A 144,179-nucleotide genomic window follows, 5' to 3' on the forward strand; every position below is an offset into this window, starting at 1 on the left:
GTATGTGTTTCTAACCACGCCTCAGGGAAGAGACGTCACACAGAACTCTTTAACCCTGTGAGTTCTGAAACCAATAACACCCCCTCTCGTCTCGAACCCTGAGGGAAACTGTGAACCCCTGTTTACAGACCTCTTTGAGTTCAACTCACCTCCCACTGCCTTTTGCCTCCCACTGGCATTTATCCCAGGCAATTGTTGAATCCCTTCCACACTCCCAGAATCACACTGTGCGAAACCAACCCACGCACTGGTGACCTGAAACCTCTCCGGTGGAACCCCCTTTGTGGTCCGAGTGGACCGCCGGAGCACAACTTCGGGCGCTCCTCCTGACCCACTGGTGTCAGCAAATGTGTCTCCAGCAAGCTCAGAAGACTCCCCCTCTGACTTGCTGCGTCTTCGGGCTTTCTGCACTTGGGTAACAGGAGATGAAGGCTCGCTCTTGGGTTCTCTCTTAACCTGTGGAGAAACCCACCCCTGTGCTTGACCATCATCAGCAACCTGGTCTTCAGCAACAGGCTCCGCCTCTGCCTCTCCTTCCTCCCTTTCTTCCTCCCTTTCCTCCCCCTCAGAATCGGACAAGCATTCTGAGAGAAAATCAGAACCATACCCAGGCTGTGACCAACCACCCTGCTCAAAGAACTCAGCATGCTTGCTGACCAGCAGCTTGGTCTGATCACCCTCTGGGTATGCAAACTTCCACCCATTTGTTGCAGGATCATACCCACAGAAGATCATGTCCTGGCACCTAGGACCACCCTCCTTCCGTTGCGCTGTTGGTATTGGCACTGAAGCCTTAGAACCGAACGAACGGAAGAAATGCACCTGTGGCTTTTGCTTGTGCAACAGACAATACGGTGTGTCACCTACATCGTGATTGTAGGACCTGTTAAAAACAAAACTGGCAAACGTCCAAGCCTCACTCCAACAGCTCTGAGGCAGCCCAGAGTCACACAGTAAAACCCTGACAGCTTCAGCCAGTGTTTCACTCCTGTGCTCTGCCACGCCTCTCTCTTGAGGAGACTTTGCACCCGTCACCTGGTGACGAATTCCCTTTTCCTTGAAAAACTCCTTCAGAGCAGACCCAGTGAACTGTGACCCACGGTCGCTCCTGAACCCTTGCACCTTGGTGGAGAACCTCAGTTCCACCTCCGCAACCCAATCCTGGATCAGTTGCGCTGCCTCCCTCTGCGACCTGAGAGAGAAACACCATAAATTCTGAGAAAAATCATCTGCCAGCGTTAGCAGAAACCTGGCCCCACCCAGACTCTCACACTTCATGGGTCCTGTAAGGTCTGTGTGAACCAACTCAAAAGGTTTTGTGGTTACCCTCTTTACCCCGGGAAACCTGCCCCTTTGAACCTTGTTGCATGCCCTGCACTCTAGGGATCCCTCACATGGTGTGATTTTACAACCTTTGGTGCAGCCTGGCAGCCTCTTAACATCTTCCAAACAAGCATGAGACATTCTCTTGTGCCATATGTGAACACATGAATCATGGCTGGGAACACTAGCACACTGCGCCTTTGCTTTTCCTGCATTCCCACCACCCTCCAGAGGTGTTTCCAGAACAAAGAGATTGTCCTTGCCCTCCACGTTGACAAGCAGCTTCCCCCCTCTGGAAATAGAACAGGTGTTATTTTCAAAACAAATTTTGTACCCTTCTTTTACAAGAGCTGGCACAGATAACAGACAACAATGCACTCCCGGCACAACGTAGATCTCCAGCTGCGCCTGCAAAAAAGGAACATACACGTCAACAATGTCAGAAACTTGCTTTTGGGAACCGTTTGCAAACTGCACAATTTTCCCATCTAAAACAGCCCTGCAGTCCCGCAGCCCCCCAGTAGGTGTCTCTCCAATTAGGTGATGACTCGATCCACTGTCGATTATAAACTTCACAGCTGTGTCCCTGCTGGAATTGTTTTTCAAAGTTGCCAGAGAAGCCGTGAGATGATAACAGTCTCCCTTCTCTGAGTCACGTCCTTCCTTCGCGTTCCCACGCTGGCCTCCTCTCCGAGACTGGTTCCCATGGGAAGCGACCTTGGAGACATCCTGCCCGGTCTCTCTGCTTCTCTGCGGACAAGCCCGTTTTAGGTGGCTGTTCGATCCACAGACATAACATCGACGAGTGGAAAAAGCCTGAACACAGCTCTCATCTGGCTTGCCCCCCCCCACCTCTGCAACCGGTGGAGCTGCCTGCGCCAGACCTGCCCTCTCGGACACGCCTCTCCTGTTCGTCCGAAAGACGCCCTGTCACGTACGATAGAGTCAAATCCTGTGGACTCATGGATTCCATAGACAGACACAAATTGTCATAGCTTTTGTCCAGAGAGCTGAGCAAAATATAAACCTTCAGTTCCTCTGAGAAGTTGACTTGCAACAGCCGCAACTCATTGAAAACAGATAGCATCTCAGTAACATGCTGTCTGATGTTCCCACCGGGACGCAGCTTCATCTCAAACAAGCGTCTGGTGGTGTGGATCTTTGCACCAGCCGTGGTTCTGTGGTGCACCCTCTCAAGGGCTTGGTAGGCCTCCTGGGCAGTTTCAAGCCCTTCAACCAGAGGAAGTTGGGAGCCCTCCAAACTGAGCACTATAGCTCCCAGGGCTTTCTGGTTCTTCCTCTGCGACGCGTGAGCAGCTGCTATGTCCGCCGCTGCTGCTCCTGCTGCAGGTGGTGGTAGAGGGGGTCCCTGGGTCGCCTCCCACAACCCCTTGGCTACCAGCCAGGCCTTTAGCTTCCGGCTCCATTCGGCCCAATTTTGTCCGTTTAATTTTTCGAAGGGAACTGAGAATGATTCACGATCGTCTGCCATCTCCTCCCCCGGGGGCTAAGCTTACTCACGTCTCGGCAGTAGCTTCCTCCGCCTCCCGGCACCGGCAGATCGCTTCTCCCCAGCGAGCTCCTTCCAGCCTCAGAGAAACAGCTCCAGAGCTCCAGCTGGCCCCAGCAACTTTTCAGCTAGCTTGCTGGCCTCCCCACACGTGGGACGTTCCTGCAATGCTTCAAAGCGTTGGCAAGCACCCATAACCTATGGCAACCGATAAGCCAAAGTTGCCATGAGTGCCAAGAAAAACAAACATGGAGTCCAGCGCGCTTCCCTTGCGCGGCTTGCAGACTGTTTGTGCCGATCCAAAAGTCCTCTGGCTCCCTGGCTGTCAGCAGAGCGATCACAGCAGATAGAAGCAATTGCAGCGTGTGGGTGAATAATTCAGAACAGACACAAAGCGTTCCTTATCTTCTCTAGCCTTTAATCAAGTAGAATAACATCGTAAATTAAACCTGGCGAAAGCTCGCCCATTCTCCCTTTCGCGTAGCGTCCCAAAAGCAGACTGAAACACTCGGCGTCAAACCACTCCCCGTATGTGTTTCTAACCACGCCTCAGGGAAGAGACGTCACACAGAACTCTTTAACCCTGTGAGTTCTGAAACCAATAACAAAAACACCTGGGTCATGGCAGAGGATGTCAAGGACGAGGTTTTAATAGAAACTTTTCATCAGAGGTTCCCACGTAAACCTCAGCCAGTGGCGAGGTTCCGGAGGGAATACTTTGCCACCACAGATGAGGAAGAGGAGTTGGAGGGGTTCACAGATTCCGAGGAGGAGGAGGATTCAGCGAGCCGGAACAGCGACCGATGGAGGGAAATGTTCGAGACGTCTGAAGATGAAGAGGATTCTTTTCGGGGTTTTACCTCCTCACCGCCCAGAGGAGAGGGAACGGGCGGGGGTGAAGGGGGTCCTGGAGGGGAGGTGGATGTCAGGGAACTGCCATCGGAGGAACAGGTGGGGAAAGGGCTCACGGAGGCTGGGAGGGACTCAACAGTTGAAGCAGGGACCAGCAGGGGGAGAGATGGGTCTCTGGAGGAGAGTCTCACAAAGGCTGAGAGAGACGCAGCAGCTAAAGCAGGAACTAGCAGGGAAAGGGGAGGATCTCTGAGGGAAAGCGAGCAAGAGGGAGGGCTCAGGGACACGTCCAGCGAGAACAGTGGGGAGGTGTCAGAAGCTCCCATAGGGAGACCTATTCCTCGCCGGAAGCTGTCACGCCGTGAGTCCCGAAGACGTGTTTCCGTTAAGGAGCTTTTATGCTGGAAGCGCTTCCGAAAACAACCACTGTCGGAATCTGCAAGTGACTAGAGCAGACATGTCTGAGGAGCTCTGTCACACACAGAGGTTTGTGGAGTTGCACAAACTCTGAGGGACTACGATTTTACGCACAAGCAGCTCATCATCCCATCACAGTACAGTTTTAAGTCCGGCAGGGCAAATCCGCCTCTTTCTTTTGCATCTGTAAGTATTTTAAATTTTATTCTGGGCTTTTTGCCCTGCCAGACAAATCTCGCAATGTCTTTCTGCCACCTCTTGAAACAGTCCATCTTGTCAAGAATCTGCAAAGTTTGAAACAAAAATAGCATTCTAGGCAATACATTCATCTTAATAACTGCAATTCGGCCTAACATTGACAATTTTAGATTTGACCATATTTCTAGATCTTCTTTAATTTCTGACCAACATTTTTCATAGTTGTCCTTATACAAGTTCAAATTTTTAGATGTCAAATGAACCCCTAGGTATGTCACCTTCTTAACCACTGTCAAACCTGTCTCTTCTTGAAATTTCTCCTTCTCCATGACTGTCAATTTTTTTTCTAAGACTTTAGTTTTTTGTTTGTTCAGTTTAAGTCTGGCTACCTGGCCAAATTGTTGAATTATCTCCAACACTCTTTTCGTACTAGTGTTTGGCTCTTGTAAGGTCAATACTAAGTCATCTGCGAATGCCCTTAACTTGTAATGTTTAGCTACGACCTGTACACCTTTAACCTGCTGGTCATTTCTAATCATATTCAGCAACACCTCCAGAACAGAAATGAAAAGCAATGGAGAAATTGGGCACCCCTGTCGTGTTCCTTTTTCTATCTTAAGTTCCTCCGTTATCACATTATTTACAATCAGCTTAGCTTTTTGTTCAGAATATATTGCACCCATACCATTCTCAAAACCTTGGCCTACCCCCATCCCATGAAGATTCTTTTTCATAAAACTCCAAGAAATATTGTCAAAGGCTTTCTCCGCGTCCACAAAAATCAGCACTGCTTTAGTGTTTATGTTCACCTCTAGCAATTCCAGAATGTCTATTATATTCCTTACATTGTCCGATAAGTGCCTTTTTGGGAGAAAGCCTGCTTGGTCCTTATGAATCTTCTCCATCAACAATCTTTTAAGTCTTTTTGCCAAAATGTCTGCAAAAAATTTATAATCCACATTAAGTAATGATATTGGGCGGTAGTTCTTAAGTTGAGTCTTTTCAGTCTCTGTCTTTGGTATGAGTGAAATATACGCTTCTTTCCACGATTCTGGTGCCTTTCCCCCCTCTGAAATCTCATTGCAGACTTCCTTTAACGGTTGAACCAACCACTCCTTCAAAGATTTATAGTATCTGGAAGTCAGTCCATCTGGCCCTGGAGACTTGCCCAATTGCATGTCTTGAATGGCACCCTCTATCTCTTGTTCTGTTATTCTCTGGTTTAAATCCACCTTGCTTTGATGAGAGATTTTTTGTAATCCATATTTTTTAAGGAATTTATCTATGTCCTCTTCATTTTGTGGTCCTTGAGAATAAAGTTTTTTGAAATAACTCAGAAAACAGTTTCTAATCTCATTGGGTTTAGATATGTTCTTTCCATCCACTTCTAGGCTTGTAACTGTATTTAGTTTCTGCCTTTTCTTCAATTGCCATGCCAGAAGTTTGCCACATTTATCTGCTGATTCGAATGTTTTTTGTTTCACTTGCTTTATCTTCCATTCAATCTCTTGATTCATCAATTCCATATATTGTGTTTGATATAACTTAATCTCTCTCAAAATCTCCTGGGACTTTGGTTTTGATCTTAATTTTTTCTCTCCTTCTTTTATCTTTTCCAAAATCTTTTCCTTCTTCTCATTCTGCTTTCTCTTTTTTATTGAATTTTGTTGAATCAAGAATCCTCGCATCACAGCTTTACTTGCGTCCCAGATCACTCTTTTTTCCACATCGGCCTTTAGATTTATTTCAAAATAGTCCTTTAAAGTTTTTTGGGCCTTCATGTGGATCTCCTTATCTCGAAACAGGGTGTCATTCATCCTCCATCTAAATTGACCAGTTGTTGTAAGTTTCATTTCCATCTTCACGGCGTTATGGTCGGAGCAAGTTTTTGGGCAGATTTCTACCCTCCTAATCTTTGGAGCCATCCCACTAGTGATCCAAATTTGATCAATTCTGGTCCAGGTCATCATTGCTTGAGAGAAAAAAGTTCCCTCTCTCTCAAGAGGGTTCCTTGTTCTCCATATGTCTATTAGGTCCATATTTTCCGTCATTTCAAAGAAGGTCTTCGGAAGTCTCCCTTCCTTGGAGATTGTCAGTCTTTGTGCCTTGTCCATATTTGTAGAAACTACACCGTTCATGTCTCCCATAATTATCATATTGTAATCCAAATAGTCCATCAGAGTTTCATGAAGTTTCTTGAAGAATTCCGCCTTGCCTTCATTTGGTGCATAAATTCCAACTATTAAGAATTTTTCTCCTTGTACTTGTATTTCAACTGCCAGATATCTTCCTTGTTCATCTTTAAACATCATTTTTGGAACCCATTTCTCTTTTACATAGATCACGACTCCTCTTTTCTTAACTTTATCCGATGAAATGAATTCTTGTCCTAATCTTTTATTTATGAGTAGTTTCCTGTGTGCTCTGGTTACATGGGTTTCTTGTAAACAAATCAAGTCCAATTGTTCTCTTTTCAAAATATGAAACACTTGACGTCTCTTCAAAGGCATGTTCAGCCCATTACAAGTCCAGCTAAGGAATTGCAGAGCCGTCTTGTTATTTTTCTGTTACTCCTCCAACCGCTCCAAGTTGTTGCTCTTCCTCTGATGGTGATGGGTTAAGTCCAAACGATAGGTTCAGAATGTCTAGTGCTCTCCTTTGTTCTGCAATTGGATCCACAGTTCCCTTCTGTAAGTCCTCTTGGTTTCTTTCCAAGAATCTCTCTTTGTCTTGTATTGTCTTTATTTTCACCTTCTTTCCCTTATAGTCAAAAGACAGTCCTTGTGGGAACTCCCACCTGAAAGGGATGATGTTCTTCTTCAGCAGGTAAACCAAATCCTTATAGAATGTTCTCAACTCCAAGATATGTTTAGGGATGTCTTTAAAAATCTGTATGGATGAATTTTCAATTTGCAAGGCCTTTTGGTAGTGTAATTTTAATATTTTATCTCTTTCTTCCTTAGATCTAAGGGTAATCAAACAGTCCCTCGGGGTCTTTCTGTTCTGTCTTCTGCCCAGTCTAAATGCTGTTGTAATCTTAAATTCTTCCTCCTCCAAGTCTTCCCAGAAACCAGCAAACTCTTGTGTTAAAAACTCCACCAGGTTGTCTCCTTCGCTCTCGGGAATCAGTCTTAATTTCAGATTTCTTTCCTTTCTCTGTAATTCCCACAAAGCCAGAGTTACATCATGTTCATGAACCTTTTTAGCAATTGGTTCTAAGTTCTCTTGAGTCTCTCCAGCAATAGTTCTAGCTTCCTCTGCAATTTTACGTGTTGCAGAATTTTCTTGAACCAGCCTGTTTATAGATTCTGTATTCAAGTCCAATCTTGCTGTTAGTTCTGTTAATTTCTGTGTATTTTCTGTACTCTGCTTTGTCAAGGTCTCCAAAGATTGATTTATCTTGAGTAACGCTTGTGTCACTGACTCCATAGAGGCAGCTGTCACTTTTTCTTGTCCTGTTATTCCTGTAGGAGTTACGCCTGTAATTGAGCCTCTTTTCTTTTGTTGCTGTTGCTGGTGTTGTTGCTGGTGGAGCTGCTGTTGCTGGTGGAGCTGCTTCCCCTGACACACTGGAACCTCCCTCCCCCTCCGCTACACTCTGGAGGGGAAGCCGGTCCCGATCTCCTGCTGCTGCTTCGGGATTCCCTATTTGCTCCTTCCCCCTGATGAGTCCCCCCTGGGGCTCCTCTTGTCTTGGCTACAGGCACCCCCTCCTGGGAATCCCCCGATTCGCTGGAAAGGCTCATGGAATCCCTCGGGCCACCGTCCTCCTCTTCCTCGCTGTCCTCGGACTCTTCCCAATAGTCCTCCCTCTCCTGCCTCCCATGTGCCTCTGCTCCTGAACCCCTGACAGCGCCATAAATTGCGCAGCCACGATTTAGCTTCCCCATGCAGATGAGTTATTATGAAGCCTACTTTCTCCTCCTCATCTCTAAAGTCTCCCCTTCGCTCTCCATCTCCTCTCTCCCCTGTACCTCTGCTCCTGAGCCCCTGACAATTATATTTCATTTCCCAGAAAGCCTTAACCCTTGGGCACGTCCACCATAGGTGAAAGAATTTTCCTTCAGTTTCTTTACAATTCCAACACTTATTGTCTGGCAAATGATATATTTTTGCAAGCTTGATTAGGGTCATGTACCACCTGTAAATCATTTTCATAATATTTTCTTTCAGGGCATTACATGCCGTAAATTTCACACCAGTGGTCCTCAAATTGGTGTTTTTGGGGTTAGAATGCACATTCACCCCAAAATCGCAGAAATGTTTGTTACCAGCCCAAATCAACCATAGGTAAACATATGGTAACATGTCAATAGAAAAAGGACGAATAAGTTTTGATTGCTCTTTTGGTGTTCATTCACCCACAAATAGCAAAGCGGTGTGTAATGGTTGGGAGTTACTCGTGCGTAATCCTGCTCTGTTTGAGCATCGGGTTGCCTGGTTAAACCCTCCGGACTACGCAGCCCATGGTAGCGTGGCTGCTCTTAGTCACTTGTAGAATCTGACTGTGGGCGTTTCTTAAAGCGTTGCCAACATAAGAGTTGTTTGACGCCCAATCGTTTCCGCCTCTCACTGCGCGGGAGTCTCCTGCGCAGGGTGGGCGTGGGCAGCGGGGTGCTTGGGCTCTCCTCACTAACTTCCAACGAAGAGTCCTGGAGCCCCTGCACCTCCCTGTCCCGTTGCTCTCCTGGATCCCTGGTGTTACACTCATTCTCTTCCCCTTCTTCCCGGCTAAGTCTCCCTCTAGCGCTTGGACCTTCCCCTGCAGAATCAGAGACCCTCTCCTTCTCCCGTGCCTCTGATGGCAGTTCCCTGACATCCACCTCCCTCCCAGGGCCCCCTTCACTCCCCCTCCGACCCGGGGGCTCTGTTGCAGCCTCTTCTCTGGTCGGCGAGCCAAGGAAACCCCTGAAAGAGCTGTCCTCCTCATCTGTGGGTGTGAACACCTCTTCCCACCTGCTAAGGTTCCCACCCAAGGAATGACTCTCCCAATCCGATTCTTCTTCGGATTCTGAAAACCCTTCGAAACTCTCTTCCTCCTCCGTCGTGCCGAACTGTTCTTCCCAGAATCGCTCTAAGGGCTTGGGTTTATCTGGGAACCGTCGGTGGAACACTTCCACCATATGCTCGTCGCCAACTGCCTCTGCCGGCACCCACGTGTTTTCCGACCAGGGCTCTCCTTCCCACGCCACCAAGTACTGCACCTGCCGCCCTCGCCACCTTGAATCCACTATCTCTGCGGCTGAGCTCTGGTGTTCCCTCTCTTCTACCTGTGGTTGTGGCAAGACTTCTACCTCCCGCCCCTCTAATTCCTGCCCCTCTCTGTGCGGTGAGAGCAAGGACCTGTGGAACACGGGATGTATTTTCATGTTGTTGGGCAACCTGAGCTTGAACGCCACTGGGTTTATCTGTTGTATAACTTCAAACGGGCCCAGTCTTCTGGGCTGCAACTTCTTGCACCCTCCCTTAAAGGGTAACCCTTGAGTGGACAACCACACGCGATCCCCCACCCTAATGGTTTCCCCTTCCCTCCGGTGTTTATCTGCTTGCTTCTTGTAACTGGCTTTAGCCCTTTCTAGGTTCATCTTGAGCTGTTGATGTAACGCTTCCATTTCTTCCACAAACTGTTCAGCAGCAGGTACACTCCAGCTCTGTTCCTCATTGCCCAGGAACGCCCTGGGATGACACCCATAATTGGCCAAGAAGGGGCTCATACTGGTGGACACATGTTCAGCATTATTGTACGCAAATTCTGCTAGCGCTAGTTTCTCTACCCAATCATTCTGCCTTTCGCTAACGAAGCAGCGTAAGTATTGCTGGAGTACACTGTTTGCCCTTTCCGCCTGCCCATTGGTTTCTGGGTGTCTCGCTGTCGAGAAGCTTACCTCGACTTGCAGTAGGCTCATGAGCTTCCTCCAGAACCGGGAAGTAAATTGTTTTCTGCGGTCAGATAAAACCCTCAAGGGGGCGCCATGCAGCCTAAAAATGTGTTCTACAAACAACCGTGCCGTTTCTTCCGCCGTCACCGCATGGGAGCAGGCGATAAAGTGGCACATTTTGGTTAGCAAGTCTACTACTACCATCACTGCTGTTTTTCCCCTTGATTTGGGCAAATCCGTCATGAAATCAATTGACACCACCTCCCAGGGTTTGTTTGGCGTGGGTAAGGGTTCCAGCAAACCTGCTGGCATCGTGCGTTCCCCTTTGGCCCTCTGGCAGCGGTCACACCCTCTTACATATTCACGTACACCTTCCCTCACCCGTGGCCACCAAAATTGTCGGGTCACCAGCATCATGGTTTTGTGTTGCCCAAAATGTCCCGCTGTGGGGGTGTCATGTAGTTGTTTGAGTACCCTTCTTCTTAGAGCCTCCCCCGGTACGTACATCACCCCCCTGTAGTACAACACACCTTCCTTCTCCTCAAACCCCTCTGGTGCTCCCCTCCCCTCTTGGAGTTCCCTGATTTTAGTCCGGGCGAATTCATCGTCCCTAGTGAGTCCTGCCAGTTCTCTCGTGCCCACTAGAGTACCCCCACACACCCATCGGTCCTCAGGTATGACGTGGCGGGTCTCCGGCGGCCCTTCTCCTTCGAAGTACTCTGGTTTCCGCGAAAGAGCGTTTGCTCTCACGTTTTGCTGGCCGGGCACATACTGGATTTCGAAAGAAAACTTGGAAAACTCCTGCGCCCAGCGAATCTGTCTCTGGTTGAGCACCTGTGCTGTCCGCCAATATTCCAAGTTCTTGTGATCTGTGCAGACCTGGATCTTATGCTGCGCCCCTATCAGCAGATGGCGCCACCGACGAAAGGCGGCGTAAATTGCTAGCAGTTCTCGGTCGTACACAGTGTAGTTTTGTTCCGACTTGCTCAGCTTCCTCGAGAAGAAGGCGCACGGTTTCCATTCTTGCTGGCTCAGTCCTGGCTGCAACAGAACCGCCCCGATGGCTCTTTCTGACGCGTCCGTCTCCAACCTCATAGGTTTCTCCAAATCCACATGTAGTAATTGTTCCTCCAACGCAAATGCCTTCTTCAATCTTTCAAAGGATTGCTGGGCTTCCTCCGTCCACACAAACTTTCTCTTACTACTCTCTTACTACTTGGGGCCGTCAAGTGTGCGAAGTTCTTGATGAACGTCCGGTAGAAATTGCCAAAACCTAGGAATCTCTGCACATCCTTTCGTGTCTTTGGGGTCTTCCACTCCAATACTGCTTGCACCTTGCTTGGGTCCATCGCTAAGCCTTTGTCAGATAGCATGTACCCCAGGAACTCCACCTCTCGGGCATGAAACTGACATTTCTCTAGCTTGACCCACAACTGGTGTTTCTGCAAATGTTGTAGCACTTCCCTGACATCTCTCACATGTTGCTCCTCATTTTCCGAATAAATCAAGACGTCGTCCAGGAATGCTACACAGTTCTTGTAAAGCAGAGACCCCAACACGTGGTGCATGAACGCTTGAAAACAGGCGGAGCCTGACTGTAATCCGAAAGGCATAACGAGATATTCAAAGGCCCCCAGGGGTGTGAACATGGTGGTCTTCCATTCATCCCCCTCTCTCATCCGGATTAAGTTGTAAGCCCCCCTCAGATCTAGCTTGGTGAAATTCTTTCCCTTCCTCACTCTTGTCAGAATGTCATCGATTCTGGGCATCGGGAAAGTCACAGGTTCTGACACCAAATTTACCCCCCTGAAGTCCACGACCAGCCTCGGTTTATCAGTGTCCTTTTTGTCCACAAAAAAATACTGGACTGCCCCCCACTGCTTTTGACTCTCTTATAAACCCTCTCTTTAGGTTCTTGTCGATAAAGTCCCGTAACTCCTTCATCACTATGGGGGTGGGTTTCCCCTGAGCATCCAGCGACCGTCGTTCTTCCAGCCTCGCTGTCAGGATGGCTATGTGCTCTTCCAAATCGCGGTTTCTCTCCTCCAGCGATTGGCCTCCAGCTGCCCCTCCCCTGGCTCCAGCTCCTCCGGTCTTACTCATGATGCCCCCTTCTGCTTGTTGCACACGAGCAACTTTCAGGGTGAGTCAGAATGCTGTAATGGTTGGGAGTTACTCGTGCGTAATCCTGCTCCGTTTGAGCATCGGATTGCCTGGTTAAACCCTCCGGACTACGCAGCCCATGGTAGCGTGGCTGCTCTTAGTCACTTGTAGAATCTGACTGTGGGCGTTTCTTAAAGCGTTGCCAACATAAGATTTGTTTGACGCCCAATCGTTTCCGCCTCTCACTGCGCAGGAGTTTCCTGCGCAGGGTGGGCGTGGGCAGCGGGGTGCTTGGGCTCTCCTCGCTAACTTCCAACGAAGAGTCCTGGAGCCCCTGCACCTCCCTGTCCCGTTGCTCTCCTGGATCCCTGGTGTTACACTCATTCTCTTCCCCTTCTTCCCGGCTAAGTCTCCCTCTAGTGCTAGGACCTTCCCCTGCAGAATCCGAGACCCTCTCCTTCTCCCGTGCCTCTGATGGCAGTTCCCTGACACGGTGTAATAAGCCTAAACAAAGCCAAACAAGTTGTTTTGGTTTCCAACTACATAGAGAGAAGAATCTTGGATTTCACTTACTTCAAGTCGTGTTCTTTGCTGTTAATGCACATTGACACAGAAATCGCAAAGTGTGTGTAATGAGACCAAAATAACACAACACCATCTTTTCGCTTCCATATGCATAGAAAGAAGACGAATAGGCTTTGATTGGGCTTTTTTCAATTCGCATGGTGTTATTTGGGTGTGCGCCAGCATCACCCCAAACGAAAGCAAAAAAGTTTTTTTGGGTTCCATCTACATAAAAAGAAGATGATAAAGCTCTGATTGGGCTCATTTCAAATTGGTGTTTTGCGGGTTAGAATGCACATTCACCCAAAAATCGCAGAAATGTTTGTTACCAGCTCAAATCTGCTGGGAAAAAGCACCAATGATAAAGCCAGCTGCAGGTGGCTGGAATGCAAAACAGGATGTTGTTGTTTCAAACTGTACTGTTGGGAAAAAGGGGGAGTCTATTCTCTGTACTGAGCACCGGATGTTAGCTCAGAGTGTCATCTGACCTGTGCTAGAAGCACAGGGGAGGAGTTATGACTCTTCTGATGGAGTCTGAAGGGTGCAGTCACGTTTCTTTGTACTGCTGAATGACAGGAATAAAAGACATGTAAATAGGACTCCTGTCTGTCTCATTTCCCCTCCCTGGGGGGGAAAGCAAGGAGAGAGAAGCAGAGGGTGTGTTCTCCTCACATCTAACGAGGAGAATCACCGGTTTACGACCTAGCCTGCCGGGAGTAGCAGATGGAAGGTAAACAAGTATCTCGCTCAGTTTGCCCGTGAAGGCCAGTTTACCTCTGACTGTGAGCTGAGATACTGACATATGGCAGCTTTCGGTGGTTGCGATTCATCGAACATCTGCATGAGAGGCTGGTGGATTGTCCTCCTCTGCTCCAAGGGAGAAAATAGCGTCTGAGAGCAGCCAGAAGCTGAACAGACGGCTGGACCCAGAGGAAAGTGTTTTCCAAGCAACGGAGCTCAAGGTATGCTGCATTTCGGGCTAAAAGTTAGAGATAAGCTTTCAAGTATGCACAGTTGCTAAGCGACGCTCGTCAGAGACGTGGAAATTTACTGGCTGCGCAGATGGCTCTGAGAGAGGGCCTGGGAAGCGAAAGTTTTGTTTTGACTATGTCTTCGATGCTGTGCAAGGTCTGAGAAACAGCTTGCAGCTTGCCTGGAAAGGCAGTAAACAAGTCCAGCAGAGGCTATTGGAGTTTTAGCAAGGCTGGAAAGTGAGACAGAGGCTTGGCTTCAAGATGGATGCCAAGAAGGGGGGAGCCCTGCCTTATTCATCTCCCCTGACCAGTGGCAGTTATTCATCATGGTCTGGAAAGACGACTACCCCAGAAGGGGTGAGCAAGGATGATGTTGGCCAAGTTCCTAAGAGCTCATCGAAAACTGAGGAGAGCTTTGACCCTAGATGGGGGAGCGAAGGAACTGTTCCAGCTGCACTGGAAGTGAAGGACAGGGGGAGGGAAGAACAGAGTTCAAATCTCCCCGCTGCTGAAGCTACTGAGGAGCGAGTTGTAGCATTGAGCGCTGTCCGATGTTACAATTGTGGACAGACTGGGCATCTACAGCGAAACTGTAGGAAGCCGCGCCAGTCAAGAGGAGCGAAGAGCAGCTCTACGAAGCCTGAGGCGTCAGGCAAAAGCCGTACCAAGTGCCAGGTGAAACCTGCAAAGGCTATGATGGCGAAAGGAACCACGCCAGATGTTGGGAACGCGTTCATAATCGACACTGGCTGTACAAAACACATGTGCCCGCACAGAGAACTGTTTTCAACGTTGAAGAAGCAAAGCTTCACTGTGAAACAGGCCAACGGTCAGGAGCTGAAAGCGACCGGGATTGGGACTGTGTATCTTGAGAGTCTGAACTTGACTATAAACAATGTTTACCTGGTTCCAGAACTGAGATTTAATCTGCTGAGTGTGTCGCAGATTGCAAAGAAAGGACTGAAACTGCCCTATGATGCTAAAAGCTGCAAGATCTACAGATGGAGAACTGTTTCTTACTGCCAGAGAGAAGGATGGACTGTATTTGTTGACTTTTGATCAAAGTGATTACATGAAATGTAATTCTTCTGGTTCTAACGAAATCTCTCTTGCAGGTGTGACCAGTGTGAGCACCAGGAAGGTGACCAAGAAGGTCGACAGAGCATTTCAGCGGGTGTATGCTGATGTGATTGGTCCTCTAGAACCATCTAGAGGCGGTGCAAAATATTAGCTTGTGTGTGTGGATTGTTTTACTAATTATTCTTGGGTTTTTGTGATGGAAAAACCGCAAGAGACCTTAGAAAGGTTTCAGGAGTTTTGTGACAAGGTTAAAAATATGCATGATGCTAACATTGATTGTCTCTTCACAGATGAGAAACAAGTTTTTCTGTTACAGAAGTTTCAGAAGTTCCTGGATGGAAAAGGGATAGACCACAAAGTTGCTGTTTCAACCGAAGCATGGAACAGGGGGGTCTGTGTGAGGGTGAACAAAGAATTGCAAAAGGGGATGCATGCACAATTGCTGAGTTCACATTTGCCACATGAATATTGGGCCGAGTCGCTAGCGTCCTATGTTCACATGTGGGTGAGAAAGGTCTCAACAGAGTTGGGATGTTCTCCTTTTGAGAAGCTGTTCCATAGAAAACCTTCTGTTGACTATTTTAAGGTTTTCGGGTCTCATGTGAGAACAGAAGCTCCAGGTGGAGTAAAGAATGCCAGAGGCATTTTTGTGGGTAATGAAAAGGGTCTCTACAGAGTAATTTTGTCTGAATGTGGTCAGGTGATTCTCACAAAGTTTCTTGAGAGTGCTCCAGTACAAGAGCGGGTAGTTGTGCACACATTTCCCACAGGTGACAATTCAGATGATGATTTTTCTGATTACACAGATTACAGTGGTACTGATGATGACAGTGATAGCTCAGAGAGTTCAGTTGTAACAGTCATTGAGAGAAAATCTCACACAATGGATAGACCTTCACAGGTGAAGGAGGAACCACTGTTTGCCATTGCTACTGGTTCTCAACAAAGTCCAGAGGTTGAACCAGTGAGCACAGAGGATCAGAACCTCATACGCAGGTCTGAGAGAGTCACAAAGGGTGTACCATCAAAGAGGTACTCAAAAGAGTTTGCTAACTTAGCTGTTGCATGTGTTGCTATTGTTAACAACTCAAAGCAGGTTAAAGCAGTGTCTAAGTCAGAGACAAAGACACAACAGAGAGTAGCTAACCAAGGTAATGCAGAAGCACTCATTCCTTGGAAGCCAGACAACCAGAGAGGTACACTGGTGAAACCAGTGGTGGGGAGTTCCAAGGGTGGAACTGAAACAACAGGGGACTGTTATATGTATAACAACTGTTTGTTTTCTAATCTGGATCATGTTTTGCCTATTGATGCTTTTGGGGGAGGATGTTGGGAAAAAGCACCAAGGCAAAAGCCAGCTGCAGGTGGCTGGAATGCAAAACAGGATGTTGTTGTTTCAAACTGTACTGTTGGGGAAAAGGGGGAGTCTATTCTCTGTACTGAGCACCGGATGTTAGCTCAGAGTGTCATCTGACCTGTGCTGGAAGCACAGGGGAGGAGTTATGACTCTTCTGATGGAGTCTGAAGGGTGCAGTCACGTTTCTTTGTACTGCTGAATGACAGGAATAAAAGATATGTAAATAGGACTCCTGTCTGTCTCATTTCCCCTCCCTGGGGGGGGGGAGCAAGGAGAGAGAAGCAGAGGGTGTGTTCTCCTCACATCTAACGAGGAGAATCGCGGTTTACGACCTAGCCTGCCGGGAGTAGCAGACGGAAGGTAAACAAGTATCTCGCTCAGTTTGCCCGTGAAGGCCAGTTTACCTCTGACTGTGAGCTGAGATACTGACAAAATCAAGCATACGTAAACATATGGTAACATCTCAATAGAAAAAGGACGAATAAGCTTCGTTTGCTCTTTCGGTGTTCATTCACCCAGAAATAGCAAAGCGAAGTGTAATAAGCCTAAACAAAGCCAAACAGGTTGTTTTGGTTTCCAACTACATAGAAAGAAGAATCTTGGATTGCGCTTACTTCATGTCGTGTTCTTTGCTGTTAATGCACATTGACACAGAAATCGCAAAGTGTGTGTAATGAGACCAAAATAACACAACACCATTTATTCGCTTCCATATGCGTAGAAAGAAGACGAATAAGCTTTGATTGGGCTTTTTTCAATTCGCATGGTGTTATTTGGGTATGCGCCAGAATCACCCCAAACGAAAGGAAAAAGGTGTTTTGGGTTCCATTTACATAAAAAGAAGATGATAAAGCTCTGATTGGGCTTATTTCAAATTGGTGTTTTTGGGGTTAGAATGCACATTCAACCAAATATCGCAGATGACCTGTTTGTTATAAGCCCAAATCAAGCATAGGTGTTTTGGTTCCATCTCAATAGAAAAAGGACGAATAAGCTTCGATTGCTCTTTTGGTGTTCATTCACCCATAGCCAAGCGGTGTAATAAGCCTAAGCAAAGCCAAACTGGTTGTTTTGGTTTCCAACTACATAGAAAGAAGAATTTTGGATTGCGCTTACTTCATGTCGTGTTCTTTGCTGTTAATGCACATTGACACAGAAATCGCAAAGTGTGTGCAATGAGACCAAAATAACACAACATCATCTTTTTGCTTCCATATGCGTAGAAAGAAGACGAATGCTTTGATTGGGCTTTTTTCAATTCGCATGGTGTTATTTGGTTGTGCACCAGAATTACCCGCAACCAAAGCAAAAATGCCTTTTGTTTCCATCTACATAAAAAGGAGATGATAAAGCTCTGATTGGGCTTATTTCAAATTGGTGTTTTGGGGGTTAGAATGCACATTCACCCAAAAATCGCAGAAATGTTTGTTACCAGCCCAAATCAAGCATAGGTGTTTTGGTTCCCTCTCAATAGAAAAAGGACGAATAAGCTTCGTTTGCTCTTTCGGTGTTGTCAGGGAACTGCCATCAGAGGCACGGGAGAAGGAGAGGGTCTCGGATTCTGCAGGGGAAGGTCCTAGCACTAGAGGGAGACTTAGCCGGGAAGAAGGGGAAGAGAATGAGTGTAACACCAGGGATCCAGGAGAGCAACAGGACAGGGAGGTGCAGGGGCTCCAAGACTCTTCATTGGAAGTTAGCGAGGAGAGCCCAAGCACCCCGCTGCCCACGCCCACCCTGCGCAGGAGACTCCCGCGCAGTGAGAGGCGGAAACGATTGGGCGTCAAACAACTCTTATGTCGGCAACGCTTTAAGAAACGCCCACAGTCAGATTCTACAAGTGACTAAGTGCAGCCACGCTAATATGGGCTGCGTAGCCCGGAGGGTTTAACCAGGCAATCTGATGCTCAAACGGAGCAGGATTACGCACGAGTAACTCCCAACCATTACAGGTGTTCATTCACCCAGAAATAGCAAAGCGAAGTGTAGTAAGCCTAAAGAAAGCCAAACAGGTTGTTTGGGTTTCCAACTACATAGAAAGAAGAATCTTGGGTTGCGCTTACTTCATTTCATGTTCTTTGCTGTTAATGCACATTGACACAGAAATTGCAAAGTGTGTGTAATGAGACCAAAATAACACAGCACCATTTTTTCGCTTCCATATGCGTAGAAAGAAGACGAATAAGCTTTGATTGGGCTTTTTTCAATTCGCATGGTGTTATTTGGGTGTGCACCAGAATCACCCCAAACGAAAGCAAAAAGGTTTTTTGGGTTCCATCTACATAAAAAGAAGATGATAAAGCTCTGATTGGGCTTATTTCAAATTGGTGTTTTTGTTGGTTTCTGCTCTCTTCACTGTGCAGCGAAGTGCTTGTCACAAGACAATGTTTACATTCCACAGTCAGAGTACTGTCGGGTTTTCCCACGGGAATGGGAAACTGGATGTGACGTACACTGGTTTCCTGTTTTTCACTGACTCTCTCGGTGTTCTTCATTCCGAGGAGAAGGACGGTTGCTTCTCTGCTCCCGCAGAGGCAAGATGCATGTTTGTAATTTCTCTACATTGAACTGAAAATAAAGCAACATTAAGCATGTGGCACGTACGGCTCATCATTCCGTTGTGCACAGGACTCTGCAATTACAACATTTTTGGTTCCGGGCCCAGAAAGACGCAATCAAACTGAAGAATGGAGACTCCAGAAGTCGAGTCGGAATGCCGGCAGAGGAACAGACAAACGGATCGGCGTTATCTGCTCTGCGCGTCAAGTTTGATTGATGGAGGTATGTGCTCATGCTCCGGGCAGCCTGCCAGCTTCTAGTTTATGGTTTTATGGCTGGATTTTGAACTTTTGAAGCCGTTTTTGCCGCAATACAGGCAAAGGCACTAAGTCACAGGCTCACAGGCTTGGTGGCTGGGAAAGCGAAAGTACTTTTCACAAGTGCTTTTGGAAGCAGCTGTACTGTGACGCAGCTTGATTAAAGTAGCAATGATGGCTAATGCAAAGCTGGCTGATGCTTTTGGGATTCCTAAGCTCAATAAGAAAAATTATACGGACTGGGTACTTTATGCAGAGGCTGTTCTGCGGAAGGAAGGTCTGTTTAATGTTATTACAGACAACCCCCCAGCTCCAATTACAGCTCAATGGGCAGCTAAGGATTCCAAAGCACGGGGAACGCTTACGTTGATAGTATCCCCAGAAGAGCTCTGTCTGTTGCGTGGAAAGACCACAGCCAGAGAAATTTGGGACACTTTAAGAGAAGCTCACTTGAGGACAGAGGCTGGTTCCTCAATGTACTACTATGCCAAGCTGCATGGTATGGCTCTTGCTGAAGGTGGAGATGTGAGTACACACCTGATGGAGATGCAAAATCTGAGACATGAGTTGCAACAGAGAGGACTCAACTTTCCAGAGGCTGTGTATTCCTTTATGATACTACATTCTTTGGGTCCAAGTTGGGAGTCCGTTGCCACTCAGATTGCTGTTCAGCCAACTGCTCAGCTCACAGTAGCCTATGTTACTGCCGTGATCCAGAATGAAGCAGATCGCCGGGGTGCTAGCTGCATGGGTATGGGGGAGTCTTCACAGACGTCATCCCAGAGTGCAGTGGAACCACCAGAGGGCGCCAAAGCTTTGAAGGCAGTGAAATGCTACTCGTGTGGACGTCTAGGCCATATGAAGAGGGAATGCAAATATCCCAGGGCCAAGACAGAGCAGCGCAGCGGAAGTTCATCGCGTGGAAAAGGCCAAAGGAAAGGCAAAGGTCCGGTGTCCAGGACAACGCAGCACAAGGCAATGGTCTCACGCTTCACTCCAAACGTTGCAAAGGTCCAGAAGACGTCTAGATCTTTCTTCGTTGTTGATTCAGCAGCTACCCACCACATGTGCAACGATAAGCGACTGTTCGTGTCTTTTACACCGCAGGAAGGTGCGATTCACCAGGCGGATGACCACACGATCCCCAGTCAAGGCTACGGAACTGTTGTACTTCACAGTTTGGACTTATCGATACAGGATGTACTGTACGTTCCAGATGCCACACACAATCTTCTAAGTGTGATGCAGCTGAATGAACGGAACATTGACGTTTCCTTCAAGAACAAGAAATGCACCATCACAAAGAAAGACGATTATGTATTGCATGCTGAAAATGTTGATCGTTTGTTTGTATTGTATTATGATGATGTTGTGCAGAATGATACTTGTTGCATTGCAGGTTCTAACAAAAGTTTGCATGCAGGATGTATTCATGATTTTCACCGAAAATTTGGTCATTTGCATTTTGAGGCAGTATCTAAAATGCCTGCCTTGGTTGAAGGTATGACGATTAAACCCTGCAGGTACCACATGAAGTGCAAAGGATGCGCAGCAAACAAGGTGAAAATGGCTGCGAAAGGTAAGGTGTCTAGTAGGCAAGCTACAGAACCATACCAGGTTGTTCATGCTGATTTAGTTGGTCCACTATCGCCCTCTTTGGGTGGAAATAGGTTCTTCATGGTTCTCATTGATGCATTTTCCAGGTATATTTATGTGTACAATCTCAAGCAGAAATCAGAGGCTTTTCAAAGGTTTAAGGAATTCTGTGCTTGGTTGGAAAATGTGCATGGTAAGAAGATAAAAACTCTTTTCACTGATCGCGGGGGAGAATTCACTTCTCAGCAGTTTGAAGCTTTTCTGACTGAGAAAGGAATTCAACACGATTTGTCCAGTCCTCGCTCGCCATGGCAGAATGGACTTTGCGAAAGGGCAAATCAGACATTGCTTCAAGGGTTAAAAACCTTGCTGCATGATGCCAATCTTCCAGAGAGTTATTGGGCCGAATCTCTCTCGTGTTTTGTTTACAGTTACAATCGCAGATTATCTTCAGCGATTGGTTGTACCCCCTATGAGAAAATGTTTGGCAAGAAACCATACATCAAACACATGAAAATTTTTGGTTCTGACATGTGGGTTCACTCACCACAAGGCTCCAAATTAGGCAAGCGTGGTTTGCATGGTATCTTTCTAGGTTATCAGAAAGGTTCTTACAGAATAATGATGACTGACTCTAAGACAATTAAGCTCACAAAAAGTGTTGAGTACAATGCCAAGTGGGGGGAGAATGTGGGAATTTTTCAATGTTATCCTGATGACAGTGATGAGACTGAGGATAAGCAACAGCAAAAGCAGCGACAGCAACCCACACCCACTGATGAAGGTTCTGATTCTGAGTCTGAATCTGAATCGGATACTTCAGAGGATTTCAAGAGTGCGAAAGCCTCTATGCGACCCTCTGAAAGCTCTGATCAGGAATTGGAAGAACCATTGTTCACAATAGGCCACTTTTCTCCTAAGAAGGAAGAGGAAAGTGTTGAAGACCAAAGGCTAATTCGCAGGTCACAAAGAGCCACAAAAGGCAGACCTCCAAAGAGATTTGCTGATGAATTTACTAAGACAGCAGTAGCAGCTGTTAAAAGCTCCAAGAAGGTATTTGAACCTTCAAGTTTCCAAGAAATCCAGGATTTGGATTCTAAGGAAGCTGAGCCATGGTTAAATGCCATGAAGGCTGAGCTTGATTCCTTAGAAAGGAACAAAACATGGGAGCTAGTTCCAGTAGTTCCAGGAATGAAACTGCTTGGAAGCAAATGGGTCTTCAAAGCGAAGACTGATCAAAATGGCAAGATAGTCAGACACAAAGCCAGATTGGTAGCCAGAGGTTTTGCACAGGTACCAGGTGAAGACTATCACGAGACCTACTCACCCACTGTGAGATATGAGAGCATTAGGCTTATGCTCAAGCTAGCTGCAGAGGAAAATCTACACATTAGTCACCACGATGTGAATACAGCGTTTTTGTACGGATCTCTAGGTGAATCACTTTATATGCTTCCACCTGATGGCGTACAGGTAAAACAGGGATTTGTTTGTGCTCTAAAGAAGTCCCTTTATGGTCTCAAACAAAGTGCACGGTGTTGGCACACAAAACTCACTGAAGCATTGTTTTCTCTAGGTTTTCAGCAAGGGAAAGCTGATCCATGTGTATTTGTCAAAGAGGAGGGGCAAAAGAAGCTGTATTGTTTGTTTTATGTTGATGATATTTTATTCTTTTGGAAAGATGTCACAATGTACAATAACGCCCTAGCTCAGCTCAAAGAGCACTTTGACATGAAAGATCTCGGTGAGGTAAACAACTACCTATCTCTGGAAATAGAAAGAGATCAAAGTGGTAACATTCTAGTACACCAGTCACGAAAAATTGCTGATGTGTTAAGCAAACTGAACCTGATGGATGCTAATCCTGTAGACACACCCATGACAACAGGTTATCAGGTAGAAGACACTGAAGAAGCATTTTCTGACACTACACTGTACAGAAGTGTGCTAGGCAAGCTAAACTTCATTGCCAGATGTTCAAGACCTGACATTGCTGTTAGCTGTAATTTGCTAAGCAGACAAGTTAACAATCCTACTGTTAAGGATTGGAAAGCTCTGAAACGCATAGCATGCTATTTAAAAGGCACTATGCATTACAGACTGAGATTTAACAATCAGAAGTCTGGTGGTCTTGAGATTTTTGCAGATGCAAGTTTTGGAAGTGACACTGCAGACAGGAAAAGTACGTCTGGAGTTTGCTACATGTACAATCAGGGTCTATTTGATTGGTCTTGCAAGAAGCAAACAACAATTAGCTTAAGTACTTGTGAAGCTGAACTGAATGCACTGTCTTATTCACTTAAGGATTGTGAATGGTTGTTACAATTGTGCAAAGACATGAAAATTCCTGTCAAATGTCCAATCCAGGTTTACCAGGACAACAAAGCATGTTTGGCTTTGCTGAATTCAGAAGGTTGTAAGCAAAGCACGAAGCACTTGCAATTGAAGGTGCAACATGCTAGGGAACATATTCAGAAGGGACTCGTAATGGTGTCCTATATGCCAGGTAATGAAATTCCTGCTGATGTATTGTCCAAGATTGTATCAAGGGATCAACACTGTAGCTATGTACAGAAGTTGGGTTTGTACTGATGTTGTACGAACACGCTGCCCAGTGATGTTCACAGAAAGGGGGAGGATGTTGGTTTCTGCTCTCTTCACTGTGCAGCGAAGTGCTTGTCACAAGACAATGTTTACATTCCACAGTCAGAGTACTGTCGGGTTTTCCCACGGGAATGGGAAACTGGATGTGACGTACACTGGTTTCCTGTTTTTCACTGACTCTCTCGGTGTTCTTCATTCCGAGGAGAAGGACGGTTGCTTCTCTGCTCCCGCAGAGGCAAGATGCATGTTTGTAATTTCTCTACATTGAACTGAAAATAAAGCAACATTAAGCATGTGGCACGTACTGCTCATCATTCCGTTGTGCACAGGACTCTGCAATTACAACAGTTTTTGGGGTTAGAATGCACATTCAACCAAAAATCGCAAAAATGTTTGTTACCAGCCCAAATCAAGCCCAGGTGTTTTGGTTCCCTCTCAATAGAAAAAGGACGAATAAGTTTTGATTGCTCTTTCGGTGTTCATTCACCCACAAATAGCAAAGCGAAGTGCAATAAGCCTAAACAAAGCCAAACAGGTTGTTTTGGTTTCCAACTACATAGAAAGAAGAATCTTGGATTGCGCTTACTTCATGTCGTGTTCTTTGCTGTTAATGCACATTGACACAGAAATCACAAAGTGTGTGCAATGAGACCAAAATAACACAACACCATCTTTTCGCTTCCATATGCGTAGAAAGAAGACGAATAAGCTTTGTGTCACGGGAAATGGGGTTGCTTGTGTGTAAACCTGCAGCTGTTCCAAACTGCTTAGAAGTTGGTGGTGTCTTTCCCTGACTGAGCAGCCTGGGTGCTGCTGCTGCTCAGTCGCTGGACGTATCCGTGAGTGGGGGTTTCCTAAATTTCCTCCAACATAAAAGCTCCTTGACAGACACCCTTCGCCTCGCCTCTCTGCGCGTAACCCTTCTGCGCAGAGTGGGCGTGCCCAGAGGTGCCCCTCCACTCTCTTCACTACCTTCAGTGCCAGCATCTCGGAGCCTCTCCTCCGAGATGCTTCCTCCCTCTTCCTTCTTCCTGGTGTCACCGGGACATTCTTCCCCAGATGACCTTCTCTCTCTACCCTTACTCGTTCTTTCTTCCGCAGAATCGGGAAGCACCGCCTCTCCCCTCTGCTCCGATGTCAGTTCCCTGACATCCACCTCCCTCCCAGGGCCCTCCCCTCCCCCCGTCCTTCCCTCTGACGGTGACGCAGGAAACCCGCGGAAAGAACTGTCCTCTCCATCTGACGATTCAAACACCCCTCTCCATTTGCTGCTGTCTCTCCCCTCTTCCCAATCGGATTCTTCTTCTGGCCAACCCCCTACCTCCTCTTCGGAGGTGGGAAAACCCTCAAACTCTTCCTCCTCATCGGTGGTGCCAAATTGCTCCCTCCAAAATCTCTCTGGTGGTTTGGGCTTTCTCGGGTACCTGCTATGAAACTCCTCCTGCAGGTACTCATCCCTCATTTCTTCTGCTGGGACCCATGCGTTTTCCTCATCTGGCTCCCCCTCCCATGCCACCAAATACTCCCCCCTCCCCCCTTTCCACCTGGAATCGAGAATCTCAGCTGAATGTCCACTGAGTTCCCTTTCCTCCATCTGTGGATGCAAGGGTGCTTCATTTTGCTGACCCAGACACTCCCTCCCTTCCCTGAAAGGTGAAAGTAAGGACCTGTGAAACACAGGGTGCAGTTTCATGTGAGATGGCAATTTGAGCCTAAAGGTCACCGGATTAACTTGCTGAACTACTTGGAATGGTCCCAGCCTCTTTGGCTTCTTGCACCCTCCTTTGAACGGTAACCCTTTGGTGGACAACCACACCTGGTCCCCCACTCCTATGTTTTCCCCCTCCCTGCGGTGCCGGTCTGCCTGCCGCTTATACACTTCTTTGGCTCTCTCCAGGTTTAACTTAAGCTGTTGGTGTAAAGCCTGCATCTCTTCCACAAACTCCTCCGCTGCGGGAACACTCCAACTTCCCTCCCCTTCCCCTGGGAAAGCCCTGGGGTGGCACCCGTAATTTGCCATAAACGGACTCATCCCTGTAGACACATGTTCTGCGTTATTGTATGCAAACTCAGCCAACGCTAATTTGTCCACCCAATCATTCTCCCTCTCGTTGACGTAGCAGCGTAGATATTGTTGCAGCACGCTGTTCGCTCTCTCTGCCTGTCCATTGGTCTCCGGATGCCTGGCCGTTGAGAACACCACCTCCACGTCCAGCAGACTCATAAGCTTTCTCCAGAATCGGGACGTGAATTGCTGGCCTCTGTCGGATAAAATCCTCAAGGGGGCGCCATGCAACCTGAAAACATGCTCTACAAACAACTTGGCCGTTTCTTCTGCAGTCACCGCATGCAAGCACGCAATAAAATGGCACATTTTTGTCATCAAATCAACTACCACCATAACTGCCGTTTTCCCCCTGGCTTTGGGTAGATCAGTCATAAAGTCAATTGATACCACCTCCCATGGTCTCTCTGGTGTAGGTAAGGGTTCCAGTAACCCCGCAGGTGCCGACCTCTCCCCCTTCGCTCTCTGGCAAACCTGGCACCCTCGTACATACTGCTTCACATCCTCTCTCACCCGTGGCCACCAAAACTGCCTGGTGACTAGTAACATAGTTTTATGTTGTCCAAAATGTCCTGCCGTGGGGTTGTCATGCATCTGTTTGAGTATTCTGTTTCTCAATTCCCCCTCAGGTATGTACAAGGCCCCTCTATAGTACAATGCTCCGTCCTTAACTTCAACCCCCCCGAGTTTCCCCAGTGATATCAATTTCTCGCATTTTGGTTTGTGCATATTGATCATCCCTCGTCAACCCGGCTAGCTCTTGCCTCCCGACGAACACTCCCCCACACACCCATTTGTCCTCGGGAATGACATGTCGTGCTTCTGGTCCTCCCTCCCCTTCCTCGTATTCAGGCTTGCGAGAGAGGGCATCTGCTCTGACATTTTCCTTCCCGGGCACGTACCTAATTTCAAAATTAAACTTGGAAAACTCTTGAGCCCCCCGCACCTGTCGTTGGTTGAGCACTCTTGCCGTTCTCCAATATTCCAGGTTCTTGTGGTCAGTACACACCTGGACCTTGTGCTGTGCGCCTATGAGAAAATGTCGCCACCGTCGAAAAGCCTCGTGAATTGCCAGCAGTTCTCGATCGTACACTGTGTAGTTTTGCTCCGACTTGTTAAGCTTCCTGGAAAAGAAGGCACACGGTTTCCACTCCCCATTTGCCTGCTGAAGCAATATCCCCCCTACAGCTCTGTCTGATGCGTCCGTCTCTAGCCTTATCGGCTTCCGCAGATCCACGTGCAGGAGCTGCTCTTCCGACGCAAACGCCTTCTTGAGCTTTTCAAAGGAACTTTGGGCCTCCTCCGTCCATATGAACTTCTTCTTGCTGCTGAGACAATCTGTTATGGGTGCTGTTAAATGAGCGAAGTTCTGGATAAACTTCCGGTAAAAATTTTCAAACCCCAAAAACCTCTGTACATCCTTCCGGTTCTTGGGAGGCTTCCATTCTAGCACGGCCTGCACCTTGCCTGGGTCCATGGCCAGACCCTTCGCTGACAACCTGTAGCCCAGGAACTCCACCTCTCGTGCATAGAATTGGCATTTCTCCAGTTTGACCCACAGCTGATGCTCCTGCAGCCTTTTCAGCACTTCTCTGACGTCTTTCACATGCTGCTCCTCATTCTCTGAGTAGATGAGTACGTCGTCCAGAAAAGCCACACAATTCTTGTACAGCAGGGACCCCAGCACGTGGTGCATGAAAGCCTCAAAGGTGCTCGATCCCGATTGTAATCCGAAGGGCATAACTAAGTACTCAAAGGCTCCCAGAGGGGTGAACATGGTGGTTTTCCATTCATCCCCCTCCTTCATCCTTATCAAGTTGTACGCCCCCCGAAGGTCCAACTTGGTAAAAATCTTCCCCTTCCTTACCCTGGCCAAAATGTCATCAATTCTGGGCATTGGGAAGGTCACTGGTTCCGACACCCTGTTCAATCCACGGTAGTCCACTACGAGCCTGGGCTCATGAGAGTCTCTCTTGTCCACAAAGAACACTGGACTACCCCCCACCGCCCTCGATTCCCTTATGAACCCTCGCTTCAGGTTCTTGTCAATAAACTTCCGCAATTCCTGCATCTCCCTATCTGACATGGCGTACAGCTTGCCCACTGGCAGCTGAGCGTCTGGGAGCAAGTTGATCTGGCAGTCAAAGGGCCTGTGGGGGGGGTAGCCGATCCGCCTCCTTCTCGCTGAAGACTTCTTCCAAGTCCGCACACTGAGGTGGTACTCTCCCTTTTCCCCCCACCACCATCCCTGCCACCCTGGCTACTGCCATCCTCGAGGTTTCCCCTCTGTGGCAATGTTCTACGCAGTGAGCTGACCCAAAGGTGACTGTCCGCTGGTGCCACCCTACTACTGGGTTGTGCAGTGCCAGCCAACTCATTCCCAGTATGATGGGTGGTCCTGCCAGGGTGGCTACGTGGAAGGCAATGGTCTCAGTGTGTCTGGAAACCGTCATTTTCATGGGAGGGGTCTGGTGGGTTACATCCCCTCCCAAAAGTTCTCTCCCATCTATCGTGGTTACTTGCAGGGGATGTTCTAAAGGCACCACCTGGAGCTGGTGTTCTAGCGCAAAATCCTTGCTAAAGAAGTTGCAAGAGCTGCCTGAATCCAGCAGCGCCTTCACTTTGATGGGGTGTCCGTTTGGGAGTTCTAGCACCACCTCTATTGCGATGGCTGCTCGGGGGGGGGTCTGGTTTGGGCACTACTACTGGTTGCTCGCCTGGCTGCTGTGCCCTTTTTCCTGCAGCCAAGCCTTGCCGTTTCCCGGCGCCTCCTTCTTTTCCTCCTCACTCCCCACTGCCCCCACCATTCCTTGCCACGCCTTCTTCTGAGGGCATGCTCTGGCAAAATGTCCCGGCTGCTGGCATAGGAAACACCTCTTATTGGTTTTCCCCTCCTTCTTACGCACCTCGCTGGAGTTTGAAAATCCGCGCGCGCTCACTCCTCCAATCTCCATTGGCTCCTTGGGCGGCACTGCCGACGCTGGCATGTCTGGAATCCGGTTCTCCTGCCAACGCTCAGCTCTCCCTTCCCGCCTTTCCAGCGCGCGTGTCTCTTGTCTGACTCCCACAGTGAGCGCCAACTTGGTCAGCTGGTCCATCAATTGAGGGCGGGGCGAGCGGGAAAGTTCGTCTCTCACCCAAGGGGATAAGCCCTCCTCAAACAACATTTGAATAGGTTCCGAACTCAGATCCCACCCAAGTTTATGGATCAGCATAGCAAATCTCGACCAGTACTCTCTCACTGACTGGTTCCCCTGTTTGCACCCCATCAGTTCTTTGCGCGTCACACTCAATTCCACATCGCTCGAAAACATGTGATCCATTGCGGAGAAGAACTTTCTCAGGTCCTTTAAGGCAGCGTTCTCCGCTGCCATTAAGGGTCGAACCCAATCTCTAGCTCGCCCCTCCAGGTGCCCCACCACGAAAGCAACTCTTCCCCCATCGTCGGCAAAGTCATCGTAATGGAGGTCCAACGCATACTGCACTTCTGTTTTAAAAGCGTTGTAATCTCTGGGGTTGCCCCCAAACTTCTGCACAAGTCCCGGTACCTTTCTTGCGATGGGGGTAATCTTGCCCTGGGCGTCATGCGTCCTCCTTTCATCCAGCCGTGCCCCTAGTAGAGCCAGTTGCCTCTCCAGATCTCGGTTTCTCTCCTCAAGACTCTGTCCGCCTCTGGCTCCCTCTCCTGCGCCTGCTCCTCCGGTTTGACTCATGACTGTTCCCCAGTGCTCTTACACACAAGCAAGGTAAGGGACTCACGGATTGCTGTCACGGGAAATGGGGTTGCTTGTGTGTAAACCTCCAGCTGTTCCAAACTGCTTAGAAGTTGGTGGTGTCTTTCCCTGACTGAGCAGCCTAGGTGCTGCTGCTGCTCAGTCGCTGGACGTATCCGTGAGTGGGTGTTTCCTAAATTTCCTCCAACATAAAAGATCCTTGACAGACACCCTTCGCCTCGCCTCTCTGCGCGTAACCCTTCTGCGCAGAGTGGGCATGCCCAGAGGTACCCCTCCACTCTCTTCACTACCTTCAGTGCCAGCATCTCGGAGCCTATCCTCCGAGGTGCTTCCTCCCTCTTCCTTCTTCCTGGTGTCACCGGGACATTCTTCCCCAGATGACCTTCTCTCTCTACCCTTACTCGTTCCTTCTTCTGCAGAATCGGGAAGCACCGCCTCTCCCCTCTGCTCCGATGTCAGTTCCCTGACACTTTGATTGGGCTTTTTTCAATTCGCATGGTGTTATTTGGGTGTGCGCCAGAATCACCCCAAACGAAAGCAAAAAGGTGTTTTGGGTTCCATCTACATAAAAAGAAGATGATAAAGCTCTGATTGGGCTTATTTCAAATTGGTATTTTTGGGGTTAGAATGCACATTCAACCCAAAATCGCAGAAATGTTTGTTACCAGCCCAAATCAAGCCCAGGTGTTTTGGTTCCCTCTCAATAGAAAAAGGACGAATAAGTTTCGATTGCTCTTTCGGTGTTCCTTCACTCACAAATAGCAAAGCGGTGTAATAAGCCTAAACAAAGCCAAACAGGTTGTTTTGGTTTCCAACTACATAGAATCATAGAATCATAGAATCATAGAATCATAGAATCATAGAGTTGGAAGAGACCACAAGGGTCATCGAGTCCAACCCCCTGCCAAGCAGGAAACACCATCAGAGCACTCCTGACATATGGTTGTCAAGCCTCTGCTTAAAGACCTCCAAAGTAGGAGACTCCACCACACTCCTTGGCAGCAAATTCCACTGTCGAACAGCTCTTACTGTCAGGAAGTTCTTCCGAATGTTTAGGTGGAATCTTCTTTCTTGTAGTTTGAATCCATTGCTCCGTGTCCACTTCTCTTGAGCAGCAGAAAACAACCTTTCTCCCTCCTCTATGTGACATCCTTTTATATATTTGAACATGGCTATCATATCACCCCTTAACCTCCTCTTCTCCAGGCTAAACATGCCCAGCTCCCTTAGCCGTTCCTCATAAGGCATCGTTTCCAGGCCTTTGACCATTTTGGCGGGGGCCATTGACCATTTTTGGCCTTTGACCATTTGATCATTTTTGCAGGCTGGCGGGGGCCCCTCACCTGCAAAACCTGGTCGCCTCTCATATATTTCGTGCATTGCATTCATCGCCCGCTTTCTCCTCCAAGGAGCTCCCGGGGGCGCGCGTGGTTCTCCCCGTGTTATCCTCGCAACAACAGCCCTGCGAGGTGGGTCAGGCGAGTGGCCCAAGGGAGCACCCAGGGATTGTCCTGGCCAGGTGGGGTGATTTGAACCCTGCTCTCTGCCCGGTCTTCGTCCTCATTTAGCCCCCACATGTGCATGACTGTGCATGACTGAGGTTTTTCCCCCTCTTCTTGGCTATGGTGTGAGTCTGTGCTGTTAATTAATGGGGTTCTGCCTTCGGAGAAGATGAGCCAGCCCTCAAGGAGGTGATTATGTAATTTGCTAGCAATTCATGTCCCTCCCGGCGTGACGCTGCGCGCTGACGTCACGGGGCTGTAATGGTGGTGTGCCTCGAGATTTTTTTCATGAAACAAGTGTGCCTTTGCCCAAAAAAGGTTGGGAAACACTGGGTTAATGAGCATAAAAAAGGCCACAACTTTATTGATTACAGAATTGAAAGGTATTGGCCTTAGGCATTGGCTCCTATCGACTACCCGGCATGGAGACCGGGAAGGGTTAACCACCAGCCGTGGGAGTCCTGTTGAAGTACACCAACTAAGATCCCACGGGTGTCACTGCTCGGGGGCGTGCCGGAGGCCCTTACCTTCCTAGGTTTCGGACAAGGCAACGCCCCCCGGAGTCCTCTACCGGACTACCCATTTTCATTGGGGGAAGGTGATGGCGCTTCCTTCCCCCCTCATTTGCATAACAATTACCCCTGCCAATGCCTAACTGCCAATACCGAGAAGTTGTGACGTTTGCTACGAGGTAGGCGAAAAAACCAAAAGGCTGGAAGTGCGCCAAGTTGGAAAAATTCCTACCAGGCCCCTTGCGGCGACCAACCGAAGTCCATAGCAAGGTCATATCTAGCTAAGCCTAAAGGGTGGTTGGGATGGGATAACCGGTGAGCTGGAACGGGGCAAAGAGGGCGGTCCCCGGACGTGCCTGGCCTTAAATGGGCTAGGCCCCGCCGCCCCGGCCCCACCAATTGGCGGGCAGGGTTGCCGGCATGCCCGGGGATTCCCCTGTTCTCGCGGGGGCAAAAGGCCAGCCCCCGCGAGTGGAGTGTGTGGGAGGGGTTAGCCCGCAACCCCCTCTCCTCTCTAGCTCGGAAATGGCTTTGCGTGGCAAGTCCCCTCCCCCATGTGAAATAAAGACACGGGACACATTATTTAAGGTTAATGGGCATAAAAAGGCCACAACTGTATTGATTACAGAATTGGAAGGTATTGGCCTTAGGCATTGGCTCCTATCGACTAACCGGCATGGAGACCGGGAAGGGTTGTCCACAAGCCGTGGGAGTCCTGTTGAAGTACGCCAACTAGGATCCCACGGGTGTCACCGCTCGGGGGCGTGCCGGAGGCCCTTACCTCCCTAGGTTTCGGACAAGGCAACGCCCCCGGAGTCCTCTACCGGAATACCCATTTTCATTGGGGGAAGGTGATGGTGCTTCCTTCCCCCCTCATTTGCATAACAATTACCCCTGCCAATGCCTAACCGCCAATCGAGCAAAGCTCGCCGCCAATACCTTCAAGCCTGTAACCAATCCGTAATCCCTGCTATGATGTCCTCCAACCAAATATCATTTCCAGCATCTGACAGATGCACGCCATTCCGTCTAAAGAGGGCCTTGTTGCTGTACTGGATGCCTGGGTGCCTAATGACGCACCCGTCCAGAGCCACCACTCTACGTTCCACAGCCCGTTCCAAGACCTTTCTTGCCTTGTTGATTCCAACCGGGCTCACACAATCCCTCCACGTCCTCCTCTCAAGCAGCGAGGACCACAAGATCGTAATGTTTGGGTAAGTCGCCATCAGATCAGCAAAATCGTCAAAAATGTTCCATCTCAAGTCAATAGCTTTGCGATACGCTAAGTCGTTTCCCCCCAACTGGACAACCAGGGCATCAGGTGGGCCCTCCGAGGCAGCTCTCGCCATCACGGCTGGCTTGAATTCGCTCCAGCACATCCCTCTATGCGCTATCCACGCCAGCTCTACATTTGCAGGCAAGCTCAGATTTATACCCAAACCGGTGTTCATGGCACGATTCTTGGCCCAATGCACGATGCTGTGGCCCACCAGCCAAATGCGCACCCTCTTGTATTCTGAAAAGCAAACAGGCAGAAAACCACGGTCAGGAAACCCCACAGCTAGTCATAAATTCTTTCTCACATAAGCTCTGTATGCATTAGATCTCCACCGCCCCAAGTCCTTTATCCTGTCTGCTGAGAGCCCAAGGTGCACTGCAGTGGTTGCTGCCCCTATCCGAAAGGAGTGAGCCGCAAATTCGGCCGCGGACAGACCGCAAGCTGACAATGCCAAGCGCATCACCCGCGTAAACTGATGCCTGGCCAAGAGCGATCCATCCGCGTGAATAAATAGGGGGCCGGGGCTACTGGGTCTTAAGTAGAGGAAACGCCTCGTATCCCTCACCGGGCAGGGACCACTAGCCTGTGCAGCTGGTAGCCGAAGGAGGGCCCCTCTGCCCTGTTGGTCCGTCTTAGAGCTCCGTACTTGAACCATCAGGTCAGTCTCTGATAGGGTCAGATCACTTAACAGGATGCCCTCTGGCCGTGGGCAACCCCTCCCTCGCAGACTACCTCACCTATGCGCAGGGCGCCAAAGAAGGCTACGGAATAAGCGGCAGAGAATAGGCGCGCTTCATATTTTGACCAGCATATTTCTCGTAATTTTTTGTGTATCTGGGTCAAAATATCATACGTTATGGGCCTCCTCTTGTCAGAGCTGGGGGGCTGTAGCTGGCGCCAGCCCTCTAAGGTCTTACGCACGATAAATTGTGCGCACGGGTCGATGGCGAAAAAGGCTTTACAAAAATAGGAAATCCCCGCGGACTGAATATTGAGAGTCTTTGGTGCCCTGCCCAGCTCCTTCAGATGGGTTAAGTAGTGGAGGACCTCCCTTGTTGAGGGAATGGAATTCTGCTTTGCGCTGGGTATACTGCTGCGGAACTTTAAAAAGTCAGCCCAAGCCTTCTTGTATGATCTCATTGTAGAGGGGCAACTGCACCGAATACTCCCTTCATCATTTCCTGCTCCCAAGGCTCCAGAGATGCTCCGGGAAAGGCATTGATGATTGTTCCGCTTCCGGCGCTAATGAGCGAAAGCGCTCCATCTGAAAACGAGACAGAGCATCCATGATGTCATTATTAATGTCAGGTACGAATTTGGCTGAAAAATATATATTCTGCTCCAAACACAGGAGGACGAAGGACCGTAACAAGTTACCCACCCTGGTGGAGCGCGCGGACTGCTGAGAAAGAACCGCTACCACTGCCTGGTTATCTGTGTTGAAACAAACCCTATGGTTGCGGAACTGCTCCGACCAAAGATGTACTGCCACCACGATAGGGAAAAATTCCAAGAATGTAAGGTCCCGAGTAATGGGCTGGCCCTGCCAGTCTGCAGGCCACTTTTTGGCACACCACTGGCCCCTGAAGTAAACCCCGAAACCCAAGGAACCTGCTGCATCTGACTGAACTTGGAAATCAGCGTTGAGCGCCATGGAGTCTTGCCACAAGGATATACCGTTGTACTTGTCGAGGAACTGTAACCAAACTCCCAGATCTGCCTTAACTTCTTTGGAGAGGCACACCCTATGCTGTGGTGCCCTGAGACCAGTGGCCAATCTGGCCAGGCGGCCACAAAAGGGGCGGCCCGGCGCCACTACCCTACAGGCGAAATTTAGGTGGCCTAGCAGGGACTGAACTTGCCTTAAGGTAACCTTCCTCAGGGGTAGCAGCTGCTGTATCAGTGCTTTAAGAGCGATCAATTTATTCTCGGGCAGTCTAGAGGTCTGGGCCACGGTATCTAACTCGATGCCCAAGTAGACAATAGAGGTGGCTGGACCCTCCGTCTTTTCAGCGGCTAGCGGCACCCCTAGCTCACCAGCTAAAGCCGTGAAGGCCTCCAAGAGGGCGGAGCATCGCTGCCTGTTATCTGCCACCAAAATAAAATCATCAAGACAATGCGACACGCCCAACGACCCTGTCCTGAAGCGTAGGGCCCAGTCCAAAAACGTACTAAACGACTCAAAGGCTGAGCAAGCCACGGAACAACCCATCGGCATTGCTTTGTCAATGAAATACGCTCCGTCAAATCTAAAGCCCAACCAACGGAAATCAGCCGGGTGGACGGGAAGGAGGCGGAATGCCGACTCGATGATGCATTTGGCTAGAAGTGCCCCCTGCCCAAATCGCCGAATCATTTTCACTGCTTGGTCAAAGGAGGCGTATTTTACTGTACAAAGCTCCTGGGGGATCGCATCATTGACAGAGCCTCCCCTTGGGTAGGAAAGGTTGTGTATCATGCGGAATTCCCCTGGGGTCTTCTTTAGTACAATGCCCAGAGGGGATAGGTGAAGTCCTTCAAAGGGGGGTTCGGCAAAGGGGCCTGCCACCCTCCCTGCCTTGATTTCCTTCTCTATCTTTTTTCTAACTATCTCTGGTCTTTCCTTAACAGACTTTTGATTTTGTGGGTTCCCGGTGTTGGGGGGGAAGCCACGGGGATTCTGAACCCCTTGGAGAACCCCTCCCAAAGGTATTGTGCAGCTGTTCGATCGGGATACTGGTCCAGTAAGGTTTTGAGGGGCTGAAGTTTGATGGGGGAGGAGGCTAAACCCAGGTGCAAGTTACTGGCGGTTACCAGGCCCCTGGCGGGTGGATCCGGGGGCACCCCTGTTATTGTTGTGGAAGAACCCCCGCCCCCCGAAAGGGCTACTGTTTGTTCTTGAAGCAGGCAGAGGCGGGGTGGTTACCCCAGCACCGCTCACATTCATGCAGATACTTACAGGAGGGTCGCGAGCATACACCCCTGTTGTACTCCCAGCACTGACGGCGCCGCTTCACCTCTGTCTTACCCGCCTTGGATGAGTCCTGATTTTTCTTTTCGATGTAGGGATTGACGTCCTCACCCCAGTAATTAGGATCCGTTAGATCCCAGTGGGTGGAAGGCAGGAGAGAAGCGTTTCTACGGAAATTCTCATCGTACGTTAAAGCGGCATTTTCTCCCGCGAGAGCATGTGCCCTCCTCACGTGAGCCAGATAAGCAACCAAATCCATGGAGCGCCGAGGATAAGCTGCACACACAACTCCCATGAAAACCTGGTACCCATCCAACCAATTCTCAAAGGTGCGCTCTGCCCTAGGCGTCCTGTACCTCCGCTTACCATAGGACCGCCTCTTTTCCCCTTTTAGAATCATAGACTCATAGAATCATAGAATCATAGAGTTGGAAGAGACCACAAGGGCCATCGAGTCCAACCCCCTGCCAAGCAGGAAACACCATCAGAGCACTCCTGAGATATGGTTGTCAAGCCTCTGCTTAAAGACCTCCAAAGAAGGAGACTCCACCACACTCCTTGGCAGCAAATTCCACTGTCGAACAGCTCTCACTGTCAGGAAGTTCTTCCTAATGTTTAGGTGGAATCTTCTTTCTTGTAGTTTGGATCCATTGCTCCGTGTCCGCTTCTCTGGAGCAGCAGTAAACAACCTTTCTCCCTCCTCTATGTGACATCCTTTTATATATTTGAACATGGCTATCATATCACCCCTTAACCTCCTCTTCTCCAGGCTAAACATGCCCAGCTCCCTTAGCTGTTCCTCATAAGGCATCGTTTCCAGGCCTTTGACCATTTTGGTTGCCCTCCTCTGGACACGTTCCAGTTTGTCAGTGTCCTTCTTGAATTGTGGTGCCCAGAACTGGACACAGTACTCTAGGTGAGGTCTGACCAGAGCAGAATACAGTGGCACTATTACTTCCCTTGATCTAGATGCTATACTCCTATTGATGCAGCCCAGAATTGCATTGGCTTTTTTAGCTGCCGCGTCACACTGTTGGCTCATGTCAAGTTTATGGTCAACCAAGACTCCTAGATCCTTTTCACATGTACTGCTCTCAAGCCAGGTGTCACCCATCTTGTATTTGTGCCTCTCATTTTTTTTTTTGCCCAAGTGCAATACTTTACATTTCTCCCTGTTAAAATTCATCTTGTTTGTTTTTGCCCAGTTCTCTAATCTGTCAAGGTCGTTTTGAAGTATGATCCTGTCCTCTGGGGTGTTAGCCACCCCTCCCAGTTTGGTGTCATCTGCAAATTTGATCAGGATGCCCTTGAGTCCATCATCCAAGTCGTTGATAAAGATGTTGAATAAGACCGGTCCCAAGACAGAACCCTGTGGCACCCCACTAGTCACTCTTCTCCAGGATGAAGAGGAACCATTGATGAGCACCCTTTGGGTTCGGTCAGTCAGCCAGTTACAAATCCACTGAGTGGTAGCATAGTCAAGACCGCATTTTACCAGTTTCTTTACAAGAATATCATGGGGCACCTTGTCAAATGCCTTGCTGAAATCAAGGTAGGCTACATCCACTGCGTTCCCTTCATCTACCAGGCTTGTAATTCTGTCAAAAAATGAGATCAGGTTAGTCTGACATGACTTATTTTTCAGAAATCCATGCTGACTATTGGTGATCACAGCATTCTTTTCTAGGTGCTCACAGACTGTTTGCTTAATGATCTGCTCCAGAATCTTCCCTGGTATTGATGTCAGACTGACTGGGCGGTAATTATTTGGGTCCTCTCTTTTCCCCTTTTTGAAAATAGGGACAACATTTGCCCTCCTCCAGTCTGCCGGGACTTCGCCTGTTCTCCAGGAATTCTCAAAGATGACTGCCAGTGGTTCTGAGATCGCATCTGCCAGTTCTTTTAATACTCTTGGATGCAGTTCATCTGGCCCTGGAGACTTGAATACATCTAAACTAGCCAAGTATTCTTGTACTATCTCCTTAGTTATTCTGGGCTGTGTTTCCTTTGCTGAATCATTTGCTCCAAATTCTTCAGGTCGGGCATTGTTTTCTTTATCGGAGAAGACTGAGGCAAAGAAGGCATTGAGGAGTTCAGCCCTTTCTGTGTCCCCTGTTTGCATTTCACCATCTTCTCCTCTGAGTGACCCCACTGTTTCTTTGTTCTTCCTTTTGCTACGAACATACCCATAAAAGCCTTTGTTCTTGCTTTTAACCTCTCTAGCAAGCCTGAGTTCATTCTGTGCTTTAGCTTTTCTGACTTTGTGTCTACACGTGCTGGCTATTTGTTTGAATTCCTCTTTGGTGGTTTCCCCCCTTTTCCATTTTTTGTACACATCCTTTTTTAATCTTAACTCAGTTAAAAGTTCTTTAGATAGCCACCCTGGCTTCTTTAAGCACCTTCCATGTTTCTGTCTCATTGGTATTGCCTGACGTTGTGCTTTTACTATCTCCCTCTTAACAAACTCCCAGCCATCATGAACTCCCTTTCCTTTTAGTATTACTGTCCATGGGATCTCACCCAGCACTTCCCTAAGTTTTATGAAGTCGGCTTTCTTAAAGTCAAGAAATTGAGTCCTAGTATGCTTGGCTGCTCCTTTCCGCTGTATAGTAAACTTCAGAAGAGCATGATTACTCACGCCTAATGATCCTTCCACTTCTACCCCACTAACCAGGTCATCAACATTGGTTAGGACCAGATCTAAAATGGCTGTTCCTCTTGTTGCTTCTCCCACTTTCTGGACAATGAAGTTGTCTGCAAGGACAGTGAGGAATCTGTTTGACCTTATGCTCTTGGCTGAGTTTGACATCCTACAAATATCCGGGTAATTGAAGTCCCCCATTACTACTATCTCCCTTCCTTTTGCATGCTTGGCCATCTGTTCCAGGAAGGCATCATCTATGTCCTCCGTTTGGCTTGGGGATCTATAGTAAACTCCCACAATGAGATCTCTGTTATTCTTCTCTCCCTTAATTTTGACCCAAATGCTCTCACTTTGGCTTTGAGGTTCTAAATCTTGGATCTCTTCACAGGTATACACATCCCTGACATATAACGCCACTCCTCCTCCTTTCTTGTTTGGTCTGTTTCTCTGAAATAGATTGTATCCCCCCATTTTTACATTCCAATCGTGGGACTTATCCCACCAGGTTTCAGTGATGCCTATTATGTCATATTTAGTTTGCTGTACCAAGAGCTCAAGCTCATCTTGTTTATTTCCCATGCTTTGCGCATTAGTGTACAGACATTGAAGTCCATTAATCATTCCCCCGTGTCTCTTATTTAAGGATTTTTTCCTCCCACCACTAGGTCTGCGTGCTGTTTGCTCCATTTGGTCTATGACATTTGGATGATCATCTTCATCAATTGATAGACTCCTACCTTCAGGAGCACTGTCTCCCTCCCCCACATTAGTTAGTTTTCCTGTCAATTTGGTTGGAGGGAGAAGGGTAAACATGTCCACGTAATCCCCATTGAGGATCTTATTCCTCTTCTTCTGGGACAAATGGTTCCCCAATATAAAATCAGTGGATTGATTGGTAGCAACTTTTACATCCTCCACCAATGCCCCATCCTTCCATGCCAGTACACCATTGAAGGTCTTACGATGGGAATTGGCCCTCCTTTCATGCGCCCAAAGTGGGATTATCTTCCCCCAAGCCCCAGTAGCTATCCATGGGGCCCTCGCTATCCGAATCAGAGGATGGCGTACCTGACTCATCCTCGGTCTCTGACTGCTTACTTCTCTTCTTCTTAGAGGACGTGTGCTTCCTCTTGGACTTCCTCTTCCCACCTTGGACCTCAACGTTGGCTGGGGTCGCACTTGCCGCTGGCTGAGGGGTGGGAGGTTCAATGTGCTCATCCTCCAGGGCGGAACCCGCGCTGTCCTCGGTAGAGCTGTGCTGGGGCTGCTGTTCCTGAAACACACTAGGAATGTCTACAATTTGTGAGACGGCGTTACCGCTGGCACCCTTGGCGGTGGCCTTCCCCTTGCCGGGACCCTTAGCCGGCGCCCTTCCTTTGCCTATGCTTTGGTTTGTTTTCTTAGCCATGGCTGCCTGTGCACGGGTATTTGGGCGACCTGTATTCGCCGTTTCTGACTGGTTGCTGCCCCCTGCAATGACGGGGATGTCCTGTTGAACTTGGTAGCTAGAAGGAGTGTCGGGTATCACCTCCTGTGACAGTTCCGGGGCTGGAAGCGCCAAAGCCCCCCTAGGCCTACACTGTCTGTAAAATGTTTCAAACGCCATGAAAAATTGGGCGAAGGCTTGAGGGTCGCAAGGCATGGCCGGCACTTGAGCGCCCCCATTGCCTGCGGGGGGTGCCAGCTGATTGGCGGAAGTGGATGCCTGCTGGTCTCCACCGGAAGCCATTTCAAACTGAATCGTGAACTGGAACCACTAAGTTATTCGCCTAGCAATTTAAAATTGCCTACCTAGGAGGTCCGTGTACCCCCTTACCCGTTCAGTATCACCTGCGCTGACTTAAATGCAATCGCAATCCACTGTCCGTGATCAGCAACACGGCCAAGAATTACCTAGCTCAGTATTGTCAACGCTGTCTAGCTTGCACTTGATTATGGGATTGCTAATTGCACCCAGTTCAGTATTATCAACACTGGCCTAGCTATTAACTAACCTTGAAGAGGTTGGCTAAACCTAGTTCAGTATTAACCACGCTGTCTCAGTCAGTATTAACCACACTGACTTAGGTCTAACCTAATTTCAGTAAGGCTCGGTGTGCCCTAATTTGGTCTATATGAAAATAATGGCTATATAATTAGCTCTAAAATGAACACAGTGTTATTTGAATTTAACCTCTCACTACGCAATAAACAAAACAGGGCAGCCTTTCCTCAAAAGGCAGGAGCCAGAATCACCAAACCCATTTCAATGGGCAATACTCAAAACAATGCAATCCAGTTACACAGGTAGGAACCAAAGAAAATAATTGTTTATTTCTCTATTTATTATTTATCTATAACAACTATGAATTGACTATACTAAATTATGAAACTTAATGCCTAGGCAGAGCCCGCGAGCAGAATGAGATAATTTGAATTCACCCTTTACTAAACCCCATAAATCGCCTCTGCGTTAAATTAGAATATTATTTAAAGGGGTAAAGAGATGAGATCACTTGTCAATTAAACTGCCCAATAAAGCACTTCAATTAAATTTTGTCTGATCGAAGGCAGGCACTTAATAGATCTGTTAATTAATTATATTTTCATTTATACGTGACCTTCAATTAAATTTGTTTTATCCAGGGCTTTAGTTTAAATAGATCTGTTGATTAATTAGATTTCCGGATTAAAGTGCCCTGGAGCGCCAGGCACCTTGCATAAATCACCCTAATGCCTGTGAAGACGCTGCTAAAAGTTGCCGGCACGCCCGGGGATTCCCCTGTTCTCGCGGGGGCAAAAGGCAAGCACCTGCGAGTGGAGTGTGTGGGAGGGGTTAGCCCGCAACCCCCTCTCCTCTCTAGCTCGGAAATGGCTTTGCGCTTACTTCATGTCGTGTTCTTTGCTGTTAATGCACATTGACACAGAAATCGTAAAGTGTGTGTGTCAGAGCTGCCCGAGGTCCCAGCTCACAAAGGACCAACACCAGTCCGTTGTTATATACAAAAGTCTTTATTGAAGTTCAGTTTCATCTTCACAACCGTAGCGCGCAGCTCTACGTCTGAAACTCTAGACCGTCGAAGCTCCGTCTGAATCTCCTCCCCCCAGACACCAGTTTAAGACTCTAGCCTTGCTCCACCTCTTCCTTTGCTCTTTCCTCCTCTGGCTCCGCCTGTCAGATGGGGTCTCGCCCTTCCTAGACTCATCTGACGCTGAGTCCCCTGAGTCTTCCCCCTGCCTCCGGCGGGCTTTAGGACCTGCCTCCCAATCCGGGTTTTCTGCTGTCCCCCGCGCCTGTACATTCGAACTTGGCGCGCGCGCACAGCCGGCAACCTTCCTCCTGACCGTTACACTGCTCCTGTCACTGCTTCCCCCTTCTGGGAGGCTAGCTGGACCTGACCTCCCCTCCGTTCCCCCACTCTCCGATAGAGGCATGGTCAGCCCTGACTCATCTTCTAGCCCTGCTGGAGGAGATGCTGGTCCTGACACCTGGGACTCTTCCCCCCCACTACGCTCTGGTGGGGAAGCTGGTCCTGATCTCCCGCTGCTGCTTTGGGAGTCCCCGCTGGCCCCTTGTTTCTGGTGTGTTCCCCCTGGGACCCCCCCTTGCCCTGACCATCGGCGCCTCCTTCTGGGAATCTTCTGATTCGCTGGAGAAGCTCATGGAATCTCTCGGGTCGCTGTCATACTCCCCTACGCTGCCCTCAGATTCTTCCCCTTCGCTCTCCATTTCCTCTCTCCCCTGTACCTCTGTTCCTGAGCCCCTGACATCCATCCCCCCCTCGAAGCCCCCCTTCCCCCCTCCTCCCCTTCGGGTGCGGGTTCCGGGTGCTCCAGTGCTGTGGGGGTGAGTGCGGGATACCGTTCCTTCCCCCTGGTGTGTAGCCAGCCAGCTGGATCTGGCCAGCCCGTAATGGGCTCGTCGACGTCGATCTCCTCTGCTTCCATCTCTCTGCATTCATGTTCGAACCCAAGGTCCTCCCCCAACACGTCCATGTCCGTCTCTCCCCCTGTTACCTCGGGTGATGCTGCGTGCCAGGGCCCCCTTAGCAGTTCCCTGCTCCACCCCACCTCCGGTTGATTGTCCCACCAATAAGAGCGGTCCGTGGCAGACCCCGAGAGTCATCCCTCCGGGGAGCTTGTGTCTGGCGCCGTTTCCTCAGCTGATGAGAACCCCTGGAACGTGCTGGCTGAAAGTGTGGGTGTGAAAAGCCAGTCGTCGAAATAATCTGCCGGCATAGGTCTGTGTGGGAAGAGTGCATGGAAGTCGTCTTTGAGGTAGTGCTCCTCCAAGGCATAGTCCGGTACCCACCTGTTGGCGCTGGCCGGGGTACCTTCCCTGGCGAGGAGATATTCAACTCCCTCTTCCCCCCATCTCGAGTCTAAAATCTCCATGACCTTGTTGAGTGGCGCCGCCCTCGTGGACTCCTCCCCCGTTGGTGATTTTCTGAGTGGATGTGGTGCGGTCCCTGGCGCCTGAAACCTGTGGGGTTCTTTGTAGGGTGTGAGCACTGACCTATGAAATACCGGGTGCATTCTGGAGCCCTCCGGGAGTGTTAACCGGAAGGCCACTGGGTTGATTTGTGCCTCGACTTGGTAAGGCCCTAGCTGCTTGTGTCTGAGCTTCTTCTTAGTTAACGTTCTGGCCGGCGCTGCCTGGGCCGCTAACCAGACCCAGTCCCCCACCTGGATGTCTTCCCCGACTCTCCTGTGCCTGTCTGCCTGCATTTTGTAGGCGTGTTTTGCTAGTTCTAAGTGCCTTCGGAATTGGTCGTGGACCTCCTGCAACTCTGCTGCCAAGTGCTCTGCACCCCGTGGCTCCCCCTCCCCCTTCGTCTCTAACCCCGGGAAGGTTCTGGGATGCTGCCCATTGTTGGCGAAGAACGGTGTCACCCCTGTAGACCCGTGCTTCGTGTTGTTGTAGGCAAACTCGACCAGCGGTAGGTAGTCCACCCAGGTCGAGGGCTGTTGATTCGCGTAGCATCGCAGGTACTGCTGCATGATGGCGTTGACCCTCTCCGCCTGCCCATTGGTCTGCGGGTGTCGTGCCGACGCTAAGTTGATCTTGACGTTCAGGATGCCCAGCAGCTTCTGCCAGAAGCTCGAGACGAATTGGCGACCTCGGTAGGACAGGATGGACCGTGGTAAGCCGTGAACTTTGAACTCGTGGTCTATGAACAGTTTGGCAGTCTGTTTCGCTGTGGCCACCTTCGCGCAAGGAATGAAGTGCGCCATCTTGGTGACCGGCAGTACGTCTTCAGACATGGAATACAGTTTTCCAGTCGGCAGCGTCGCCCCCGGTAGGAGGTCAATCGCGCAGTCGTAGGGCCGGTGGGGAGGCAGCTTGTCCGCTTCCTTCTCGCAGAAGACCTCCAAAAACGCCTTGTACTTGTTGGGTACCGCCTGCACCATGCCTAGGTGTAGCTGTGGTTCATCCCCTTGTCCCTCCTCTTCCTGGCTGGTTCGGATGCAGTGTTCTGCGCAGTAGGAGGAGCAGAAGGTTAAGTTCCGCTGGTACCATGCTAATGCCGGGCTGTGTCTATCCAGCCAACTCATGCCCAACACTATGGGCGTGTCCGACAGGTGGGTGACATTGAAGCTGATGACTTCCCGGTGATTTCCAATTTGCATTACCAGAGGCGGTGTTTGCTGCACCACCTGTCCACCCAGCAGCTTCCTGCCATCGACCGTGACGACGTTTAGGGGCATCGTGGCTGGTAGGAGCGCTATGCAATGTAGCCTGATGAAGTCCACTCCTATAAAGTCTGCATTACTACCAGAGTCAATGGTAATAGGGACTTCCAGGGTGATTCCATTTGGCAGCTGGAGTGATGCGGTGAGTTGCACCACTGGTTTGGGTGGGAGGGGGTCTGTGGGCTGCAAAATCTCTGGGGACTGCTTCACTGACTCGCCTGGCTGGGTCCCAGTGCCTCTGCCTCCAGCCAGGCTTCGTCGTTTCCCTGCAGCTGTTCCCCCTGCTGAACTGCTCCCCGTACTGTTGCTAAGGCTGCAGTGTGCTTCTGGATCCTCTGGGGACACTCTATGGTCATGTGCAGTGCACTGTTGCAGATATAACACTTCCTGCTCCCTCTAGGAGCCTTCGTCTTGACTGCTCCCGGTGTTTGGGCTCTGGTCGCTGTCTGAGCCCTGGCATCACCTATCTCCATCGGCTCTTCTCCCCCCCCCCCAGTGGAGGCGTGGATTGCGCGCGCCCTGGCTCTCTGGGAAGGAAGGGAGTTGTTTGGCTGGCGTGCGTGCCATCCGTCTGTCATCCCTGCTCCAAGGGCGTTCTTCCAGGCGCACCCCTATCGCCAGCGCCCTCTGGACGACTTCTGTGGTATTGGTAGGTCTCTCTCCCCTCGCCAGCTCATCTTTCACGGCTCCATTTAGCCCCTCCCAGAACAGATCCCTCACGTCAGCTGAGTCCTTCTCCCAGCCCAGCACATTTACTAACGCAAAAAAGCGGGAGTGATATTGTCTCACCGTGGCTTTGCCCTGCGTCAGCCCGTGCATTTCCCTCCTGGCCACATCCACATCTACCGTTGATTTAAGACAAGCGTCCATAGCTTTGATAAATGCGTTTGAATCCTGGAGGGCGGGATCATTTTCACGCCATAAATTGCGCAGCCACGATTTAGCTTCCCCATGCAGATGAGTGATTATGAACCCTACTTTTTCCTCCTCATCTCTAAAGTCTTTCCGAAGCAAATTGAGTGTGAAAACTATGTCTGCCCTGAAGTTAGGATACTGCTGCAGGTCCCCGTCGAAGTGGGCTACGATGCTGCCCCCCCCCTCTTCCCGAGGCCAACTCCCTCCGGCTTGGGTCCTGGCAGCCCCTCTTTGCCCAAACGTTCCCACCTGTCACTGCTTCCCCCTTCTGGGAGGCTAGCTGGACCTGACCTCCCCTCCGTTCCACCACTCTCCGATAGAGGCATGGTCAGCCCTGACTCATCTTCTCTCCCTGCTGGGGGAGACGCTGGTCCTGACACCTGGGACTCTTCCCCCCACTACGCTCTGGTGGGGAAGCTGGTCCTGATCTCCCGCTGCTGCTTTGGGTGTCCCCGCTGGCCCCTTGTTTCTGGTGTGTTCCCCCTGGGACCCCCCTTGCCCTGACCATCGGCGCCTCCGCAGACACGGAGCCAAACTACAATGGATCCAAACTACAAGAAAGAAGATTCCACCTAAACATTAGGAAGAACTTCCTGACAGTAAGAGCTGTTCGACAGTGGAATTTGCTGCCAAGGAGTGTGGTGGAGTCTCCTACTTTGGAGGTCTTTAAGCAGAGGCTTGACAACCATATGTCAGGAGTGCTCTGATGGTGTTTCCTGCTTGGCAGGGGGTTGGACTCGATGGCCCTTGTGGTCTCTTCCAACTCTATGATTCTATGAATCTCTCGGGTCGCTGTCATACTCCCCTACGCTGCCCTCAGATTCTTCCCCTTCGCTCTCCATTTCCTCTCTCCCCTGTACCTCTGTTCCTGAGCCACTGACAGTGTGCAATGAGACCAAAAGAACACAACACCATCTTTTCGCTTCCATATGCATAGTAAGAAGACGAATAAGCTTTGATTGGGCTTTTTTCAATTCGCATGGTGTTATTTGGGTGTGCGCTAGAGTCACCCCAAACGAAAGCAAAAAGGTGTTTTGGGTTCCATCTACATAAAAAGAAGATGATAAAGCTCTGATTGGGCTTATTTCAAATTGGTGTTTTGGGGGTTAGAATGCACATTCAACCAAAAATCGCAGATGACATATTTGTTATCAGCCCAAATCAAGCATAGGTGTTTTGGTTCCATCTCAATAGAAAAAGGACGAATAAGCTTCGATTGCCCTTTCGGTGTGCATTCACCCACAAATAGCAAAGCGAAGTGTAATAACCCCAAACAAAGCCAAACAGGTTGTTTTGGGTTCCAGCTACATAGAGAGAAGAATCTTGGATTTCGCTTACTTCAAGTCGTGTTCTTTGCTGTTAATGCACATTGACACAGAAATCGCAAAGTGTGTGTGTCAGGGAACTGACATCAGAGCATAGTGGAGAGGCGAGGCTCCCAGATTCTGCAGGAGAGGGGACTAGTAAGGGAAGAGAGAGAACGTCATTTGGGGAAGGAAGTCCAGGGGACACCAGGAAGAAGGGAGAGGCGGAGAGCAGCTCGGAGGCGAGGCTCCGAGACTCTTCCAGTGAAGTCAGTGGGGAGGGTGGAGGACCACCACTCGGCACGCCCACTCTGCGCAGAAGGCTTCCGCGCAGAGAGGCGAGGCGAATGTTGCCCGTTAAGGAATTCTTATGCTGGAGGAAATTTAGGAGACGCCCACTCACGGATTCTGCTAGCAACTGAGCAGCAGCGCCAAGGCTGCTCAGTCAGGGAAAGACACAACCGACACTAAGCAGTTTGGAACAGCTAGAGGTTTACACACAAGCAACCCCAATTCCCGTGACAGCAATCCGTGAGTCCCTTACGTTGCTTGTGTGCAAGAGGACCGGGATACAATCATGAGTCAAACCGGAGGAGCCGGCGCAGGAGAGGGGGCCAAAGGCGGACAGAGTCTGGAGGAGAGAAACTGAGACTTGGAGCAGCAACTGGCTCTACTAGCGGCGCGGCTGGATGAAAGGAGGACACATGATGCCCAGGGGAAGATTACCCCCATCGCAAGAAAGGTACCGGGACTTGTGCAGAAGTTTGGGGGCAACCCCAGAGATTATAACGTTTTTAAGACAGAAGTGCAGTATGCGCTGGAGCTGTAGTACGATGACTTTGCCCACGATGGGGGAAGAGTCGCTTTCGTGGTGGGGCACCTGGAGGGGCGGGCCAGAGATTGGGTTCGACCCTTAATGGCAGCGGAGAACGCGGCCTTGAGGGACCTGAGAAAGTTTTTTAGCGCGATGGATCACATGTTCTCGAGCGATGTTGAACTGAGCGTGACGCGCAAAGAACTGATGGGGTGCAAACAAGGAAACCAGTCAGTGAGAGAGTACTGGTTGAGATTTGCTATGCTGATCCATAAACTTGGGTGGGACCTGAGTTCGGAACCAGTACAAATGTTATTTGAGGAGGGCTTATCCCCTTGGGTGAGAGACGAACTTTCCCGCTCACCCCACCCGGAATCGATGGACCAGCTGACCAAGTTGGCACTCGCTGTAGGAGTCCGACAAGAGACGCTGTCAGAGCTGCCCGAGGTCCCAGCTCACAAAGGACCAACGCCAGTCCGTTGTTATATACAAAAGTCTTTATTGAAGTTCAGTTTCCCTTTCACATCAGCAGCGTGCAGCTCTACGTCTGAGACTCTAGACCGCTGAAGCTCCATCTGAGTCTCCTCCCCCCATACACCAGTTTAAGACCCTAGCCTTGCTCCACCTCTTCCTTTGCTCTTTCCTCCGCTGGCTCCGCCTGTCAGCTGGGTTTTCTCCCTTCCTAGACTCTTCTGACGCTGAATCCCCTGAGTCTTCCCCCTGCCTCCGGCGGGCTTTAGGACCTGGTTCCCGATCTGGGCTTTCTGCTGTCCCGCGCGCCTGTACATTTGGATTTGGCGCGCGCGCCCAGCCGGCAACCTTCCTCCTGACCGTTTCACTGCTCCTGTCACTGCTTCCCCCTTCGGGGGGGGGGCTAGCTGGACCTGACACCTGTGACTCTTCCCCCCCACTCTGCTCTGGTGGGGAAGCTGGTCCTGATCTCCAGCTGCTGCTTTGGGAGTCCCCGCTGGCCCCCTGTCTCTGGTGTGTCCCCCCTGGGACCTCCCTCGCCCTGACCATCGGCGCCTCCTTCTGGGCATCTTCTGATTCGCTGGAGAAGCTCATGGAATCTCTCGAGTCACTGTCATACTCCCCTATGCTGCCCTCAGATTCTTCCCCTTCGCTCTCCATCTCCTCTCTCCCCTGTGCCTCTGTCCCTGAGCCCCTGACAGACGCGCACGCTGGAAAGGCGGGAAGGGAGAGCAGAGCGTTGGCATGACAACCGCATTCCAGACATACTAGTGTCTACTGTGCCACCCGAGGAGCCAATGGAGATTGGAGGAGCGCGCGCGTGCGGGTTTTCAAACTCCAGCGAGGTGCGTAAGAAGGAGGGGAAAACCAGTAAGAGGTGTTTCCTATGCCAGCAGCCGGGACATTTTGCCAGAGTATGCCCTCAGAAGAAGGCGTGGCAAGGAATGGTGGGGGCAGTGGGGAGTGAGGAGGGAAAAAAAGAGGCGCCAGGAAACAGCCGTGCTTGGCTGCAGGAAGGAGGGCACAGCAGCCAGGCGAGCAACCAGTAGAAGTGCCCAAACCAGACCCTCCCCGAGCAGCCATCGTCATAGAGGTGGTGCTAGAACTCCCAAACGGACACCCCATCAAAGTGAAGGCGCTGCTGGATTCAGGCAGCTCTTGCAACTTCTTTAGCAAGGATTTTGCGCTAGAACACCAGCTACAGGTGGTGCCTCTAGAACATCCCCTGCAAGTAACCACGATTGATGGGAGAGAACTTTTGGGAGGGGAAGTGACCCACCAGACCCCGCCCATGAAAATGACAGTTTCCAGACACACTGAGACCATTGCCTTTCACGTAGCCACCTTAGCAGGACCACCTATCATACTGGGAATGAGTTGGCTGGCACTGCACGACCCAGTAGTAGGGTGGCATCAGCGGACAGTCACCTTTGGGTCGGCCCACTGCGTAGAGCATTGCCACGGAGGGGAAACCCCGAGGATGGCAGTAGCCAGGGTGGCAGGGATGGCAGTAGGGGAAAAAGGGAAGATACCACCTCAGTATGCGGACTTGGAAGAAGTCTTCAGCGAGAAGGAGGCGGATCGGCTACCCCCCCACAAGCCCTTTGACTGCCAGATCAACTTGCTCCCAGACGCTCAGCTGCCAGTGGGCAAGCTGTACGCCATGTCAGATAGGGAGATGCAGGAATTGCGGAAGTTTATTGACAAGAACCTGAAGCGAGGGTTCATAAGGGAATCGAGGGTGGTGGGGGGTAGTCCAGTGTTCTTTGTGGTCAAGCGAGACTCCCATGAGCCCAGGTTCGTAGTGGACTACCGTGGATTGAACAGGGTGTCGGAACCAGTGACCTTCCCAATGCCCAGAACTGATGAAATCTTGGCCAGGGTAAGGAAGGGGAAGATTTTTACCAAGCTGGACCTTCGGGGGGCGTACAACTTGATAAGGATGAGGGAGGGGGATGAATGGAAAACCACCATGTTCACCCCTCTGGGAGCCTTTGAGTACTTAGTTATGCCCTTCGGACTCCAATTGTGAATTGTGTGGCCTTCCTGGACGACGTACTTATCTACTCAGAGAACGAGGAGCAGCATGTGAAAGATGTCAGGGAAGTGCTGAAAAGGCTGCAGGAGCATCAGCTGTGGGTCAAACTGGAGAAATGCCAATTCCATGCACGAGAGGTGGAGTTCCTGGGCTACAGGTTGTCAGACAAGGGCTTGGCCATGGACCCAGGCAAGGTGCAGGCCGTGCTAGAATGGAAGCCCCCCAAGAACAGGAAGGACGTGCAGAGGTTCTTGGGGTTTGCAAATTTCTACAGGAAGTTCATCAAGAACTTCGCCCATCTAACGGCACCCATAACGGATTGTCTCAGCAGTAAGAAGAAGTTCGAATGGACAGAAGAGGCACAGCGTTCCTTTGAAAAGCTTAAGAGGGCTTTCGCGTCGGAAGAGCAGCTCCTACATGTGGATCTGCAGAAGCCGATGAGGCTAGAGACGGACGCGCCAGACAGAGCTGTGGGGGGCATATTGCTCCAGCAGGAAAATGGGGAACAGTGGAAGCCGTGTGCCTTCTTTTCCAGGAAGCTGAACAAGTCAGAGCAAAACTACACAGTGTACGATCGAGAACTGCTGGCAATTCACGAGGCTTTTCGACGGTGGCGACATTTTCTCATAGGCGCACAGCACAAAGTCCAGGTGTGTACTGACCACAAGAACCTGGAGTATTGGAGAACGGCAAGAGTGCTCAACCAACGACAGGTGCGGGGGGCTCAAGAGTTTTCCAAGTTTAATTTTGAGATTAGGTACGTGCCTGGGAAGGAAAATGTCAGAGCAGACGCCCTCTCTCGCAAGCCTGAATACGAGGAAGGGGAGGGAGGACCAGAAGCACGACATGTCATTCCCGAGGACAGATGGGTGTGTGGGGGAGTGTTCGTCGGGAGGCAAGAGCTGGCCGGTCTGACGAGGGATGATCAGGATGCACAAACCAAGATCCGGGAAATTGGTATCACTGGGGAAACTCAGGGGGGGGGGGTTCGAAGTAAAGGACGGGGCACTGTACTATAAGGGTGCATTGTACATACCTGAGGGGGATTTGAGGGGCAGAATACTCAAACAACTGCATGACAACCCCACGGCAGGACATTTTGGCCAACATAAGACAATGCTACTGGTCACCAGGCAGTTTTGGTGGCCACGGGTGAGGGAAGATGTGAAGGAATATGTACGCGGGTGCCAGTGCTGCCAGAGAGCGAAGGGGGAGAGGACAGCACCTGCAGGGTTACTGGAGCCCTTACCCACACCAGAGAGACCATGGGAGGTGGTAGCAATTGATTTTATGACGGATTTACCCAAAGCTAGGGGGAGAACGGCAGTAATGGTGGTAGTTGACTTGATGACCAAAATGTGCCATTTTATTGCGTGCTCGCATGCGGTGACTGCAGAAGAAACAGCAAAGCTGTTTGTAGAGCATGTTTTCAGGTTGCATGCCCCCCCCCTTTGAGGATTTTATCCGACAGAGGCTGGCAGTTCACGTCCAGATTCTGGAGGAAGCTGATGACATCAATACCAGGGAAGATTCTGGAGCAGATCATTAAGAAAACAGTCTGTGAGCACCTAGAAAGGAATGCTGTGATCACCAATAGTCAGCATGGATTTCTGAAAAATAAGTCATGTCAGACTAACCTGATCTCGTTTTTTGACAGAATTACAAGCCTGGTAGATGAAGGGAACGCAGTGGATATAGCCTACCTTGATTTCAGCAAGGCATTTGACAAGGTGCCCCATGATATTCTTGTAAAGAAGCTGGTAAAATGCGGTCTTGACTATGCTACCACTCAGTGGATTTGTAACTGGCTGACTGACCGAACCCAAAGGGTGCTCATCAATGGTTCCTCTTCATCTTGGAGAAGAGTGACTAGTGGGGTGCCACAGGGTTCTGTCTTGGGCCCGGTCTTATTCAACATCTTTATCAACGACTTGGATGATGGACTCAAGGGCATCCTGATCAAATTTGCAGATGACACCTGTCAGGGGTACAGGGACAGAGGCACAGGGAAGGCAGGAAATGGAGAGCGATGGAGAGGAATCCCAGGAGAGCGAGGAAGAGGATAGCAATGACGCAGGGGATTCCATGAGTCTCTCCAGCGAATCAGAGGATTCCCAGAAAGGGGCGCCTGTGGTAAGGGCAAGGGGAGCCCCGGGGGGAAAGTGTCAGGAGCGGGGGGCCAGCAGGGGACCCCAAAGCGGCAGCTGGGAATCAGGGCCAGCCTCCCCACCAGAGCGCAGCGAGGGAGGGGGAGGTTCCAGTGTGTCAGAGGGAGCAGCTCCGGCGACAGAGAAAGGGGAGGGATCAGAGCAAGCCGTTCTCCCGGAAGGGGAGGAAAGCAGTGAGGGGAGTAGCATAACTGTCAAAAGGAATGTCAGAAGTTGGGCGCGCGCGCCAAGTTCAAATGAGGAGGCGTGCGGGAGAACAGGGAGCCCGGAGGAGGAGGGGCCAGGACCCAAAGCCCACAGGAGGGGGCAGGAGCAGTCTGGAGACTCCGCTTCAGGAGAAAGCAGGAGGGGAGGAACCCCGACGGGCAGAAAGACCCTGCGGAAAAGGAAAGAGAGAAAGAGGTGGGGTAGCGTTAGCTTATTAAACTGGTGTAGGGGTGGGACCGATTCAGAGGGGACTTCAAACGTCTAGGCTAAGAGACGCGGGGCTGCACGCCTCGGTTGTGGAACCCATAATGAACTGCAATAAACACCCTTGTATATAAGAAGAGCTTGGCGTTGGTCTTTTGTGAGCTGAGACCTGAGGCAGCCCTGACAGTAAGTCCCCTCCCAAAAGTACGCAAAATTTTTTTTGCGAAGCTCACGAAGTTTGGCGGCCATGAGTATGGAGGAGCAGATAGTTGATCTACGCAACGCAGTCTCCCAGCTTACCACTGCGGTAGTGGTCTCCCAGAAGAAGGGGGAAGAGGCGGAAAAGCGATGCCAGGATCTGCAAGCCAGGTGGGATCATGCATGCCAAGTGGGATTCCCGGGGTCCAGATCTGCAGGCGTAGGACTGGGCAGAAGGGGAGGCAACTTGGTAGCCCACTTTGATGGGAACCTGAAGCAGTACCCCAGTTTTCGAGCAGACGTCGAATATGCGTTGCATTTGCTTCGCGACGACTTTAAAGATGAGGAGGAGAAGGTGGGGTTCATTGTGTCCCACTTGCATGGGGAAGCGAGGGCTTGGCTGCTCAATCTGTGGCGCGAAGATTGTCCTGCTCGAAGGGACTCAGATGAATTTATCAAAGCCATGGACGCTTGCTTCCAATCTACCGTGGATGTGGATATAGCACGCAAGGAGCTGCATGGTTTAAGGCAAGGCAAGGCTACAGTACGTCAGTATCATGCTAGGTTTTTTGCCTTGCTGAATGTACTGAAATGGGAGAAAGATTCCCTGGCAGTAAGAGACTTGTTTTGGGAGGGGTTGTCTGGCCCTGTAAAAGATGAATTGGCAAGGGGGGTCAGACCTCAAACCCTAGCAGAACTTGTGCAGCGGGCGCTCGCCATTGGAGTGCGCCACGAAGAACGCCCTTGGCGCAATGAGGAGGGTCGCCAGCTTCACACACCCTCTAGAGCGCCTCCTTTCCTTCCCAGGGATCTAGGACGTACGCGTCCCTCACCTCAGCTGCAGGCAGGGGAGGAACCAATGGAACTTGGTGGTGCACAGGCTCAGTCAGCTGCCGGAGCCCCAGCGTCCGGAGCAGTCAAGACGAAGCCTCCTAGAGGGAACAGGAAGTGTTACATCTGTGACAGTGCGATGCACATGGCCAAAGAGTGTCCCCAGAGGCTCCAAAAGCACACTGCAGCCTTAGCAACAGTAACTGCAGCAGCACTACCTGAAGAGCAATTTCAGGGAAACGACAATGCCTGGCTGGAAGCAGAAATGCTGGGGCACAGCCAGGCGAGTCAGTAGGACAGTCCCCAGCGCTTTTGCAGCATACAAACCCCCTGCCACCCAAGCCAGTGGTGCAGCTCACTGCAACTCTCCAGCTACCTAATGGACGCACCCTGGAAGTCCCCATTACAATTGACAGTGGGAGCAACGCAGACTTCGTGGGGGTGCACTTCGTCAAGCAGCATCGCATAGAGCTCCTACCAGCCACGCTGCCATTGAACGTCGTCACAGTGGATGGCAGGAAGCTGCTGGGTGGGCAGGTGGTACAACAGACGCCACCCATGGTAATGCAGATTGGCAATCACCGAGAAGTCATCAGTTTCAACATCACCCGCCTGTCAGACACACCTATAGTGTTAGGCATGAGTTGGCTGGATAGGCACAGCCCAACCATGGCGTGGTACCAGCGGCAGCTCACTTTCGGCTCGTCCTATTGCGCGCAGCATTGCATCCAGACCGGTCAGGAGGAGGAGGGCCAAGAGGAGGGGCAGCAGCTAAGTCTCAGCATGGCGCAAGCAGTACCCCTCAAGTACAAGGGGTTTTTGGAGGTCTTCTGCGAAAAGGAGGCTGACCAGTTGCCACCCCACCGGCCCTACGATTGCGCAATTGACCTCTTGCCAGGGACAACGCTGCCGCCTGTGAAGCTGTATTCCATGTCCGAGGATGAGCTGCAGGAGCTCAGGGAGTTCATAGATCACAACCTGCAGCGGGGATTCATCCGAGAATCAAAGGCTGTAGGGGGCAGTCCTGTGTTTTTCGTGAAGAAGAAGGACACGCCCCAAAAGAGGCTGATCGTAGACTTTAGATTCATAAACTCGAAGACAAAGCCCGCGGCCTTTCCCATGCCCAAGATTGACGACCTGCTCGCGACGGTGCGGAAAGGGAAGATCTTCACCAAGTTGGATCTCCGCGGAGCTTACAATCTCATACGCGTGCGAGAGGGTGATGAGTGGAAGACGGCCATGTTCACGCCGTTGGGCACCTACGAATACAGAGTTATGCCGTTTGGTCTCCAGAATGGCTCCCACTATTTCCAAGCTTTTATGCACCACGTGCTAGCGGGACTCCTCTACAAGAAGTGCGTATGTTTCCTCGACGAAATTCTGATCTTCTCGGAATCGCCGGAGGCTCACGAGAGCGACGTTAAGGAGGTCCTGCAGAGGCTACGGGAGCACAGGCTTTACGCCAAGCTGGAGAAGTGCCAATTCGACGTGACGGAGGTGGATTTTCTGGGCTATAGGCTGTCCGACAGGGGACTAGCCATGGACAGCGCCAAGGTCCGCGCGGTGTTGGACTGGAAAAGCCCGCGAAATCGGAAGGAGGTCCAGAGGTTCGTCGGCTTCGCCAACTTTTACCGCAAGTTCATCAGGGGTTTCGCCAGGGAGACGGCAGCTATCACGGACACTCTCAGCTCCAAGAAGAAGAAGTTCACCTGGACGGACCAGGCGGAGCAGTCCTTCAGGAGACTTAAGAGTCTCTTTGCGTCCGAAGAACAGCTGCTACACGTGAATCCCGGCAGGCCCATGAGGGTTGAGACTGATGCATCTGACAGAGCGGTGGGGGCCGTCCTTTTACAGGAAGACCCGCAGGGGAACTGGAGGCCCTGCGCTTTCTACTCCCGGAAGCTCAGCAAGTCGGAACAGAACTACACCATCTGGGACAGGGAGTTGCTGGCCATCCACGCGGCTTTCAAGGCGTGGAGGCACTTCCTCATTGGAGCCAAGCACACCGTGCAGGTCCGCACGGACCACAAGAACCTAGAGTACTGGCGCACGGCGAAGCTACAGAATTCAGTGTTTAACCATAAAGGATGAAGCATATTCCATAGGAAAACAAACCTACTTTCTTTCTGTTGTAGAACCTTCCTTGCTTGATCTAGAGGCCCCTGGTAAGCCTAAAGAACAAAAAATGTTAGATCATCTTCAGTATGTGATTCCTGAATGAAGTGCTGTACCAAAGGTGCATCTACGTTTTTGTTTCTGATCCTACTGCGATGCTCTGATAGGTCCTGATAGGTCTTATGCCCAACATACAGTAAGCCACAAGGGCACTTAATTATATAAACAACCTGTGCTGTGGCACACATGACTGTATGGTAAAGTTGAAGTCTTAACTATTCTTTTACTAGTAATGCAAACCTACATGTGGTGCAATGTCCACATTTGAAAAAAACCTGTTGTCAAGGTCTACTGTGTACATGTGTGTTTTAAGTCAGTGTGTACTAACATATCCCTAAGTGATCTAGTACGTCGTTTGGCGAGGCAGGGAAAGACTTCACAGCCAGGAATTTCTTTCAGAATATACCAATGGTGTCTTGTTATTTTTTCAATTTTGGCTGTCATATAGTTGTATTCAAAGGAAACATAAATCCTCCTATGACTCTTGTTGGTATCAGAGTGGGTTTTTATTTTTTATTTTTTTATAAGATATTTATTAAGATTTTCAGAAAAATTACAAAAGAAAAAGAAAAAAGAAAAATACAAAATAAAAATAGTTAAAAAACAGTTCAATCATTCTATCACATATTTTTCATTTGCTTATTTCCCGGACCCCCTCACACCTTCCTTTTCTGTATTCCAGTTCCAATTGTTAATTCAGCAAATCCCTCCCCTCTTCATTCATCTTAATCTTCAATTTTTAAATATAACATTATTATTTTTTTACCTATTAATAACCATTTTCTCATATTCCCTTATAGCATTACAGCAAAAGACCACTTAATTTCTATCCACCATCATTCTAACATTCATTAATTTTACAGTGTTTCTGTAAATAGTCTTTAAACTTTTTCCAATCTTCTTCCACCAACTCTTCTCCCTGGTCTCGGATTCTGCCAGTCATTTCTGCCAGTTCCATATAGTCCATCACCTTCATCTGCCATTCTTCCAGGGTTGGTAGATCTTGTGTCTTCCAGTACTTTGCGATGAGTATTCTTGCTGCTGTTGTGGCGTACATAAAGAAAGTTCTATCCTTCTTTGGCACCAATTGGCTGACCATGCCCAGGAGAAAGGCCTCTGGTTTCTTCAGGAAGGTATATTTAAATACCTTTTTCATTTCATTATAAATCATCTCCCAGAAAGCCTTAATCCTTGGGCACGTCCACCAAAGGTGAAAAAATGTACCTTCAGTTTCTTTACATTTCCAACATTTATTATCGGGCAAATGATAGATTTTTGCAAGCTTGACTGGGGTCGTGTACCACCTGTATATCATTTTCATAATATTCTCTCTTAGGGCATTATATGCCGTAAATTTCATACCTGTGGTCCACAACTGTTCCCAGTCAGCAAACTTAATACTATGTCCAACATCTTGTGCCCATTTAATCATGGCAGATTTCACAGTTTCATCCTGAGTATTCCATCTCAACAGCAAGTTATACATCTTTGACAAAGTCTTAGTTTTAGGTTCTAACAGTTCTGTTTCTAATTTTGATTTTTCCACCTGGAAGCCAATTTTCTTATCCAAGTTATATGCCTCCATTATCTGATAGTAGTGAAGCCAGTCTCGCATTTTATCTTTTAATTTCTCAAAACTCTGCAATTTCAATTTATCTCCTTCTTGTTCCAAAATTTCCCAATATTTTGGCCATTTGACCTCCATATTAAGTTTTTTCTGAGCCCTCGCCTCCATTGGTGATAGCCACCTTGGGGGTTTGTTTTCAAGTAAGTCTTTATATCTTATCCAGACATTAAACAATGCTCTTCTGACAATATGGTTTTTAAATACTTTATGTGCTTTAACCTTGTGCCACCCAAAAACATTGTTAAAACCTTCTAGATCCAAAATGTCTGTGTTCTCAAGAAGCAGCCATTCTTTCAGCCAGCAAAATGCTGCTGACTCATAGTAAAGTTTAAGGTCTGGCAGGGCAAATCCACCTCTGTCCTTTGCATCAGTTAATATTTTAAATTTTATTCTGGGCTTCTTGCCCTGCCAGACAAATCTAGAAATGTCTCTCTGCCACTTCTTGAAACAGTCCATTTTGTCCAAAATTTGCAATGATTGAAACAAAAACAACATTCTTGGCAATACATTCATCTTTATAACAGCAATTCGACCTAACAAAGAAAGCTTCAAGTTTGACCATATCTCTAAGTCCTTTTTCACTTCTGACCAACATTTCTCATAATTGTCTTTAAATAAGTTCAATTCAATTCAAAATCCTTTATTAGGCATAACACACCACACATTAACAAACAAACATCATATACAGACTGTATAAAATACGGGCTCAGCGAACACAATTTATCCTAGTCCTATTCTTAACTCCAAGAAATGAATCGATGTACAAAGATAATATAATACAACACAGCAACATCACCTACCATTAAAACCACTAAGTCTCTTTATCATGGCCCATTCTTTCTTCATGGACAGCACTTAAAAATCTTTAAATAAGTTTAAATTCTTAGCGGTCATATTCACCCTCAGGCAGGGGCGCCGACTTATAAAAAATATTGGGGGGGGGCCATACCGGGGTCCTGCCGCTGGTTCGCTCGGGTAGCCGGGAGAACGCAGTTCGAGGTGGCGGTGTTGGGGAGAGACCCTCGCTCAGGGCGCCACGAGACTTGGCGGCCGGCGGCCTATCTGGGGGGTTTTGGAGCGTATTTTGGCGGAGCGATTGGGGAGGAGGGGGCTTGTTGCCGGATTCTTCAGCTGGGCCGGAGATCCGCTGCTGGGGGGTCCCTGGGCCGAGTTGTGAGCACGGCCTGCTGAAGGGAGATCCAGCCGATTGCGCGACGGGGACGGCCGGGGCTCTCCGGCTAGGGCGCGCGGCTGGCTGGCTGGCTGGCTGGCGAGGGAGCAGGTGGGGAGGAGGCGGGGGTCCTGATACAGTCGGGGGCGGAGGCAGACGGGGCCGAGGGGCGAAGAGGGCAGGCGGGGACGGGGCGCTTGCTCAGGAGCTCAGCTAACCTGTCCCAAGAGACATAGCCTAAGTACTCCTTCCTTCCTTCCTTCCTTCCTTCCTTCCTTCCTTCCTTCCTTCCTTCCTTCCTTCCTTCCTTCCTTCCTTCCTGTTTTTTCCCCTCCCTCTTTCCACTGCTCCCTCTTTCTTCTTTCTTTCTTTCTTTCTTTCTTTCTTTCTTTCTTTCTTTCTTTCTTTCTTTCTTTCCTTCCTTCCTTCCTTCCTTCCTTCCTTCCTTCCTTCCTTCCTTCCTTCCTTCCTTCGTCTCATTCCTTCTTATTTCATTCATTTTCTTCCATTCCTCCAACCCTTCGATGCTCCTTCCTTCCTCCCTTCCTATTTCATTCCTTTCTTTCCTTTCCTGCAACCCTTCCCTGCTTTTTCTTTCCTTCCTTCCTTCGTCTAATTGCTCCTTATTTCATTCATTTTCTTTCTTTCTTTCCTTCCTTCCTTCCTTCCTTCCTTCCTTCCTTCCTTCCTTCCTTCCTTTTCCACCCCCTCCCTCAATCTCACCCTCCCTCCCTCCCTTCCTTTTTCCTTCCTTTCTTCCTTTCTTTGCTCCAACCCTTTCCTTCCTTCCTTTCTTCTCATTGCTTCCTGTTTCATTCATTCCTTTCCTTTCCTCCAACCCTTCCCTGCTCTTTCTTTCTTTCCCTTCTTCCTCCAACCCTTCCTTCCTTCCTTCCCCCACCCCTCCTCCCTCCCCCTCTCTCAATCTCACCCCTATCCCTCCCTCCTTCCTTCTCGCCTTCCCCACAGATTCACACTCTCCCCCCCTCACCGCCCGCCCTACAGCCCAGCTGAAACTCTCGCTCACCCTCCAGCCGCAATTGATTTTATATCGCTATTCTCCCTTACTCCCCGCTGCTGCTGCCGCCTCTCCCCTCACCCCCCGCTCCCCCCCGCCCACCTCCCAGCCCGCTCCCCCCCGCCCACCTCCCAGCACATGCCTTTCCCTGTGGTGTGTGTGAGAGAGAGAGAAAGGGGGGAGAGGGAGAGAGAAAGAAAGAAAGGGGGCACACACCCTTGTCGATGCCTTCTATACACTGAGAGGCAGAAATCACATTCATAATAGGAACCAGAGAAGCCACACTGAGGCTAGCAGGTGGGCGCTCGTTAGGAGCACGCTGGGCAGGTTGTGTGTGTGTTTGGGGGTGGTGTCGGTGGAGAGGGGGGGTGGACAGACCGTAGCTGGGCGCCGTGACATCAAGGCGAGAGGGAAGCTGAGCCGAGGAGCAGAGCTGCGCGATCGGCGGCGGCGCTCTGCTGGAGGGGTGCCCAAGATTATTGGGGGGGCAGAGCAGCAGAGACTACTGTGCATGCGATGTTGATTTTGGCATTATAAGAAGCTGTATCTAATTTTTGAAAAGTAGTTTCGAGTAGATAGCTTTGCAATTGTTACTATATGGCCTATTACGCTTATGTATCTAAACTTCCAAGCTGCAAATCACGACTCAGAGTTCAAGGGCCAATGGCAGAGGCCCAAATCCTGAAATGTTCTGTGATTGGACATCATTTATCAAATCAAGTTATCAAATTATCACAGGAGCTCAGAATCCTTAGTCCAGGCTCAAGCTCAGGCAAAGACAGACCACTGAATACATAACAGTGAAAATATATTATTCCTTTCCACTTGGGATAATCTTGCCATAAATGCCCAAAACTAGCCTGACTAAGGAGTGGTGGAGAGGTATACTTCTGAATATTCAATAATTCCATAACACTTGCAGTATCAGATTGAGGCCTGCTGTTTCACATCAACAAGCTGAATGGATTTACTCCATGACTTTATACTTTCCTTAATGGTAAATATTAAGTAGGGTAGACAAATTGCAACACTGAGCTATTGTAGTTCCCATGCCAATATTGCAGTTCCCCATTTAAAATTCCTTCTTGCTCCCTGTCAGTGGAGGCTCATCCTTAAGGGGGACTGGGGCACTGCTCCACCAAGCTCAATTGCTTCTCTGCTGTCCTCCAACAGCCTGCTTCTTTCTTACATCCTCTCTAGGGTTGGCATGAGCAGTGAGCTCTTTCCTCCTCAGTCTCAGGCTGCCTTTGCAGAACTCAACGAGGGGAGAGGGGCATGCCCCACATGCCCCTGTCCAGGGGAGGAGAGGGGCAGGGAAGCTGCTGCTCAGGCTCCTTGAGTGCGCCAGGTCAGACGTGACCCGGAGGCGGAGCTGCTGCTGTGACTGGGAGCGAGGTGCACTGTGGCCACCCACCCTCCTGCTCTCTTCCCTGGGTCAGGCCTAACATAAGGACAGAACTCTGGCCAGCAGAAGCACAGCAGCTTAGGTCAGCTCCTTCTCACACAGAGCCAGGCACCAATGAGGGAGCCTGCTTTGGGGGCACCTGTTTGTGCCCCCTGCCACAAATTTGTGCCCCCACGGCCCACACATGCTACACTGTAGTTGGCTTCATCCATGGGCGTAGCCAGCATTTTTGTTAGTGGGGGCAGGCCTTTTGTTAGGGGGTCAGAACCTCAGTTAGCTATGTATTTTTATTTATTTTTATTTAGTAGGCCCCCCTTGGCCACATCCATGGCTCCATCTATCATAACATTTTGGAAATGCCCTGACCCACCCACCCCAACACTGATGTTGATTTTCTGAGATATCAGGCGCTCAAGCACAAGTCAAACATAAAGAATCGCTGCTGTTTTTTTTTTGTGTAACCTGTTTAGGCTGGAAATTTGCCTCAGTTTTTTATTCTCTAAGGAAGGTTCTGTAAAGTGCAGGATAATGTAGTAGCTCACAGCATGGCAGGATCACTTAGTTGGGGACATGGGCATAGCCAGGGGGTGAAGTGGCCACCCCTAAATCAAGTAAATAAATAAAAATACAGAGAGTCTGATATTCCAGATGCAATCACACTTCTTCCTTAGGGCAGCCTCCTATTCATTTATTTCTTGTTGAAAGATAAAGAAGTGTTTTGCAGAAACTAGCAACAACTTTATATATCAAGAAGACACATGTAGTTCATAGTAACTGTCTTTCAGGGCAGTTTGTCTAGGAACAAAAGCAACTGTTGCTATGAACACTGACTAGTCACTAGAATAATAAGATGAAAGCTGGAGGTGGGGTTCGGGGTGGGGTTAGTCTTTCTTTAAACAAACATGTAAGTATGGATGCTAAGCAGAAGAAGAAGTAAGACAAGCGTTTCTGTGGGGGAGGGAGTTTATTGATTGCTCAGATATAAGACTCACAACATCATTTTATAACCAAAGAAAGTGCCTTTATGTGACCATTAAAACAAATCAACTGGAATTATATTCACAGAAAGCCTTTAGCAGAATCATTTCCTGTCCTCGGAATCCAGCTGGAAGTGTTGGGCGAGCCGACTGCATAATCAAAAAAGCCAGTAAGTTACTGTGAGACAAACAGAGGAAGCTGTGTTCCTTTTCAAATCTGTCTGTCAACAGTCACACACACCAAGCAAAAGCCACCCATAACAGACGTTTTCCTTGATAAATGGGAGAATTGTCTGATAATCAACAACCATATAATTTTATCCAGTAGTATTAGTTTGATCTGACGGAAACTGCACATTTCCCAAGAAGCACTGAAAGAACGCTTCATTTAACTACAAACCCCCAAATCTGGGATCCCATCAAAACTGATGCTTGGCAAAAGTTTTGCAGCAAAACCCCCACATTTTGTAACACCCCACAAACAGAGTAATTGATACATCAAACTGGGGTGCATAATTAATATCCAAAACCAAACATTGTCCAATTCACTCCACACTGGTGCCAAAGTCTGGCAAAAGTTTTGTAGCATTTTGCAGCACCCCACAAACCAAGTAACTGACAGGGGTCATGAGGTCACCCAAAAACCCAATGTCGTCTGACTCACTCCAAATCAGGGCCAAAGTCTGGCAAAATGTTTACAGTAAAAACCACACATTTTGCAGTGCCACACAAAGGGAGTGGTTCCTAGCACATCAGGAGGAAGAGTCCAGACAACCAAAAGTGGATAAATAGGTTGTATTTATTAAATATAACAACTTGAGGATCAGCAAAACTAGTCAGATTTGACCAATGAAACCAAATCAAATTAAGTCTGGGCAGGTGTGCTTGTTCACCTCCACCCACAAACACACAAGTGCTCAAACAGAGCTCTTTGCAGATCCTTAAGAATCATGTCACAACCCAAATCAGAAAGATGCATACCACCAGGTCTATACAACTGTGGGGCACAGAACATAATTCTGCCATGAGGGATATAAGCACCCACATTCTCAAACACAAACATCGTTGTAGAATGATTAGCTTTATGTCTTGCCCATCCACCTTCTTAGGAAGGCTGCCCCCACTCCATAAGCACCTCTACAACATTCCAAACCAAACTATGATAAACTCAGGGATGAGGAAGCACAGCTGATATTTAGTGATCTCAACTGAATTTACCTCACCAGATTGTTATCCCCAAGATGGATGACCAGAATATCAGGATTAGGGTTAGGGAGGGGATAGGTGGACGTTCAGGGTTAGGGTTAGTGCCTGGGTTTTTGTTTTTTTTTTCATGCTTTTTAAGCTTCTAATGATATTGCTTCATTTTTATGAGACTCGATAATTCCAAAAAGTAAGCAAACTACCTGAAACGTAGCAAAACTAAGAGAAATGTGAAAACCAAAAGTGAGATACCAGAAACCCAAGAAGGAAGGAATTCATGAAAAAGGAAAATTGCCAGACAGAGACTTCAATCAAATCATTACCAAATTCACCAGAATCCCAAAACCAATTGAAAAGAAGCAGATTTATAACTTTGTAATCAACTTTGCATAGCCTCCCCTCTCCCACGAAGTGTTGCTATCTTTCCTTTCCGGGGATTTCTGTTTGTCGTTGGCTGTGGACTACCATGGACGCTCAACGGAGTATAAATCAATTTTACAACGGCTAAGAGTACTTCTGCTGACTCACGTGCTCTGACATTTTCTTAGACCAACATTTTCCTGGTTTGAGGAACGGAAATGAATTGTATAAGACTGACATAGACTGACATAGATTGAGAAGAGGGTTGGAAATTGCAGAGAGGGAGTGACTCAAACAGCGACATCAGCTGGTGAATAAAAATTTTGCACTCTTTCGAAAAAGACGTTCCTCTAACAAGACTTATAAGATCAATTACAGGGATTTTTGCAAGATCAGCAACTAGTGAAGATACCAAAGCACTGCATCATAATCTGCTGAAAGAGAAAAGGTTTCATAAAATTTTATAGACCTTATACCCCATTACTGGAATAGCATTCCTGTTGCCTCTGGAAGAGTAACATCTAGAGAGAATAGTACCTAATATTATTGCATTGTACATTATTAATTGAAAATACTCACCAGCTCCTTTCTTATTATTTATATATACTTTTCATATTTTCTTCCCCCTCTTTATTCCTTTACAAATTATAAATTATAAATAGCATTATTATTATTACTTTCTCTTGCTTTATTTCTCTCTTACCCTCCCATCTTTTCTTTGTTTCTTTCTTTTGTAATTTTTTTGGGGGGTATTTTTTGTTTTGTTTTGTTTCTCTGTTTCACTTCTGTTGTTTTTCTGGTTGTGTTTTTGTGTGGTTTTGTCTTGTGTCTGTTTTTTGTTTTTTGTTGCTGTTTTTTCTGTTTTTATTTGCTTTGCCTTTCGCCATCTATTGGTAGCTAATGCAGCTGATATTAGCATCAGATGTCATTAGTTTTGTTGTAAGGTGCTGATTAACTGAACCGCTAACCTGTTTAAAGATTTGTATATATGATCTATCACCCTGAATGAGTAAGTGAACGCAAGGATTGCAATTATTTATTATATTTATTTGAGCTGATGAATTTGTGATAGTTCTGTATTGATGATTGGCTGTCACTAATTAGATAATTGTCCATAATCAATTTTAAATATATTTAGTGAAACTGGTGAATATAAAGAATTAGTGGATACATAGGCCAGAGATTATTATCAGATTGGTAAAACTGTCGTGATTGCATTAAGAAAGATTGAATTTAATTGACATTCATTAATTATCACATTGGAAATATTGTCACGATTGCATTAAGATTGAATTTTATTGATATTCAGTCTGTAAGACAGAAAGAAAGAGAACAAATTACCTTGTGAGCTAATTGAATTTCTTAGTGATGTCTGGTAAAAAAACAACTGTGTCAGGTTCTGTGGCAGTTTCAGTCTCACAAAACAGGAGAACTTCTGTAATTGACATGGATCAACCACTAGATATGAGAGAATTAATTTTAAGTTTGAAGAAAGATATCCAAGATTTAAAAAATAATGTAAATGAAAAGGCAAAAGCAACAGAAGAAAAATTTATTTCAATGGGTGTTAAAATAGATGAAAATGTGAAAATAACAGCTGAGTTATCAACTTAGGTCAACAATTTAGTACAAAAAAATTCAGAACTGACGAAAATAGTGCTAGACCTTAAAGGTAAAACACAGAACCTAGAGGAAGCTCAGAAAAAATTACAAAATGAAAATAGAGAGTCGAAAAGGGAATGTGATAAGATAAGGAAAGAAACAGCAGATCTGAAAGCGCAGCAGGATTCAACTCTGGACTCTGTTGCGATGTTGCAAATGCAGAGAAGGGAGAATACCCTAAGATTCAGAGGACTAACAGAGGACGCAGAAGAAATAACTGGGGGGAAAAACTCAAAAGAGCTAGCAGCTTGGTTAGACCTAGAAGAAGCAGAAGTAGCACAAAAAATAGAAAAAGCATTCAGAGTCAAATCTAATGCAGCAAAAGCAAATAACTGTCCGGCTGACTGTTTAGTCTCTTTTAACTCTTTAAAGGAAAAGAAGAAAAGGTTAAAAGGTGGCAACTTAATGAGAGTATGTTAAATGATGAAAAAACTGTACAGAAGGCCAAGCAAATCTTAGAATAATATTTTAAGTTTATTTAAATCAAGGAGTAGATCTAGAGAAAGTTTGGGACGCGGGTAAAGCCGTCATAAGAGGCTTCTTTATCCAACAAAACGCATTCCAAAGGAAAATAAAGGAGGAGGAGAAAATGGAGATCTGGGAGGAAATTAGAAAAAAGGAAAGGACCCTTTCCCAAAAACCAGATGATGAACTAATTAAGCAAAGTATAAAAATTTTACAGATGCAATTCTCCATGATAATAAACGAAGAGATAGAATGGAAGATAAAATGGTTGAGACATAGAAATTTTGAGTTTGCAAATAAACCTGGCAAACTTCTGGCCCGGCAATTAAAGAAGAAAAAGGAAGATAGAATTATCAATAAAATTAAAACTGAAGACAAATGGATCCAAGAACCGAAGGAAATTAGTAAAAACTTTGCTAGTTTTTTTGGGAAAACTATATAAAGAAGGTCCAGAGACTCTAGAGAAAATAATTGATTATTTGGGCAAAAATAAACTACCTAACCTAAGGAAAAAATTGAAATTTTGAACTCACCAATAACAGCTATGGAGGTGCAACAAGCTATACAGAGATCAAAATTAGGAAAGGCCCAGATGGTCTCCCAGCTAATTACTATAAAAAGTTAGAACAAGCATTATTTCTTCCCATGAAAGACCTAATGAAAGCTACCGAAAACCTGGAAGGACAGCTTTATTACTCTTATCCACCAACAGGGAACAGATGCCTCAAACATGGCCAATTACAGACCCATTGCACTGCTAAATAACGATTACAAGATATTTGCAGACATTCTTGCAAATAGATTAAAAATGGTGCCGAAAGAGATAATTCATAAAGATCAAACCAGATTTCTTCCCGGACGATTTATGCAATCCAATATTAGATGTGTGTCAGGGAACTGCAGGCAGCGAGGGAGGAAAGAATTAGAGGATACAGGGAACGATCTCCACTGCTCAGTACTGAGTCCTCCTCAGAAGACAGAGAAGAGGATGAGTCTGGGGAGGAAGGGGTGCTTCAGAGAGATGGGGATCCACGTCACAGGGGGAAACGGAAGGGGCTGAGCCGTTGGCTCTGTTGGTCTCGAGGGAGGGGTCACTTTGTTTATTCGGCATGTAATCTTGTCTGAAGAAAATAAAGAAAGGAATTTATGGCTGGCTGCCGGGAGTGTTTTTCTGCTAAGTGCAGCAACGTGTGCAGCTGGCAAGCTGACAATGTGTGATTAATGTATTAGAATATTTGGATATTAACATTGATAAACCAGCAGCTATTATGTTGGTGGACGCTGAAAAAGCTTTTGACAACGTGTCCTGGAAGTTTATGAAAAAATTAATGGAAGAAATCAGACTGGGAGAAAATATTTGTAAAGGAATAAATGCCATCTATTCAGAACAATATGCAAAATTAATCATCAACGGAAGAATTACTGAGGAGTGCAAAATAAACAAGGGAACCAGACAGGGCTGCCCACTGTCACCACTGATATTTATCTTGGTGATGGAAGTCTTGAACAATCAGGTAAGAAAGGATCAGCTTGTTAAAGGCATCACTCTGGGAAACAAAACATATAAAATTAAAGCTTTTGCGGATGATTTACTTGTTATGACTGAAAACCCTAAAGAAAGTCTGAAAAGAGTGCTGGAATTGATTAAAGAATTTGGAGAAGTGGCAGGCTTTAAGCTGAATATAACAAAAACAAAAATGCTTGTTAAAAATGTAACCACGGAAGAAAAGGATGACTTAGAAAAAATATTGGGCCTTAAAATCTCCTCAAAAGCGAAATACTTGGTGTCAGGGGTTCAGGAGCAGAGGCACAGGAAAGGGAGGAAACAGAGAGCGAGGGGGAGGAATCCGAAGGTAAAATGAGCGATGACAGCGGCCCGAGATCTCCGAGTCTTTCCAGTGAGTCGGAAGATTCACAGAAAGGGGCGCCAGTGGTCAGAGCAAGGGGGGCGCCTAGGGGGACACCCCAGGTAGAAGGGACCAGAGGGGACTCAGAGAGCAGCAGTTGGAAATCGGGACCAGCTTCCCCACCAGAGCGCAGTAGGGGGGAGGGGTCCCAGGTATCGGGATCTGGCGGCTCGCCGCAAGCGGGAGGGCAGGAGTTAGGATTGGCCACACCTCCATCGGGGAGCGAGGAAACGGTCAAGAGGAAGGTTGAAGGCTGCGCGCGCGCCCCAAGTTCAAATGCACAGGAAGGCGGCACAGTAAGCAGCCCGGATAGGGAGCCAGGTCCTAAAGCCCGCCGCAAGGAGGGAGAAGAGTCGGGGGGGTCAGCGTCAGAAGAGTCCAGGAAGGAAGAGACCACGGGGGGTAGAGGGACCCAGAGGAGAAAGGAAAGACGGAAGAGGTGGAGTAAGGCTAGAGTATTAAGTTGGTGTACAGGAGGCGGAGACTCAGACGGAGCTTTGCCGGTCTAGCTTCTAAGACGTAGAGCTGCGCGCTGCGGCTTGAAAATGGAAACTGTAACTCAATAAAGAAGTTTGTACAATACTGCCGGCTAGCGTGGTCCTCTGTGAGCTGGGACCTGGAAGCGGCTCTGACACTTGGGTATTTGGATCACCCCCAAGAACATAAACTTATTTCAGGATAATTACACCAAAACTTGGTTAGAGATTAGAAAAAACTTTGTAACCTGGAGTAAACTAAAATTAACATTTCTGGGTAGGATTTCCATTATAAAGATGAATGTGCTTCCAAAATTCATCTTTTTATTTCAAATGATTCCAATACTGGGCGAAGCAGGTTGTCTCAAGATATGGCAAAGAGAAATTTCCAAATTCCTGTGGGAAGGGAAGAAACCTAGGATTAAACACCTGATCTTAATAGATATAAAAGAGAGAGGAGGCTTTTCTCTACCCGACCTAAAACTTTACTACGAGGCAGCCTGTTTCACCTGGCTAAAAGATTGGTGCACGTTGCAGGATTCGGACCTCCTGGAAGGTTTTGACAACTGTTGGGGATGGCACGCCTACCTGATATATGGAAAAGCGAAAATTCATTAAAAAATTACCAACCATATAATAAGAAAGTCACTCTTTGCTGTATGGGAAAAATATAAAGACCTGATGGAGCCTAAAGTCCCGTGGTGGACTTCTCCAATAGAAGACACAGCAGTAAAACGGAAAAAAAAACCCAGGAAAGCTGGCCAACATATAAAGCACTTCTAAAAAATGGAGATTACCAAATAAAATTTAAAAACTTTGAGGAAATAAGAGAACACATCTCAGACTGGTTTCAATACCATCAGTTATTTGAAAAATTTAAATCTGACAAACAAAAGGGGTTCTCAACAGAAATTTCCCGATTCGAATCTGATCTGGTAAATTCTAAAAGAAAAACTCTTTCCAAAACTTATCGACTCCTCCTTGACTGGACAGTCAAGGAGGAGGAGGTAACAGTGGCAATGGTGAGGTGGTCCCAGAATTTTGGCCATTCAATAACCATGGCACAATGGGAAAATTTATGGAAGATCAATTGGAAATTCACAAATTGTTACACGATTAGAGAGAACTTTCAAAAATGCAACATCGATGGTATTCTAACACCATGGAAACTTTCAAAAATGTATAAAAATGTGTCAAGTAATTGTTGGCAATGCGGGGACTCAGGAACATTCTACCATATGTGGTGGATATGTAGGAAAATACAGGTATTCTGGGAGAGTATACATGCAGAACTGCAAAAAATGATAAAGATCTCTTTCAATAAAAAAACAGAGGCCTACCTCCTGGGAATAACAGATTTAGATATTCCACAAAAGAGGAAGGGTATCTTTTTATATGTGACAGCAGCAGCAAGAGTTTTGATCGCAGCAAAATGGAAGAGTAATGAAATCCTCTCTATACAAGATTGGATTCAAAAGCTGACAGAATATGCCGAATTAGATGGTTTATCAGAAAAAATAAAGAATAAATCAAAACAGGAATTTGTTTCAAAATGGAAGGTTTTCAAAGAATATCTGAAAAATAAATATAGTAGTTTAAATTCTGTTGCAGCATTCGAGTAATAGTTGCAAGGTAGATATAAGAAATTATATTTACCGTATTTTTCGCCCCATAGGACGCACCGGCCCATAGGACGCATCAAGTTTTTTGGGGGGGGAAATAAAGGGGGGGGGAATTATTTTCCCCCCAGGCGCTTGTGGGGCCGGCAGCAGGGAGAAGCGCTCTTCTCCCCGCTGCCCGCCTTCAGATCAGGTCCGGGGACAGCGGGATGACGCGCTGCGCCTCCCCGCTGTCCCCGGAGCTTGCGGGGCTGGCGGCGGGGTCTCCCCACTGTCAGCCTCCAAACCACTTCGGGAGACAGCAGGATGGCGGCGTTCCGCCTCCCTCTGTCCCCCGACCTTGTGGGGCTGGCGCTGGGGCTCTCCTGAAGCACCGACCCCCTCTCGCTCTCCAGGCTTCAGCGAAAGCCTGCATTCGCCCCATAGGACGCACACACATTTCCCCTTCATTTTTGGAGGGGAAAAAGTGCATCCTATAGGGCAAAAAATACGGTATTAAGAATAAGTTTAATTATGATAAAAGTGTGTATTGGCAATAAGTAATATGAATTTGAAATATGGAATAGAAGGGAGGTTGGTTCTTTAGTGTTAAGACCAATAGATGTTTTATTATTTGCTAAGAAAATTATGTGTCTATGGTTATTCTTGTGCGTAATTTGGTACTTGTGTTCTTTTTCTTTTTTCTTGTTGTACCAATAAACTTTATTAAAAAAGAAAAGAAAAGAAAAGAAGTAGAAATGTGAGAAGCAGAAGAAATACCACCAGAAACCCCCGACAAGAGGGGAAAAGTAAATTGCGCAGAAACCCCAAAGCCAGTTAAACCTTAGTTTTGCATGGTGTGGGGGTGATTTCGCTTTTGCGTGGCTATTCCCTCCCCCCCCCACAGGTGGAATAAATAAAGACAACGGACACAGCGTTTTAGGTTAATGGGCGAAAATGGCCACAACTTTATTGATTACCGGAAATGAAGGGTATTGGCTTTGGGGCATTGGGGGAGGTGATGGCGTTCCTCCCCCCCCAACCTCATCTGCATGACAATACCCCGGCCAATGCCTACCGCCAAAACCGAGGGAGTTGTGACGATTTGCTACGAGGTAGGCGAAAAAACCAAGTGGCTCACAAAACCAGCCAATTAGCCAAATGGAAAAACTCCTACCAGGCCCCTTGCGGCGACCAGCCAAAGCCCATAGCAAGGTCAGTGGCAAAACCTAGAGGGCGGGTGGGTGGGAAACCGCGTCGTCTCCAGGGTGAAAAGGGGCAAGCCGAGGGCTGCCCCGACCTTAAGTGGCCTTTCTAAGGCCCGCCCCTGCCGCCAGCTGATTGGCTGGCGCCACAGGGGATGCTAGTTGGGGGAATCCCTGTCTCCCGCGAGGCTGTCGCCAGCCTCGCGAGAGCGAGTGTGGGCGGGGTCGTGATCCCGCAACCCCCCCTCCTCCTGACGATCGGAAGGGGCATTGCGTGGCTATTCCCTCCCCCCCCCCACAGGTGGAATAAATAAAGACAACGGACACAGCGTTTTAGGTTAATGGGCGAAAATGGCCACAACTTTATTGATTACAGGAAATGAAGGGTATTGGCTTTAGGCATTGGCCCCTAACCGACTATCCGGTCTGACCGGGAAGGGTTAAACACCAACAGGGGGAGCCACCTGAGATGCGTATCCCTAGGCGCTCCCCGAGGGGTTACCGCTCGGGGGCGCGCTTTAGGCCCTAGCCTCCGTAGGTTTCGGACGAGGCGTCGCCCCTCGGAGTCCTTTAACGAACTACCCTTCAAGCATTGGGGGGGTGATGGCGTTCCTCCCCCCCCAACCTCATCTGCATGACAATACCCCGGCCAATGCCTACCGCCACCGAGCCTCAAGCCGGCTCGCCGCCAATACCCTCAGACCTGTAACCAATCCCTAACACCTTGAAAAATATCAGCCAACCAAATATCATTTCCCGCATCAGATAGATGCACGCCATCCCAGCGATAAAGCATTTCCTTGTCAAACCGTATGCATGGGTGCTGAATGACCCGACCGCCCCATGCGGCCACTCTACGTGCCACCGTGCGCTCCACAATCCTTCTAGCTTTATTCACAGCCACGGGTTTCTCTGCATCCCGCCAACATTGCCTTTCCAGCAAAGATGACCAAATTATTGTAATGTTTTCATGGGATGCCCTCAACAATTCCAAGTCATTGATAATGTTCCACATCAAGTTCACCCCTTTCCTATACGCCAAGTCGTTCTCGCCCAGCTGGACGACCAAGGCACTGGGTGGGCCCTCGGCAGCGATTTTTTTGGATACAACTGGGAAAAACTCTTCCCAACGCATACCCCTCCTAGTGATCCATGATAGTTTGACCCAGCTGGGTAGCCGTAGCTCTTTAACCCAGCCCCTTTGTTCGGCGCGCCGCTTTGCCCAATATACGATGCTGTGGCCGAGGATCCACAGTCGAACCACACCAGTACCTGAAAAGAGAGAATCGGAGAACCGGATCAGGAGGAGTGCCCGGGGGGAAAGCTGAGGGGAATTTAGAAGGTCTACCGTATATAACCCTGGAATGCGTTGGATTTCCAGCGCCCCATGTCCATAATTCTTTCAGCCGGTAAGCCCATATGGGTGGCGGTGGTCACCGCCCCAATGCAAAAGGAGTGCGCGGCGTACTCCTCTTGGGGAAGCCCGATGGCGGCAATTGCTTTGCGCATGACCCTCGTGAACTGCTGCTTTGAGAGGGAGGAACCGTCGGAATGCAAGAAAAAGGGGCCACTAGATTCTGGTCTTACACACAGGTATTTTCTAGCATCCTTTACAGGGCAAGGGCCCGCCTTTTGAGTCGCCTGGAGGCGAACCAAGGCTCCCTTGCCAAGCTGATCAGTCTTCGAACTATGGATTCTTAACATTACATGCGCACTGCCCACAGTTACGTCCTCAAGTAGTAGCCCCCTGGACGCTGCGCGGTCCTCACAAACCACTTCGCCTATGCGTAGGGCGCCAAAAAATGCGAAAGAAAACGCTGCTGAAAATAATCTGGCTTCATATCTTGACCAACACAGGGCCCTCAGCTTCCTACGGATTTGGGTGAGTATATCTAAAGTTATTGGCCTTCTCCTGTCCCGGCCGTGAGGCCTGGACCTGCGCCAGCCCTCAAGCATCTTACACACAACGAAATGCGAACAGGGATCCACAGAAAATAAAGTTTTAGAAAAGAAGGATATAGCTGCTGAATGAATATTGAGGGTTTTGGGGGCCCGGCCAAGATCTCTAAGGTGGACCAAGTACTCTATGACTTCAGACTTGGACGGTGGCCTGCCTGGCTTGGACCGTCCCTTTTTGATGCGGAAGGATGTGAAGTCTAGCCACGCCTTATTATACGATCTCAGGGTAGAAGGCGCTAGCGCAGACAATACTTTATTGCTTCTTGTTGCCAATATTCCAGAGGTGCTCCGGGAATGGTTGAGGCTGCTGCTACGCATCCAGCGCCAATGAGCGAAAGCGTTCCATCTGGAAACGAGATAGAGCATCCGCGATGTTATTATCAATACCAGGGACGAACTGGGCTGAAGCGTGAAGGTTCAACCGCAGGCAGGAGAGGACAAAGTACCGTAAAAGGGACGCTACTCTGGGTGAGCGTGACAATTGTTTATTCAAAACTGACACGACCGCTAGATTGTCCGTCCAGAAACAGACCCTATGGTTCTTGAACTGGTCTTCCCATAAGTGAATTGCAACCACGATGGGAAAGAATTCTAAGAATGTCAAGTCACGTAGTATTGGTTTACCTTGCCAGGAGGGAGGCCAGTGCTGGGCACACCACTGGCCCCTGAAGTAGACCCCAAAACCTAAGGACCCGGCCGCATCCGAATGTACTTGGAAATCAGACTGCAGCACCAAACTATCCTGCCAAAGCGATATGCCGTTGAAACCATCCAGGAATTGCAACCAAACAAGGAGGTCCGCCTTTACTGCCTTGGATAAGCCTACCCTATGATGGGGTGACCGTAAGCCCGTGGACAGCTTTGCTAGGCGGCCACAGAACGGACGACCGGGGGAAATTACACGGCAGGCGAAGTTGAGGTGCCCCAGGAGGGATTGAATTTGCCTCAAGGTGACCTTCTTTAGGGGCAGTATTTGGCCGATAAGCTCTCTTAAGGCAACCAATTTTTTAGCCGGTAATCGCGAGGTTTGGGCAACGGTGTCAAGTTCAATGCCCAGGTAGGTCATGGTAGTGACCGGGCCCTCGGTCTTCTCGCTTGCCAGAGGGACACCCAGTTCCCTAGCTAAGGACTCGAAGGCCAGGAGGAGGGACCTGCACTCCCCAGCGTCACTTGCCACCAAAATAAAATCATCGAGATAATGACCCACCCCCAGAGAGCCAGTTCTAAACTTTAGGGCCCATTCCAAGAATGTGCTGAAGGTCTCGAACGCAGCACAGGCAACAGAACAACCCATGGGCATAGCTTTGTCAATGAAGTAAGCTCCCTGGAATTTGAAACCCAACCAGCGGTAGTCTTCCGGATGAACCGGGAGTAGGCAAAATGCTGACTCGATGTCGCATTTTGCCAAAAAGGCGCCCCTGCCAAAGCTCCGCACCAACCGCACAGCTTGATCGAAAGACGAATACTTCACCGTGCACATCTCTTGGGGAATGGCGTCATTAACCGAGGATCCTTTGGGATAGGACAGGTTGTGTATCATTCTAAATTCACCGGGGGCCTTCTTTGGGACAATACCAAGGGGGGAGATATGAAGCCCTTCGATAGGCGGAGTTGCGAATGGACCGGCCACCCTGCCGGCTGTAATCTCCTTCTGTATCTTTTTAAACGCGATGTCGGGCCTTTCTAATACTGATTTCTGGTTAGGGGGGCAACTGGAATTGGGTGTGAAGGCAACCGGAATTCTAAAACCTTCAGAAAACCCTTCATCCAGTAGGTGGGCTGCACGTCTATTTGGATAGAACTTTAACAATGCTCTCAAGGGCTCCAATTTTATCGGAGAGCACGCAAGGCCTAGGGAGATGTTAGTAACGAGCCCCAGTTGGCCCTTGGGAGGGGGCTGCAGGTCCGGCGGGGCCACCCCTGTTTCCCCGGGAGAGGTGACCCCTGCCTCCCCGAAAGGGCTGCTGCCTCCCTTTGAAGCAGTTGACTGCTGGGTGGCTGCCTAGGCACCTATCGCATTCGTGCAAGTACTTTCAAGTAACGAGCTGACAGGTACCCTTGTTGAAGTCCCAGCACTGCCTACGGCGTTGGGTCTCCACCTTACCAGATTTTGGCTGTTGAGCGGCTTTCTTCTCAATATTGGGCCCCACATGTTCAAACCAGCAATTGTTGTCCTTTTGGTCCCAGCGCGTTGAAGACAGCAGCGAGGCATTCCTCCGAAAGTCTTCATCATACGCCAAAGCAGCTTCATCTCCTGCCATCTCCCGTGCCCTCCTGACGTGTGCCAGGTAGGACACGAGGTGCGCGCCCCTCTTGGGATAGCAACTTGACACCACAGCCATAAACACTTGATAGCCATTAAGCCAATTCTCGAACGTTCGCTCTACCCGGGGTACCCTGTACCTCCTTTTCCCATAGTACTTAATTTTTTCCCCTTTTCCCTTGACCTGAGCTGGGGGCAGCAAGGAAAACATATCTACATAATTGCCATTCAATATCTTATTCCTCTTCCTCTTAGAGAGGTGGTTCCCCAGAATAAAGTCAGTGGCAGCGTTGGTTGAGACTTTAACGTCTGGAACCAGAGCCCCATCCTTCCAATCAAGCGTGCCGTTAAATGTCTTCCTGTGTGAGTTTGTCCTCCGCTCATGCACCCACTGGGGTGCTCCAGTGTCCTCCTCCTCCCCCCAATATGCCTCCATTGGGGCGTCACTATCCCCATCTGATGAAGAGGTACCTGTTTCCTCCTCGGAGTCCGAAGTGTCCCTCTTCTTGCTTTTCTTCGACCGGTGTTTCTTCTTCGCCTTCCGCTTTCCGCCCCGTGGAGCGTCGTCACGGGGGGCCGGGTCGCTGGCAGCAGCCACCTGCTGAGGGGGCAGCTCCTCCTCAGAAGATGACTCCTCCGATGTGCTTGGTTGCCTAGGGTTATCCTGGAAAACACTGGGAACATCAATCACCTCCTGGCGCGGGGCTGATGTAGAGGCCACCGCCGGCCTGGCCTTTTGTCCGCTCGCCCTAGGTTTTTTAGCTGGTGCCTTGCCTTTCAGTGGACCTGACTTAGATTTTTGAGTTCTAGCAGCTTGTAGGCGCGTCCGTGGCCTGCTGGGGGCCTGCTCAACCACATTAGCTGCACTAGTGGAGGGACCATCCTGACCCTGCTGACTGGGGGGGGGTGTCTGGTATGCAATCTTGTGACACCTCGACAATGTTCGGAGAGGGAGTGATAGGTGCCCTGCACTGCGCGTAGAATGATTGCAGCGCGGAAAAAAGCTGGGCCAAGGCCTGAGGGTTACAAGGGCCTGTTGGCATTAGGGCGTTGCCACGCTGAGATTGTTGGGGGTTGCTGCTGCCCTCCATGACCAAGCTGAAAGCAGTGCCTCGGGGGGGTGGGCGCAAGTCAAGTCAAGTTAGTAAGCAAATCGAGTGTCTATTTTATTTATTTATTGTTTACCTATTTGTTTATTTATATGTTTGCTTGTTTTTTAATTTAATTTTATTTATTTTATTATTATTATTATTATTATTATTTATTTATTTATTATTTATTTATTTATTTATTTATACTTGTTTTTCTATTTATTTATTTATTTATGTATATATATATGTGATTACTTATTTATAATTATTTATGTAACTGGGGCTATATCACTATCAGTCTAACCTGCTAAATGAATTTCCAGGCAGAGGCGGCCTGGATAAGCAACGAAACACAGCAGGAATTGCGGTCAATGGGGTCAGGTAGCCCTTGTCAACCAAGCAAGATATTCTGTATTAATATATTAGCAACCAGTACAATTGACAACCACTTTGGGAATAGCCTTATAAACCACCAAATGTCCTTTTAAATACAACGCGTAAGGCTATCAAATACTAAATCAGCTCAAATTAATTTAGCGCCAACCACCAAATAATTATAAATAATTGTAAATGCTGGGAAAGCGGCCGGAAAAACCGGCTAGGTTATAGCCTATACAACCTCAAATATAATTCAGTACCAGCTAAATCACTATGACTGCGAATGCTTTCCTCAAACCAGGCTAGGTAGCAGATCTAGTTTAAAAAGGCCGCCACCAGGCCACGTGGGCGGAGGCAAATTAAATTAAATTAAAGAGGGACTTCTCAGCCAGGTAAGAAGGGAAGCACTAAGCCTCTATGCGCTCCCAACTAGAGATGCCTCTACTAAAATGGCCGCTTCTAAAGCCACGTGGTTCAATCAAAATGGCGACCGTTGGCTAGGCAACCAGGACGCTGCAATCTGCAACAGTCGCTGCAAAAGCCCCCTGCGTACCCGCAAAAGGACTCTCCGGCCCTGAGGCTTCGTGGCCGCTACCCCTCACCACGCTCCCCAATAGCCTCCCGTTCCCCCTTGTAACCTTCAGTGAGCGCTGCAGCTGCTCACTATGGCGATCCGTCCAGGGAGGGTCAAACAAAGCGGCGCGGCACCAGCGATGTGCCAATGGCTCGTGGGGAAGATGCGGACAGTGGCGCTTCGGCGGCGCGGCTCGTAAGCCTTGAGCGCGGTGGCTGGTCGCACCCGAGAGACCAGCACGGAGGTAGATTCAGGCAGGGGCGCGTCGCTCCGATCCGCTGCCGGAGGATCAGCTGATGGGCGGCCGCTTGCTGGCAGGCTGCTGAGAGGCTGAAGGCGCTCCCTTTTGCTGCCGCAGCTCAGCTGATGAGCGGCCGCTTGCTGGCGAGCTGCTGATCGGCTGCCGGCACGACGATCCCAGGCGCAGCTGACGAGCGGTAGCTGGCGATCCGAAGCTCAGCTGATGAGCGGCCACTTGCTTGCGAGCTGCTGGGATGCTGCCGGCACGGCGATCTAGTGCACAGCTGAAGAGCGGTAGATCCGATCAGCTGATGAGCGCTGCCGGCGCGGCGATCCGAGCGCTGAAATCCAAACCACGAGGAGCGGCAAGTCTGGAAGACGACGAACCTCACGGCGACCCAGCAAACCGCGTCGTCTCCAGGGTGAAAAGGGGCAAGCCGAGGGCTGCCCCGACCTTAAGTGGCCTTTCTAAGGCCCGCCCCTGCCGCCAGCCGATTGGCTGGCGCCACAGGGGATGCTAATTGGGGGAATCCCTGCCTCCCGCGAGGCTGGCGCCAGCCTCGCGAGAGCGAGTGTGGGAGGGGTCGTGATCCCGCAACCCCCCCTTCTCCTGACGATCGGAAGGGGCATTCCCTGAGATGTTTACTGTGTGGGTTTCTTGTGGTTCTATTCCATTGGTTTTCTCATCTTTGGTGGATGTGGTTTGTTTCTGTTGTTTCTGGTTCGTTTTTGGGCTTATGTTGAATTTGTTTCTTTTAGGGCGGTTTTCGTTTCATGGATTCTTTTATATAAATTACGATTGTGAGATATACTTGGGGTCCTGTATGTATTTCATGCTCTTTATTGGCCCCCCCCCCCAACAACCTCAGGCTTTTATATACATTTTTTACACAATGAGTCCCGTCTGACTGGCTAATTCTGGTTTTTTTTTAAAAAAAAAAATTTTATTGGTTTTACAAAAAATTTTATAGACAATACAAACAAATAAAGAAACAAACAAACATGTATAATTTCATATCCTTTTTTTCATAAACCTCACTTCTCTGACTCCCCCAAACCTCCCCTTTCTACATCCTAATTTCCAAAATTATTTCAGCAAATCCTAAACTTAGTTTTATCAAATTTGTCCCTTATTTATTCTTTTCTTTTACTTAATCTTTTGTCGCTGTAATCTCATTTTCTTTCTAAAAACCTCAACATTTTAGCATTCATCAATTTTGTAATATTTCTTGAGATAAATTTTAAATTTCTTCCAATCTTCATCCGCCGTCTCTTTCCCCTGATCACGGATTCTGCCGGTCATTTCAGCCAATGTCATATAGTCTATCACCTTCATCTGCCATTCTTCCAGGGTGGGTAGATCTTGAGTCTTCCAATGCTTTGCAATGAGTATTCTTGCTGCTGTAGTAGCATACATAAAAAAGTTCTGTCTTTCTTTGACACCAATTGGCCGACAATGCCCAAGAGAAAGGCCTCTGGTTTCTTAGGGAAAGCTGACTGGCTAATTCTGCTTCCCTCCTGGCGCCTGAATGGCCGGGAGGAAAAGACCAATCAGTTGTTGCATTCTAGGATCCTACTTGCCTATTTTTCTAGGATCCAAGGTTAGTACATAACAGATTGCTTCATTTCTAGGTTTTTGGGGGTTTGCACCTTTGAGTATATTAATTTTTATGAGATCTGATAATCCCCCCAAGAAAGGAAAACCACCAGAAATGAAGCAAAACCACCAGAAATGTCTAATGACCATTCCAACAATGAAGTCAACCACTAAAAACACAAGAACCTATTGAAAAGAAGCAGAAGAAACATGTAAAAGCAACATCAATGGAAACTGACAAAGAAGCCAACCAACCCCAAGCAAAGCAGATTCACCAGAAACCCCCAAAGCATTCAAAAGTATTACCACCAGAATGCAAAAACAAGAAAACTTCTCAAAGGAAGCAATAAAGCAAAAGTCCAAAAAACAAGCCAAACCAATGGAAAAGAAATGAAGCCAGCCGCAAATGAAGCACATTCACCAGAAACCCAAGACTAAGTGAAAACTACCGTATTTTTGGCCCTATAGGACGCACTTTTTCCCTTTCAAAAATGAAGGGGAAATGCGTGTGCGTCCTCTGGGGCGAATGCAGGCTTTCGCTGAAGCCTGGAGAGCGAGAGGGACGAACTGGCCGCCACAGGAGACAGGAAAGTGTTTTCTCCTCGTGTATCTTGTCGTGCCAGAAATGGGGTGGCCATGTTACACGGAAACCAAATTCCCTGCTGGGTCTGAGCCCACCCAGGGGCAGCAGCCTGTGCAGCACTAAAATCCAGCACCCTCTGCTTTGAGCATGTCCTGCTTTACAACGTCACAGAATGATAGCATTGTAGAGCTGGATGGCACACCCAGGGTCATCTACCCTGCAGGTGGGTGCTGGGAGTCAAGGAACGGCTCCAGATCCCACCAGCCCTTGTCCTTTCCTAGGAGCTGGCCCCACCAGGTGGGCGTGGCGGGGTGGCTCCTTGGAACAAGGTCTGCTTGACGACCACACCCTGGGCACACCGGAGGGTGAGTGGTGCCTTGCGGCAGGTTGGACTGGATGACCCCCAGGGTTTCCAATCCAGAAGAAGATCTAACTGGAACACATCTCTTCCCTTCCCCATGGCACTACATGGTTGCCGACACCAGCACTGGCTCTCTGGTGTCAGGTCAAGCAGCGGCACTGCGGATGGGGATATACCCGCTGCTTGGGGGCACCCAATGCATCGGCTTCTGGTACTACCTGAGCTCAGGGTGGGCTGGACGGCCCACAGAGTTCCCTCTTGCCTCCAAGCTAGAGGACCCCAGTGACTTCCACCGCCCCAAGTCCTTCATCCATTCAGCTGAGAGTCCCAAATGCATTGCTGTGCTGGTGGCCCCAATCCGAAAGGAGTTGGTCGCGAATTCAGCTGGGGGTAAACCACAGGCAGCAATCGCCCTTCGCATAGCGCGCATGAACTGATGCCGTGCAAGGTAGGAGCCATCCAAATGTATGAGGAATGGGCCTGAGACGGTTGGTCTCACGTACATGAAATGTCTAGTACTCTTTACTGGGCATGGCCCATTGTGACTAGTTGCTCGGAGCCGAATAAGGGCCCCCTTTCCCTGCTGATCAGTTTTGGAACATCGGACATGCAGGACTAAATTGGATCTGGACAAGGTCAGGTCTCTCAAACTTCCCCAAGCAGCGGAATCTTGTTGGCCCTCACAAACCACTTCGCCAATGCGCAGAGCGCCAAAGGAGGCAATGGTGTAGCCTTATTAGACTTTACTGATTGGTGGGCTCTGCGTTGCTCCCGGACAGGAGGAAGGAAGTCAAATGACACCAAGGTTGGTTCAAAGAAAGAGTTTATTCTGCTCTCCAGATAGCAGAAGGCACTTGTGTGGTGAGTCCACAGCAAGTCCAAAGAAATGAGAAATTTCATGCAGTATATATATCCTCCAGGCACCCTCTCCCTCCTTCCCCAGGAATCCAACCACATCAGCCTATACACGCAGGTTGACATCACATGTGTTCCTGCTCCGGTATTCTTAACCATAAAAGGATATTCGTTCCTGTACTTCTGACCATAAAAGGGTATTCCTGTTCCTACTCTTATCTTGGAGCAAGAGGTCACCAACTCCAAGAACACACTCTGGCACTGTTCCCGGACTAGGTCTATGCGTCAGGACGTAAGATAAGACCTAGACATTGTTGGGATACTGCCAGGGAGAAAAAGGCCATGATGACCCCACGTCGATTCCGGACGATCCATCGATCTCCCGTAGACATGCAGTATCATTCAATTAGTGACACGAGCTCCAGAAATAGCTTGCCACATTCCAGAGCTGGTGCACGCTCTATCAGCAGAATTTGCACAGCGAAAGATGCACGCAGGAGAGCATTATTTACAACTTTATTCAGTGTTGGTCAGAACAAAGAAAACATGACTGCCTGTGTTGATGTCTCGGGCACATAGAGAGAAACGAAAGCAATAGACAAACAGAAACTTCCTGTGAGCAGGAAATACATAGGCTGTGACTCACAACAGCCTGTCCCCTTTTTAAGGTGGAACGGAAATATCCTAACACCCTCCCCCTTTCCGTGTAACCTGTAGTACCTGTGGTTCAACCCAACTGCAACCTCTGTACATAAACCTTAGGTTGTTCTCTGTTAACAACCTTAGACAACAGATCAGCAGGAATTTCATTTCCTGGCATGTAGGACACCTAAAGGAGTCCTTTCTGAATACACTCTCTTGCACGATGTAGCTTAATCTGCAAGTACCATATTTTTTGCTCTATAGGACGCACTTTTTCCCCTTCAAAAATGAAGGGGAAATGTGTGTGCGTCCTATGGAGCGAAGACGCCATAGCCCCGCGACCCTCTCCCGGCTGGAGAGGTGATGCGCGGCTATGGCAGGAACCTCTACAGCCCCGTGTCACCTCTCCAGCCGGGAGAGCACGCGCGGGCGGGGCTAAAGAAGCACCCCGCGACCCCCTCCCGGCTGGAGAGGTGACACGCGGCTATGGCAGGAGCCTCTATAGCCACGCGTCACCTCTCCAGCCGGGAGAGCACGCGCGGGACTAAAGCAGCCCCCCGTGACCCTCTCCCGGCTGGAGAGGTGACGCGCAGCTATGGCAGGAGCCTCTATAGCCGCGCGTCAACTCTGCAGCCGGGAGAGCACTCGCAGGGCTAAAGAAGCCATAGCCCTGCGACCCTCTCCCGGCTGGAGAGGTGACGCGCGGCTATGACAGGAGCCTCTCCCTGCGCCTTTCCGTTGCTCCCTGACCTGCTCTTTGGGACTGGTGGTGGGCTTCCCCGCACCAGCCCCAAAGAGCAGGTCAAAAGGAACCTGAAGCCTGGAGAGCGAGAGGGGTCAGTGCACACCGACCCCTCTCCCTCTCCAGGCTTCCAAGGTAGCCGCCTGAACGCACCTTAAATGGCACCTTGTTTTAGAGCGGGAAAACAAGAGGGGGAAAGTTCTCCCCCTCTCTGTGCAGCGCCTCCTGCCGCTTCACTGAAGGGGCGCTGGGCAGAGAGGGGGAGAATTTTTTTTTCTTGTTCTCCCCCCTCTAAAACAAAGTGCGTCCTATTGTCCGGTGTGTCCTATGGTGAGAAAAATACGGTACTTGGTTCTTTGCTTGCAACTCTGAGTTCACCAAAACCAAACAGGATCTATTGTCTTGATACACTTGTATAGGACATTTCACAGAAACTCTGATGTCCTTAAACAGTTGCATCAACCATTCACAATCCATGAGTGAAAATGACAGAGCATTGAGTTCTGCTTCACAGGAACTTAGGCTCACTGTTGTCTGCTGCTTGCACAGCCAGTCAAACAGACAGTGGTTGTACATGTAGCATACTCCAGAAGTGCTTGTACCATCTGTGGTGTCACTTCCAAAACTAGCATCTGCAAAGATTTCAAGACCTCCAGTCTTCTGACTGGTGAACCTCAGCCTGTAGTGCAAAGTCCCTTTCAAATAGCAGGCTATGCGTTTCAGAGCTTTCCAATCCTGAACAGTAGGATTGTTGGCATGTCTGCTAAGCAGGTTACAGCTTACAGCTATGTCAGGTCTTGAACATCTAGCAATGAAATTCAGCTTGCCTAGAATGCATCTGTACAGCGTAGTGTCAGAAAACGCTTCAGCAGTACTATCTACCTGGTAACCTGTCACCATCGGTGTGCCTGCTGGGTTTGCATTAACCAAATTCAACCTAGTTAATACATCAGCAATTTTCTGTGTTTGGTGTACCAGAAAATTACCTGCTTGGTCCCTCTCCACCTGCAGAGAAAGATAGTTGGATACCTCACCAAGATCCTTCATGTCAAAGTGCTCCTTCAGCTGAGCTAGGGTGCTTTGGTACAAAGCCTGATTCTTCCAAAACATCAGAAGATCATCAACAAAACATAAACAATACAGTTTGTTTTGCCCCTCCTCCTTGACAAACACACATGGATCAGCTTTGCCCTGGTGAAAACCTAGAGAAAGCAATGTCTCAGTGAGTTTTGTGTTCCAACACCTGGCACTCTGCTTGAGACCATATAAGGATTTCCGAAGTTTACAGACCATTCCCTTCTGTATCTGCATCCTGTCAGGTGGAAGCATAAACAGCTCCTCCCCCAAAACCCCGTACAAAAAAGCTGTATTAATGTCGTGATGGGAAACATGCAGTTTCTCCTCTGCAGCAATCTTGACATTAGCCGAATGCTCTCATACGTGACGGTGGGTGAGTAGGTCTCGTGGTAATCCTGTCCTGGTACCTGTGAAAAACCTCTGGCGACCAGTCTGGCTTTGTGTCTGACAACCTTGCCATTCTGGTCTGTCTTGGCCTTGAAGACCCATTTGCTGCCAACCAGTCTCATTCCTGGGACTACTGGTACCAGCTCCCAAGTTTGGTTCCTGTTCAAGGAATCAACTTCAGCCTTCATGGCATTAAGCCAAGGCTCAGCATCTTTAGAGGTTAACTCCTGAACCTCTTTGAAGCTTGAAGGTTCCCACACCTTCTCTGAGCTACTAAGAATAGCAGTTGCTATCTTAGCAAACTCATCAGCAAATCTCTTTGGAGCTTTGCCTTTCGTGGCCCTTTCAGATCTGCGTACTAGACGCAAGTCTTCTGCACTCACCTCCTCCTTCTTAGGAGAAAAGTGACCAATGGTGAACAGTGGTTCTTCCAGTTCATTGTCAGACGCATCAGATGGTCTGACTGAGGCCTTTGCGCTCTTGTAGTCTGCTGTGTCATCACTGTCGCTGACATCAGCAGCAGCGCTGCCCACTGAGCTGGAATCCGAACTCTGATCATCATCATCATCCTCAGCTTCCTCTTCTACCTCAACATTATCTGCTTTTTTCACATCACCTTCATCTTCCTCTGGGTAACTCTGGAAAATCCCCACATTCCCCCCCCCCCCCACTTAGGATTGTACGCAACACTCTTTGTGAACTTAATGGACTTAGAATCAGTCATCCATACCCTGTATGCACCTTTTTCTTACCCCATGAACAAACCATGTGCCCCACGCTTCCCAAGCTTGTTGCTCTGTGGGGTGTGTACCCACATGTCAGAACCAAAGATTCTCATGTGTTTGACGTAAGGTTTCTTACCAAACATCTTTTCATAGGGAGTACAACCAATAGGTGATGACAGTCTCCTGTTATAGGAATAAACCAACGTTGATAAAGCCTCCCCCCAATACTTCCCAGGGAGATTGGCATCATGCAACAAGGTTTTTAGGCCTTGAAGCAATGTCTGGTTTGCTCGCTCCACAAGTCCATTCATCCATGGCGATCTAAACATTTACAAGTCATGCTGTATTCCCTTCTCAGTCAGGAAAGCTTCAAACTGCTGAGAAGTGAATTCCCCGCCCTGATCAGTAAAGAGACAGCCAATACGTTTACTGTGAACATTCTCCAACCAAGCACAGAATGCCTTGAACCTAGGAAACGCTTCCGATTTCTGCTGCAGCATAAACACATGAATGTACCTGGAAAAAGAATCAATTAGAACCATGAAGTACCTTGCTCCACCCAAAGAGGGCGCAAGTGGACCAACCAGGTCTGCGTGGACTAGCTGGTAGGGTTTGGAAGCCTGCCTGCTAGACTCCTTGCCTTTTGGAGCAACCTTCACCTTGTTCTCTGCACAAGATACACATTTCATGTGATACTTACAGGGCTTGATGTTCAAACCCTGAACCAACTCCGGCATCTTGGCCAGTGCCTGCCAAGACATGTGAGCAAACCTTCTGTGTGCCTTGTGAATGCATCCTGCATGAAGAACTTTGTTAGTTTGTGCAACACAACAAGAATCAACATTTGACACAGCAGCACCATTGTCATCATAAGTTATACAGAATAAGCCATCCATAAACTTTGCATGCAAAATGTCCTATTTGCCTTTCCTGATGACACAGATGCTCCTCTTGAAGGAAATCTCAAAGCCACACCCAGTCAGCTGTGGGACACTGAGCAAATTGTCTGCAGCACCTGGAACATAAAGTACATCTTTGATGGTAGTGTGCAGACTTGCAAGTCTCACAGTCCCTTCTCCTGCGATTCACAACGTCTTTCCATCAGCCTGGTGGATCTCTCCGTCTTGAGGTGTGAAGGAGATAAACAGATGCTTATCTTTTGCCAGATGGTGGGTGCATCCCGAATCAACAATAAATCTGGCTTTGGCCTTTGGAGCAGCTTTTACAGCAAGCAAAACCTTGTTTTCCACCGGCGTGGGCTTTTGCTGCTTGCCCCCCTGCTCCTGGCCATCAAACAGGCATCTGTCTCTGTTTACTTCTGGCCTTCTGGCCTCTGCAAAGACGATGACCTTGGCTCTCATGGGAATCAGAGCTCTCAGCTGCCGACTCCTTGGCTCCCCCTGGAGGCTGGAATGCTGCCTGGGATGACATCACAGTCAGCTCCCCCTGCAGCTTGCAACCGGTGCCCTCAGCATCCCTGCATTCACTCGCATTCTGGGAAACAGCCAGGACCTCCGATGCAGTCAAACTCTGGGCTGGGATGACTGGCAGATGAGCTACTTTCAAAGCATTCCACATCTGACGTGCTGTCGTATTGCCAGCTAGCGTAGCAATTTCCTCCAGAGAGACGGACAAGACAATTACGTCTATGGCCCTTGAATCTTGGGCCCTCCATCTATCTGTCAGAGGAACTAGTGGGGCTTCACACACAGTATGCCACACTCCAAACTGACGAAGTAGACTCTCACAGCAACTTGCCCAAGTCTCATAATTGTGCCTGTAACTTTGGGCACTCAGTGCCTTCAGAGGCTTGGAAAAACTCCATTCCAGGCTTTTACTTGAGCCGTGAGCCTTTATGCCTTCAAAAACTTCTTATCTCGGCAGCTCATAAATCACGAAGCGCGGCTCCCAGGTCAATTAAGCCAGCCGGACATCAAAGTCACTCTGCCTCGGCAATTTTTCCACATAACTCACAGCAGTCTGTCGCAGTCTTACTCTCCTGTAAGTGCTGTGAATCTGGGACCATAACCTGTTGTTGAGATACTGCCAGGGAGACAAAGGCCATCATGACCCCACGTCGATTCCGGACGATCCATCGATCTCCCGTAGACACGCAGTATCATTCAATTAGCAACACGAGCTCCAGAAATAGCTTGCCACATTCCAGAGCTGGTGCACGCTCTATCAGCAGAATTTGCACAGCGAAAGATGCACGCAGGAGAGCATTATTTACAACTTTATTCAGCATTGGTCAGAACAAAGAAAACATGACTGCCTGCGTTGATGTCTCGGGCACATAGAGAGAAACGAAAGCAATAGACAAACAGAAACTTCCTGTGAGCAGGAAATACGTAGGTTGTGAATCACAACAGCCTGTCCCCTTTTTAAGGTGGAACGGAAATATCCTAACAGACATGTCATCCCTACTCCACTAGAACAGCCAAGGTCATCCTTGCCGTCACAAACTGATAAAGGAGAGGGCTCTGAGCACTTGTTTATACAGCTGGGTTTTGGCTCAAGAGCTCAAGTTAAAGCATTCTAGAAATGCTCCCTTGGAAACAGAAAAAAGTGGATTTTGGGTCCCTGCACAGAAACCCATTCCTTCAATAGCGTATGCAGCCGAAAAATAACCGGGCCTTGTACTTGGACCAACAGATACTTCTTAACTTTTATTTTTGTTGTTGTTGTTGTTTGGATTTGGCATAGAATGTCATATGTTATGGGCCTTCTACCATCACTGCTGGGAGGCAGCAGCCTGCGCCAGCCCCCCAGTGCCCTTCACACTAAGAAATCTGCACAAGGGTCTATGGAGTAAATAGCCTTACAGAAGGAGGAGATTGCAGCTGACTGGATGTTATAGAGTCTTTGCTGCGCGACCCAGCTCCCTAAAATGTACCAAGTATTGCAGAACCTCAGCCTTGGTAGGGGGTGTGTCAAGCCTAGCATTTTTTAATTTGCCTTGAAACTCCATAAAGTCCAACCAAGCCTTTTTATGATGTCTAAGCGTGGATGGGACTACTAAAGCCAATACTCACTTCAGGACATCATGTTCCAAAGGTGCTCCAGGAATGGCTGTGGCAATTGCTGCGCCTCTGGTGCTAATGAGCGGAAACAGTCCATCTGAAAACGAGACAGAGCATGCACGATGTCATTGTTAACCCTAGGTGTAAATTTGGCAGAGAAATAGGTGATTAATTCTAAGCACAAAAGGACAAAGCACCGGAGCACGTTTGCCACCCTAGGAGAGTGTGATGATTGTTTAGACAGGACACTGACAACCGCTTGATTGTCAGTCCAGAAGCATACCTGGTGATTCCTGAACTCATCAGCCCACAAGTGCACCAGAACTACGATAGGAAAATTCTAAGAAGGTGAGGTCACGCGTGATAGGTTTTCCTTGCCAGCTGGTAGGCCAACGCTGAGCACACCAGCATCCCCTAAAGTAGACACCAAACCCCAGGGAACCAACTGCATCAGACTGTACCTGAAAGTCTGAACGCAGCATCAAATTGTCCTGCCACAAAGAATTCCCCTGTACTTATCCAGGAACTTTAACCAAACCTCCAGGCCTTACTTGATCACTTTAGAGAGGCGCACTCTGTGTTGAGGAGCATGCAGTCCCGCTGACAGCTAGCCAATTTCCTACAAAAGGGGCAGCCAGGGGGCACTACCCGGCATGCAAAGTTGAGGTGACCCAAGAGTGATCGACTCTGCCTAAGGGTGACCTTCTTGAGAGGAAGAAGTTACAGAATTAATTCCTTAAGTGCTGCTAGCTTCTCCCTTGGTAGGCTGATGTCTGTGCGATTGTGTCCAATTCAATACCCAAAATAGGTTATGGTCGAAACTGGACCCTCTGTTTTGTCTGCCACCAAAGGTACCCCAAGCTCCTCAGCCAGGGAGGTGAAAGCCTCTAAAGAGAAGCGCAATCAGGGCTATTACTAGTGATGCACAAGCTACTGAGCACCCTATTGGCATAAATTTGTCTATGAATAAGCCCTAAACCTAAAACCTAGCCACAGAAAGTCCTCTGGGTGAATTGGCAGGAGGCAAAAGGCTGACTCAATGACACACTTAGCCAAGAGTGCTCCCCTGCTGAACCTGCGAATAAGCTTTTATAGCCTGATCAAAGGAGGCATATTTCACAGAACAAGGCTCCTGTGGTATTGCATCATTGACTGAGCCACCTCTAGGGTAGGATGGGTTGTGGCTCATACGATACTCTCCTGGAGACTTTTTAGGGACGATGCCTAAAGGTGAAATGTGTAAAGCCAGTATAGGCGGCTCCCTGAAGGGGCCAGCCACCCTCCCAGCCAGAATTTATTTGTTTATTTTCTTTTTGCAATAGCTAGCATTTCCCTAACTGGTTTGTTTGTTTTTTGTTTGTTTGGTTTAGGGGGTCCCCTGAGTTAGGAGGGATCTAAGACGTGAGAGCTTAACAGAAGAGAACGCCAAAACCATGGGCCAAATTAATACCGGTTTGCGGCTGAATTAATACCGGTTTGTGGCTGTTCTTTGGGCTGGTCTGTGAGCATTTCAAGACCCCTGGTGGAAATGCCCCCTACCGCCCAGAAAGGGCTGTTTACCTTTAAAACATGAGGACGCCGGGTAGTTACCTAGGCACTTTTCACATTCATGTGCATACTTACAATTTGTCCCCTGGCACACACCCAGCAAACCTCACGGTGAGGGACTCGCTTAGCTTTGAATTTCCAAACTTAGAGGGATCTGGCTGCTTCTTTTCCACATAGGGACCCACGTGCTCCATCCAGTAATTCTGGTAGCTCAGGTCCCAGCAGGTGGTGGGCAGCAGGGAAGCATTTCTGAATTGTCCTCGGAATCAGAAGGCTTACTTCTCTTGCTCTTCTTGGCCGAATGCTTCTTCTTACTTAGACTTCTTTCTCCCTTGCCCATCATTGGAGACTGGTGCTGTTCTGCAGCCGCTGACACTTCCTGTTGCCCCTGCATCTCTTCCTCCGATGATGTTTCGGAGCCCCCTTCCGTAGTAAGGTTGTGAATCCTGTAGAATACTGGAAAAGTCTGGGGTATAGTGAGAGGCAGAAAGGTTATAATTGGTGGGTTTCTGGATGAAAAATCGGCTCTGGATCCATTCCAGTCCGGCTTCCGCGCTGGTCATGGGACCGAGACGCCTCTGGTCGCCCTAACAGATGATCTCCGCAGGCAGCTGGATCGAGGCGGGTCGGGGCTGCTGATTCTTCTAGACCTGTCAGCAGCCTTCGACATGGTCGATCACGAACTTCTGGACCACCGCCTTGCCGACGTGGGGGTCCAGGGCACAGTCCTTCAATGGCTGCGCTCATTTCCCTCCGGTCGGGGACAGAGGGTGGCACTTGGGGGGGAATTGTCATCGCGCCACTCCTTGGTGTGTGGCGTGCCTCAGGGTGCGATTCTCTCCCCGATGCTTTTTAACATCTTTATGCGCCCCCTCACCCAGCTTGTCCGGAGTTTTGGGCTGGGCTGCCATCAGTATGCTGATGACACCCAACTCTATCTGTTGATGGATGGCCATCTTGACTCGGCCCCAGACACACTGATCAGATGTTTGGAAGCTGTGGCTGGATGGTTACGTGGGAGCCGGTTGAAGTTAAATCCTTCGAAGACAGAGGTCCTCTGGCTGGGACGGAGCGATATGGGATTGAGGGGGCAACTCCCATCTCTTGCGGGGGTGCAATTAGTGCCAGCACCGTCCGTTAAGAGTTTGGGTGTAATCTTTGACACCTCCCTTTCCATGGAGGTCAGATTGCATAACAAAGGCGGCATTTTTTCATCTCCGGCAAGCTAAGCAGTTGGCTCCTTACCTCTCTCGCCCTGACCTAGCCACTGTGATCCACACAACGGTCACCTCCAGACTGGATTATTGTAACTCACTCTACATGGGGCTCTGGTCCATGGGGTCACGAAGAGTCGGACACGACTAAACGACTAAACAACAACAAGCACAACTGGGAAAGGAAACATCCATGCTCCTATCATGTACTAAGGAAGAGGAAAATAAAAGTACCCAACTTTACACAGAACCCTTTTAGCAGATCTTGAGATAGTTTGAGTGAGTTTGCTTCCTTAGACTAAAGAATGCAAGTTCCTAGAGAAATGATCTTTAAAGGAAAATTGAAGTGAACAGTTTTTTCCTAAGATAGGGAGAGGATCTTTTATTAAGCATAGTTAATTCAATTGACATAATCACTCACAAATGATTAAAAGAGCCATAGAATTAATCAATTAAAATAAAATTAAAATTAAAATTAAAAGGAATACAAAAGTGAACATTTTTTCTGAACTTGCCTAGGAACAGTAAGCCTAATTAAGATTTTTTAAAACAACCACACATAGGAAAGTGAGATTCAAGGTACCTTTAGAAAAGATTGCCCCCCCTCCCCGTAGTTTCCTTTTAAAGGAAGCTTACTCAGGAGTAAATTTACCTGGCACAGAAGTAAGAAGGGGGAAAAAACTGAAAGAGACTGATACAAGGGGGGGGGGGGCATTTTCCAAGAAAAGAGGCCAGGAAGTCTTATAGAGGCTGGTATCAGGGCTCAGATAGACAATTGCTGGCTATGGAAGCTTCTCCCTTTTAATAACAATTTTCTTAGAAGGAACACCATATTTTCATAGGCATATGCTTAATGAAATACGTACACTGCATATTAGCTTGAGAGAGCAGTTGGCTCAACTAGGCTTTTGCAGCAGAAACATTAGTTTCTTCACAGCACATTTCAAAATACTGGAAAAAAAGACTGGAACACGGATGTAGGCTCACAAACTCAAAAGTTGCAACAAAACATCATTTACCGTCAACTTAAAATCATAATCCTCACTTAAGCTACTCGGAGGAAGACTCTTTGGAGCCTCTCTCAAATAACAAACATTTGCACGCTTCATTCTCATTTTTGTCCTGTTTAAGATTGCTAAGGCCCTTATATTTAAAAATTTTGAAGCAAGCTTGCAATTTTAAAACTATGTGCATATAAGAACAGTCTGTGGATGCCAAAGCCAATGTAAACACAAACCCTTTAAATATTTCTAAATCTTTGAGTACATCTCTTATTCATTTTTTTTAGAGAAACTAAGATCTCTAATGCGTGGGCTCTCAGGCTGGGCTGTTATTATATCTACTGCCTTCTGAGCACCATTAAGTTTACGGTTTCACATTCTAGCTTTAGGTTATAGTTTATAGTTTAACAACACAAATTTGATGTGTTCAGCTCTCCCTAAGGGTTCACACCCTGATTTTGTTGAAGGATCTCTGAGGTGGCCGCTGTGCCCTGGGTTCCAGGTGGTGGGCCTAAGCCACCCACTAAAAGTTACAACGGTCTCGCAATTTGTACTTGGAAAGACCATTTTGCCCCTTTATTTTATTTCATTTTATTTTTCCCAGTTGCAGATGACAAACTGGAGGGGCGTATCAGAATCCTCTCTGGGGCAAAAAGGCTTCATGGAAGCTTTGTTGCCAGGAGGAGTCCAGCTAGGGTGTTTAGAAGAGTGAGCTCCCATTTTCCCTCTAATACTGAGGGGGGGGGGTTGCTCAGTAGATTACACTAGGAGATAGAAAAACAAGCACAAGAAAGGGACAGAGAAGGGGGGGTAGAGAGAAGAATATTCTATCAGTACTTGATTTTTTTTTTCTTCAACTAAAAGGCAATCCCTGCCTACCAGAAAACCACAGGCACTAGCCTGGAAACCACGGGTCTCTCTAACCCGGTAAAAACCACGGATTCGGAATTTATTCAGCGCTGCTTACAAGACTAATACTCCGAGGGAAGACGTGGGGGAAAGAGGAAAGGAGACTTTCCACGGTTTCCCCGGTCAGGCTCCGAGAGGGAAATCGGGAAAGAGAAAAGGAGAGAAAGAGTTTAGGACGCTTCCAGGCGACTCCGAGGGAAGACGTCAGAGATGGAAAGAAGAAAAGCCCAGCTGTCATGGAGACGTTACTTTCCCACCCCCTCCCAATGTATTAACTTCAAACCATACTCACATTCGTAGATGTCCCTCGTGGATCCCGGGATCCTTTCTCTTTAGCCAGCTTGACCTTGCCTTTGCTCCCCCTGGCTGGGCTTTTGGTGACAATTGATTACCGCCCGCAAAGAGGAGGTAGGGAGAGGAAAAAGGGATCCCTGGGCTACGGTTGCCCAGTGGCACCCGATCCCCTCCATCTCCCCCCTCACCTTCACAGGAGGACCAAGTGTCCCTGAGCATGGTCGCCAAACTGTTACCAGAAAAATCTGAGGGCTCCCTTGGACAAAACAAAGACACCAACCAGGATAACTTGGAGCAAAACAGCAGCCTGTAGGGTTGGCCTTTATTGAACTGTTGCAACAGGGTGTTCCCCTCACTTGCAAGAGAGAGAAAAGACACAGAAAAATGGTGTGCAAGGCCTTATAAAAACTTTTGAAATTCTCATCCTGTAGGTCAAGCCCACCCCCAGAAACATCATGCATACATCACAGAAAGGAGGGGTTGAGGGAGGGGTGGTGGTGGTAACCTGAGTGTCCTGTCACCTGGCTGGTTCCCTTCTCCCCCTCCCCATGAGTCATTTTCCAGGTGACAGAGGGGACTTTGCAGTTTCCTGCCCCCAGAGGGAAGAGCTGATTATTGTCCTTTGTTCCAGTCTGTGCCAAATCCACTCCCATATGCAAGTTCTTGTGATCTTGATTGTCTTCTGTCTGGGACCATCAGGGTTGTAGAATCATAGAATCATAGAGCTGGAAGAGACCACAAGGGCCATCGAGTCCAACCCCCTGCCAAGCAGGAAACACCATCAGAGCACTCCTGACATATGGTTTTCAAGCCTCTGCTTAAAGACCTCCAAAGAAGGAGACTCCACCACACTCCTTGGAAGCAAATTCCACTGTCGAACAGCACTTACTGTCAGGAAGTTCTTCCTAATGTTTAGGTGGAATCTTCTTTCTTGTAGTTTGGATCCATTGGTCCGTATCCGCTTCTCTGGAGCAGCAGAAAACAACCTTTCTCCCTCCTCTATGTGACATCCTTTTATATATTTGAACATGGCTATCATATCACCCCTTAACCTCCTCTTCTCCGGGCTAAACATGCCCAGCTCCCTTAGCCGTTCCTCATAAGGCATCGTTTCCAGGCCTTTGACCATTTTGGTTGCCCTCCTCTGGACACGTTCCAGTTTGTCAGTGTCCTTCTTGAATTGTGGTGCCCAGAACTGGACACAGTACTCCAGGTGAGGTCTGACCAGAGCAGAATACAGTGGCACTATTACTTCCCTTGATCTAGATGCTATACTCCTATTGATGCAGCCCAGAATTGCATTGGCTTTTTTAGCTGCCGTGTCACACTGTTGGCTCATGTCAAGTTTATGGTCAACCAAGACTCCTAGATCCTTTTCACATGTACTGCTCTCAAGCCAGGTGTCCCTCATCTTGTATTTGTGCCTCTCATTTTTTTTGCCCAAGTGCAATACTTTACATTTCTCCCTGTTAAAATTCATCTTGTTTGTTTTTGCCCAGTTCTCTAATCTGTCAAGATCGTTTTGAAGTGTGATCCTGTCCTCTGGGGTGTTAGCCACCCCTCCCAGTTTGGTGTCATCTGCAAATTTGATCAGGATGCCCTTGAGTCCATCATCCAAGTCGTTGATAAAGATGTTGAATAAGACCAGGCCCAAGACAGAACCCTGTGGCACCCCACTAGTCACTCTTCTCCAGGATGAAGAGGAACCATTGATGAGCACCCTTTGGGTTCGGTCAGTCAGCCAGTTACAAATCCACTGAGTGGTAGCAGAGTCAAGACCGCATTTTACCAGCTTCTTTACAAGAACATCATGGGGCACCTTGTCGAATGCCTTGCTGAAATCAAGGTAGGCTACATCCACTGCGTTCCCTTCATCTACCAGGCTTGTAATTCTGTCAAAAAACGAGATCAGGTTAGTCTGACATGACTTATTTTTCAGAAATCCATGCTGACTATTGGTGATCACAGCATTCCTTTCTAGGTGCTCACAGACTGTTTGCTTCATGATCTGCTCCAGAATCTTCCCAGGTATTGATGTCAGACTGACTGGGCAGTAATTATTTGGGTCCTCTCTTTTCCCCTTTTTGAAAATAGGGACAACATTTGCCCTCCTCCAGTCTGCCGGGACTTCGCCTGTTCTCCAGGAATTCTCAAAGATGACTGCCAGTGGTTCTGAGATCACATCTGCCAGTTCTTTTAATACTCTTGGATGCAGTTCATCTGGCCCTGGAGACTTGAATACATCTAAACTAGCCAAGTATTCTTGTACTATCTCCTTAGTTATTCTGGGCTGTGTTTCCTTTGCTGAATCATTTGCTCCAAATTCTTCAGGTCGGGCATTGTTTTCTTTATCGGAGAAGACTGAGGCAAAGAAGGCATTGAGGAGTTCAGCCCTTTCTGTGTCCCCTGTTTGCATTTCACCATCTTCTCCTCTGAGTGACCCCACTGTTTCTTTGTTCTTCCTTTTGCTACGAACATACCCATAAAAGCCTTTTTTGTTGCTTTTAACCTCTCTAGCCAGCCTGAGTTCATTCTGTGCTTTTGCTTTTCTGACTTTGTGTCTACACGTGCTGGCTATTTGTTTGAATTCCTCTTTGGTGGTTTCCCCCCTTTTCCATTTTTTGTACACATCCTTTTTTAATCTTAACTCAGTTAAAAGTTCTTTAGATAGCCACCCTGGCTTCTTTAAGCACCTTCCATGTTTCCGTCTCATTGGTATTGCCTGACGTTGTGCTTTTAGTATCTCCCTCTTAACAAACTCCCAGCCATCATGAACTCCCTTTCCTTTTAGTATTACTGTCCATGGGATCTCACCCAGCACTTCCCTAAGTTTTATGAAGTCGGCTTTCTTAAAGTCAAGAAATTGAGTCCTAGTATGCTTGGCTGCTCCTTTCCGCTGTATAGTAAACTTCAGATGAGCATGATCACTCGCGCCTAATGATCCTTCCACTTCTACCCCACTAACCAGGTCATCAATATTGGTTAGGACCAGATCTAAAATGGCTGTTCCTCTTGTTGCTTCTCCCACTTTCTGGACAATGAAGTTGTCTGCAAGGCCAGTGAGGAATCTGTTTGACCGTATGCTCTTGGCTGAGTTTGACATCCAACAAATATCCGGGTAATTGAAGTCCCCCATTACTACTATCTCCCTTCCTTTTGCATGCTTGGCCATCTGTTCCAGGAAGGCATCATCTATGTCCTCCGTTTGGCTTGGGGATCTATAGTAAACTCCCACAATGAGATCTCTGTTATTCTTCTCTCCCTTAATTTTGACCCAAATGCTCTCACTTTGGCTTTGAGGTTCTAAATCTTGGATCTCTTCACAGGTATACACATCCCTGACATATAACGCCACTCCTCCTCCTTTCTTGTCTGGTCTGTTTCTCTGAAATAGATTGTATCCCCCCATTATTACATTCCAATCGTGGGACTTATCCCACCAGGTTTCAGTGATTCCTATTATGTCATATGTATTTTGCTGTACCAAGAGCTCAAGCTCATCTTGTTTATTTCCCATGCTTTGCGCATTAGTGTACAGACATTGAAGTCCATTAATCATTCCCCCGTGTCTCTTATTTAAGGATTTTTTCCTCCCACCACTAGGTCTGCGTGCTGTTTGCTCCATTTGGTCTATGACATTTGGATGATCATCTTCATCAATTGATAGACTCCTACCTTCAGGAGCACTGTCTCCCTCCCCCACATTAGTCAGTTTAAAGCCCTCCTGATGAGGTTTCTGAGATTTTTGGCAAAAACATTTCTCCCAACCGTTGTGAGGTGCAGCCCATCGCTTGCCAGAAGTCCATCTTCAAGAAACTGCAGTCCGTGATCTAAGAATCCAAACCGTTCCTGTTTTCACCATTTGCGAAGCCAGCTGTTCACTTCCACGATTTTTCCCTCTCTCCCTGGGCCACGTCGTTCAACTGGGAGGAGAGATGAGATGACAATTTGTGCATTTAGTTGCTTCAATTTCCTGCCGAGAGCCTCGTAGTCTCTTTTGATCTTCTGGAGGCTATTGCTTGCAGTGTCATTGGTTCCCACATGAACCAAGAGGAAGGGGTATTTGTCAGTGGGTTTTATAATTCCTTGCAGTCGTTCAGTTACATCTTGGATCTTAGCCCCGGGGAGACAGCACACTTCCCGAGACATCTTGTCAGGCCCACAGATCACTGCTTCTGTTCCCCTCAGTAGGGAATCCCCTATCACCACTACACGCCTCCTCTTAGGTTTGGTCGGGGTTCTTCCGTGAGCTGTCCGTTCCAAGGTCGCCTGCACATTCCCTGAGGACTGACTTTGCTGCTCGTTTTCATATACCTGATCGACTGTAATGAGGGAGAGATCCTCAAATGGAGTCTGCTCTTCGTCTTCCATGCTAGGGGAGAGGACTAGGGGAGAAATATGCCTCGATGCCGGAATTGGAGGCTTCCATTATTCTAAGCCCAATACGCAATCAAGATCCACAGCTTTTGTCAAATTTTGACCCGCTAGCAGTACCGACGCAAGATGCAGCTGTTGACCTGCTACCTGTACTGCCTATACGGGTCTGCAAAACCCTTGCTCTGCAAAAACCAGCTGAACATCATGATACATCAGCTGAACAACATGATATTTGTAACAGTGTCATCGAAGATCCTCTGGGCCAAATCAACCTATTGGCCCCTCAGTTAAAGCTATCACACCTACCTAGGGACCAGCGACCTCAAACCTGGAACCACCAAGCAGGGCAGAAAGAGGAGGAGCCCAGCTCAGGAGCCTCAAACCACCGGAAAAGAGATTGACTGCCACTATTTCCACCATCACCCTATTTCCACATCCTTTCTTGGAATGTGGCGGGATGGCTATCTAAGCAGGGTGATGTCGACCTTCTGGATTTCCTTACAAAATTTCAGATTATATGTCTACAGGAGACATGGTGTCTAGATCTCCATGTCCCTTCTTTACAGGGATACGAAGCCTTTGCTACCCCTGCGATAAAACCAAATTCCCGAGGCCGACCTAGTGGTGGTTTAGTCACTTTTGTTTCTACCAAGCTAAAGTGCAAGGCCCGGCAACAGCAGTGGGTGAAGAGCAACAATTTACAAATCTTACTTATTTCTAGCAGTGAAGGAGGAGATTTCCTTTGCTTTAATATATATATCCCTCCCATAGGCACCCCTCCCCAGTCGTTACAAATCTGGGAAGATTTAGAGCTATGTTTGGAGAAGGCTGAATTAGAATTCCCTGGCATGGATATCCTGCTGGCAGGTGATTTCAACGCCAGGATAGGAAATGACATTAATACGTACTGCTCTAAATCCCAGTTCCTGCCAGAGGCAGATTGGTTTATTCCCTGGTCCTCTGACGATAAGGTCTTGAATAAGGCAGGCATTACATTAATGGAGACTGCCTTCAAACATAATTTGTATAATTTGCATGGTACCCATATGGACAGGTCAGGGGGTTTCTTTTCTTTTCTTGGACCTAGAGGTGCGAGCGTTATTGATTATATCCTGGTCTCCCCAAAACTCTTGGAGAGGTCACAGGGCTTCAGGACTTTCAATAGAATTGAGAGTGATCATCTTCCTATATCAGTTTCACTAATTCCCCGTGGTTTGGAGGATCCGCAATACCGCAATCACTGTGCAGACCCACCTCCAACTCTGGCCCTTCGTAGGCGTAAATGGAACAGCGGCCTGGAATCTAAAATCAAACTACACCTGCATTCATCAGACTTACTGGCCTTGAGAGACCAGTGTATCTCATCTAATTCTGACCCCCTTTCAACATTTCAGCAGGTCTCAGAGTCGCTCTTCCCACTACTCACGAATTCCAACCCTCCCAAACAACAAAACAACTCGAGGGCCTGGTTCAACAAAGACTGTAGGAATCTAAGATCTTTGCTTAGGAAATTACAAAATAAGGTAAAACAGGAAGGGACCCTGTCCTCAGTGGAAAACCTGCACAGGTGGCGTTCTCATTATAAAAATACTCTAAAATTTAAGAAATCCCTCTACAGAAAGGAACAATGGGAGGCACTTGACAAAGCGATCAAATTGTGGGACGACAAAAAGTTCTGGGAAATAATTGCTCAGGGAGTTTCACCCAAAGGGAAAATTGTAACCAACAGTATTTCATCTAACTTATGGTACCAACATTTTTCCCGGCTATATACAGCTCCAAACATTGCTAAACCGAGCCAGTTTCCTCCTCTTAAAAACGATCTATTAATGGGCTGGGATCCTGTTACCAAATCAGAATGTTTACAGCTAATTAAAACACTCAAGAATGGCAAAGCTCCCGGTGAAGATATGATTCCTCCTGAGGTGCTTAAATTAAATGCCTAGTGGTGGGCTGCTATTTTGGCCCAACTTTTTACAGCAATAAATGATACATGCAAAATCCCAGAAAACTGGAAACTGAGCCTGGTAGCCCCCATCTATAAGAAGGGAGACCCCCAAGACCCCTCAAACTATCGCCCCATAAGTCTCCCGGACATTGTGTATAAACTTTATACTCGATACCTGCTAAATAAACTGGTTGACTGGGCTGACCACTCTAACTTGCTTAATCCGGAACAGGCAGGGTTTAGAAAGGGCCATAGTACAACAGGCCATTGTTTGGTACTACAGACAATGATAGAGAAGTATACAAAGGTATATAAGAGCAAACTTTTTGTGGCTTTTGTAGATCTCACATCCGCTTTTGATTCAATCTGTAGGGACAAATTATGGCAAAAACTATATGAAACAGATATTGATAGACGACTTCTTATCAGAGTTTGCAGGGCAGCGGCGCGCGAAGTTATACGCATCTTTTAGAATTAGGGGAGCTAGTCTCAAACGTTTGTTGGGGGAGACCTAGGGTTTTTTTGTGGGGGAAGTTATTTGTCCTGTCTTCAAGCTTTTTATGATGGAGGACCTCTGTAGCCACCCCCAACGACACGATCTCAAGATGGAAGGGGAGGGAACAGCTGCAGTCACCTGCGATTCCTGCGCAATGTTTGCCATCTTGCCAAAGGTTGCAGAGGACAGGGTCACACTTCAAAACGACCTTGACAGATTAGAGAACTGGGCAAAAACAAACAAAATGAATTTTAACAGGGAGAAATGTAAAGTATTGCACTTGGGCAAAAAAAATGAGAGGCACAAATACAAGATGGGTGACACCTGGCTTGAGAGCAGTACATGTGAAAAGGATCTAGGAGTCTTGGTTGACCACAAACTTGACATGAGCCAACAGTGTGACGCGGCAGCTAAAAAAGCCAATGCAATTCTGGGCTGCATCAATAGGAGTATAGCATCTAGATCAAGGGAAGTAATAGTGCCACTGTATTCTGCTCTGGTCAGACCACACCTGGAGTACTGTGTCCAGTTCTGGGCACCACAATTCAAGAAGGACACTGACAAACTGGAACGTGTCCAGAGGAGGGCAACCAAAATGGTCAAAGGCCTGGAAACGATGCCTTATGAGGAACGGCTAAGGGAGCTGGGCATGTTTAGCCTGGAGAAGAGGAGGTTAAGGGGTGATATGATAGCCATGTTCAAATATATAAAAGGATGTCACATAGAGGAGGGAGAAAGGTTGTTTTCTGCTGCTCCAGAGAAGCGGACACGGAGCAATGGATCCAAACTACAAGAAAGAAGATTCCACCTAAACATTAGGAAGAACTTCCTGACAGTAAGAGCTGTTCGACAGTGGAATTTGCTGCCAAGGAGTGTGGTGGAGTCTCCTACTTTGGAGGTCTTTAAGCAGAGGCTTGACAACCATATGTCAGGAGTGCTCTGATGGTGTTTCCTGCTTGGCAGGGGGTTGGACTCGATGGCCCTTGTGGTCTCTTCCAACTCTATGATTCTATGATTCTATGATTCTATGATTCTATGATTCTCAAAATACTTAGAGAGTTACATTCAGACACCACAGTTAAAATCAGAACTGGGATGTCAGGCAACTATACTGACCCATGTGGTAGCGGTTTTTGTGATGAAGGCCATGAAAGCCAGGGAAAGATTTATGAATGACAATGTAAAGACCCCTTCATCGTCTGTTTAACTCATTGCTGGTTTTCCCTCTCTTTCTATTTTGTGGGATGAAGGTTTTGTTGGCATAGTATGTAATGAATTTTAATATTTTTAACTATTGTTGTGTTGATGTTTGTGTACAGGCATGGTCCTCACAATAAACGGATTTGTTGTTGTTGTTGTTGGTTTAGGGTTACGGTTAGGATTATGGTTAGGGTTAGGGTTTGGGTTGGGGTTAGCGTTAGGGTTAGGGTTGGGGTTGGGGTGAATGACCACCGAAAGAACAATCCAAGCTTATTCGTCCTCTTCCTATTCAGATGGAACCCAAACACCTATGCTTGATTTGGGCTGATAAAAAACATTTCACTCTGCGATTTTTGAGTGAATGTGCATTCTAACCCCCAAAACAGCAATTTGAAATAAGCCCAATCAGGCCTTTCTCATCTTCTTTTTATGCAGATGGAACCCAAAGCACCTTTTTGCTGTGGTTGGGGGTGATTCTGGTCCACACCCCAAAAACACCATGCGAATTGAAATAAGACCAATCAAAGCTTATTCGTCTTCTGTATACACATATGGAAGCCAGGAGACTGTGTTGTTTTATTTTGGTCTCATTACACACACTTTGCGATTTCAGGGTCAATGTGCATTAACACCAAAGAACACGACATGAAATAAGCGAAATCCAAGATTCTTCTTTCTATGTAGCTGGAACCCAAAACAACCTGTTTGGCATTGTTTAGGCTTATTTTACTTCGCTTTGCTATTGTTAGTGTTAGTGTTAGGGTTAGGGTTAGGGTTAGGGTTAGGGTTAGGATTAGGGTTAGGGTTAGGGTTAGGGTTAGGGTTAGGGTTAGGGTTAGGGTTTTGGTTAGGGTTAGGGTTAGGGTTAGGGTTAGGGTTAGGGTTAGGGTTAGGGTTAGGGTTAGGGTCAGGGTCAGGGTCAGGGTGAATGACCACAGAACGAACAATCCAAGCTTATTTGTCCTCCTTCAATAGAGATGGAACCAAAACACCTATCCTTGATTTCCGCTGATAAGAAACATGTCATTCTGCGATCTTTGGGTGAATGCGCATTCTAACCCCAAAAACACCAATTTGAAATAACCCAATCACAGCTTTATCATCTTCTTTTTATGTAGATGGAACCTGTCAGGGCTGCCTCAGGTCTCAGCTCACAAAAGACCAACGCCAGGTTCTTCTTATATACAAGGATGTTTATTGCAGTTCATTATTGTTTCCACAACCGAGGCGCGCAGCCCCGTGTCTCTTAGCCTAGACGTTTGAAGTCCCCTCTGAGTCGGTCCCGCCCCTACACCAGCTTAAGAGGCTTGTGCTAGTCCACCTCTTCCTGTCTTTCCTTTTCCGCAGGGTCTTTCTGCCCCCCTGGGTTCCTTCCCTCCTGCTCTCTCCTGAAGCGGATTCCTCAGATGCCTGTTCCCCCCGCCTTCGTGCTTTGGGGCCAGGCTCCTCCTCCGGGCTCTCTCCATTTCCGCGCGCCTCCACATTTGAACTTGGCGCGCGTTCGCTACCCCTGACCTTCCTCTTGACACTTACACTACTCCCTGTACTACTCTCCGCCTCTTCCGGCAGGACGTCCTGCCCCGATCTCCTTCCCCTGTCTCCTTCCTGCTCCGCTCCGTGTGTCACACTGGGAATTCCACTCTCTTCACTTCGTTCCTGCTGGGAAGCCGGCCCCGAACTCCCACTCCCACTCGGGGTTTCCCTGCTGCTTCCCTGCTCCTGGCAGGTCCCCCCTGTGACCCCCCCTTGGCCTGACTAGGGGTGCCCCCTTCTGGGAATCCTCCGATTCACTTGAGAGACTCATGGAAGACATCAAGTCATTGTCATCCTCTTCCTCACTGTCCTGGGATTCTTCCCCATCGCTCTCCGTCTCCCCCCTCACCTGTGCCTCTGTCTCTGAACCCCTGACAGAACCCAAAGGACCTTTTTGCTTTGGTTGGGGGTGATTCTGGTGCACACCCAAAAAACACCATGCGAATTGAAATAAGACCAATCAAAGCTTATTCGTCTTCTCTCTACGCATATTGAAGCAAAAAGACGGTGTTGTGTTATTTTGGTTTCATTACACACACTTTGCGATTTCTGGGTCAATGTGCATTAACACCAAAGAAAACGACTTGAAATAAGCGAAATCCAAGATTCTTCTTTCTATGTAGTTGGAACACAAAACAACCTGTTTGGCTTTGTTTAGGCTTATTACACTTCACTTTGCTAGGGTTAGTGTTAGTGTTAGGGTTAGGGTTACGTTTAGGTTTAGGGTTGGGGTTGGGGTTGGGGTTGGGGTTGGGGTTGGGGTTAGGGTTAGGGTTAGGGTTAGGGTTAGGGTTAGGGTTAGGGTCAGGGTGAATGACCACCGAAAGAACAATCCAAGTTTATTCGTCCTCCTTCTATTGAGATAGAACCGAAACACCTATGGTTGATTTCGGCTGATAACAAACATGTCACTCTGCGATTTTTGAGTGAATGTGCATTCTAACCCTAAAAACACCAATTTGAAATAAGCCCAATAAGGACTTTATCATCTTCTTTTTATGTAGGTGGAACCCAAAACACCTTTTTGCTTTGGTTGGGGGTGATTCTGGTGCACACCCAAAAAACACCATGCGAATTGTAATAAGCCCAATCAAAGCTTATTCGTCTTCTCTCTACGCATAGTGAAGCAAAAAGACGGTGTTGTGTTATTTTGGGCTCATTATACGCACTTTGCGATTTCTAGGTAAATGTGCAGTAACACCAAAGAAAATGCCTTGAAATAAGCGAAATCCAAGATTCTTCTTTCTATGTAGGTGTAACACACAACAACCTGTTTGGCTTTGTTTAGGCTTATTACACTTCGCTTTGCTAGGGTTAGTGTTAGTGTTAGTGTTAGGGTTACGTTAAGGCTTAGGGTTGGGGTTGGGGTTGGGGTTGGGGTTGGGGTTGGGGTTGGGGTTAGGGTTAGGGTTAGGGTTAGGGTTAGGGTTAGGGTTAGGGTTAGGGTTAGGGTTAGGTTCGGGGTGAATGACCACCGAAAGAACAATCCAAGCTTATTCGTCCTCTTTCTGTTCTGATGGATCCAAAACACCTATACTTGATTTGGGCCGATAAAAAACATGTCACTCTGCAATTTTTGGGTGAATGTGCATTCCAACCCCAAAAACACCAATTTGAAATAAGCCCAATCAGAGCTATATCATCTTCTTTTTATGTAGATTGAACCCAAAACACCTTTTAGCTTTGGTCGGGGGTGATTCTGATACACACCCAAAAAACACCATGCGAATTGAAATAAGCCCAATCAAAGCCTTATTCGTCTTCTTAATACGCATATGGAAGCGGAAAGACGGTGTTGTGTTATTTTGGTCTCATTACACACACTTTGCGATTTCTGGGTCAATGTGCATTAACACCAAAGAACACGACTCAAAATAACCGAATTCCAATATTATTCTTTCTATGTAGCTGGAACCCAAAACAACCTGTTTGGCTTTTTTTGCCTTATTGATAAAGCTCTGATTGGGCTAATTTCAAATCCAAGATTCTTCTTTCTATGTAGCTGGAACCCAAAACAACCTGTTTGGCTTTGTTTAGCCTTATTACATTTCTCTTTGCTAGGGTTGGGGTTATGCTTAGGGTTAGGGTTACTGTTAGGGTTAGGGTTAAGGTTAAGGTTAAGGTTAAGGTTAAGGTTAAGGTTAAGGTTAAGGTTAAGGTTCGGGTTCGGGTTCGGGTTCGGGTTCGGGTGAATAACCACCGAAAGAACAATACAAGTTTATTCGTCCTCCTTCTTTTTTATATATATAAATTTTTTATTGGTTTTACAAAATTTTTCAAACAATACAAACAAATAAAAAGACATACAAACATGTATAATTTCATAGCCCTTTTTTCATATCCCTTACTTCTCGGACTCCCCCATACCTCCCCTTCGTGCATCCCAATGTCCAAATTTCTTTCAGCAACTTCTAAATAATTTTATCAAATATATGTCTTGCTAATCTTTTCTTCAACTTAATCTTATGTCGCTGTAAAGAAAGGAGGAGGAGTGGCGTTATATGTCAGGGATGTGTATACCTGTGAAGAGATCCAAGATTTAGAACCTCAAAGCCAAAGTGAGAGCATTTGGGTCAAAATTAAGGAAGAGAAGAATAACAGAGACCTCATTGTGGGAGTTTACTATAGATCCCCAAGCCAAACGGAGGACATAGATGATGCCTTCCTGGAACAGATGGCCAAGCATGCAAAAGGAAGGGAGATAGTAGTAATGGGGGACTTCAATTACCCGGATATTTGTTGGATGTCAAACTCAGCCAAGAGCATAAGGTCAAACAGATTCCTCACTGGCCTTGCAGACAACTTCATTGTCCAGAAAGTGGGAGAAGCAACAAGAGGAACAGTCATTTTAGATCTGGTCCTAACCAATGCTGATTACCTGGTTAGTGGGGTAGATGTGGATGGATCATTAGGCGCAAGTGATCATGCTCTTCTGAAGTTTACTATACAGCGGAAAGGAGCAGCCAAGCATACTAGGACTCAATTTCTTGACTTTAAGAAAGCCGACTTCATAAAACTTAGGGAAGTGCTGAGTGATATCCCATGGACAGCAATACTAAAAAGAAAGGGAGTTCATGGTGGCTGGGAGTTTGTTAAGAGGGAGATAGTAAAAGCACAACGTCAGGCAATACCAATGAGACGGAAACATGGAAGGTGCCTAAAGAAGCCAGGGTGGCTATCTAAAGAACTTTTAACTGAATTAAGATTAAAAAATGATGTGTACAAAAAATGGAAAAGGGGGGAAACCACCAAAGAGGAATTCAAACAAATAGCCAGCACGTGTAGACACAAAGTCAGAAAAGCTAAAGCACAGAATGAACTCAGGCTTGCTAGAGAGGTTAAAAGCAACAAAAAAGGCTTTTATGGGTATGTTCGTAGCAAAAGGAAGAACAAAGAAACAGTGGGGTCACTCAGAGGAGAAGATGGTGAAATGCAAACAGGGGACACAGAAAGGGCTGAACTCCTCAATGCCTTCTTTGCCTCAGTCTTCTCCGATAAAGAAAACAATGCCCAACCTGAAGAATTTGAAGCAAATGATTCAGCAAAGGAAACACAGCCCAGAATAACTAAGGAGATAGTACAAGAATACTTGGCTAGTTTAGATGTATTCAAGTCTCCAGGGCCAGATGAACTGCATCCAAGAGTATTAAAAGAACTGGCAGATGTGATCTCAGAACCACTGGCAGTCATCTTTGAGAATTCCTGGAGAACAGGCGAAGTCCCGGCAGACTGGAGGAGGGCAAATGTTGTCCCTATTTTCAAAAAGGGGGAAAGAGAGGACCCAAATAATTACCGCCCAGTCAGTCTGACATCAATACCAGGGAAGATTCTGGAGCAGATCATTAAGCAAACAGTCTGTGAGCACCTAGAAAGGAATGCTGTGATCACCAATAGTCAGCATGGATTTCTGAAAAATAAGTCATGTCAGACTAACCTGATCTCGTTTTTTGACAGAATTACAAGCCTGGTAGATGAAGGGAACGCAGTGGATGTAGCCTACCTTGATTTCAGCAAGGCATTTGACAAGGTGCCCCATGATATTCTTGTAAAGAAGCTGGTAAAATGCGGTCTTGACTATGCTACCACTCAGTGGATTTGTAACTGGCTGACTGACCGAACCCAAAGGGTTCTCATCAATGGTTCCTCTTCATCCTGGAGAAGAGTGACTAGTGGGGTACCACAGGGTTCTGTCTTGGGCCCGGTCTTATTCAACATCTTTATCAACGACTTGGATGATGGACTCAAGGGCATCCTGAGCAAATTTGCAGATGACACCAAACTGGGAGGGGTGGCTAACACCCCAGAGGACAGGATCACACTTCAAAACGACCTTGACAGATTAGAGAACTGGGCCAAAACAAACAAGATGAACTTTAACAGGGAGAAATGTAAAGTATTGCACTTGGGCAAAAAAAATGAGAGGCACAAATACAAGATGGGTGACACCTGGCTTGAGAGCAGTACATGTGAAAAGGATCTAGGAGTCTTGGTTGACCACAAACTTGACATGAGCCAACAGTGTGACGCGGCAGCTAAAAAAGCCAATGCAATTCTGGGCTGCATCAATAGGAGTATAGCATCTAGATCAAGGGAAGTAATAGTGCCACTGTATTCTGCTCTGGTCAGACCACACCTGGAGTACTGTGTCCAGTTCTGGGCACCACAATTCAAGAAGGACACTGACAAACTGGAACGTGTCCAGAGGAGGGCAACCAAAATGGTCAAAGGCCTGGAAACGATGCCTTATGAGGAACGGCTAAGGGAGCTGGGCATGTTTAGCCTGGAGAAGAGGAGGTTAAGGGGTGATATGATAGCCATGTTCAAATATATAAAAGGATGTCACATAGAGGAGGGAGAAAGGTTGTTTTCTGCTGCTCCAGAGAAGCGGACACGGAGCAATGGATCCAAACTACAAGAAAGAAGATTCCACCTAAACATTAGGAAGAACTTCCTGACAGTAAGAACTGTTCGACAGTGGAATTTGCTGCCAAGGAGTGTGGTGGAGTCTCCTACTTTGGAGGTCTTTAAACACAGGCTTGACAACCATATGTCAGGAGTGCTCTGATGGTGTTTCCTGCTTGGCAGGGGGTTGGACTCGATGGCCCTTGTGGTCTCTTCCAACTCTATGATTCTATGATTCTATGATTCTTTTTCTTTCTCAAAACCTCGCCATTTTAGCATTCATCTATTTTATAATAGTTCTTAAGATAGATTTTAAATTTCTTCCAATCCTTTTCCGCCGTCTCTTTCCCCTGGTCACGGATTCTGCCAGCCATCTCAGCCAGTGTCATGTAGTCCATCACTTTCATCTGCCATTCTTCCAGAGTGGGTAGATCTTGTGTCTTCCAATACTTTGCGATGAGTATTCTTGCTGCTGTCGTAGCATACATAAGGAAAGTTCTATCTTTTTTTAACACCAATTGGCCGACAATGCCCAAGAGAAAGGCCTCTGGTTTCTTAGGGAAGGTACATTTAAGTACCTTTTTCATTTCGTTATATATCATCTCCCAAAAGGCCTTAATCTTCGGGCACGTCCACCAAAGGTGATAGAAAGTACCTTCGGTTTCTTTACATTTCCAACACTTATTATCAGGCAAATGGTAAATTTTTGCTAGCTTGACTGGGGTCGTGTACCACCTGTAAATCATTTTCATAATATTTTCCTTTAAGGCATTACATGCCGTGAATTTTATCCCGGTGTTCCACAACCATTCCCAGCCAGCAAACATAATGTTATAACCAATGTCCTGTGGCCACTTAATCATAGCTGATTTAACTGTTTCATCTTGTGTATTCCATTTCAGCAGCAAATTATACATTCTTGACAGATTCTTAGTATTGGGTTCTAACAGTTCAATTTCTATTTTTGATTTCTCCACCTGGAAGCCAATTTTCCTGTCTTGTTTATACACCTCCATTATTTGATAATAATGGAGCCAGTCTCGTACTTTTGGTTTCAATTTCTCGTGACTCTGTAACTTCAACTTATCTCCATCTTGTTCCAAAATTTCCCAATACTTTGGCCATTCCGCTTCCATATTAAGTTTTTTCAACGCCTTAGCCTCCAAGGGTGACAACCATCTAGGGGTTTTGTTTTCCAACAGATCTTTATATCTTATCCAAACATTATATAAAGCTTTTCTGACAATATGATTTTTAAAGGCCTTATGCACCTTAATTTTATCATACCATAGATATGCGTGCCAACCAAATGCATTATTAAAACCTTCCAAATCCAAGATGTCTGTATTCTCGAGGAGCATCCACTCTTTCAGCCAGCAAAACACAGCTGCTTCGTAGTACAGTTTTAAGTCCGGCAGGGCAAATCCCCCTCTTTCTTTTGCGTCCGTCAGTATTTTAAATTTTATTCTGGGCTTTTTGCCCTGCCAGACAAATTTCGAGATATCCTTCTGCCACCTCTTGAAACAATCCATCTTGTCAAGAATTTGCAATGTTTGAAACAGAAATAACATTCTGGGCAATACATTCACTTAATAACTGCAATTCGGCCTAACATGGACAATTTCAAATTTGACCATATTTCTAGATCTTTTTTAATTTCTGACCAGCATTTTTCATAGTTATCTTTATACAAGTTCAAATTCTTAGATGTCAAATGAACCCCTAGATATTTCACCTTCTTAACCACTGTCAAACCTGTTTCATTCTGGAACCTCTCCCTCTCCATGACTGTTAAATTTTTTTCCAAAACTTTAGTCTTTTGTTTGTTCAGTTTAAATCCGGCTATTTGACCAAATTCTTGAATTAACTCCAACACCCTTTTTGTACTAGCATCTGGCTCTTGTAAAGTAAGTACTAAATCATCTGCAAAGGCCCTTAACTTATAATGTACACCTTTAACCTGCTGGTCATCTCTAATCATATTTAGCAACACCTCCAGAACAGAAATAAAAAGTAATGGGGAAATTGGGCACCCCTGTCGTGTCCCTTTTTCTATCTTAAATTCTTCAGTTATCACATTATTTACAATCAACTTGGCTTTTTGTTCAGAGTATATCGCACCCATACCATTCTCAAATCCTTGGCCTACCCCCATCCCATGAATATTCTTTTTCATAAAACTCCAAGAAATATTGTCAAAGGCTTTCTCCGCATCTACAAAGATCAGAACTGCTTTAGTGTTTATATTCACCTCCAATAGTTCCAAAATGTCAATTATGTTCCTCACGTTATCTGATAAATGCCTTTTTGGGAGAAAGCCTGCTTGGTCCCTATGAATCTTCTCCATCAACACTCTTTTCAGTCTTTTTGCCAAAATGTCTGCAAAAATTTTGTAATCCACATTAAGTAATGATATTGGGCGGTAGTTCTTAAGTTGAGTCTTTTCAGTCTCTGTCTTTGGTATGAGTGTAATATACGCTTCCTTCCACGATTCTGGCGCCCTTTTCCCCTTTAAGATCTCATTGCAGACTTCCTTTAACGGTTGTACCAAGCACTCCTTTAAAGCTTTATAGTATCTGGAAGTCAGTCCATCTGGTCCTGGAGATTTGCCCAGTTGCATGTTCTGAATGGCACCCTCTATCTCTTGTTCTGTTATTCTCTGGTTTAGATCCACCTTACTTTGATGAGAGATTTTTTGTAATCCATATTTTTTAAGGAATTCATCTATATCCTCTTCCTTCTGCGGTCCTTGTGAATATAATTTTTTAAAATAACTCAAAAAACAGTTTCTAATCTCATTGGGTTTAGATATATTCTTTCCATCCACTTCTAGGTTTGTAACTGTATTTAGTTTCTGTCTTTTCTTCAATTGCCAAGCCAGAAGCTTACCACATTTGTCTGCAGATTCGAATGTCTTTTGTCTCATTTGCTTTATCTTCCATTCAATCTCTTGGTTCATCAGTTCCATATATTGTGTCTGATATAGCTTAATCTCTCTCAAAATCTCCTGGGACTTTGGTTTTGATCTCAATTTCTTCTCTCCTTCTTTTATCTTTTCCAGGATCTTTTCCTTCTTCTCATTTTGCTTTCTCTTTTTTACTGAATTTTGTTGAATTAAAAATCCTCGCATCACAGCTTTACTTGCGTCCCAGATCACTCTTTTTTCTACATCATTTTTTAAATTTATTTCGAAATAGTCCTTTAAAGTTTTTTGGGCCTTTCTGTGGATCTCCTCATCTCGAAACAGGGTGTCATTCATCCTCCATCTAAATTGACCAGTTGTTGTAGGTTTCATCTCTACCTTCACGGCGTTATGGTCGGAGCAAGTCTTTGGGCAGATTTCCACTTTCTTGATCTTCGGAGCCAGCCCACTAGCAATCCAAATTTGGTCAATTCTGGTCCAAGTCATCATTGCTTGAGAGAAAAAAGTTCCCTCTCGAGAGAGAGGGTTCCTTGTTCTCCAAATATCTATTAAGTCCATATTTTCAGTCATTTCAAAAAAGGTCTTTGGAAGTCTCCCTTCCTTGGAGATTGTCTGTCTTTGTGCCTTGTCCATATTTGTAGAAACCACACCATTCATGTCTCCCATGATTACCACATTGTAGTCCAAATAGTCCATCAGAGTTTCATGCAACTTCTTAAAAAATTCTGCCTTCCCTTCATTTGGTGCATAGATTCCAACTATTAACAGTTTTTCTCCTTGTATTTGTATTTCAATTGCCAGGTATCTTCCTTGTTCATCTTTAAACATCATTTTTGGGGCCAATTTCTCCTTTGCATAAATCACCACTCCTCTTTTCTTAACTTTATCCGATGAGATGAATTCCTGTCCTAATCTTTTGTTTATAAGTAGTTTCCTGTGTACCCTGGTCACATGAGTTTCTTGTAAACAGATCAAATCCAATTGTTCTCTTTTCAAAATATGAAAAACTTGGCGTCTTTTCGTAGGAATGTTCAGCCCATTACAATTCCAACTAAGGAATTGCAGGGCCATCTTGTTATTTGTCTTCTACTCCTCCAACCGCTCCAAGTTGCTGCTCTTCCTCTGATGGTGGTTTAAGTCCAAACGATAAATTCAGAATGTCCACTGCTCCTTTTACCTCTAAAATTGGGTCTACCGTTCCCTTCTGCAAATCCTCGTGGTTTCTCTCCAAAAACTTCTCTTTGTCTTGAACTGTTTTTATTTTCACCTTCTTTCCCTTGTAGTTGAAGGACAGTCCTTGTGGAAACTCCCACCTAAAAGGTATGTTGTTCCTTTTCAGCAGGTAGACCAGATCTTTATAGAAGGCTCTCACCTCCAGGATGTATTTAGGGATGTCCTTAAAGATTTGTATATGAGAATTTTCAATTTCCAAGGCCTTTTGGTAATGTAGGTTTAGTATTTTGTCTCTTTCTTCCTTGGATCTGAAAGTAATCAGACAATCCCTCGGGGTCTTTCTATTCTGTCTCCTGCCCAGTCTGAATGCTGTTGTTATCTTGAATTCTTCCTCCAATTCTTCCTGCCAAAAGTCAGAAAACTCTTGTGTAAGGAACTCCACAAGGCTGTCCCCTTCACTTTCAGGAACTAATCTTAATTTCAAATTTCTCTCCTTTCTCTGTAATTCCAGCAAAGACAAGGCCACATCATGTTCATTCACTTTTTTGGAGATCGGTTCTAATTTTCCCTGTGTCTCTTCAGCAATATTTCTGGCGTCCTCTGCAATCTTGCGTGTTGCAGAATTTTCTTCAATCAACTTATTTATAGATTCTGTGTTAGATGTCACACTTTTCGTATTCAAGTCCAGCCTTGATGTTAATTCTGTTAATTTTTGTGAGTTTTCTGTACTCTGCTTTGTCAAGGCTTCTAAAGATTGGTTTATCTTGAGTAACGCCTGTGTCATTGAATCCATGGAAGCAGCTGTCACTTTTTCTTGCCCGGCTGCTCCTGCTGGTGTTACACTTGATATTGAGCCCCTTTTCTTTTGTGCTTGTTTTGCTTTAGCTCTAGTTGTTATCTCGTCTGCTGGGCCACTCATATCCCAAGGACTTTCTCACAGGAGCAGTTTCCTGATGGAAAATCCCACTGTCCTATTCCGTTGCTCTGCAATTGTTACTCTTCAACCCTCTAGAGGGAGCAATCCAAAATGTCCAACTGAAAAAGACAAAGAATAAAGAACAAAGAAACCAGGAATCCTCTGTATAAATGCTGCAACACTTTTTCTATATAGTTTCTCTATCAACACTGTCCAATAAATTGTTGCAGCAAAGCCCCAAAACTTTGTATCAAGTAGCACTCCAACTATGTAACTTTGTAACAAGTTTCTAAATGCAGATCACTGTCCTGGTACTTTACTTTGGCAGTCCGTTTCAGGAGATTAAGGCAGCGGAAAACTTTTTTCTCTCAATAAGTCATGCAGGTTAATAAAGTCACTTTTTCTCCCCTCTGCCCCTGCTTGCTAGAGAGGAAATTCGTATCCAATGCCAAGGTTAGACAGTCTTAAGGTTATTTTCGTTCTGATGCAGCTTTATACTTTCGTTGCTTTATCTATCATGCAGTCAGGGGAAGGCAGACTTCCTTATTTTTAGCCTTTCCTGTTTCCAGCCGAATTTTAAAATTTTATTTTTAGGGTCCCAGGTAGTCATTCAGTCCTACTCACGGGTTTTTCGATCCAATTTCAATTTACAGGAAGGAATCGGCGCTCTCCGTTCATGGCGACGCGGCTTCGCTCCGCGGGCTGGGTTGCGACTCTCAGCGCCGCGCCCACTCCCGATGCCGTTCCGGAGCCTTTAAAAAGGCTCTTTCGCAGTAAGGGGGGCGCTTCTGATGCCCACCGAGTCTCCTTGTTCACAGGCTTCCGCGCCTGTGATTTTAGGGGTCCCCCGCTTGCCGTAGCGGGTCAGACCCGAACTCGCGGAGCAGTCCTCCTCCGGAGCTCGAAGAGAGGACCGCCACTGAACGCTGGCGCCGACCGGAAGTCTATTCGTCCTTCTATTGAGATAGAACCGAAACACCTATGGTTGATTTCAGCTGATAACAAACATGTCACTCTGCGATTTTTGAGTGAATGTGCATTCTAACCCCAAAAACAACAATTTGAAATAACCCAATCAGGACTTTATCATCTTCTTTTTATGTAGGTGGAACCCAAAACACCTTTTTGCTTTGGTCGGGGGTGATTCTGGTGCACACCCAAAAAACACCATGCGAATTGTAATAAGCCCAATCAAAGCTTATTTGCCTTCTCTCTACGCATATTGAAGCAAAAAGACGGTGTTGTGTTATTTTGGTTTCATTACACACACTTTGCGATTTCTGGGTCAATGCGCATTAACACCAAAGAAAACGATTTGAAATAAGTCACATCCAAGATTCTTCTTTCTATGTAGCTGTAACACAAAACAACCTGTTTGGCTTTGTTTAGGCTTATTACACTTCGCTTTGCTAGGGTTAGGGTTAGGTTTAGGTTTAGGGTTAGGGTTGGGGTTAGGGTTAGGGTGAGGGTGAGGGTGAGGGTGAGGGTTAGGTTTAGGGTTAGGGTTAGGGTTAGGGTTAGGGTTAGGGTTAGGGTTAGGGTTAGGGTTAGGGTTACGGTTAGGCTCAGGGTCAATGACCACCTATAGAACAATCCAAGCTTATTTGTCCTCCTTCTATTGAGATGGAACCAAAACACCTTTGCTTGATTTCGGCTGATAACAAAAATGTCACTCTGCAATTTTTGAGTGAACGTGCATTCTAACCCCAAAAACACCAATTTGAAATAAGCCCAATCAGAGCTTTATCATCTTCTTTTTATGTAGATGGAACCCAAAACACCTTTTTGCTTAGGTCGGGGGTGATTCCGGTGCACACCCAAAAAACACTATGCGAATTGAAATAAGACCAATCAAAGCTTATTCGTCTTCTTTCTACGCATATGGAAGCGAAAAGACGGTGTTGTGTTATTTTGGTCTCATTAGGCGCGAGTGATCATGCTCTTCTGAAGTTTACTATACAGCGGAAAGGAGCAGCCAAGCATACTAGGACTCAATTTCTTGACTTTAAGAAAGCCGACTTCATAAAACTTAGGGAAGTGCTGGGTGAGATCCCATGGACAGCAATACTAAAAGGAAAGGGAGTTCATGATGGCTGGGAGTTTGTTAAGAGGGAGATAGTAAAAGCACAACGTCAGGCAATGCCAATGAGACGGAAACATGGAAGGTGCCTAAAGAAGCCAGGGTGGCTATCTAAAGAACTTTTAACTGAGTTAAGATTAAAAAAGGATGTGTACAAAAAATGGAAAAGGGGGGAAACCATCAAAGAGGAATTCAAACAAATAGCCAGCACGTGTAGACACAAAGTCAGAAAAGCTAAAGCACAGAATGAACTCAGGCTTGCTAGAGAGGTTAAAAGCAACAAAAAAGGCTTTTATGGGTATGTTCGTAGCAAAAGGAAGAACAAAGAAGCAGTGGGGCCACTCAGAGGAGAAGATGGTGAAATGCAAACAGGGGTACATGCAGTACATGTGAAAAGGATCTAGGAGTCTTGGTTGACCATAAACTTGACATGAGCCAACAGTGTGACGCGGCAGCTAAAAAAGCCAATGCAATTCTGGGCTGCATCAATAGGAGTATAGCATCTAGATCAAGGGAAGTAATAGTGCCACTGTATTCTGCTCTGGTCAGACCTCACCTGGAGTACTGTGTCCAGTTCTGGGCACCACAATTCAAAAAGGACACTGACAAACTGGAATGTGTCCAGAGGAGGGCAACCAAAATGGTCAAAGGCCTGGAAACGATGCCTTATGAGGAACGGCTAAGGGAGCTGGGCATGTTTAGCCTGGAGAAGAGGAGGTTAAGGGGTGATATGATAGCCATGTTCAAATATATAAAAGGATGTCACATAGAGGAGGGAGAAAGGTTGTTTTCTGCTGCTCCAGAGAAGCGGACACGGAGCAATGGATCCAAACTACAAGAAAGAAGATTCCACCTAAACATTAGGAAGAACTTCCTGACAGTAAGAGCTGTTCGACAGTGGAATTTGCTGCCAAGGAGTGTGGTGGAGTCTCCTACTTTGGAGGTCTTTAAGCAGAGGCTTGACAACCATATGTCAGGAGTGCTCTGATGGTGTTTCCTGCTTGGCAGGGGGTTGGACTCGATGGCCCTTGTGGTCTCTTCCAACTCTATGATTCTATGATTCTATGATTCTACACACTGCGATGTCTGGGTCAATGTGCATTAACACCAAAGAACACGACTTGAAATAAGCGAAATCCAAGATTCTTCTTTCTATGTAGCTGGAACCCAAAACAACCTGTTTGGCTTTGTTTAGGCTTCTTACATTTCTCTTTGTTAGGGTTAGGGTTAGGGTTAGGGTTACAGTTAGGGTTAGGGTTAGGGTTAGTGTTAGGGTTAGGGTTAGGGTTAGGGTTAGGGTTAGGGTTAGGGTTAAGGTTAAGGTTAAGGTTAAGGGTAAGGTTTAGGTTTAGGTTTAGGTTTAGGTTTAGGTTTAGGTTTAGGTTTAGGTTTAGGTTTAGGTTTAGGTTTAGGGTTAGGTTTAGGTTTAGGGTTAGGTTTAGGTTTAGGTTTAGGTTTAGGTTAACGTTAAGGTTAAGGTTTAGGTTAACGTTAAGGTTAAGGTTCGGGTTCGGGTTTGGGTTCTTTGGCAATTAAATCCTGCCGTCCAGTCAGCACAGCTCTGCTTGGGGCTTGAGGCCGACCTGTGCAGGAAGACAGAGTCGCAGCGGTCCTGCAGTCCGTGTGAGATAGAGAGATAAATGAAGTCCAGAGACATTTCATTGCTATCTCTAAAAAGCGTTTATTTACAAGCCATAAATCAGTCACATTCCATCGGAGCTTTCCGGCATCTTTCCCGTGCTAAAAGCACACACAATCTCTCTTGCAGCATCTCTCAGTCTAAAGTGAAACCAAGTCTCCCAGACAAAGCCTCTGACGCACTTCCCTGCGTCAGGCCCCTCCCCAGATACAGGACACCAAGGAGTTTTAACCCTGTAAACTCCAAACTCCACACCCCCTCTTGCCCTGCATCTGGGGAAATAAGCAACAATGCTCACCCCAAACACAGACCTTCACAGAACTCCTCGTGCTTCTGGAAGGTTAACGGTTTTGTGAAACCACCAGCGAGGTTCTTGGTTGAGGGACAGCATTTTAGAGCAAGTAGCCCTTCACGAACGCTCTGACACACATTCTGAAAACGTATGTCCAAATGTTTGGTCCTGGCCTTGAATTGCGCCGTCTCGGCCAATTTGAGGCATGGTTGATTGTCTTCATGCACCACGACGGGCAGACAATGCTCTCCACAGAGTTCCTCGACCAAACACACATAGAACTCCAACTCTCTGCAAACCTCAGATAGCGCACTGAACTCAGCTTCGGTAGATGAAAGCGCTATGAGACTTTGCTTCCAGGACCTCCACCCAACTACTGAGTTCCCAAACTTCACCACTAGGCCTGACACTGATTTGCGGTCCTCAAGGTTAGCCCAATCTGAATCCACCCATGCAGTCAGCTTGACACCGCCCTCAGCTGACATCTTGAGGCAAAAATCTTTGGTATCTTGCAGGTAACGTAGCACCCGTTTAATACCATTCCAGGCCTGCACACTAGGACTTGAAGCCTCTCTACTGAGCAGATTGACAGCAAACGCTATGTCTGGTCTGCTCCACTGTGACAGATACAATAGACTACCCAGAGGTGACTGAAAGAGTTCAGTATTTTCGAACACAGCACGTTCTACTTGCTGACATTCTTTCACGTAACCAGCCTCCATGGGTGTTTTGACACCTGTACACTCAGACATTCTGAACTTCTCAAGCAACTGCTCAATCTTACCTTTCTGGCTGAGCAAAAAGCTTCCATCTCTTGCTCTCATGATCTCTATGCCTAGATACGACTTGACCTCTCCAAGCTGCTTGAGCTTGAACCGCTTTCCAAGCTCCCTAGCAAACTTCTCCACTTGTTTACTTGTCTGTGCCATGATCAAGATATCATCGACAAAAACCTGAGCAGCTTGCTGTGTCTCACCTGATCCTTTAAGGTAGAGACAGCTGTCCGCAACACTTCTCCTGAAACCTAGCTCTTCTAAGGCTTCATTCAGACACATGTTCCAATTTCTGGCAGATTGGCGTAATCCATAGATGGATTTGTGCAACCGCCACACAGTGCCTGGCACACTGACTCCAAACCCTGGAGGAGGAAGCATGTACAACTCCTCCTGGAGGTCTGAGTTCAGGTAGGCAACATCCACATCAAAATGGTTCACCTTCCAACCTCTCTGTGCAGCAACCGCTAAAAGTGTCCTCAAAGTCTCTGCTCTCGAGGTCGGCGAATAGACCTCCGTGAAGTGGACACCCTTCTTCTGTGTGAATCCACGAGCTACTAACCTAGCTTTATACTGTTTTTCTCCAGCTTCTGTGGGTTTAAGATGGTAAACCCATATGCAACCCACAGCCTGATTGCCAGACGGCAGCTGAGTGAGTGAGAACACACCAAGAGACTCCATTGAGTTCATCTCCTTCTGCATCGCCTCACACCATTTGCTAGCTTCTTCCTGAGGCAACTTCTGAACATCCTCAAAGGATTCAGGTTCACATCTAGCCACACCTACCCAGACACTAGTGGCTTCATACCTTTCCGGTGGCTTTCCCTTGGTTGACCTTGCTTTTTTTTTAATAAAATGTTTATTGGTTTTACAAAGATTTAAACAACAAACAAACACTTAAATGAACAAACAAACATGTATAGTTTCATCGCCTATTTTCATAAACCTCTTTTCTCGGACTTCCCCATACCCCCCCTTTTCTGCATCCCAGTAAACAGTATAAGCTAAGAGCATTTGCAGACGACCTAGTATTGACTTTGCAAGAGCCAAACACTAGTACGAAAAGGGTCTTAGAAATAATCCAACTGTTTGGCCAGGTGGCCAGATTTAAGTTGAATAAACAAAAAACCAAAGTTTTAGGAAAAAACTTAACAGATATGGAAAAAGAGGAATTCCAAGAGGAGACAGGGTTGACGGTGGTTAAGAAGGTTAAATACCTAGGGGTTTATTTGACATCTAAAAATGTGAATTTGTATAAGGATAACTATGAAAAATGTTGGTCAGAGATTAAAAAAGATCTAGAAATATGGTCAAATCTGAAATTGTCAATGTTAGGCAGAATTGCAGTGATTAAAATGAATGTATTGCCTAGAATGCTATTTTTGTTCCAGACCTTGCAGATTCTGGATAAGATGGAATGTTTCAAGAGGTGGCAGAAAGATATTTCGAAATTTGTCTGGCAGGGCAAAAAGCCCAGAATCAAATTTAAAATATTGACAGATGCTAAAGAAAGAGGGGGTTTTGCCCTGCCGGACTTGAAATTGTACTATGAGGCAGCAGCATTTTGCTGGCTGAAAGAATGGATGCTCCTCGAAAACACAGACATCTTAGATCTGGAAGGTTTCAATAATGCTTTTGGTTGGCATGCATATCTATGGTACGACAAAGTTAACAGTGCCTTTAAAAATCACATTGTTAGAAAAGCATTGTTCAATGTCTGGATAAGATACAAAGATCTGTTGGAAAATAAAACCCCTAGATGGGTGTCACCAGTGGAGGCCAAGGCAGTGAAGAAACTCAATATGGAGGTCGGATGGCCGAAGTATTGGGAAATTTTGGAACAGGATGGAGATAAGTTCAAATTGCAAAGTCATGAGAAATTGAAACATAAGGTACAAAATTGGTTTCAATATCATCAAATAATGGAATTTTTCAAACAGGACAGGAAAATTGGCTTCCAGATGGAAAAATCAAAACTAGAAACTGAATTGCTAGAACCCAGTACTAAGAATTTATCTAGAATGTATAACTTGTTGCTGAAATGGAATACACAGGACGAAACAGTCAAATCAGCTATGATTAAGTGGGCACAGGATGTTGGTCATAACATCATGTCAGCTGACTGGGAATGGTTATGGAACACCGGTATCAAATTTACGGCATGTAATGCCTTAAAGGAGAATATTATGAAAATGGTATACAGGTGGTACATGACCCCAGTCAAGCTGGCAAAAATTTATCATTTGCCCGATAACAAATGTTGGAAATGTAAAGAGACTGAAGGTACCTTCTACCACCTTTGGTGGACATGCCCGAAGATTAAGGCTTTCTGGGAAATGATCTATAATGAAATGAAAAAGGTACTTAAATGTACTTTTACTAAAAAACCAGAGGCCTTTCTCCTGGGCATTGTCGGCCAATTGGTGTCAAAGAGGGATAGAACTTATCTTCCAGTACTTCGCGATAAGTATTCTTGCTGCTGCTGTAGCATACGAATAGAGACGGTGGAAGAAGAGTGGAGAAAATTTAAAAGCTATCTTAAGGACTATTACAAACTCAATGAATGTTAAAGTGTTCTGGTTTTCAGAAACAAAGGGATACAGTGACACAAGGTCAGAATATAGAGAGGACTAAGATGACAGAGGCGGAGAGTAACAATTGGGAGTTGCTATAAAACTATGGACACACTTGGTTGACCTTGCTGACCTCCTCAGTGTGAACTCTGGAACTGCGCCTGATTCACTTGGACCAGCCAGACCATCCCCTGTGTCAGAACCCCCCCCTGACCTGCTGCGCCTTTTTGGCCTCACAGCTGGGTCTGCTGGCGAGGATGGCTCACTCCTTGGCTCAGACTTGACAGAGACCTGTGGAGGGGTCTTGGGACTCCCCTTTGGAGAGGTTCGGAGCCTCTGCCTTGGAGATCCCGGCTCTGGACTCTGTGGCTATGGACTGTCTACCTCAGCAATAGGTTCAGCTTCGTCCTCCTCCTCTTCCTCATCTGAGTCTGACAGAACATCCGGGTTCCCGTGAATAGGTTTCCACCCACTCTGCTCGCAAAACTCAGCACTGCCGCTAATAAGCAGCTTAGACTGGTTGCCAGTAGGGTATGCAAAACGCCACGCCTTTGAGTCTGGCTCATAGCCTACAAAGATCGTTTTCCTAGATCTTGGTTCACCCTTTCTGCGGGTGGCCTTTGGAATGATGACCCAAGCCTCACAGCCAAACACACACAAGAAATCCACTTTGGGTTTTTTCCCATGCAGCAGAAAATACGGTGTGTCACCCACACTTGAATTGAACACCCTGTTCTGAACAAAACATGCCGTCTTATAACTCTCAGCCCAAAAGCGCTGTGGCAGACCCGAGTCTGCCAGCATAGCATGCGCTGCTTCCTGTAGGGTGCGGTGTTTTCTCTCCGCAATTCCGTTCTGTTGCGGAGAGTAGGGGGCAGTCAATCGATGACTGGTACCTTTCTGCCTGAAGAAAGATTGCAGCCCAGAACCTGTGAACTCGCCCCCCCCGATCAGATTGAAAGGAAACCACCCTGGCGGAGAAACGCAGCTCTACCGCTGTGATCCAATCCCTGATCAGTGCAGCCGCCCCCACTTGTGTTTAAGTGTAAACAGCCAGGTGTGTCTCGAAAAATCATCAATCAGAACCAAAACATGCTTCGATCCACTTAATGAAGCTATTTGCATCGGCCCAGATAAATCTGCACGAACCAGCTCAAAGGGTTTGCTGGTCCTCTTTTCTGACCTGGGATATCTGCATGTCGTGACCTTCAATTTTTTTACAAGCTTGACAATCTAAGTATTTATCACATGCCTTGAACCCACACCCAATTGTGTTCTCTGCGGCCCTTTTAACATATGACCACCCTGCATGTCCAAAGCGTCTGTGCCAGAGGTGTAAACAATCATGGTGTGGTGGTACATTTGCACACTGCACTTGTGCTTCTTCAGGGGACTCTGCAACAGTAGCATCAGTGACAGGCATCTGCACCAGAAAGAGCCTGTCCTTCCCCTCAACACTGTAGAGCTTCTTCCCATCCCTGTAAAAATAACACGTATTGTTAGTAAACAACACATCAAACCCATCGGCAACAAGAGCTGATACACTTAAAAGAGAATGTGCAAGCTCGGGCACCACGTAAGCTTGCACCTCATGATCTATAAAGGGACAGTATAAGAAACCAGTTTCAGTTAGCTGTCTCTTAGATCCATCTGCCATCGTGACAAAACGTCCAGATTTAACTGTCTTGCAATTTTTCAGGAGCCCACCAGATGGCACAAGGCTGTGGGTCGCTCCAGTATCAACAACAAGAGATAACGTGGCTCTCTGGCTATCTTCCAAAGTTGCCATGGCAATGTTTGCACCCCCACCGGGGCCTCTGCCAGTGTCCTTCCTGGTTGCCATTGTTGCTGCAAGGCCTCTGCTGGTGTTCTCACGCTTCGCCGTCTGAGAACCGTTGCTTATCTGCCTTAGCAGGTGGCTGACCTTGCATTCCAGAGCCTCTGCAGAACAATGCCCTTCGCTGTTGGACTTCGCCTCAGAGCACAAACAACTCTTGGGGACTTTGGCTTTCCCAGAGCTCTTGGAACGGCCTGCACCCCAACTCCTGGGTGCCCAGCTGCCTGAGGAACGGTCTGCTACTGCCTTCCTCTTCCCAGCTCTCAGCCTCTCTCCCGGACCATCACACAGACGTGTTGAAGCATAGAAGCAGCTTCCCAAAACAGTCCCCGCCCCCTCTGGGCTTAATGCTCTCTCTGGGCATCTCCTAGCCCCCTCTGGTCTGGCTCCCACTGCGGCCTGACATGCTGTCTTCAGTGTGTGCCATGCGACCCAGGGCTTCTTCCCTTGGAGCTTTGGCAACAGCCAAGCATCAACGCTGGCCCTTAAAATGGCTAGCACCCTTTGCTCTCTTTCCAGAGCAGCAGCCACGTCTGCTTCACAAGCTTCCACTGCTCCTGCAGACCTCTCAACCTCTGCAGCTGCAGCACCAGGCTGGGCAAGGACTGGTTCGGCTTGTGGATGTTGGGAAAAAGCACCAATGCAAAAGCCAGCTCCAGATGGCTGGAATGCAAAACAGGATGTTGTGTTTTGCAGATCTACTGTTGGAGAAAAGGTGGAGCCTATTCTCTGTACTGAGCACCGGATGTTAGCTCAGAGTGTTATCTGACCTGTGCTGGAAGTACAGGGGAGGAGTTGAGTCTCTTCTGATGGAGTCTGAAGGGAACAGACGCATTTCTATGTACTGTTGAGTGACAGGAATAAAACATGTAGAAAGGACTCCTGTCTGTCTCATTTCTCCTCCCTGGGAGAATGCAGGGAGGGAGAGAGAAGCAGAGTAGCGGAGGGTGTGTTCTCTTCACGTCTGATTGATGAGGAGAATCGCCGGAGTTATGACCTAGCCTGCCGGGAGACGCAGCGGAGAGGTCATCAAGTATCCAGCTTAATTGCCTCGGGGGAGGCCAGGTACCTCTGACTGAAGCTGAGATACTAACATAGTGGCAGCCTTCGGATGGTTTCGATCCATCGTACATCTGCATGAGAGGCTGGTGAATTGTCCTCCTCTGCTCCATGGAAGCCTGATTTGAGAGGCTGATTCTCTGCAGCCAGAAGCTGACCAGAAGAAGCTGACAGCCAAGCCGATGCCCAAGGTATGAGATTATAAGGGCTTAAAAGTGTGAATGCAGAATGGTTCATTCTCTGCTTCACGGAGAGCGAGTGTGGGAAAGCAGCTCCAACTTAGAAGAGGCCTGCATACCAGGCATTTTTGTGGTTTCCTGTCTGAGGAAAGGAATGCGCTGTTGCTAAGCAACGTCCTTCAGAAGGCTGTGCCTCAGAGAGGAAAATGGAAAGAAACTCGAGAGGGCTGGACAGTCAGACTATGCCTCAGAGAGGCGAAAACAAAGTTTTGTTATGACTAGGTCCTCACGAACTGCTGGAAGGGACTTTCCAACCCAGCCAGTGTCAGAGTTGCCAGGTGTCAAGAGAGTAAACAAGCCAGCTATTGGATTTTAGAGGCTTGTGTTTTAGAGTCAATGCAAGGACTCAAAATGGATGCTAAGAAGGGGGGAGGCTTGCCTTCTCCACCCCTCCTGACCAATGACAATTATTCATCTTGGTCTGTAAAGATGAAGGCCCTGCTGCAGAATCAGAGACTGTTTGGGGTGATTGAGAATCCCATCCCTGCAGCACCAACGCGTGCTTGGGAGTCACAGAATGTGAAAGACAGAGGGAGGCAAGAACAGAGTTCAAATCTTCCCACTGCTGAATCTACTGGAGAGCATGCCGTAGCATTGAGTGCCGTCCGATGCCACAATTGTGGACAGACTGGGCATCTACAGCGAAACTGTAGGAAGCCGCGACAGTCAAGAGGAGCAAAGAACAGCTCTACGAAGCCTGAGGCGTCAGGCAAAAGCCGTACCAAATACCAGGTGAAACCTGCAAAGGCTATGATGGCGAAAGGAACCACGCCAGATGTTGGGAACGCGTTCATAATCGACACGGGATGTACAAAGCATTTATGCCCGCACCAAGGACTATTTTTGACGTTGAAGAAGCAAAGCTTCACTGTGAAACAGGCCAACGGTCAAGAGTTGGAAGCGACCGGAATTGGAACTGTGTATCTTGAGAGTCTGAACTTGACTATAAGTGATGTTTACCTGGTTCCAGAACTGAAATTTAATCTGCTGAGCGTGTCGCAGATTGCAAAGAAAGGACTGAAACTGTCCTATGATGCTAAAAGCTGCAAGATCTACAAAGATGGAGAACTGTTTCTTACTGCCAAAGAGAAAGATGGACTGTATTTGTTGACTTTTGATCAAAGTGATTACATGAAATGTAATTCTTCTGATTCTAACGAAATCTCTCTTGCAGGTGTGACCAAGAGCGCCCGGAAGGTACCGAAGGTTGACAGAGCGTTTCAGCGGGTGTATGCTGATGTGATTGGTCCTCTAGAACCATCTAGGGGCAATGCAAAATATTACCTTTTGTGTGTGGATTGTTTCACTAATTATTCTTGGGTTTATATGATGGAGAAACCGCAAGAAACTTTAGAAAAGTTTCAGGAGTTTTGTGACAAGGTTAAGAGTATGCATGATGCTAACATTGATTGTCTTTTCACAGATGAGAAGCAAATTTTTCTGTTACAGAAGTTTCAGAAGTTTCTGGATGGAAAAGGGATAGACCACAAAGTTGCTGTCTCGCCAGAAGCGTGGAACAAGGGGGTCTGTGTGAGGGTGAACAAAGAATTGCAAAAGGGGATGAATGCGCAATTGCTGAGTTCACATTTGCCACATGATTATTGGGCCGAATCTCTAGCGTCCTATCTTCATGTGTGGCTGAGAAAAGTCTCAACAGAGTTGGGATGTTCTCCTTTTGAGAAGCTGTTCAATAGAAAACCTTCTGTAGCCTATTTTAAGGTTTTCGGGTCTCATGTGAGAACAGAAGCTCCAGGTGGAGTAAAGAATGCCAGAGGCATTTTTGTGGGTTATGAAAAGGGTCTCTACAGAGTAATCTTGTCTGAATCTGGTCAGGTGATTCTCACAAAGTTCCTAGAGAGTGCTCCAGAGCAAGAGCGGGTTGTAGAACAAATATTTCCCACAGGTGGCGATTCAGATGATGATGATTTTTCTGATGTCACAGATTACAGTGGTACTGATGATGACACTGATAGCTCAGAGAGTTCAGTTGTAACAGTCATTGAGAGAAAATCTCACACAATGGATAGACCTTCACAGGTGAAGGAAGAACCACTGATTGCTACTGGTTCTCAACAAAGTCCAGAGGTTGAACCAGTAAGCACAGAGGATCAGAACCTCATACGCAGGTCTGAGAGAGTCACAAAGGGTGTACCACCACAGAGGTACTCAAAAGAGTTTGCTAACTTAGCTGTTGCATGTGTTGCTATTGTTAACAACTCAAAGCAAATTAAAGCAGTGTCTAAGTCAGAGACAAAGACACAACAGAGAGTAGCTAACCAAGGTAATGCAGAAGCACTCATTCCTTGGAAGCCAGACAACCAGAGAGGTACACTGGTGAAACCAGTGGTGGGGAGTTCCAAGGGTGGAACTGAAACAACAGGGGACTGTTATATGAATAACAACTGTTTGTTTTCTTTTCTGGATCATGTTTTGCCAATTGATGCTTTTGGGGGAGGATGTTGGGAAAAAGCACCAATGCAAAAGCCAGCTCCAGATGGCTGGAATGCAAAACAGGATGTTGTGTTTTGCAGATCTACTGTTGGAGAAAAGGTGGAGCCTATTCTCTGTACTGAGCACCGGATGTTAGCTCAGAGTGTTATCTGACCTGTGCTGGAAGTACAGGGGAGGAGTTGAGTCTCTTCTGATGGAGTCTGAAGGGAACAGACGCATTTCTATGTACTGTTGAGTGACAGGAATAAAACATGTAGAAAGGACTCCTGTCTGTCTCATTTCTCCTCCCTGGGAGAATGCAGGGAGGGAGAGAGAAGCAGAGTAGCGGAGGGTGTGTTCTCTTCACGTCTGATTGATGAGGAGAATCGCCGGAGTTATGACCTAGCCTGCCGGGAGACGCAGCGGAGAGGTCATCAAGTATCCAGCTTAATTGCCTCGGGGGAGGCCAGGTACCTCTGACTGAAGCTGAGATACTAACAGTGTACACTCCCAAAGCTGCCTTTCTGCCAGCCAGTAGTACATGCGCTTAGACCAGGCTTCCCAATTGGCCCCATGCAGTCTTTCACCGGGGTAGCTCTCATGGCCTTGCTGTTGCTGAGCAGCAGCCATCTTCCTCCCCCCGGGGCTTAAGTGTACTCACGAGTTGCCAGCTAGCTGGTCCTCTGAAACAGCAGCCTCCTCTTGGCTCCGTTCTCCACCAGCGTCTCCCACAGCCCTTCCTGGCAGGAGCTCAAAGCAGCTCAAAGCTGGCAGCCTTCTTCCCTCCTCACACTTGGCAGGAAACACGGAAGAGCCATAACCTTTGGCAATTAAATCCTGCCGTCCAGGCAGCGCTTCCCCTGCGCAGCTCTGCTTGGGGCTTCAGGACGACCTGGCCAGGAAGACAGAGTCACAGCGGTCCTGCAGTCCGTGTGAGATAGAGGGATAAATCAAGTCCAGAGACAGTTCGCTGCTATCTCTAAAAAGCGTTTATTTACAAGCCATAAATCAGTCACATTCCATAGGAGCTTTCCGGCATCTTTCCCGTGCTAAAAGCACACACAATCGCTCTTGCAGCGCCTCTCAGTCTAAAGTGAAACCAACTCTCACAGACAAAGCCTGTGACGTACGGCCCTGCATCAGTCCCCTCCCCAGATACAGGACACCAAGGAGTTTTAACCCTGTAAACTCCAAACTCCACAGGTTCGGGTTAGGGTGAATGACCACCGAGAGAACAATCCAAGTTTATTCATCCTCCTTCTATTGACATAGAACTGAAACACCTATGGTTGATTTCGGCTGATAACAAACATGTCACTCTGCGATTTTTGAGTGAATGTGCATTCTAACCCCAAAAAACACCAATTTGAAATAAGCCCAATCAGGGCTTTATCATCTTCTTTTTATGTAGGTGGAACCCAAAACACCTTTTTGCTTTGGTTGGGGGTGATTCTGGTGCACACCCAAAAAACACCATGCGAATTGTAATAAGCCCAATCAAAGCTTATTCGTCTTCTTTCTATGCATATGGAAGCAAAAAGACGGTGTTGTGTTATTTTGGTTTCATTACACACACTTTGCGATTTCTGGGTCAATGTGCATTAACACCAAAGAAAACGACGTGAAATAAGTCACATCCAAGATTCTTCTTTCTATGTAGCTGTAACACAAAACAACCTGTTTGGCTTTGTTTAGGCTTATTACACTTCGCTTTGCTAGGGTTAGGGTTAGGTTTAGGGTTGGGGTTGGGGTTGGGGTTAAGATTAGGGTTAGGGTGAGGGTTAGGGTTAGGGTTAGGGTTAGGGTTAGGGTTAGGGTTAGGGTTAGGATTAGGGTTAGGGTTAGCGTGAATGACCACCGAAAGAACAATCCAAGCTTATTTGTCCTCCTTCTATGGAGATGGAACCAAAACACCTATACTTGATTTGTGCTGATAAAAAACATGTCATTCTGCGATTTTTGAGTGAATGTGCATGGTAACCCCAAAATCACCAATTTGATATATGGCTCAGAGCTTTATCATCTTCTTTTTGTGTAGATGGAAACCAAAACACCTTTTAGCTTTGGTCGGGGGTGATTCCAAAAAAAACACACAAAAAACACCATGCAGATTGAAATAAGACCAATCAAAACTTATTCGTCTTCTCTATACGCCTATGGAAGCGAAAAGAGGGTGTTGTTTTATTTTCGTTTCATTACACACACTTAGCGATTTCTTGGGCAATGTGCATTAACACCAAAGAACACGACTTGAAATAAGCGTAATCCAACTTTCTTCTTTCTATGTAGCTGGAACCCAAAACAACCTGTTTGGCTTTGTTTAGGCTTATTACACTTCACTTTGCTAGGGCTTGGGTTAGGATTAGGGTTAGGGTGAGGGTGAGGGTTAGGATTGGGGTTAGGGTTAGGGTTAGGGTTAGGGTTAGGGTTAGGGTTAGGGTTAGGGTTAGGGTTAGGGTTAGGGTTAGGTTTAGGTTTAGGTTTAGGGTTAGGTTTAGGGTTAGGGTTAGGGTTACGGTTAGCTTTAGGGTTAAGGTCTGGGTGAATGACCACCGAAAGAACAATCCAAGCTTATTCGTCCTCTTTCTATTGAGATGGAACCATAACATCTATGCTTGATTTGGGCTGATAACAAACATATCACTCTGCGATTTTTGAGTGAATGTGCATTCTATTTTTTAAAAAAAATCATATTTATTGAAATTTCCAAAACTCAAAATAGAAAAAGAACAAAAGAAAAAGAAAAAAATAAACCTTTACAATTAAAGCCTTATTTTCATTAACATCTTTTAGGACTTCCCCATCCCTCTCCCTATTGTATTCCCCTTTCATTAATTTAGTTCCACAAGTTCTTACTCCGAATTTAAAACTTATTTTGTTTAACCCAATAATCAATTTAGTTATATAACCATGTTCCCTTTAAATTCCACCATCCCTCATCATTAAAAGAAAGTTTTCCCCCCAAGGTCCACCCCAATTTCCTTCCACGAATTCCCGTTTTGGTTAAACACGTCCAAACAAAATAAAAAATATAAAAAGATTCAAAAAATAGTTTTACACCCTTTGGATTCCAAATCTCCCCCCACCCTTCCCCGGTTTCGATTCCCCATGTCCATCAGTCTATCTACTATCAGCCTGAAGATCTCACGTCCATAGCCGATTTTTTTTTTTTCAGTTCCACCTTGCCGGTTTTTTTTAATAATGTTTAACTTCAGACGCCCAGTCTTAAAGAGGCCCCTGACAGGCCTTTGGTTTTCCTTGGTCTTTCACAATAATTTGGCTCCTCCCTTGTTCTTTCCAAGTCGTCATCAGTCCTTTGTTCTTTTTTCTCACTTTCTCAGGTTTCTTTTCCTGTTCCGCTGCAAGAACATTCTAATTCAGAAATTTAATACCTCTACAGGGGTTGTTGTTAGTTCAGGAACAAAAACTTGCTTCCAGTCCCTTCCGTTCTTCAATAGATATTTCTATTGTCTCCTTTAATATAAACACCTCTGTAGACAAAATACTGTTTCGTTTTTGCAGCTTTCCCAGAAGATAACAAATCCTGTGGGATTCCAAGAGTGTTTTTCCACTTACAACCGTTCTTGTAATGTCCCGAGACCCCTCTAGGGGGATTATAGTAACTTTGTTTCCTCAAATCCAAAAGTCAAATTGTTATTCCTTATTTTCGACAATTTATATCCAAATTGTAACAAATTTAACCAGCAAAGTCCTCATAGCAAAGTTCTCTTTATATTCTCCAACTTTGACAGCTACTTTGACAGCTGTCAAGGTCTCTGTCTCTCTTCACCAGGCTCTCTCGCGGATCACCGTGGTTCCCGGGGGGTTTGCACTTTCACTCTCACCCTCCACTCTTCTCCTCCAGCACAGTTCTTATAATTTCGCATTGTGGAATTAATATTTTTTATCAGAAGCAAGCTCCTCTTACGACCTTGGTTGCCAAATCCTTGTTTTAAAATGTCTACAATAGGGGGGAGACTGACTTCCTTTTTGGATCTCCCCCGCTCGTGCCAAATCCGAAAAAAAAATTCCTCCTTTTAAGTCCGATTTCCAAATTACTCACGGGTTGTTGTTTATAGTCCAAATTTTCAATAGAAGAAGTCAGCGCTCTCCGTCGAATGGCATGCGGCTTCGCTCGGCAGGGAAAGCAGAGGACTCATAGCACCACGCCACTCCCCGGCACCCGTTCCGTAGCCTTTAAAAAGGCTCCTTCACGAGTCAGGAGGGCGCTAATGGTGCCCGCCGAGTCAACCATGTCCACGGGCTCCGTGCCCGTGGTTTTTGAGGGTCCCCGCGTCGCCGGTGCGGTAGGACCCAACCCCTGCCGAGCAGACTCCCTCCGGAGCTCGGAGGGAGTCCGCCATTCGGCGATGGCGCCAACCTGGAAGTCAGAGTGAATGTGCATTCTAACCCCAAAAACACCTATTTGAAAAAAAGCCCAATCAGAGCTTTATCATCTTCTTTGTATGCTGATGGAACCCAAAACACCTTTTTTCTTTAGTTGGGGGTGCTTCTGGTGCACACCCAAAAAACACCATGCAAATTGAAATAAGTCTAATCAAAGCTTATTCGTCTTCTTTCTATGCATATGGAAGCGAAATGACAGTGTTGTGTTATTTAGGTCTCATTACACACACTTTACGATTTCTGGGTCAATGTGCGTTAACACCAAAGAACACGACTTGAAATAAGCGAAATCCAAGATTCTTCTTTCTATGTAGCTGGAACCCAAAACAACCTGTTTGGCTTTGTTTTGCCTTCTTACACTTCGCTTTGCTAGGGTTAGGGTTAGGGTTAGGGTTAGGGTTAGGGTTAGGGTTAGGCTCAGGGTGAGTGTTTTTTTTAAATAAATATTTATTGCAATTTTTTAAACAAAAGAAAAACGAACCAATAAACATATAAAAACCCATCACCATACACCATAACAAAGACAACAGAAAAAATTAGAAAATACACATACCCTAAAAGAAAAAAGTACAACAAAGTCAATTTATCTTTAAATCTTATTTTCATGATCTTAGGACTTCCTCGCATCACCCTTTCCTGCGTTCTCAGCCATATAGTTATAAACAGCAAATTATTGCCTTATTTCAATTCTTGTTTTATAGTTCTCAAATATTATGTCTCAAATTTTCAATAATTTATCATATACTGACCTGCTTAACTTAAACATAATATTGCTTCAAATTTCATCCTTTTCTTAGTCATCGCTTATTCATACAATCATACAGCTAAATTACTGATGCCATGTTGTTTTCTATCATGCATTCTCTTAGCATTCATACAGTTTATATTGCTTTTGTAAATAGTCTTTAAATTTTTTCCAATCCTCTTCCATCGTCTCTTCTCCCAGGTCTCGAATTCTGCCAGTCGTTTCAGCCAGTTCCATATAGTCTATCAGTTGCGTCTGCCATTCTTCTAGAGTGGGCAAATCTTGTGTCTTCCAGTACTTTGCGATGAGTATTCTTGCTGCTGTTGTTGCGTACATAAAGAAAGTTCTATCCTTCTTTAGCACCCCTTGTCCCACAATGCCCAAGAGGAAGGCCTCTGGTTTCTTGAGGAAGGTATACTTAAATACCTTTTTTAATTCATTATAAATCATTTCCCAGAAAGCCTTAACCCTTGGGCATGTCCAGCAGAGGTGAAAGGATGTTCCTTCAGTTCCTTTACATTTCAACATTTATTGTCGGGCAAATGATAAATGATATATTTTTGCGAGCTTGACTGGGGTCATGTACCACCTATATATCATTTTCATAATATTTTCTTTCAAGGCATTACATGCCGTGAACCTCACTCCGGTGGTCCATAATTTTTCCCAGCCAGCAAACATAATATTATGCCCAATGTCCTGTGCCCATTTTATCATAGCTGATTTGACCGTTTCATCCTGAGTATTCCATTTCAACAGAAAGTTATACATTTTTGAGAGTACCTTGGTCTTAGATTCTAACAATTCTGTTTCTAATTTCGATTTTTCCACCTGGAAACCTGTTTTTTTGTCCAAATTAAAGACCTCACTAATCTGAGTGTAATGTAACCAATCTCGCACTTTATCCTTTAATTTCTCAAAACTCTGCAATCTCCAAGTATCTCCTTCTTTTTCTAATATTTCCCAATATTTCGGCCATGCGGCCTCCATATTGAGTCTTTTCTGGGCCTTGGCTTCCATTGGTGAGAGCCACCTTGGGGTCTTGTTCTCTAATAAGTCTTTATATTTTGTCCAGAATTAAACACTGCCTTTCTGACAATATGGTTCTTAAAAGACTTATGGATTTTAACCTTGTCGTACCACAAATATGCATGCCATCCAAAAGCATTATTAAACCCTTCCAGATCTAGGACATCAGTGTTCTCAAGAAGAAACCAGTCTTTCAACCAGCAGAGAGCTGCAGATTCATAATATAGCCTCAAATCTGGCAGGGCAAACCCCACACTCTCCTTAGCATCAGTTAGTATTTTAATCCCAGAAACACCAATTTGCATTCTAATCCCAAAAACACCAATTTGAAATAAGCCCAATCAGAGCTTTATCATCTTCTTTTTATGTTGGTGGAACCCAAAACACCTTTTTGGTTTGGTTGGGGGTGATTCTGGTGCACACCCAAAAAACACCATGTAAATTGAAATAAGTCCAATCAAAGCTTATTCGTCTTCTTTCTACGCACATGGAAGCGAAAAGACGGTATTCTGTTAGTTTGGTTTCATTACACACACTTTGCGATTTCTACGTCAATGTGAATTAATACCAAAGAAAACGGGTTCGGGTTAGCCTTAGGTTTAGGGTTAGGGTTAAGGTCAGGGTCAGGGTCAGGGTCAGGGTTAGGGTTAGGGTTAGGGTTAGGGTTAGGGTTAGGGTTAAGGGTTGGGTTTAGGGTTAGGGTTAGGGTTAGGGTTAGGGTTAGGGTTAGGGTTAGGGTTAGGGTTAGGGTTAGGGTCGGGGTGAATGACCACAGAAAGAACAATCGAAGCTTCTTCGTCCTCTTTCTATTGAGGTGGAACCAAAATAACTATGGTTGATTTGGGCTGATAAAAGACATGTCACTCTGCGATTTTTGGGTGAGTGTGCATTCTAACCCCCAAAACACCAATTTGAAATAAGCCCAATCAGAGATTCATCATTTTCTTTTTATGGAGATGGCACCCAAAACACATTTTTTCTATCGTCGGGGGTGATGCCCAAAAAACACCATGCGAATTGAAATAAGACCAATGAAAGCTTATTCGGCTTCTTTCTACGCATATGGAAGCGAAAAGACGGTGTTGCGTTATTTTAGTTTCATTGCACACACTTTGCGATTTCTGGGTCAATGTGCATTAACACTAAAGAACACGACTTGAAATAAGCGAAATCCAAGATTCTTCTTTCTGTGTAGCTGGAACACAAAACAACCTGTTTGGCTTTTTTTAGCCTTATTACACTTCGCTTTGCTAGGGTTAGGGTTCGGGTTAGGGTGAATGACCACCGAAAGAACAATCCAAGTTTATTCGTCCTCTTTCTTTTGAGATGGAACCAAAACACCTATGCTTGATTTGGGCTGATAACAAATAATAAATAATAATAATAAATTTTATTTATATCCCACCCTCCCCAGCCGAAGCCGGGCTCAGGGCGGCTAACAACACTAAAATAGTGCAACATTATAAAACATCATAAGAATGTCACTCTGCAATTTTTGAGTGAATGTGCATTCTAACCCCAAAAACACCAATTTGAAATAAGCCCAATCAGAGCTTTATCATCTTCTTTTTATGTTGATGGAACCCAAAACACCTTTTTGCTTTGGTCTGGGGTGATTCCCAAAAAACACCCAAAAAACACCGTGCAAATTGAAATAAGACCAATGAAAGCTTATTCGCCTTCTTTCTACGCATATGGAAGCAAAAAGACGGTGTTGCGTTATTTTCGTTTCATTACAGACATTTTGCAATTTCTGGGTCAATGTGCATTAACACCAAAGAACGCGACTTGAAATAAGTGAAATCCAAGGTTCTTCTTTCTATGTAGCTGGAACACAAAACAACATGTTTGGCTTTCTTTAGGGTTATTACACTTCGCTTTGCTGGGGTTAGGGTTAAGGTTAGGGTTAGGGTTAGGGTTAGGGTTACGGTTAGGGTTGGGGTTGGGGTTGGGGTTAGGGTTAGGGTTAGGGTTAGGGTTAGGGTTAGGGTTAGGGTTAGGGTTAGGGTTAGGGTTAGGGTTGGGGTTAGGGTTAGGGCTAGGGTTAGGGCTAGGGTTAGGGTTAGGGTTAGGGTTAGGGTTAGGGTTAGGGTTAGGGTTGGGGTTAGGGTTAGGGTTAGGGCTAGGGTTAGGATTAGGGTTAGGGTTAGGGTTAGGGTTAGGGTTAGGGTGAATGACCACCTGTCAGGGGTTCAGGGACAGAGGCACAGGTGAGGGGGGAGACGGAGAGCGATGGGGAAGAATCCCAGGACAGTGAGGAAGAGGATGACAATGACTTGAGGTCTTCCATGAGTCTCTCAAGTGAATCGGAGGATTCCCAGAAGGGGGCGCCCCTAGTCAGGCCAAGGGGGGTCACAGGGGGGACCTGCCAGGAGCAGGGAAGCAGCAGGGAAACCCCGAGTGGGAGTGGGAGATCGGGGCCGGCTTCCCAGCAGGAACGAAGTGAAGAGAGTGGAGTTCCCAGTGTAACACACGGAGCAGAGCCGGAAGGGGCGGAGAGTAGTACAGGGAGTAGTGTAAGTGTCAAGAGGAAGGTCAGGGGTAGCGGACGCGCGCCAAGTTCAAATGTGGAGGCGCGCGGAAATGGAGAGAGCCCGGAGGAGGAGCCTGGCCCCAAAGCACGAAGGAGGGGGGAGCAGGCATCTGAGGAATCCGCTTCAGGAGAGAGCAGGAGAGAAGGAACCCAGGGGGGCAGAAAGACCCTGCGGAAAAGGAAAGACAGGAAGAGGTGGACTAGCACAAGCCTCTTAAGCTGGTGTAGGGGCGGGACCGATTCAGAGGGGACTTCAAATGTCTAGCCTAAGAGACGCGGGGCTGCGCGCCTCGGTTGTGGAACCGAAAATGAACTGCAATAAACATCCTTGTATATAAGAAGAGCTTGGCGTTGGTCTTTTGTGAGCTGAGACCTGAGGCAGCCCTGACAGTAAGTCCCCTCCCAAAGATACGCAAAATTTTTTTTTGCAAAGCTCACGAAGTTTGGCAGCCATGAGTATGGAGCAGCAGATAGCTGAGCTACGCAACACAGTCTCCCAGCTTACCACTGAGGTAGTGGTCTCCCAGAAGAGGGGGGAAGAGGCGGAAAAGCGGTGCCAAGATCTGCAAGCCAGGTGGGATCATGCATGCCAGGTGGGGTTCCCGGGGGCCAAAGCTGCTGGAGTAGCACTAGGCAGAAGAGGAGGCACCTTGGTAGCCCACTTCGATGGGAACCTTAAGCAGTACCCCAGTTTTAAAGCAGACATAGAATATGTGTTGCATTTGCTTCGCGATGACTTTAAAGATGAGGAGGAGAAGGTGGGTTTCATTGTGTCCCACTTGCATGGGGAAGCGAGGGCTTGGCTGCGCAATCTGTGGCGCGAGGATTGCCCTGCTCGAAGGGACTCTGCTGAATTTATCAAATGCATGGACGCTTGCTTTCAGTTTAGCGTGGATGTGGATGTGGCACGCCAGCAGATGCATGGTTTAAGGCAAGGCAAGGCTTCAGTACGCCAGTACCATGCTCGCTTTTTCGCCTTGCTGAATGTGCTGCGATGGGAGAAAGATTCTCTGGCAGTCAGAGACTTGTTTTGGGAGGGGCTCTCTGGCCCTGTGAAAGACGAACTGGCAAGGGGGGACAGACCTAAAACCCTGGCAGACGTGGTGCAGCGGGCGCTTGCCATTGGAGTACGCCATGAAGAACGCCCTTGGTGCGATGAGGGGGGTAGCCAGCTTCACGCACCGTCTAAAGTGCCTCCGTTCTTTCCCAGAGATCCAGGACATACGCGTCCCTCACCTCAGCTGCAGGCAGGGGAGGAACCGATGGAACTGGGGAGTGCAAAGGCTCAGTCAGCGACTGGAGCCCCAGCGTCCGGAGCAGTCAAGACAAAGCCTCCTAGAGGGAACAGGAAGTGTTACATCTGTGACAGTGGGACGCACATGGCCAAAGAGTGTCCCCAGAGGCTCCAACAGCACACTGCAGCCTTAGCAACAGTAACTGCAGCAGCACAACATGAAGAGCAGTTTCAGGGAAACGGCAATGCCTGGCTGGAAGCAGAAATGCTGGGGCACAGCCAGGCAAGCCAGTAGGGCAGTCCCCAGCGCTTTTGCAGCCTACAGACCCCCTGCCACCTAAGCCAGTGGTGCAGCTCACTGCAACTCTCCAACTACCTAATGGACGCACCCTAGAAGTCCCCATTACAATTGACAGTGGGAGCAACGCAGACTTCGTGGGGGTGCACTTCGTCAAGCAGCATCGCATAGAGCTCCTACCAGCCACGCTGCCTTTGAACGTCGTCACGGTGGATGGCAGGAAGTTGCTGGGTGGGCAGGTGGTGCAACAGACGCCACCCATGGTGATGCAGATTGGCAATCACCGAGAAATCATCAGTTTCAACGTCACCCGCCTGTCAGACACGCCTATAGTGTTAGGCATGAGTTGGCTGGATAGGCACAGCCCAACCATGGCGTGGTACCAGCGGCAGCTCACCTTCGGCTCGTCCTACTGCGCGCAGCATTGCATCCAGACCGGTCAAGAGGAGGAGGGCCCAGAGGAAGGGCAGCAGCTGAGGCTCAGCATGGCGCAAGCTGTACCCCTCAAGTACAAGGGGTTTTTGGAGGTCTTCTGCGAGAAGGAGGCTGACCAGTTGCCACCCCACCGGCCCTACGACTGCGCAATTGACCTCTTGCCAGGGACAACGCTACCGACTGCGAAGCTGTATTCCATGTCCGAGGACGAGCTGCAGGAGCTCAGGGAGTTCATAGATCACAACCTGCAGCGGGGATTCATCCGAGAATCGAAGGCTGTAGGGGGCAGTCCTGTGTTTTTTGTGAAGAAGAAGGACACGCCCCCAAAAAGGCTGATCGTAGACTTCAGATTCATAAACTCTAAGACAAAGCCCGTGGCCTTTCCCATGCCCAAGATTGACGACCTGCTCGCGACGGTGAGGAAAGGGAAGATCTTCACCAAGTTGGATCTCCGCGGCGCATACAATCTCATACGCGTGCGAGAGGGTGATGAGTGGAAGACGGCCATGTTCACACCGTTGGGCACCTACGAATACAGAGTTATGCCGTTTGGTCTCCAAAATGGCTCCCACTTTTTCCAAGCTTTTATGCATCACGTGCTAGCGGGACTCCTCTACAAGAAGTGCGTATGTTTCCTCGACGACATTCTTATCTTCTCGGAATCGCCGGAGGCTCATGAGAGTGACGTTAAGGAAGTCCTGCAGAGGCTACGGGAGCACAGGCTCTACGCCAAGCTGGAGAAGTGCCAATTCGACGTGACGGAGGTGGATTTTCTGGGCTATAGGCTGTCCGACAGGGGACTAGCCATGGACAGCGCCAAGGTCCGTGCGGTGTTGGACTGGAAGAGCCCGCGAACGCAGAAGGAGGTCCAGAGGTTCGTCGGTTTCGCCAACTGTTACCGCAAGTTCATCTGGGGTTTCGCCAGGGAGACGGCAGCTATCACGGACACTCTCAGCTCCAAGAAGAAGACGTTCACTTGGACGGACCAGGCGGAGCAGTCCTTCAGGAGACTTAAGAGTCTCTTTGCGTCCGAAGAACAGCTGTTACACGTGAATCCCGGCAGGCCCATGAGGGTGGAAACTGACGCATCTGACAGAGCGGTGGGGGCCGTCCTCTTACAGGAAGACCCGCAGGGGTACTGGAGGCCCTGTGCTTTCTACTCCCGGAAGCTCAGCAAGTCGGAACGGAACTACACCATCTGGGACAGGGAGTTGCTGGCCATCCACGCAGCTTTCAAGGCATGGAGGCACTTTCTCATCGGAGCCAAGCACACCGTGCAGGTCCGCACGGACCACAAGAACCTAGAGTACTGGCGCACGGCGAAGCTACAGAGCCAGAGGCACATACGCTGGGCGGAATTCTTTGCGGATTTCGATTTCAGGATAGAGTACATCCCAGGCGACAACAATGTCATAGCAGATGCGCTCTCCAGGAAACCGCAGTATCTCGAGGAAGCGGCACCGGCGGCAGCCAAGCACATTTTTGCACCACAGGCGTGGGCGTGCGCTTCAGCCGCCGTGGACCTGGAGGCGGTGCGGCGCGCGTTGCAGACGGATCCGTTCGCACAGTCCAAAATGGAAGAGGTGCGGAGAGGCACAGCGAAGGACGACGAGTTCCAGATACGCGACGGCCTGCTGACCCGTAAAGGTGCTCTCTACGTTCCGGGAGACGATCTCCGTGCGAAGGTTCTGCAGCAGTTGCACGACGCACCCAGCGCTGGCCACTTCGGCAAGGAAAAGACGACGGAATTAGTGGCCAGAGACTTTTGGTGGCCCCAGATGCGAGGGGAGGTCGCGGAGTACGTCGCCAGGTGTGACACATGCCAAAGGTCCAAGCCAGTGCACCAGAAGCCAGCGGGACTGCTGGAACCGCTGGAGACGCCACTGCAACCGTGGGAGAGGGTGGCGCTGGACTTTGTCACTGATCTGCCCAGTTCGCGAGGCAAGACGGCGGTGCTTGTGGTTGTAGACCTGTTCACCAAGATGGCGCATTTCATTCCTTGCGCGAAGGTGGCGACAGCGGAGCAGACCGCCAAACTGTTCATCGACCACGTGTTCAAGGTGCATGGCTTGCCACGGTCCATTCTGTCCGACAGGGGGCGCCAGTTCGTGTCCAGCTTCTGGCAGAAGCTCCTAGGGATTCTGCACGTCAAAATCAACCTGTCGTCAGCGAGACATCCGCAGACCAACGGCCAAGCGGAGAGGGTCAACGCGATCATGCAGCAGTACCTGAGATGTTACGCCAATCAGCGACCCGCGGCTTGGGTGGATTACCTGCCGATGGCTGAGTTTGCCTACAACAACACGAAGCACGCGTCGACGGGGGTGACGCCGTTCTTCGCCAACAATGGAAGGCATCCCAGAACCTTCCTGGGGCTCGTAATGACGGGGGAGGGGGCGCCACAGGAAGCCGACCATTTCGCAGCAGAATTGCAAGAGGTCCACGACGAGCTACGGAGACATTTAGAGCTAGCCAAACAGGCATATAAGGTGCAGGCAGACAAACACAGGAGGGAGGGGGAGGACATCCAGGTGGGAGACTGGGTATGGTTAGCGTCCCAAGCAATGCCGGCCAAGTCGTTAGCTAAAAAGAAGCTAGGACACAGGCAACTAGGGCCGTACCAAGTTGAGGCCAAGATCAATCCCGTAGCGTTTCGACTGGCCCTCCCCGAAGGTTCCAGAATGCACCCGGTCTTTCATAGGTCGGTGCTCACCCCTTACAGGGCCCCACACAGATTTCAGGAGTCAGGGACGGCACCAGAACCGAGCAGAGAGTCGCCCAAGAGGGGGAGGTCACCTAGGGACGAACCAATCAACGAGGTCACAGAGATTCTGGACTCGAGATGGGGGGAAGAGGGAGTAGAATATTTTCTCGCCAGGGAGGGCGCCCCGGCCAGCGCCAACAGTTGGGTGCCGGACTACGCTTTGGACGAACCCCTCCTCAAGGACGGGTTCCATGCCCTTTTCCCACACAGGCCCATGCCAGCACAGTTTTTCGACGATTGGCTTTTTACGCCCACACTTTCCGCCAGCACCTTCCGAGGGTTCTCCTCCGCAGAGGAGACGACGCCAGAGTCGAGCCCTCCAAGGGGATCGTGTTCGGGGGTGGACACCGACCCTTCTTACTGGTGGGACGACCAACCAGAAGAGGACTGGCGCACGAGCTGGCGGATGGGTCCTTGGCAAGCAGACCCCACCCAGGCAACAGGGGGAGGGGAGGACGTGAACATGTTGGGAGAGGACCATGGGTTCGAGCACACAAACAATGAACTGGAAGCAGAGGAGATCGACGTCGACGACCTGTATCCGGCAGCGACCTCCGCAACGACGGAGCCCCCAGAACCTGCGCCCGAGCAGCGGGAGGGGGAAGGGGGGGCTTCGAGGGGGGGATGGATGTCAGGGGTTCAGGGACAGAGGCACAGGTGAGGGGGGAGACGGAGAGCGATGGGGAAGAATCCCAGGACAGTGAGGAAGAGGATGACAATGACTTGAGGTCTTCCATGAGTCTCTCAAGTGAATCGGAGGATTCCCAGAAGGGGGCGCCCCTAGTCAGGCCAAGGGGGGTCACAGGGGGGACCTGCCAGGAGCAGGGAAGCAGCAGGGAAACCCCGAGTGGGAGTGGGAGATCGGGGCCGGCTTCCCAGCAGGAACGAAGTGAAGAGAGTGGAGTTCCCAGTGTAACACACGGAGCAGAGCCGGAAGGGGCGGAGAGTAGTACAGGGAGTAGTGTAAGTGTCAAGAGGAAGGTCAGGGGTAGCGGACGCGCGCCAAGTTCAAATGTGGAGGCGCGCGGAAATGGAGAGAGCCCGGAGGAGGAGCCTGGCCCCAAAGCACGAAGGAGGGGGGAGCAGGCATCTGAGGAATCCGCTTCAGGAGAGAGCAGGAGAGAAGGAACCCAGGGGGGCAGAAAGACCCTGCGGAAAAGGAAAGACAGGAAGAGGTGGACTAGCACAAGCCTCTTAAGCTGGTGTAGGGGCGGGACCGATTCAGAGGGGACTTCAAATGTCTAGCCTAAGAGACGCGGGGCTGCGCGCCTCGGTTGTGGAACCGAAAATGAACTGCAATAAACATCCTTGTATATAAGAAGAGCCTGGCGTTGGTCTTTTGTGAGCTGAGACCTGAGGCAGCCCTGACACCACCGAAAGAACAATCCAAGTTTATTCGTCCTCTTTCTATTGAGATTCAACCAAAACACCTATGCTTGATTTGGGCTGATAACAAACATGTCACTCTGCGATTTTTCAGTGAATGTGCATTCTAACCCCCAAAACACCAATTTGAAATAAGCCCAATCAGAGCTATATCATCTTCTTTTTATGTTGATGGAACCCAAAACACCTTTTTGGTTTGGTTGGGGGTGATTCTGGTGCACACCCAAAAAACACCATGCAAATTGAAATAAGTCCAATCAAAGCTTATTCGTCTTCTTTCTACGCACATGGAAGCGAAAAGACGGTATTGTGTTATTTTGGTTTCATTACACACACTTTGCGATTTTTAAGTCAATGTGCATAAATACCAAAGAAAACGAGTGATATCCAAGATTATGCTTTCTATGTAGCTGTAACACACAACAACCTGTTTGGCTTTGTTTAGGCTTATTACACTTCGCTTTGCTAGTGTTAGGGTTAGGGTTAGGGTTGCGGTTAGGGTTGGGGTTAGCGTTAGGGTTATGGTTAGGGTTGGTGTTGCGGTTACGGTTGGGGTTAGCGTTAGGGTTAGGGTTTGGGTTTGGGTTTGGGTTAGGGTTAGGGTTAGGGTTAGGGTTAGGGTTAGGGTTAGGGTTAAGGTTAAGGTTATGTTTAGGTTTAGGGTTAGGTTTAGGTTTAGGGTTAGAGTTAGGGTTAGGGTTAGGGTTAGGGTTAGGGTTAGGGTTAGGGTTAGGGTTAGGGTTAGGGTTAGGGTTAGGGTTAGGGTTAGGGTTAAAGTCTGGGTGAATGACCACCGAAAGAACAATCCAAGCTTATTCGTCCTCTTTCTCTTGAGATGGAACAAAAACACCTATGCTTGATTTGGGCTGATAACAAACATATCACTCTGCGATTTTTGAGTGAATGTGCATTCTAACCTCAAAAACATGAATTTGAAATAAGCCCAATCAGAGCTTTATCATCTTCTTTTTAAGTAGATGGAACCCAAAACACCTTTTTGCCTTAATTGGGGGGTGATTCCCAAAAAACACCATGCGAATTGAAATAAGCCCAATCATAGCTTATTCGTCTTCTTTCTACGCATATGGAAGGGAAAAGACGGTGTTGTGTTATTTTGCTCTCATTACACACACTTTGCGATTTCTGGTGCATTAACACCAAAGAACACGACTTGAAATAAGCGAAATCCAAGATTCTTCTTTCTATGTACCTGGAACACAAAACAACCTGTTTGGCTTTGTTTAGGCTTATTACACTTCGCTTTGATAGGGTTAGGGTTAATGTTAGGGTTGGGGTTGGGGTTGGGGTTAGGGTTAGGGTTAGGGTTAGGGTTAGGGTTAGGGTTAGGGTTAGGGTTAGGGTTAGGGTTAGGGTTAGGGTCAGGGTGAATGACCACCGAAAGAACAATCCAATCCGACCTCGTTGAGTGTCGCCGCCCTCGGTGACTTCCTCCCCTCTGGTGACTTTCTGCGTGGGTCTGGTGCGGTTCCTGGCTCCTGAAACCTGTGTGGTGCCTTGTAGGGTGTGAGCACCGACCTATGAAAGTAACAAAGTGCATTCTGGAGCCTTCCGGGAGAGTCAACCGGTAGGCTACTGGATTGATTTGTGCTTCGACTTGGTACGGTTCTAGCTGCTTGTGCCCTAGCTTCTTCTTAGCTAACGACTTGGCCGGCACCGCCTGGGCCGCTAACCATACCCAGTCCCCCACCTGGATGTCTTCCCCGACTCTCCTGTGCCTGTCTGCCTGCACTTTGTAGGCGTGTTTAGCTAGTTCCAAGTGCCGTCGGAGTTGCTCGTGAACCTCCTGTAACTCTGCTGCTAAGTGCTCTGCTCCCTGCGGCTCCCCCTGCGCCGTCGTCTCTAACCCCGGGAAGGTTCTGGGATGCCGCCCATTGTTGGCGAAGAACGGTGTCACCCCCGTGGACGCGTGCTTTGTGTTGTTGTAGGCAAACTCGGCCAGCGGTAGGTAGTCCACCCAAGTCGCAGGCTGTTGATTCGCGTAGCATCGCAGGTACTGCTCCATGATGGCGTTGACCCTCTCCGCTTGTCCGTTGGTCTGCGGATGTCTCGCCGACGCTAAGTTAATCTTGACGTTCAGGATACCCAGCAGCTTCTGCCAGAAACTGGAGATGAATTGGCGACCCCGGTCGGACAGGATGGACCGTGGCAAACCGTGAACTCTGAACACGTGGTCTATGAACAGCTTGGCGGTCTGTTCCGCTGTGGCCACCTTCGCGCAAGGAATGAAGTGTGCCATCTTGGTGAACAGGTCTACAACCACTAGTACAGCTGTCTTGCCTCGCGAACTGGGCAGGTCAGTAACAAAGTCCAGCGCCACCTTCTCCCAAGGCTCTAGTGGCGTCTGCAGCGGTTCCAGCAGTCCTGCCGGCTTCCTGTGCACTGGTTTGGCTCTCTGGCAAGTGTCACACCTAGCGACGTAATCCGCAACTTCTCCTCGCATCTACTAATTCCGCCGTCTTTTCATTGCCGAAGTGACCCGCGCTAGGCGCGTCGTGCAACTGCTGCAGGACTCTCGCGCGTAGGTCGTCCCCCGGCACGTAGAGAGCAGCTTTGCGGGTTAGCAGTCCGTCGCGTATCTGGAACTCGTCGTCCTTCGCCGTGCCCCTTCGCACCTCCTCCATCTTGGATTGTGCGAACGGATCTGTCTGCAGCGCGCGACGCACCGCGTCCAGGTCCACGGTGGCTGAGGCGCATGCCCACGCCTGCGGTGCGAAAATGTGTTTGGCCGCCTCCGGTGCCGCTTCCTCGAGATACTGCGGCTTCCTGGAGAGTGCAACTGCAATGACGTTGTTGTCTCCCACGATGTATTCTATCCTGAAGTCGAAATCCGCAAAGAACTCCGCCCAGCGTATGTGCCTCTGGCTCAGCAGCTTCGCCGTGCGCCAATACTCCAGGTTCTTGTGGTCTGTGCGCACCTGCACCGTGTGTCTGGCTCCGATGAGGAAGTGCCGCCACGCCTTGAAGGCCGCATGAATGGCCAGCAACTCCCTGTCCCAGATGGTGTAGTTCTGTTCCGACTTGCTGAGCTTCCTGGAGTAGAAAGCGCAGGACCTCCAGTTCCCTTGCGGATCTTCCTGCAACAGGACCGCCCCCACCGCTCTGTCTGAGGAGTCAGTCTCAACCCGCATTGGTTTGCTGGGGTTCACGTGTAGCAGCTGTTCTTCGGACGCGAAGAGGCTCTTGAGTCTCCGAAAAGACTGTTCCGCCTGGTCCGTCCAGGTGAACTTTTTCTTTTTGGAACTGAGGGTGTCTGTGATAGCCGCCGTCTCCTTCGCGAAACCCCTGATGAACTTGCGGTAAAAGTTGGCGAAGTCGACGAACCTCTGGACCTCCTTCCGATTGCGCGGGTGTCAGGGCTGCCTCAGGTCCCAGCTCACAAAGGACCAACGCCCGGTTTACTTTATATACAAAGAAGTTTATTGCAGTTCATTTTCCGCTCCACAGCCGAGGCGCGCAGCCCCACGTCTGTTATGCTTAGACCGTTGAAGTCCCCTCTGAGTCAGTCCCTCCCCTGCACCAGTTTAAGAAGCTTGCGCTGCTCCACCTCTTCCTTTCTCTCCTTTTCCGCAGGGTCTTCCTGCCCGCTGGGGTTTCGCCCCTCCTGGATTCCCCTGACGCTGAATCCCCAGACTGCTCTCCCTCCCTCCTGCGGGCTTTGGGACCTGGCTCCTCCTCCGGGCTCCCTGTTCTTCCGCGCGCCTGCACATTTGAACTTGGCGCGCGCGCCCAACTTCTAACCTTCCTTTTGACAGCTACACTACTCCCTTCACTACTCCCCTCCCCTTCCGGGGGGATGGCTTGCTCTGACCTCCCCTCCTTTTCTGCTGCCGGAGCTGCTTCCCCTGTCACACTGGAATCTCCTCCCCCTTCGCTCCGCTCTGGTGGGGAAGCTGGCCCTGACTCCCAGCTGCCACTTTGGGATCCCCTGCTGGCCCCCTGCCCTCGCTGCGTCCCCCCTGGGACTCCCCTTGTCTTGACCACAGGCGCCCCCTCCTGGGAATCCTCAGATTCGCTGGAGAGGGTCATGGAATCCTCCAACCCACTGCAATCTTCTTCCTCGCTGTCCTGGGATTCTTCCCCATCGCTCTCCATCTCCTGCCTCCCCTGTGCCTCTGTCCCTGAACCCCTGACAGCGGGCTTTTCCAGTCCAACACCGCGCGGACCTTGGCACTGTCCATGGTGAGTCCCTTGTCGGACAGTCTGTAGCCCAGAAAGTCCACCTCCGTCACGTCGAACTGGCACTTCTCCAGTTTGGCGTAAAGTCTGTGCTCCCGGAGTCTCTGCAGGACCTCCTTTACGTCCCTCTCGTGAGCCTCCTGCGATTCCGAGAAGATCAGGATGTCATCGAGGAAGCACATGCACTTCTTGTAGAGGAGTCCCGCCAACACGTGGTGCATAAACGCTTGGAAGCAGTGGGAGCCATTTTGGAGACCAAACGGCATAACTTTGTATTCATAGGTGCCTAACTGCGTAAACATGGCCGTCTTCCACTCATCGCCCTCCCGCATGCGTATGAGATTGTATGCGCCGCGTAGATCCAACTTGGTGAAGATCCTCCCCTTCCGCACCATCGCGAGCAGGTCGTCGATCTTGGGCATGGGGAAGGCTTTGGGCTTTGTCTTCGAGTTTATGAGCCTGTAATCTACGATCAATCTCTTTTGGGGCGTGTCCTTCTTCTTCACGAAAAACACGGGACTACCCCCCACTGCCTTTGATTCTTGGATGAATCCCCGCTTCAAATTGTGCTCTATGAACTCCCTGAGTTCCTGCATCTCGTCCTCGGACATGGAATACAGCTTCCCCGTCGGCAGCGTCGCCCCTGGCAGGAGGTCAATCGCGCAGTCGTAGGGCCGGTGAGGGGGCACCTGGTCAGCCTCCTTTTCGCAGAAGATCTCCAAAAACTCCTTGTACTTGTGGGGCACCGCCTGCACCATGCCTAGGTGCATCTGCTGCCCATCCTCCTGGCCCTCCTCTTCCTGGCCGGTCTGGATGCAGTGCTGTGTGCAGTAGGATGAGCCGAAGGTCAGCTGCCGCTGGTACCACGCTAAAGCTGGGCTGTGTCTATCTAGCCAACTCATGCCTAACACTATAGGTGTGTCTGACAGGTGGGTGACGTTGAAGCTGATGACCTCGCGGTGATTTCCAATCTGCATCACCATGGGTGGTGTTTGGTGTACCACCTGCCTGCCCAGCAGCTTCCTGCCATCGACTGTGACGACGTTTAAGGGAAGCGTGGCTGGTAGGAGCGCTATGCGATGCTGCTTAATGAACTCCGCCCCCACGAAGTCCGCGTTACTTCCAGAGTCAATGGTAATAGGGACTTCCAGGGTGAGTCCACTTGGCAACTGGAGCGATGCGGTGAGCTGCACCACTGGTTTGGGTGGGAGGGGGTCTGTGGGTTGTAAGATCTCTGAGGACTGCTTCATTGACTTGCCTGGCTGGGCCC

The sequence above is a fragment of the Podarcis bocagei genome (genome assembly GCF_964188305.1).
Source record: "Podarcis bocagei genome assembly, chromosome: W".
In the NCBI taxonomy this organism is placed as follows: Eukaryota; Metazoa; Chordata; class Lepidosauria; order Squamata; family Lacertidae; genus Podarcis; species Podarcis bocagei.